Here is a 118,853-nt window from a genome sequence, read left to right on the forward strand (position 1 = left end):
GAATACAAAAACGCTGTCGTTCATGACACTGCCCGTCTTCTCGCACACGCGGCAGGGTGTTCTGAATCACTTCTTGAAGAAGTGGCACTCGACGTGTGGGTTCGCTCTCGTGCACGAATAAGTTATGGTGGTAGGAATCCTGGTGCAAAATAGGTCCCCGCCATGTTGCTAGAAAAGTATCCTCCATGACCCGTAGTCGGTCATAGCGGCACATAAAGTCCTCTCAAAGACTGCACATTTTAAAGGAACACCCGGGCTTTTTACTTCAGACTATTTGAGCTTATCGTTTCACTGCAGAGCCATTTTACTACTTTGAAGATTGAAGTCAGTGCAGCTATGGCTAGACTACGGTAGGTGTGCTATAGTGAATATTGGTATAATGAATTTAAACCTCGTCATCACCCCGGGAAAACGTTCCGATGGTGTGCAGTGGCGGCGGCGTGCATCGCGCTTGCGTTGCGCTAGTGGCCCGGTCTTCGTTGGTGGCGTTCGCCCGCGGGAACCGGTCACACCGACACTGCTGCTCGCGTCGGCGCTCCAGGCGGGCGACCTGTCCTTCTTGCGTGAGGTTGTCGCAGCTACTCTACGTCGCGAACTCGAAGCACCGGCAGCGGTATGGCTGCAGCTGCAAGTTCTGAGGCAGCGGCTTCACGTCGCTTTCGCGCCTATTCATGCTTCTGTGCGCATTGGCGCTGCTTCACTTGTCGCTCTTGTTCCTCTGAGCGAACGACGCGTTTCGTTGGCTCCGAGCCCTCTCATACACAGTTGAGCCTCGAGGGGCGGGCGCTCGCTCTACGTGAAATTGAGGCGGTAGTTTCGTGACCAGAAGGGATTGAAAGACTCTGGCGTGACTGACGAAACACGCCGACATACGGAGCAAACGAATTCTGCTGCCTTTGCTTCTGCGTATCACCGAAACTTAGTGATATACAACAAGAGGCGCGAGGGAAGAGAGTGCACAAAAAACTGCCAGGGAGTCTTCACGCATTGGCGGCACTTGTGACAGAGGCGTCGGCGGTGAAAAGGGGGTGAGGTGCGCTGGCGAGGGGCGGAAATTGTTGTTCTGCGCGTCGCTTTGTCCGCAGACTTGGTCCGCTAGAACCTAGCCATGTACAGCTTCGCTGAAAAAATGATTCCCGGTGCCTTACCGATGACGTTTTCTATGTGTGGGTAAAGAAAATATGTGGAATCTTCTGTATAATTTAAGGTGAGAAAAAAACAGAAATATCTGTTTGAGACATTAGCCACCGCTCAATCATGTCAAGGAAAGACACGGGTGGCAGAAATTGTCACCAACTCGATTCACTGAGAATAATTGTTTCACAAAAGGGCAGCTTCGTGAATCGGAGATTAATAGAGCATAAGAGGTCGCTAACCGTAGGGTTACCATCTAATATATTGCTACGAAATGCTACCAGATGTGAAGAGGAAGACAGCATGAATGAACACGACGTTTCCTGATATTCGCGCAGACTTCGCTCTCAAACCCCCAACATCACCTGTCGGCCATACAGCAAGACCATGAGGCGACGAGGAGACAGGATCACCGGGCCTCCTCGGGGGTGGCCTAGGCCCAGGCCACGAATTTGCCGGAGTTCTTAATAAAGTTGGCACCACCACCACCACTTGGCTCTATCTTGTATGCCTGGCTCCGAGTCTCTGTATATGCCTTGTATATATAATTTGCAACGCCTTGCAACATTTTCTCCTTGTAACATTTTGGTGGAGAGTGCGGGTTCTCCCAGGTTCTACATTCACGACGATTCTACGCAGCGGACACTCCTTGGCAGCCTCTGCCGTGTCTGCTCAAGACGAGAACGAGGATGCTTAGGAAACTTCACCAACCGTGCCTCGACCAACCGCGGCGCAACAACCACCGCTAACTACACCGTCGTCCTGACACAACCACGCTGTATCGTTTGCTGTATATACTGAGTAACAACAGCAAACCGGTTTTCAGCGAATGGAAAAAGCCCCACAGCCTTTATTCGCATATGTTTTATACCCAGTACAGGAAAAGGCACACAAGTGGCGAGCATTCGCCGAAGAGGCTACTTGCAGGCACGCATCACTTCGGCTTATCTACCCGATACATCTTCCTCTCTTGGAATGAAACTAGATCACTTTATCGTTTTGACGAAAAGCAAATAGACTCATAATAACGCGCAGCATCAAACACCAATCGAAAGTTTGCGCACGCCCTTCAGAAGGTTCTGAGTTCACGAAACTTGCTCGAAGTTGTCGTCATATCCCAACCGCCGTGGTTGCCTTCTTTCGCGCTGTGATCTTCTTGGTTCTCGCGTCGATGGCGTAGCGTCAGGTGCACTTTCGTCGTTTGGCTGGACCTGGACAGGGTACCCATCCTCGTGGAAGTCATTGGTGATGTCGGCAACACTAGGCGAAATGCTGAAAAATTCAGCCGTAGCCCTGAGTTGTTGTCGGTTGCGGCGCAAGACACTGCATTCTTCGGTGGCGACCTGGTATAACCTGGGTTGATCAGCCGCATTAAGAATCCTTGCTTTCGGTGACCACGAGTTTCCTCGTACCCTGACAACCTGGCATCTATGTAGCGGTGCAAGACTCCGTCTTGCGGCTCGATACTGTTCATGTTCCTTTTCCACCTGTCTTGGAAATTCGTTGAAGTCTGGAAGTGTTGTCCGAAGTCGTCTGCCCTGAAGTAACTCTCCAGGCAACTGACCGCCTTCTAGCGGACTGGTCTTGTAAGCGAGCACTCCAAGCCACAAATCATCTTTCATTCTGACGTCTTTTTAAAAATGCGTTTCATTCGAGGGAGGAAAACGCGGGCTGAACGCAAGGTGTTTAAAGTCGCACTTTTTTGCAAACAATGCAAACTCATGGCTCGCAAACTGCGGACCATTGTCCGTTCAAACCTCAATAGGTATTCCGTACCGTGCAAAGACTGCGCTGAGCTTTGTCACAACTGTGGCCGTTTTTCTGTCATGTAGAAGCTCCACCTCTGGAAAGTTGCATAACGCATCAAAAACACACAGGTGTTATTTTTCGGCCCACTGAAAAATATCGACACCTACTCGGTACGATGCATGTTCTGGTACTGGGCGTTAATAGGCGGTTCACTTTGCTGCCGGTATGCATACTTCTTACAAACTGGGCATCTTGTGATGAGTGCTTCAATATCCGCATTCAGACCAGGCCAGAACAGTAACTTACGCGCTCGAGATTTGCATTCATTTACCCCTAAGTGGCCTTCCTGAATTCTACGAAGTAACTCGGGGCGCATGCTTGATTGTATCACTGTTTTGCATCCCTTAAACAACACACCACTCACGACGACCAATTCACTTTCGAAGGGTTTTAGTGTTCGACAGACTGGCCTGTTGCTTTCGAAGCAATGAATGACTTGACTCAAGTAGTCGTCCTTGCTAGTTTCTTTTGTCAATCGCTTCAAAGTTGCTTTGCTGACAAGTGATGAAAAAACACTTACCGTCATTTTTACCGTCAAACTTCTACGTCATTATCGATGTTTTCTTCTGGGTTTTCCACGGACGCTCGCGGCAGCATGCCGGCGACCACCAAGCATTTTCCTGGAACAAATTGGACCTTATAGTGGCATTCAAGTAAGCGAAGAAAAAATCGATGCAATCTGGGTGGCATTTCTCCGATTGCCTTCTCCGAGATTGCTACTAAAGGTCGGTGGTTGGTCTCGAGGATAATCTTACGTCCGTACAAAAACCCGCACACAACAGCCATAGCTTCTTTTAAATGCGAAGCATGTTTTAGCGAACTTCTACGACTCTGAGCGTATATATCTGTCTGTCTATCTAGCCGCCTACGACTTTGTGTTCTCCTGCCGTTTCGTTAATGGGATGTATACCAAAATTGGTACGACACAACATGACCGTATTACGAACATAAATGACAGGTCATAACATGAAAATTATGACATGCATGTCATGAACAGCATGATTTACTTGCCACGGTCAGGGGGTCTTGCGGCCGTCTCGTTAATTTGATATATACCAAAATTGGTATGGCGTGACAAGTGTGTATGACAAACATAATGACAGGTTCTAAGGTGCAAATCATGACACACGTGTCATGTACAGCATGATTTACATTACATGGTCCCGGGCCGCTCGCGGCCGTTTAAATGAATGGATACATACCAAAACTGGTAAGACGAGACATTTCTGTGTGACAATCATAAGTGACACATGGTAACATGAAAATCATGGCATGCATGTCATGTACGACATGACTTACACGCCACGCTCATGGTGCCCTGGTGGCCATTTGGCTCGCTTGAATTGGTATTGTGAAACGATACTGTGTGATGAACGTAAATCAGAGGCGGTAACGTGAAAATCATGATATACAAGTCATGTACGACATGATTTACATACCACGCTCATTCTCCGATTGCTGCCGTTTCGCTCGCTTGATATACACCAAAAATTGGTATTGCGCGACGATACTTTGTGATGAACGTAAATCAGTGGTGGTAACGGGAAAATCATGACATGCAAGTCATGTACGACATGATTTACATGCCACGCTCATGGTGCCCTCGCGGCCATTTGGCTCGCTTGATATACACGGAAATTGGTATTGCGCGACGGTACTGTGTGATGAACGTGATTAAGTGGTGATAACGGGAATATCATGACATGCAAGTCATGTACGACATGATTTACATGCCACGCTCGTGGTGCCCTCGCGGCCATTTGGCTTGCTTGATATACATCAAAAATTGGTTTTGTGCGACGATGCTGTATGATGAACGTAAATCAGTGGTGGTAACTTGAAAATCATGATATGCATATAATTGCTATGGAAGAGATGTCGATTGGTGCGATAATTTCATCAGTACAGATGGGCAACACTACTGGACTAAAACGTCCAACTGGCAATTTTGAGAGGATACTGGAAGGACCCTAGAAGAACAGCCCTCTACTTGAACAGTAGTTATATCGGTTAGTAAGGTAACAAAGAATCTATCTGGCAAGTATTAAAGGATGACCAAGATCCTAGAGTTTTAAAATTAGGTCGCTATGCAAGACACGATAAATAACTCTTACTGAAATCTAGAAATACATGAATTTCGTCGCTTCAAGTGTTAATGCTACTTCATGAATGGTTGTTTCTCACATGTCCATTGTCACGATGATTATGCTGTCGTTGTATAAACAGCAGTTTGTGTTGTGATGGTCGTCTTTTTATAGTGAAATATTGTTGCGCGTAGAGTTGCAGTATTTACAGTATATTTACAATACGTAAGAGGTGTAGCGTTGAAGCACTATGACCAGTACGCCAGCATCGAGCTAAACCCGAGACACTTCAACTTCGTCTTCGGCTAGTAGCGTCCTGTAGTCCACAGTGGCACGAACACTTATGTGACATTAACTCCCGGCGGCAGAAGCACCGTCTCGGTGCTTCGGGTCGGTGTACATGATGTAGGGTTTTAGTCGGGAAACATGCACCGTCTCAGTAGCTGGTGAGGGGGACGAAGGCTTGGGGGTGAGTGGCGAGATCTCGTAGGTGACTTCGGTTACTTGGCGAAGAACTCGGTAACGTCCAACGTAGCGTGGCAGCAGTTTTTCACTCAGGCCAACGCGACGCGAAGGCAGCCAGAGCAAAACCAGGGAGCCAGGGCTGAAACGCACGTCCCGGTGGTGGCTGTCGTACAGGCGCTTTTAGTCGGCCTGAGACGCCAGGAGTCGATCACGGGCAACGCGACGTGCCGTCGCCGCTCGAGCGATGGCGTCGCGAGCGTAGAATGTGGTTGAGTTTGCCTCTGAAGGAAGTAGTGAGTCGAGAGGCAAGAGCGGGTCGCGGCCATACAGCAGATAGAACGGAGAATAACCAGTAACGTCGTGACGCGACGAATTATAGGCAAACGTCACGAACGGTAAGCTGCAGTCCCAATCGCGATAATCCTCAGACACGTACATGGATAGCATGCCTGTGAGTGTACGGTTCAAGCGCTCAGTAAGTCCGTTTGTCTGAGGATCGTAAGCAGTGCTGAACTTGTGGGACGTTGCACAAGAGCGAAGAAGGTCGTCGACAACTTTCGAAAGGAAACAGTGACCTCGATCAGTCAGCAGCTGACGAGAAGCACCATGGTGTAAGATGACTTGATGGAGGAGAAAGTCAGCGACATCGGTTGCACAGCTGGTAGGGAGGGCTCGCTTGATGGCACAACGTGTGGCATAATCAGTGGCTATGGCCACCCACTTGTTACCCGCGGACGACGTCGGGAAAGGGCCAAGGAGGTCCAGGCCGACACGAAAGAATGGTTCGCTGGGGACAGCTATAGGCTGAAGGTACCCTGCGGGTGGAAGAGGAGGCTTTTTGCGGCGTTGGCAGAGCTCGCAGGAAGCGACGTAGCGCCGAACAGAGCGGTATAGGCCAGGCCAGAAGAAAAGTCTGCGCACGCGATCGTAAGTTCTGTAAACACCCAAATGTCCAGCGGTGGGAGCATCGTGCAATTGCGAGAGGATAGATGGTCGCAGATGCTGAGGAACAACGAGAAGCAGTTCAGCACCGTGTGGTGTCATATTGCGTCGATATAAGGTGCCGTCGTGCAGTACAAACATACGGAGGGTGCCGTCCCGTTGTTCTGAGGTGAGGCGTTGTATAAGAGATCGCAAATGCGGGTCACGACGCTGCTCGTCGGTGACGTGTAGGAAGTCGCTGAGCGACAAAACACGGGCATCCGAATCAGTTTCGGTGGTGTCAGGTGGGTCGATGGGGTATCGGGAGAGGCAGTCGGCGTCCTTGTGTAGCCGTCCAGGTTTGTACGACACAGAAAATGTGTATTCTTGGAGGCGTAAAGCCCAGCGACCGAGGCGTCCCGTAGGGTTTTTGAGTGAAGAGAGCCAACATAAGGCATGATGGTCTGTTACCACGGTGAAATGTCGTCCGAACAAGTATGGTCGAAACTTGGCAATGGCCCAAACAAGGGCGAGGCACTCACGTTCTGTGATCGAGTAATTGCGCTCTGATGGCGATAGAAGGCGGCTAGCATAAGCGATGACACGATTCACCTCCCGCTGTCGCTGGGACAAAATAGCACCAATGCCATGGCCACTTGCATCCGTACGAACTTCAGTGTAAGCAGACGGATCAAAATTACCCAGAACAGGCGGATTTACAAGGCGACTCGTAAGCGTTGAAAATGCCTGAGCTTGCTCTGGTCCCCAGCTGAATGGGCTGTCCTTTTTGAGAATATTGGTGAGAGGACGAGCGATTTCGGCGAAGTTCTCAATAAATCGTACAGTGAACAGAACTAACGTTGAGCGGTCGGCGATGGTAATACGGGCTGTACACATTCCCATTACGGCTGTTGTGCTGCCGTTGGCTACGCGTAGGACAGGCGACTCGGCGGGCGTTAGCACTTTTCGAAGACGGCTACGAAGGTCGGAGCGCATGACCGACACCTGAGCACCAGTGTCGATGAGGGCTTTAACGGGCACATGATCAACAAAAACTTCGATTACGTTTCGTTTAAGAGCAAGGGTCAACACAGGTTTTGCAGTCAGGGTCGTCAACGCAGCCTCACCTCCAGGGGCTGCATTGGTTAGTTTCCCGAGAAGCGGCCTGAGTAGGATGGGGACGGGGGACGCCGAGATGTAGGCGAACGGGACTGACGGCGCCGAGGTGAGGGCGAGCGGCTATTGGTGAGTGGAGGAGCAGCAGGGCCAGCATTGGACGGGTCGGCTTGGGGTGACAGAGGACGAGAGGCGCGTTCGTAGCGGCGGTCAACATATGGTCGAGGCGATGAATTCCAGCGGTCACGGCAGTGGCGAGAAATATGGCCGATCCGGGAGCACACGAAGCAGATTGGTCTGTCGTCCGGTGTTCGCCACTCAGATGGGTTTCGGTACCGATTCGCGAAATGCTGTCGAGGTGCAACAGAGGCAATGATCAGAGCGGTAGAGGTGGGACGAGGACTAACGGCGGACGGGATGTCCATATTCGCAATTTCCTGGCGAACAACAGCTTGAATTAGTGAGATTGACAGATTGTCATGCGTATGGGGAGCACCACGAGCGCTCTGAGCCATAGCCTCAAGTTCGCGACGTATGGCTTGCGTCAAAGTTGGTGATGCTGGTGGAAGCAACGGCGCAGGTTCGTTGCAGGATGAGGTCGGAGCCGTATTAGGAAGCCGGTCGAAGCGTTGGACGATGCGCTTGCCTTTTGCTTGTTCCAAGTGGCGGCACTCTTTAATGAGGGTATCAACTGTTGTGCCGCTCCTACAAAGCAAGAAGTTGAATGCATCGTCGGCGATGCCCTTCATAATGTGTCCGACCTTATCTGCCTCCGGCATGTTGCTGTCCGTTTTTCGGCAAAGTGCCAGAACATGGCACTTTGCCGATGTACGATTCGGTGGACGTCTGGGCACGGGAGGCTAGCTCCTTCTGGGCTTCCGCTTGGTGTCCGATTGGTCTCCCGAAGAGATCACGTAGCCTCTCTTTGCAAATGTCCCAACTTGTGAGCTCGGTTTCGTGCGTCTCAAACCACGCCTTTGCGGTTTCCCCCAGGTAGAATATCACGTTCGCCAGCATAAGGGTCGGATCCCACCTGTAACTGTTGGCGACGCGCTGGTACATCGCCAGCCACTCTTCGACGTCTACCTTGCCAGTGCCGGTGAAGATTCCCGGATCACGTAGCGGGTTCAGGACGTATTGCACTGGTGTCGGAGTGGCCGGGACACTTTCGGTAGCCATAGCAGCGGAACCGGTGTGACGTCCGCTGCGGAGATCCAGGTCCGACTTTCGTAGAGACTACCCCGCACCTCCACCAAAAATGTTGCGCGTAGAGTTGCAGTATTTACAGTACATTTACAATACGTAAGAGGTGTAGCGTTGACGCTCTATGCCCAGTACGCCAGCATCGAGCTAAACCCGAGACACTTCAACTTCGTCTTCGGCTAGTAGCGTCCTGTAGTCCACAGTGACACAAACACTTATGTGACAATAATATTATGCCTGAGAACCTTTTAATTTCATTTTACCTTATTATTTCTATATTGGCCTGAATTAGAACGTTCTATTCTGTATTAGAATGTGCTAGCGGACGACACAGTGGACATATCTCAACATGTATCCTTCAGAGTAAGTTTAAGTAGTCTTATTGCTTCAGTGTGTCGGCGCTGTTGCCAAGGAACTCGACCTTGCATCATTAGTTAATACAGTCGAAGTTCGATACATCCTTTTCTTTCCTTCTATGCTTGGTTGGTGACTTCTCTTCGTCGTTGCCCTCTGACGTCTGAATTTCTCGCTACTCCACTTCGTTACTTTACTTATACCCTCCCCCCGTGCAATACCGCTTCCGCAGTATGTCATCTAAATGAATACATAAGGAAAAAAAATATAGTTAAAAGTCCCAGTTGCCCTCCCCTATAATTTATGTCGCTCCATATCCTCTCACTTTATGTAACTGTGTCTTCGAAAAATCGGACCGCTTTATTCTTCTAGTTCGTTATATACATGACAGCAGCTCGGCGATGATCACCAGAAATATCCATGCCTTCGGATTAAAGCTAGTAGCTCGCTTCTTTCTTCATCAGAGAACAAATTCACAAACATTCGCACTCGTAAGTGCTTCTTGCCATTCTCCAGCCGCTTTAGCTAATCATACGTGCAGCGCCTGAACATGGTGAAATTTGGTGTTTATCAAGTTAGCTGTTTATGAATACGGCTCATGTTTCTGTAGGCGGCGGCACTGGTCAACTAAATCGCGAGAAATGATAAATACAGGTAATGCATTCGATATTAGCGCGTGACATTAGAACGTGATATTAGTGCGGAAAACATACTATATATTGTGGCCCGGGGTACTTTACAACAATAGAAATATTACTGTATGTCACAAGGAAAAATTAATTTTCGCTTGTGTAGCGCCCGTAACCACCTGCAGAGAAAACGTCACGGTTGACGTGTAGTTCGCCTTCCGCCTCCGTGCTATTCACTCAAAAATGTCAGAATCCTCATGGCTGCTTCTCCGTGCCTGCAACATCTGCTTCGTCTTTCTGCTGGTATCAGCACTCTAAAAGGTTATTTACAGCCAAACTTGCAGCCACCGCACGGAACTGCATAATTTGACAGCAGTGCTTTTCCTGACCACGCTTGCGAATTCGTGAAACGTGAAAATTCTTTTCTACTTAAACCTCGTTGTGAAAATTGAAGTTGTTTCCACATTGGCGTGCCTGATAATGATATCGTGGTTTTCGCATGTAAAGTTAAAGAATTTTCTTGTAATAGCTTCCTGCTTCGGTAACGGTAACGAATTTTAGTGCAAGCTTTCGCATTTTGTTTATAATAGATGATCACATCATGCTAATTCAACGTAAAACTTGATCAATAATGCTTTAATATCAATTTTCGGGCACTATAGTCATTGATGTTGCCTTGTACTCTTGTTTACATAATTTTTAGCAATGAAAAAAAATATTACATAGCAATTAAATGACATGTCCCCGACATGTGCTGACGTTATCTCCTCGACAAGCAGTCAAATCATTCAGACTGTTCCTTTTTGTAAGCATGCAACAAACTGCATATTCTGGCCATTGTTTTACATTATTACACTGGGTCTCTGTGTCCTTTTAGGGGCGAAGCTCCTTAGGGTGTGGGTCGTTCCCTACTCTGTAGTAGTATGTAGCCACCTCGCCCGATCGGCAACGGGCGAGCGCCGATCGGCAACGGCGCGAGGACCCTGCCGTACGAGAGTTAAATCCCACTAAAAGACATACTTTGCGGGCGATATACTGTAGTGAGCTTTCAAGTTTTCGTCTTAATGTACATGATAAAGAAATTATTTCTACGAAAAATGCAAAGCACACCTTGAGCAAGATGTTTGGTTTTGGGACGCTAAAATGGGACCATGAGGCGATGCGAAGCCGGAGCACTTGCACAATCGCGTTTCATTGGCTTTCGTTGGGCATGCTACCGGCCTCGCGTCGTGGAACGTGGAGAGGAACGCTACGCGCGTCGTGTCTTGCCTCTAGCCTTGCCGTTAATTCTCACAGGGCGAGCGGGGAACGCGGTCGCTCTTGGCGCGCTTTCTCTTTCGCTCGGGAGCGGACTCCTTCCTTGCATTTCACCGATCACAAAGCGGTGATAATGAAGGGACCACGTAAAGCAACAGTGCAATAAAAGTGTGATGTTTAAAGCGACCGACAACTGATTTTTCTCGACCCAGTTTTTTACGGCGCGACAGGAAGCTTACCCTTCGTAGCGTTTGTAGCTGCAGTAGTTTATCCTAAAAGCACGCAGTTATTTTATAAGCAGTATGTTTTGATCTGAAAGTCTCAAAACACGCATGAAGGCTTGCTCCAGCAACGCTGAAAATTGATAGCGATGCCGCTAGCCCTTGTAAAAGCTGTCATTGTTCTGCTTTCGCAGCAGTTACCGTAACTATGCTTAACCACCTTTATTTTGAGCTTTCCAACCATTTTTGAAAATAACAAGCTTTTACAATGAGATGATGTGGCTTTATACACCTTCTCGGTATTTGTACAGCGTTGTGTGCGCCTGCGCCCAAGGTTGCCTGCGCCTCTGTCAAGGATGCCTACGCCAAGCGAAGGCAGCGCTACTTTGTTGCATAGAACTAACGCAGGCCTATATGTACATTTTTATGGAGTAATATCTTTTAATATAACGAAATGAAGAATATTTCCGTACTAACAGAAAAGTCATTGAACGCGTACACCAATCAACGGGCACGTGACCAGCTTCATCGGACCATTTATGATTATGCCACCAGAGGCGCCAAAGGTCATTTTTCGCGACTTTCAATGAAGAAATAAAAATATAAATCCACCTCTCACGAGATAAACAGGGTTCGTTTGAGTCAATGCGACGGACAATCTTTTCATCAGTGCAGTCATCTCATTTCATGTTCTGGGCAGTTGTCGGTCCCTTTAATATATACACGGTGTTTCACACTCTTTATATGATGTACTGGGCGAATTTCACCGAAAAGTTTCACGGTTTACCGATGATTCCCTCTGGAGCTTTGCCCCACTCATCATCATTCACCCCGTGGATATGCTGTGATCTTTTTTAGTAATCTTCACAGAGTGTATTCACAAAATATAGTTAGCTGTGTAAAGTATTATTTATTGCGCAAAATCAACTCGGGCAGTGATGGGCCAACTACGAGATAAATTTTATAGCTGCATATGTTATTTTTTTGTAATAATCAAACTTTTCATTTCTAGTCTTCAGTCATGCCCCGTCTTATCCCATTCCTGCATGCTTTCCTTAGTTTTTCACATAGATAAGTGTCAAGAAAATATTTACAAATTATGCCTTATGTGCTGCCTCAGGGGACAGCTGAGAAGCATGTGGACTTTTCAAGGGCAATTTGCGAAGTAACTGCCATGCACCGATATGCCTGTTCTGTCCCATTGGTCCTTCCAGATGTAGAAAAAGGTTTTGTTACTAACTGAAATCGAAAGCGGAAAGTTAGCAAGAACAATATATATATATATATATATATATATATATATATATATATATATATATATCACAGTAAGCAAGTGTGGATCTTCACCAGAAACGCACTAAAAGTCGACAGCCGCTACTCTTAAACTCATGGAATACATACACATGACAGTGGTGATCACTATCCAAATGTCTTCTCATCTCATAACAGCACTGTCGACAAACTTTGCAATACAAAAGTGTAGAAGTTAGGCCTCAAAAGCTACATTTGACTTGTTTACCTGCTTTTGACACTGCTTGTATCAGTACCATCAATGGCTAGCAAACGTTACCACTTCCAAATTGGCGTCCTCGTACTGAGGTAACTGATTATATTCTTTATTCTGTTATATATATTATTTCCTTGGTATATTCTTTATATTCTTTCCTTGGTTGCCACAGGAGCAAGAGAAAGCGAATTAGATGTGATATCGGCAAATTTGAAACATTTATTAGAACGGAAACTAACAGACCTTAATACCAGACGAAGTGGAAGCGATAGAAATGTTGCAAGCAACCTTTATTTATTGCGAATGAACGAGAATATAGCAGGGAGCTATATCTGGGCAGGGGACATAAACAAACCACATCATCAATAAAATCAACTCAAGGCACATGTCGGCAGGCTGTCGCGCATTCAATAAATGTCCTACTGCATTGCCATGCAGAGAAAATAAAGTCACCGTAGCAAAATAATAAGCGCTTTGATGGATGTAAATACTTCACTTATATGACGACTGCATTCGTCCTTAAAAGGGCCCTGCAACACTTTTTCAGCATGATCAGAAAACGCTGCCGACCGACAGTCCAGGCTATTGAGAACACGCGAGCCAAACATTATAGCGATTCATGAGGCAATGAGCTCTTAAAGAAGCTATTACATGATTTCTTGTAAAGTGTTGCAGGGCCACTTTAAGCGTAGTAGTAGCACTATACAGATGGCCTGAGCTACGATTGTTCAGGGTCCTAGCGCTCATAATTCTTAAGCAATGGGAATTGGCCAATAAAGCTGACTAGGAGTGCAACAGGCAAAACATGAATGCGAGACATTTTGCTAATAACGGATCTTTCAGCATCATTTCAAGAATCGATCCACGGAGAGAGGCTTAATTGTCCTAGAATGATTAACAGAAGTTTTGCAGCCTTGTATCTGACTTGGAATTGAGCTCTTGGGCGAGAACGTGCTCCCTTAAACCAATATTATTACATCCTCGTGTTTGGCCTGTGTAATGCCGCCGTTTCTCTCTCGCTCTGTGTGTGTGTGTGAGTGTGCGTGTGTGTGTGCGTGTGTGTGTGCGTGTGTGCATGTGTGTGTGCGTGTGTGTGTGTGTGTTTGTGTGTGTTTGTGTGTGTTTGTGTGCAGTGACAGGTTCGGCACGGCAGGTTCGGCAGACTCCTCATAACCGCGATTACAAACGGATCCGATTAACAAGTTCGGTCCAGCGGTGCTCACTGATCAAGGTGATGATGACCTTGTTCAAGAACTGTCAAAAACCCCTTCTACACATTCACACGGGTTCGTGAAACGTGCTTGCGTTCTCCGTCATAAGGGAGAAGTATAAGCATAACAACTGTAATTGCGACAGTAGCGTACGTGCAGTGCACCTGCGCGTGCCACTCGGCTGTGCATATATCCAGGGAAAATTTCCTGAACAAAGCTTAGTTGCGAGTAACGCCTGTCCTGAGCATTTGTGTTCCTTCTTTGTCCTGTTCGGATTCGCGCTATGAAGTTTTGAAGAATATAAGCACTACATATCAGCTTACCGCGTGGGGTTTTGGTAACACCCACGTTGCTGTTGCCATCGTTACGCAACTGTAAACAACTGGGTATATAATAGGTTTGCGACTCTTCAACATATGAGTGTGCATATACTCCTTCCATATTTCTATAGCGTCATTTCATAACGTTTCGCTCAATGCCAAAATTACGGCAGTCACCATCCCGCGCATGATATCATCGATACCCACGGTACGTGGGATCTGCCAATTTTTTTAATTACGGGTGTATCGAACTATTAGCGATGCCCTTTGATTCCGATGTATGCCAGTTTTACTGTATATACACTTAGCCGACAGTGTGCATTCGTAACACATTGGTCGGTTCAGCGAAGCATTATGTGGTGAGGAGCATTGATTTTCCTGGCGTAAACAAATACTTTTTTTCATTATATGATATTTAGGAGATGATGGTTCTTCTGTATAGCAGCGGCTACTCCTTTTCACTGATGATAGAATATGTGAAAAGCACAACAATGAAAAAAAAATATTCCATAAAGAACAGCTAGGCAAATAAAGTTATTAACAATGGTGATTCATATATCGGCTTGATACCGCACGCATGCGATGGGAGCCATGCATGCATACGCGACATGTAACGGTTGAGGATGGCCTAGATCCATCACCACGATGTGTTCGGTAGGCACCGGGAACTCCACTGATCTGAATAGAAAATAAGCAATCTGCATCGCTGAGCCTAGTACACACATACTGTGCTCCAAGTAGAGAGGCCGGCCTCGGCGTGACGCTCGTTCGCGTGTTGGCTCGATGTGCAGTGCGGGTGGCGCAGTGTGCAGTGCGCCAGCGTCCAGTGTGCCGCGTGCAGCGTCCCAGTACCCAGCGCCACACTGGCCCAATAAACAGGTATGGCACTGGGACAGTGTCACTGGGTTTTCCAATAGGGAGCTGCTTTGTGAAATATTCTCAGCTGCGATGTCTCAAGAAATTATACAACACTATTTATTCAGTAGTTGCTTTGTCGTACAGGCAGTTTGGCGGAGAGGGTAGAATTCATGACAATAGAGACAGAAAATAATATTCATAAAGCATAAAAAAAGTACATACAAAAACGTCGGGTGACAAACCATTCCAGTCTCTTACAGCGCGGACAAATAAAGAGTACCAGAAACAGTTGCGCTTAAGAGTAATTCCGCAGATTTTTTATTTGCTATCTCGCCATTGAGAAGTAGATGGGTGGCTGAAAGTACAAATCCGTGGGTGCTATTCTGTACTCTGTAGAATTTCGCCATGTCGTCATTTTTGGCATTTAGTCACTTTGATTGGCCCAGATGGCTGCTACAGTCCCTATGATTGCCCCAAAATGCCGCCAATACCGAATTTGACAATATGGCGCGATTTCACGGCGTCCAGAATAGCACCCCGTTTCTATGCCAGCTTTAGAATAGTATGTGTTGCGAAGAGATTTCAGTACAAGATTTCGACAATAAAGAAGACGTGAACTTAACGTTTCTTTATGCTTTCTGTCATGCTAAGCATACTGTAATAGCTACCAAGGACGAACCGAATGCCCTTCTCTGCACTTTGTAAAGTTCGTCTACAAATTCTATAGTATGCGGCTTCCAGTACGCGTAAGCATAGTCAAGCAGACTGCGCACTTTTGTCGAATACAGCTGCTCCTTAAGTTTCTGCAGCAAACAACCAGTGTGACGTCTTAGAAAAATGAATGCCCTGACAGCCTTGTTCTTAACATGAAGAACGTGCCTGTTCCACCTTTGATCTGTCGTCAAAACACCGCCGATTGTTATTCTGTCACCTTTTCAACAGTACTAGCGGTCGCTGTCGTGTGACCCTTCCTGGTAATGGTAAAGTGCACACATTTCACATTCAGCGACATTTTCTATTTTTCATGCCATGTACTAATCAAATCCAAATCATATTACAATGTTTGTTCGTGAGACTCAATGCTGATGGCTCTGTAAACTCTACAGGCATATGCGCACATTATAGAGTTTGATTTACTACGCAAAGTAATGTCATTTATGGACAATAACAAAAAACACGTCCTAAAACTAACCCTTCCGGAGCACCGCAGGTTACAGGAACATATTCAAAGAAACATACGTTGAGAGCTATACAGACATTTTTCTTAAGAAAGATACTCAGCTATTCATGCGAGCAACCTTTTCGTCCAGTTTATAACGTCAAAGTTTAGCGATCACTATACACAATACGTAATGACATCAAAAGATTTTTTCGAGATCGGAAAAGTACAGTCAACAATGTGTTCATTATCGACTGCTACAGCCAGCTCACGAGTATATTCATCCAGTTGTGCCGTACATGAACATCCCTGCCGAAACCCATGCTGACTACGATTAAGGTTAGTTTCATCAAGATAAGACATGATGCAGATATAATTCAGATGTTCTGTGACCACACATGCGATGCTTGTTAAGGATACTGATATAATTCTCAACTCTGTTCCTCTATCTACTCTATGTATAGGTCCCACTCGCGCTACTTCCAAACTCAGGAACACGTCTGTTGTCTAGAATTTTAAAATAAACAGTAAAACTAGATATTCATAGAATATCCGTGCAATTCCTACAAACTGATGCCAGGATATCATCTGGAGAACTCGCCTTCGTTGGTGTCAAGCACTGTAATAATCAAATGACAACACTCACGATAAACGCAACATCAGACCAGTTCGTCGACTCGAACTGGGATGTTCGTTACCCTATGTGACCAGAGGGAATCAACCTGAAACATCACAAAGCAGTGTCCAATTTCTGTCAAGGGACCAACAGGTAATATTCCTGATTCTCATTTGTAGTTACGTAGTAGCAAAAACGAGACACAGTGTCGCCGAAAGGTATATCTTTCTTTATGTCATTTGTGGCGCCAGCATTTGAGATGAAGAATAGCCATAAATTCATAATATATGACCTCTGAGCTTGCAGTAGCGCTCATTATCGAACATCTTTGAGGTCAATTATACGGCCAATACAGCCATTCCTGCTAAGACTAGCGATGAACTTGACTTTCGTTCTCGGAAACAGTTCAAAAACATCACCAGCGATTTGCTGTCGAAGCTCATAGCGACAAAGCTAAGCCAAATAAAAACATCCGTTGAGAACTTGTGGGCCACACCGTGCGCGGCGACGACTTAATAAACGCGAGGCGGGCGGCAGACATTTTGGCAGCAGCGACGACGCCATTACGTTGTCGGAAGTCGCTGTCAGCTGCGCGCTCATTGGTTCTCCGGAGGTCCATCGACCTGCTTCTGGCGTCGACGCCGACGCTGCCGTTGGGAGTGAGAGAAAAAACTTTATTAGACAATCAGTCGATGCACGCCAGGAAAAAAGTCTAACTCCCCCGTCGCCCCTAGCCGTGGGCCGGAATCCCTTGAGACACGGCAGCAGCGAGTGCTCGACTGATGATGTCCTGCCGGACGTTGGGGGCTGGGCTGTGGAGAAGGGCCTCCCAGGATTCTAGAGTGTGCGAGCTATCGAACTGAGCCGTACATGTCCACACCATGTGGACCAAATTTGCCGCCTCATCACAAAAATTCGCACTGCTACCTGAATACACCTGGGTGCCACTTGCTCTACCGTCTCGACGCTACTGAGTGTGCAGCGCGCCGTCAGGGCGTCTTCCCCAACCTCCACTGCCGTGTGCGCCGCTTTGCTCTCATATTCCGCAGCGTCTGTATATAGGACGTCCTGTCGGCCGGCGTACCTAGCTTGTAATGCTTCTGCCTTGTCTTTACGTCTGCCTTCGCGAAAGGCAAGGTTCATGTTTCTGTGTAGCGTAGGTGCCTGTATCTTGTGCCGGATCTGTCCCGGTATGTCTTTTACGTCTTTTGAGCGTACTTGCTGATGCTTGGGCTCGTATCCCAATCTCTTTAATATTGCTGTACCCGTTTTATATCCTAGTAGCCTTTGGTGCTGCGTGGCAAGGCAGCTTCAATCAGCTCATCGAGAGTGTTCGATACCCCTAACTTCATAAGTTTGTCGGTGGACGTGTTCGCGGGGAGTCCGACGGCGACACGCTTTTCCTGATAATGATTTCGAACATGTTCCGTTCCACTCGGTTGAATTTGAGATATGGTGCCCCATACACTATCCTGCTGATTATGAAGGACGGACGGATGGACGGACGGACGGACGGCCGTCGGTCCGTCCATCCATCTATCCAACCATCCACGGACGGATGGAGGGGCCGACGGAATGATAGATAGATAGATAGATAGATAGATAGATAGATAGATAGATAGATAGATAGATAGATAGATAGATAGATAGATAGATAGATAGATAGATAGATAGATAGATAGATAGATAGATAGATAGATAGATAGATAGATAGATAGATAGATAGATAGATAGATAGATAGATAGATAGATAGATAGATAGATAGATAGATAGATAGATAGATAGATAGATAGATAGATAGATAGATAGATAGATAGATAGATAGATAGATAGGTCTTGTTTTGCAAAGGAATGCTTCTCCTTTAATGTTACGAACTTGCCCTTTTTCCAGTATGGATTGGAGTCACTCTAACAGTTTGCATTATTCAAAATACCTGTGCGTTTCTGCAAAAATCGGGTACATTTGCCAACAAGATGTTACTAAAGAAGTCCGGTGACTGATGGGCTTTTTTGGGACGTAATTCGAGAAAGTTGGACGACTCTTCAAATTTGTTTTCCTAGCATATTTGCAGGTTAGGGTGGTGGTATGGTTGAAAAACCGAGTCATTTGTAATCATCCGAACCTTGACTTAGAAATCGGTACCTGGGTGGCCGCGTTCCTCATGCGAATGTGACGGCTTGAGGCCATAAATGCATGGATGTAGGAACAATACCAGGAGGGAGCGTCATGTGAATCCGCTACCCTCAGTAACCTAACCACCTCAGATGCCTCCCCTCCTCTTCTACGGCACCCATTACCGGTGCGTCTTGGGTAAGATCAGGCCCCTGAAGCGCCCACAGCAGTCTCAACCAAAGCGAGTCAACCAATAGTAGCGCTTTCCTATCACGCGAATAAAGACTATTCCTCCCTTTAATTTTTCATGACTAGTCTTCAGTAGTGTCACATGACGTTTCTTCCTAGTTGTTCATCTTCGATTATGATAGAACAGGGGTCTCAAACTCACCTCAGCTAGAGGGCCCCAGTCATGAAATTCGGACCCGCAAGGGCCGAGACACTGAAGAAGATTGATGTAGCTAATGTTGTCATTTAAAAGGCCTTTCCCCTATATGATTTATGGGGGTCAGGTGTAAAGGGAATTTGGCGTCTGGATTCCAGAAGCATATTGATAGCAATCTCCAGAATACTCAGACTATGATTCTGAAATATAGAGTTTTTATTCCACGGTAATGTTTTAAGCAAGGTGACCGCATATGCTGCCTCATGAAAAAAATGCTTGCGACCAGTCCCATCTGTGTATAACTTACCCGAAGGACGTGCTATTAATCGCAATTGGCCAGAAAATTACGAAAGTAGCACTTTTCAAAGTGGGAGAACTTTTCCCTTCTGAAGCACAAAATAACAGCTAAAGTTTTAAGCTTGCTTGCTTAAACACGCCTTGGGTCTTACCCGCCAAGTTCGTTTTCTGGCGCGGGCAGCTGTCTATTGGGGATTGAAAGCTCGTGGACTGTTTATTAACAAAACAACAAAAATATCAGATGAAGAGATATGTGGGCCGGGCCGCTGGCGAAAGGTCCGCGGGTCGCATGGGCCCGCGGGCCGCGTGTTTGAGACCCCTGCGCTAACACATCCCTGCATAGGCTAGTACTAAAAGATGGAGATCTCCACCACTGTTTCTTAAAGTGCCAGTCCGTTTCAGGCTTTCATGATTTCTGATGATCGTTGATGTGTTGGTTCTGCTGTCATACTTCAATGACTGAATAATCAATGCAGCTTTTCTCTTGTTTTTGTTCGCAGCTCGCAAGGGAGGGATCACGTTTACCTTCTCCTAATTAGAGACATGGCCACAGAGATCATAGAAAACGCACTTTTAAACCACTCCACTGATTTTTTCAGTTCGCTTTTCGAGCAGTTTATCTACGGCAAGACCACAGCAATCACAGCTCCTTTACGACTAACACCAAACGCGGCCTGGTGTTTCGGCCGGGGCGTGGAAGATAAAGCACACGTTCAGTCACGCCTTTTCTTTCTTCCTTTCCTTTATTTTACTCTGGCTGACTCACTGATCGAGGGCACTGCTTTATGATGCAGATTGAGCGTCGTCAATTGTTTAATTTAATAAACCACGATATGATTATGAGGGACGCCGTAGTGGAGGGCTCCGGAAATTTCGACCACCCGGGGCTCCTTAACGTGCACCTACATCTAAGTACACGGGTCTCAAACATTTTCACCTCCACCGAAAATGCAGCCGCCGTGGCCGGGATTCGATCCCGCGACCTTCGGGTCAGCAGTCGAGCGTCATGACCACTATAGACCACCGTGGCAGGGCCGTCGTCAAGTGGTATTTCCATATATTGCAGGGTTTCATTATCAGTTTATCAGTGAAGAAAATTAGTACACAATTAGTGCGTCGCTAGAAATACCGGAGTTAGATGTATATGGGTGCCTCCAAATGAATCGTCGACACTGGGATAACTGTACAGTACTTCTCGAGCAATATAATTAATTGCAGTGAGCTAATTAAATGTCAAATCTAAAATAATCCGCAGAAGGTTTTCTTATAGTAACGCAATTACTCTTTTTTATCGTTATGCGTGGTAGATCGGCCAACCTATACTTAACATTTATATATATATATATATATATATATATATATATATATATATATGTATATATCACTTTGTCGGGTTCTCTGTGCGCTCTTACTTATTGTTTCTGCATTGTTTCTGCACATTTTCTCTCCAAATGTCGTTCCGGAACATCGAGGAGACTCAACTACCGCGAGTCACATACGACGCCGAAGACTACTTTCTTCTTCCTCCGGGTGTCAGCGTCAAGGATTTCTGCAGCGAGCAGATGGACACCGTCTCGAGGACACTGCCGCTGGTATATTCCGATACACCTTTGTTCGTGGAAAACACGCCGGTGATCCAGTACCGCCACGTTTTGTGCGTTTTCGACGTCAGGTAAGTAGAAAAAAATATGTGAATATCCAATCGCGGTCGGTATTTTAAAATCTGTTTAGTGCGCATTGGGAGGTTTTTAGTCGTCGCAATTTACTGCGCAATGTGCGGATAGTTAGTATTAAAAGGAGAAAGTGCCACAGACAGGCTGGCCGACATTTCGATAGGTCGACCTGTCTTTGCCAAAGGCTCGTTGTCATCTTTGGCGTTATCTGTTATGGGTATTTACTGACTTAACCGCCCTGCCTTACCCTCATTCAGGGGAGCCAAGTGTGGCACCGTATGCCACATCAGGAGTGGGGCATACGGTGCTCCACCCAGCGTATAAAGAGAAAGAAAGTGTGCGAAATGTACTGTCGGCCGCAAAAGTTTGCGGGATGTGCAGCGCGTGGCCGAGCAACGGAAAACTGCATTGCTGCGTCACCTACCGAGATGCAGCGGGTGTTGAGGCTATCGGCCTCGGCGATTAGCGACGGCGCGTTTAGATAACGTGCCGTCGCCGGATCTAATCGCGGAGGCTGCGGCCGATAGCCTCAACACCCGCCGCATCACGGTAGGTGACGCAGCAATGCAGTTTTCCGTCGCTCGGCCACGCGCTGCACATCCCGCAAACTTTTGCGGCCGACAGTACATTAACTGGACACTTAAACAAACTTGACAAGCCTGAACTTGCGAATGAACGTGTTCATATGTTTGAGAACCCTGCTGGGAATGCTTACGGACCTTCAATGTGCGTCAGGCGGGTGGACGCGTTAAACCTAACAGAAGGGCTAACGTGATTAGGATTGATGCACGGCCTCCGAGATGGGCGTCCAAATGAGGATCTCTGGGGGCAGCATTCGTTGTGGTGAAACGCATTCCGTCCCTCTCATTTGTGTCGAGAGTTGTCGAAGCTTCGTGACCTTAAAATGACGTTGCAGAAGAAGGACCAGAAACAGGGGGCGTGCTGCTCCCCGAGCTCCAGCCAATCAGTAGAGGCCGAAGTGGACAGTCCACAAGGTGGATACATCAAGAATCGCGCCCCTGGATGTTCCTGATGCATCTTCTCTAAGACTGGACGTTCCAGTTTTGGCGGCGCAACCACTCGCAATCTATGCATCAGGGCACCCTTCGTAGAATCTCAGGTCACTTCGTCTGTCAAAGTAGGGTTTCAACACTTTCCCTTCAACGTACGAACGCCACCCCTTCCTGGTAAGGAAGGGGTGGCGTTCGACAAGGATGAGAACGGGATCACGGTCTGTGTGGGGCGCGAACTCTTTGCTTGATATAGGTAGAAATGCTAAGCGAAGCGTGTAAAATGTCTCACTCGTGCTGTCCTTTCCGTCGCTTATCGTTCCTAATGGCAGTCCCGAAAAGCAGTCTGCGCCCACGTTGTCGCCTGATTTTCGGACAAGGTCGTACTTGTAAGCTGAAAGTGTTGCAGTGCACTGTTATAGAGTAGCGGCGGCTATAGCCAGAAGGCCGCTCTTCGGTGCAAGAATTGTTTGGAGTGGCTTATCACCTGTGATTAATATAAATTGTCGACCATAAATATAAATATGGAATTTATTGATGCCAAAGAATAAGGCAAACACCATATCTTCAGTCTGGCTAGAGCGTTTTTGAAATTGGCAGCGCGAAAACGAAGACACTCCTTCTGGTGTCCTCGTTTTCCCGCTGCCCATTTCAAGGATGCATAACCAATTCGAATTTGCCCAAATGTCAATTCTTCTGCCTATAGCGTCCTAGAAGCGTAAGCATTTGGTTTTACCGGGCCTTCTTTCATACCGTGCGATAACACGGCGCCGAGACATACGTGGACGCGTCGCATGACATCTGCAGTGGTAGCGTCAGGTCGTTGTTCGCAAAAACTTCTGTCGATGACGGCACTGCTTTGGTGGTTAGGAACGTGTCTTCGCATTTTCGGTCCCAGGACCAGGAGGCGCCATTCTGTAACAGTTTGTGGGAGTGTTTGGATAGCGTGGCCGACAGCCGCGCCACCTTGCCGTATTAGTGAATGAGTTCAAGCAGCGAACGTAGCTGTGCTGCGTTAGTAGATGGTGGGGCTTTCACATTAGCTTGAACTTTTTCGTTTGTTGGTTTGTCGAAGATGTTATCGATACCACGTCCGAGATATTGAAGGCTTTCATTGCAAAACTCGTATTTTTTACTGTTACCTCGGAGGCCATTTGACGCCCGTGTATTCAAGATTCCTGAAGTGTTCTTCGGCAGTAGTTATGTCACAACATTGTCATCTAAATAACAGATCACTCCTGGCAGACCTTGTAATATGTTATGCATTCGATTCCGGACAGCAGCCTGTTTACAGGAAACAGCCCTTTATGAGTCTTCAACGTGAGTAGCTTTCTAGAGCGTTGCGACATTTCCAACTGTTGGTATGCATTGTTCATACTGAGCTTCAAAAAGTACGACCCTCCGGCAAACGTAGCTAGTATTTTATCTAGCAAAGGTGGGGGTGCCGCTCGGTGTCTAGGTCGGGGTTCAAGGTTGTCTTATAGTCTCGGCACATACGTATGATCCCGTCTTTTTTTAGCGGGGAGAATTACTGTGGTAAACTCGCTAGTGCAAATTTGAGTAATGACGCCCATTTCCTGTCCGTTGTTATATCCAGTGCTAAATGTAATGTGTATGGCTCGCTTGGAGCTTTGAAGAATTTCCGACGTTCATCGTTAAAAAATATGCTAGTTTACTCACCTTTCGTAAGGTAGTTTACTCACTTTTGCCAAGTGTTTCGTCGAAAATGGCGCTGTATTTGTGGAGAAGTCATTTCATTTGCATGCGGTGGTCAACTTGGCTTTCATGAGGGTACGAGTCGTTCCACAGCTTGTGTAAACCGCAGATTTATTATCACTCCAAGCGAACATTTCCGAGCCACTTGAGTTCTAGTATAGCTGGGCCACCATAGTTTACCACTTACAACAGAGGGCCACCAACTTAGTCCATGTACCATACGGGCGCTTTGAAGAAGCCGCAGGGCTGGACAACTTCTCCTATGTATGTTTTGAGTCGCAGTTCTGTTGGTTCCAGCTTCAAAGGTGGTTTAAGGTTGTTGAACCGTTGCCTTGATATCACGGACACCGTGACACCTGTGTCGAACTCCATATGCAAACGTAAACCATAAATTTTGATTTCCACCCTGATGGGACTTCGGGTTTTTTGAGACAGCATCTGGACGTTGCCAGTGTCGTCGCTGTGAAGAGTGCGTATTCACTTTCTAAAACACGCTGGCTTCTGCTTCGAACCACGATAAGCACGATGAGTGTGTCCCGTCTTGCCGCAATACGTGCACTTATTATCAGCTATAGTGGACACGCGCTTGAAAAATGCTTGTCAGAGCCGCAATGATAACACTCGAAAGAGATCCTCCTCCTCATCTCCTCTTCGGTGCTCACTTTGCAAAGATCATCGACAGCTTCTCTCGTGTGTGCTACCTCAACGTTTTTCCTAGCTTCTTCCAGGGCAAGTGAGCATTCAATGGCTTTTTTTTAAACGTCAGCGTTTTACCTTCTGAAAATAGGTGTCACTGAATGTCAGAACTGAATAAACCGCACACAAGCCTGCTTCGAAGCGATTCGTCGAAGGAGGTGCCGAATTCTCAGGTTTGAGTACCATGCGTTGCTTTGTTGTTGCAGCTAGCATTTGTCAAATTTTTGCTCACTCTGATCACAGACACTCTCGGAGTGAAGTGACGGCGAAGCAATTTCATTAGTTGCTCCAACTAATTTTCCGATGGTTTATCTGGTGCGGTCGAGACTTCAAGGTGCTGTACGACTACGGCCCAATGATGCTAAGCAAAGCATGCACTGTGGCATCTTCCAGAACTTTGTTCACCTGCAAAACACGATATCAGGCGTGCCTCGTAAGATAGCCTGTCAGTCACAGTTTCGTCGAAGGCTTCAACTTGACCAATCTGGCTGGAGGCTACCATCTGGGAAGTCTTGTCGCCTTCTGTCGTAGCTGCGTTTGCGTTAAGCCTAGCTCCTCAGAAGGTTGTCGGTGCTTGGTTGCCACGCTTCAGCGTTTGTTTCCTGCGTCTTGCCTGGCTTCCGTTATCCTCATCGCTAGTTGTGATGTTCATGGGTCGCAGTAAAGAAGACGCCGTAAGATACTTCGTAGCAGTTTAATGGGCGGCAGCTAGACGATGTCTTTATGCCGGCACCAACGCGTGCGGCTGTGTTGGTGCCGGAGCTCGTTCGTTTTAAAGCTTCAGCTGACATCACTCGGTGCGTCTCTGATACGAGACGCCGGAGCAAACGCCGGCGCCTCATATCACTTGCGCCTCACATATGCAATAAGGTACGCATTTGGGCTGGTTGGTTCATGATTAACTGTAGAAACAGCGCTAAAAGACGGGACGAAGAAAGGACACAAACCACGGCGCTGACTAATAACCAAATGTGTTTTATTCTTCCAGTCTGCATATATATATGCAGACTGGAAGAATAAAACACATTTGGTTGACACGCATGTCATGTACAGCATGACTTACGTGCCACGCTCATGGGGCACTGGCGGCCGTTTCGCTAGCTTGATCTACCCCTAAAATGGTATTGCGCCACGTGACTGTATGACGAACATAAAAACACGAGATAACATGAAAATCATGACACGCATGTCATGTACAGCATGACTTACATGCCACGCTCATGGTGCGCTGGCGGCCGTTTCGCTAGCTTGATATGCACCAAAATAGGTATCTTGCGACGTTACTGTGTAACGAACATAAATAACACGCGTTAACATGAAAATCATGACACGCAGGTCATTTACAGCATGATTTACATGCCACGTTCATGGTGCACTGGCGGCCGTTTCGCTAGCTTGATATACACCAAAATTAGTATCTTGCGACGTGACTGTATGACGAACATAAATAACACGAGTTAACATGAAAATCATGACACGCATGTCATGTACAGCATGTCTTACGTCCCACGCTCATGGTGCGCTGGTGGCCGTTTCGCTAGCTTGATCTACCCCGAAATTGGTATCTTCCGACGTGACTGTGTTACGAATATAAATAACAGGTGTTAACATGAAACTCATGACACGCATGTCATGTACAGCATGACTTACGTGCCACGCTCATGGGGCGCTGGCGGCCGTTACGCTAACTTGATCTACCCCGAAATTGGTACTGCGCGGCGCGAATGTGTGACGAACATAAATAACACACGAGTTAACATGAAACTCATGACGCGCATTTTCGTCAATGACATACAAGACGATGTATGCAGCTCTTTGCTGCATACATCACTTTAACTCTGCTGCACACACTTTAACATCTATACAGCCATAAATTCATCAATTACAGGTATTTCTGGGCTTTTTGCTACATTTATACGTATTTCTGAAAATTGCTTGTACAGCAAGGTGCAATACAATACTCATAATGTTGCACTTCACTTTGTTCTTAATTGTGAGAATATTGTGACCACGAAGTATACCTCTCTTTTTTTTAATAAGTGCGCTGAAATTTCAGAAAGTGCAGAATTGGCGGTAAATTGTTTTCGGCGACCGAAATCTATTTATTTTTTCCGGCAAACAACATTTTTTTCACACAAAGAGAAAGCTTTTTAACCATTGTTCTCGGTCTAAAGCCTGCGCCTTAGGTACATTTCGCTAAAATCGGGCATGGTGAGCAGGGCTACCTGTTCGTTCTTATCTGGATTCACACGTATAGTCACACTTCTTTTTCTCTTTGAAAGGCTATCGCTCACTCGCACTTCATGTTCACTGCAAGAAACACTACATAAAGTACTCTTGGCTGCTGCCCATTTTAAGGCGAAAGCCTCAAGTGCCTCGTTGCACCGCAGGCAAATAAAAGCGCACCAAAACCCACGTGACCTACGCCACTAATTACGTAATAATGTGACGGCATCACAGGCTTGCGAAATGTGTGACGTCATCATGATCATGACGTCTCCACATGACGTCTTGTGTTGCATCATCATTTGACGTCATCACTTGACATCATAATTAACAATAACTGTTCGAGGTTCACGTCCCAAACCCACGATATGATTATGAGGGACGCCGCAGTGGAAGGCTCCAGAAATTGCGACCACCTGGGGGTTCTTTAACGTGCACCTAAGTCTGAGCATACGGGCCTCTAGCACTTTCCCTACAAGGAAATGTGGGTCGTCAGTTGACATTGTGCCCCACCATGGTGGTGCATGTTAAAGAACCCCAGGAGGTCGAAATTTCCGGAGCCCTCCACCACGGCGTCTCTCATAATCATATGGTGGTTTTAAGACGTTAAACCCCAGATATTATTAATATTATTATTATTATCAGTTGACATCGTAGCTTGGTCAAAGGTGTGCCGATCCCAGAGGTAGTGCAATACCAAGTGAGCTGCAGAGAGTTTCGAGGGAGACGGGGGGGGAGCAATTTAGGGGACTGAGAGCGTCAAGGTAAATTAATGCCTCTTTCTCACACTGCGGCTGTTTTGCAACGAGACTGGTCCCGGATTGTATAACTTAATTCATTACCAAGTTTGAAGCAGGCTTGCGCCTTGTAGTGTTACAGAAAGTGTAACAGGCGGCAGAGCCACTTTTCCAGCCATCGCTTTCCTTCTTGGTATTCCCAACGAAAACATGTGATTTTCGTTTACTGATTGTTCTTCCTTCCCCGGAAGCCAAGAGCATGATCGTCTCCCATTTTAAAGGTACAAAGGGTCGTGTCTTCCGAATACAGTAGGAATAATAGATGGATTGCTGACGTACTCCCTTGCATTGATATTTATACGTCATATGAACATGCGTAAAGCACATGAATGTAAAGGTCATATTTACTTCGGTTTATGTAAAAGCACAATGTACGCTCTGGAAATTATTCGTGTCTATATGCACCACGCAGCTTATCTGTGCCATTTATTCACTGAAAAGTTAAGACAGCTGAGAAAACATCATTTTTCCACGAAAGCAAAAGGAGATGTACGACGTAGGCGCACGTCGCTAATGTGCTGTTGTGTTGAATATGACTTGGAATGCGCGAGCCAGTGGACGGAGAAAGCACACGGTACAACTGGTGGTGCCATCGTGCGGCGCCGGGGTGAAAAAGGTGGAGAGGATATAGTCATTCCAGCTGCGTACAGAGCCCTCGCTTTCTGCCACCTGCTGTCTTCTCGACTCGATAATGCGCCGGTCTCATTGGCAGTGTGTGTTGAACATCCTGTCACTTGCGCGCAGCCATTGATTCATTATGGATAATAAAGCGATTGTCTTACGAACGCTACTCAGCCCCGAGACACCGTTGCAGAATGAAAGACGGCCGTTCGTTCACTGACAGTGCGACAAAGCACATTCGGTCACAAACAATCATCACGATGATCTTGTTTAAACGTTGCTAGGGCTCCGATCTAAAAATAGGCGGCTAGATAGATAGATAGATAGATAGATAGATAGATAGATAGATAGATAGATAGATAGATAGATAGATAGATAGATAGATAGATAGATAGATAGATAGATAGATAGATAGATAGATAGATAGATAGATAGATAGATAGATAGATAGATAGATAGATAGATAGATAGATAGATAGATAGATAGATAGATAGATAGATAGATAGATAGATAGATAGATAGATAGATAGATAGATAGATAGATAGATAGATAGATAGATAGATAGATAGATAGATAGATAGATAGATAGATAGATAGATAGATAGATAGATAGATACGGTCAAAGTCGCAGAAGTTCGCTAAGAAATGCTTCGCATTTAAAATGAGAACAAAGTCAAAGAAGTGATCGCACGAGAAAGCACGTTGCGTTAAAGGTTTAGAGTGCCACCCTCTTCGCCGTGTCAGTGTATTATGACTTAAAAACAAAAAGAAAAAACATGGTTGAGCCTTCCATCGTTGGAATCGTTATAGCCAGAGCATGAAACGTGTCTTCACAGAAATTGAATGTTCATTGTACAATGATAAGTGCGAGCTTGCACAGTGTCTGTTGGTGTTATAATAAAATACACCCGGACACAGAATACTGCGAATCCCACGGAAAGATGGCGCCACCGAACCGCCATGAAGTGCTTGCTGGATCACTGACCGGAGCGACGGCGAAAACAAAAGCAGACGCGCTACGAAGAAATGCCGCAATGAACTCTACTGTTGCGTTGTGAATTGCCACGGACGTAAAAGACTGAATAACAACTTTCAGTTTTACCCATTTCCATAGCTGTCGTGCAAAGGAGAAAGGCGAGAACGCTGGATACGGGACTTTGCGAGCGTGTGCAAGCAAATTACTCGCATTCTCCACAGCCGGTTGCATGAGAAAGTGTGACAATGTGGCTCTGTTTTTATTGTTTTGCGAAGCCCTGACGGAGAACCATGGTAACCTTGACTACGAAGTTCAACAGAGCCTCTGACCGCGGTGCGCGCCATGTAACACGGAGTGAGCAGACAGAGGCAGACTGAAGACGCGTGACGAGCATCGCGCACACCGCGACCTCCCACGCACGTACGTTTTGAAGGCTCAAAGTTCAGGTTCTAACGAGCAAATGCTAACACGTACGTCATACAAGTAAATCGCAAAATGTTGGTAGTGACCTCATTCAGGTTCCTTTTGCCCGTGGCTTTCGCGATTGCCGGAGCTAATCTCGAAGGCCACGGTTTTGGCTTTGGTTGTACCTCGCGAAAGTGGAGAGGCACATGTCCCCATTTGCAGTGTATACAAACGGAAGAAAACCGCCAAGAGAACATTCGAGAGTGCGTAATAATACAGTCCAACGCACAGGATTTGCGAGAGATGAAGGGAGAACGCAACAAAAAATGCGACACAGAGTGAAAGCGCATAAGACGAAGGCAGAGAAGAAGCTTGAGTCTTGACACACACGAGCGCTGACACACGAGCGCTGGCCAGAAAGAACCAGAATTCATCCCTGATAAAGCGATCTTTTTACCACAGCTCGTAAAATACATAGCGAACTTAGAAAAAAATGTGATTAGAAAAATGTGAAATTGTGAAATGTGTGAAATTGTGAAATGTGAAATGTGAAAAATGTGAAATTAGAAAAGAATGTGACGCATGCGATGGCATCATTGAAATCAGGCAAATGCTGGCGGGCTGTCCCGCGACTCTCGCCGACCCCGAAGAAAAATAGCTTCACTTGCAGAAGATGATCTCTAGCTGTTCACATCAAGATCGACTACGGGCTGTCCAGAGGGTCCACGATGGCGACATAAGGCTCGGCCTAACGGTGCCGACGTGGGCGCGGCCCGCCTCGGTATGAAAAGACCGGGCTTCAAAACTCATCATAAAGCTTTGTGAATGAACGAATGGAGTGGAACTGCTGACTTTTGCTGAACTTCGTCTTGCGACAAAGCGGATGCAGGCGACGCGGAGGCAAACGGAGCCGAAAGAACGAAGTTTGGACAAATCCGTGTGCGACCCATCATTCCCACACTGGCTGAAGCGCCGTGCCTTGCAGCTCCCATAAGCACTAGCGCCTGAGTTCCCTCTAGTGTATCTATAAGAAACTCTGTGGTACAGGCCGTGCGACTGCAGCGCCGCCGCATACATGCGGGACTCGTCTATGGTGGCTAGAAGGAGAGGTGTCAGCATCGTTACAGTGTCTAGCATCGTCTCGGCCGCGCCTGGAAAGGAGGCGTGCTGGTATTTCATCCCGCCGCGGGGTGGCGCGCACGCCAGTACTGAGTGTGCGAAATAAGGAGGGAAAGGACGAAATAAGGAGGGAAAGGTTTTATGATAATTCGAGGGGAAGCGCTTTGCTGTTTGAGGCAAGGTCGGGCTGCCTGAGAACGCGTAGTTATAAAGCGAGATTCAGTAACGAAGAAGAACTATGTACATGCTGCGGGGGAACTAAGGAAACGATGGAACATGTACTGATTGAATGTGGCGATATTCACCCAGGTATACGTGTGGGCACGAGTCTACATGAAGCCTTGGGTTTTAGGGACAACATTGGAAAGCTGAACACGCCCGCGATAGAAATAAGTAAGAGACGGTTAGAGTATTGGTGGCAGAAAAGTAGAGATAAAGTACAAAAATTAATAATTGGGGGAAAAAGGTTATTCTGCCTTAAGAGGCAGAGAGATGGACTGTGAATTTATATTTTTTGTTATAATAACATAGATTTAATCAATGTAGATAAGGCATTAGGACAACATGAAACAAGGAAGTTTTTTTCTTTTTTTTTTCTTTTTTATCCTTCGAGCCTGGTGGCAGACATGTCACCGCCCCGTTATAACGGGGACGCTCATAGCATCCATCCATCCAGTAAAGTCACTGGAACGGGGAAAGTACCGCGACCGTCCAGCGCGGCCGTAGCGGCGGCAGGGCGGTGTTGATTTCACGTGGAGTGACGCATGTTGTACGCATTGTGTGCGCTTTTACAGCCCCGAATGAAGCATACCGTTGTTCTCTGACTGATTAGGAAAGAAATAGCGGCAGTTTTCACTTGCCTACATGCGCACGCACGCGTACTAACGCGATAAAGAAATGCGAACTGCGCGGCGTTTACGAGCTCGGCTGTCTGCATTTATTAAAGGCGAAGCATTTCTTAGCGAATTTCTGCGACTTTCTATCTATCTATCTATCTATCTATCTATCTATCTATCTATCTATCTATCTATCTATCTATCTATCTATCTATCTATCTATCTATCCGCCCCCGACTTTGTGCTGTCCTGGCCGCTTCGTTAATGGGATGTACACCAAATTTGGTATGGCATAACATGACTGTATGACGAATATAAATTACAGGTGATAACATGAAAATAATTACATGCATGCCATGTACGGCATGAGTTACATGCCACGCTCATGGTGCACTCGCGGCCGCTTCGATCTTGATACACAACAAAATTGGTATGGCGTGACAAGAGTGTATGACGGTCATAAGTGACTGGTTATAACGTGCAAATCATGACAGACATGCCATGTAAAATATGATTTACATGACACGGTCTCGGGGTGCTCGCGGTCGTTTAATGAAATGCATATATACCAAAACTTTTATGACGAGCTATTTCTGTATGACGAACATTAGTGATAGGTGGTAACATGAAAATCATGACTTCCATGTCATGTACGGCATGACTTACTTGCCGCGCTCATGCTGCGATGGCGGGCGGTTCGCTAGCTTGAAATGCACCCATATTGGTATAGCGTGAGGTGACTGTATGACGAACGCGAATGACAAGTGGTAACGTGAAAATCATGACTTGTGTGTCATGTATGGCATGACTTGGATGGCACGCTCTTGGTATTCTCGCGGCCATTTCGTTAGCTTGATATATACGAAGATTGGTACTGCGCGCCCTGACTGTATGACGAACATGAATGACAGGTGGTAGCATGAAAATAATAACATGCATGGCATTTGCGGCATGATTTGCATTACACTGTCTTGGCGCGCTTCCGGCCGTTTTGTTAACTGGATGTATAGCACATTTGGTATGGCATGACATGAGTGCGTGACGAACATAAATTACAGGACATGCGTTGTATATACTAGAATATACGTACTTTTCATTCGCGTTGTGATTCAACATGCATGCATGTCAAACATGCAATGTATAGTGAACTAGATCTTACATGACATGCGTACCAATATTTTCATGTTACCGCAGGGTATTTATGTTCGTCATACAGTCACGCCACGCAATACCGATTTTGGTACATATCAAGCAAGCGAACCGGCCGCCAGAGCATCAGCCATTATTTTCATGCTACCACCTGTTATTTGTGTTCGTCATACAGTCACGTCAGGCAGTACCAATCTGTAGCAGTCAGTTTTCATGGCGCCCTGATCATTATATGTGAGCCCAAAGGCGTCACTTTTGCGCCAAACATAGTAAAGTGCCGCCCGGCAATGTTACTGTGCATGAGCCTCCTGCGACAACCACGCGAAACAAGCTGCACTAGTGCAGGGTAGGCGCAAACATTCCCCAAAACAACATTCGCGAATTCTCAATGAAGCGCTTACCTCACAAAGGCGGGTATCAGTCGCGGGAACAAATTTTTCCCGCCTTACTCTGTGCAGCCACACAGCTCGTCGCTTGGCATCCTTTTTCCCGCCGGAAATGGCAAAGAGGGCTTTGCCCATTTCCCACCGGTTGCTGCACCCAAAAGCGCAGCACCCGGGCATTCTTCGATCCTCGATAGGCTTTCGATGAAGTCTCAAAACGATACGGGATGTCGTAATATTCCTGCACGCTTTCCTGAGCCTATAAAAACAATCGCCCTCCGAAGCGCCGTGCGTCTGTGGCCGGGAGACACTAGCGAGGCGAGCGAGCTGGACGATTTGTGTGGCGAAGCCGCCGAAAGGGCACGGCGGCGAAGAGAAAAGGAACGCGGTACTTTTCCCGTTCCAGTGACTTTAGTACTGAGTAGAATCACTGTATATGCTACCTTTAGGTAGCAGAGTAGCGCATAGGTCCGGCTAGCAACCACAGCTATGCGGTGAAGTCGCACTTCGTTTTTGCAGGCGACATGCCTACTGTGTCGCCGATTAACTTGTCTGGCGTGTCGAAGACCGGCGATAAACATTGGCTGTCGATGGCTAGCAGGGGCGTAGCCAAGGGGGGGGGTTGGGGGGTTCAAACCCCCCCCGAAATTTTTCAGTTTTGCTTGCGTATATATACACGCACACATACAAACGCACGCACGAACATACAAAAAGTATGGTTGAACCCCCCCCCCCCCCCCCGAAAAAAATTTCTGGCTACGCCCCTGATGGCTAGTGTTAATTCAGTTCGCTGCAGCGGCGGCGTCGAGAAATAAAAAAAATGGCCCAAGCGGCAGCTTCTCCGCAATGCATGGTTGCTAGCGGCGTTGGAAGACAGATGCGCAACTCTGCTACCTAAAGGTAGCATATACAGTAACTCTAGTACTGAGATCTGTCGAGAGCACCCGCCGACCGCCGGCGCCGTACGTTTCGTCGCTTGCACGATTGCACGTGTTCTCGAAACGTCTGCGGTGTGCCGACTTGAATTTGTTCGGGATCGGTACGTACCGATGTGACCATGCCAAAGTGATGTGTACACACCATAGACACTGCTTTGCACCTGGATGCAATGCGGGGTATGTTTCGGCCCGCAAACAAGGGAAGAAAGCGTCTCTCTTCTCTGTTCCCGTCGACGATGAACGGCGCAAGGCCTGGGAGCGTGCGTTTCCTCACGCTGACAAGCCACTGGAAAAGAACTGCGTTGTGTGCGAGGCTCATTTCGACGAAAGATTCATCGTCCGTAGCTACAAGCATGTCATCAACGGTGAGCCTGTGGAAATCCCTCGTGATCGCCCTACTCTTACAGTCGACGCGATCCCCACGATATTTCCAAATGTGCCGGCTTACCTCTCGAAGAAGCTGCCTCCAAACAGAAAGACGGTGGCGTCCAATAGAGGTGCGACTTCCAAGCGAAGAAAGGTTGACTCCATTCACGAGGAACTGCAGAGTGCTGAAACGGACGTTCCATCAAGTTCGAACTGTAACGGCGTCTGCAATATCTTGGAGGGCATGACGCAAGATGACCTTCCAAGTAATTACTTGTACTGGGCGAAACACGTCATCCCAAACGACACGGACGTTGTAGCGTTCTCAGTGTGTGCGTCAAGTGGTGGAACTCTGTGCTTTCAAAAGTTGCTTTTGTGTTCAGGTAATGCCTCAACCTTTCATTGCATTGCATATGTACAGGGTGTTCTTGTAAAAACAGTGGATGTCGACAGCATTAGTGATGTTAAGGGCCTCCTGTTCGAAATGGATGGCATGATTCCTTGCGAGGGGTTTGATATGGAAACAGGAATGCAAAGTGCGCAAATAAAAACAAAACACAGGCTCCATGGAGGGAAACTGCATAGCCTGACGTGTTGTGGGACAGTCCAACATAGAAGCCGATGCTTACAGTGCAAGTACCTTCGTAAGCTCTTGATAAATCAGGCATACTATAAGCGTACAAAAGCGAGACAGGCAAGAGCTAACCTCACACAGAAGCTGACGCGAAAAAATGCTCAGCTGCGACGGCAAAATCACAGCATTGCAAAGTTGAGCGATACTATAGAAAAGATGAAACAGGACAACGAAGCTATAAGCAGCTCTAGTTTTGACGAAAAGTTACAAAGCCTACCAAAAAAGCAGCAAGTGCAGGTACGTGAATGCTTTGAAGCATCGAAGAGGACAGAAACAAATGGGATGAAATTTCAGCAAGAGTGGATTCTTGAGTGCATTGTGATGCATATGAAAAGCCCGCGCCTTTACGAGCACATTCGTAAGCATAAGATTATGGTTGTACCAAGCCCGTCGTGCCTGCGTACTTATGTCCGTAAATATAAAAGTGGTTTTGGCTTTAATGAAGAAGTGCTCACGGCTATTGCAGAGAAAGCACGCACTATTGATTCTTATCACCGACACGGTGGCATACTTATTCATGAAATGAAACTGTCCGAAAACTTGTCTGTAAACAGCACAGGGAAAGTTGACGGTTTCGTTGACCTTGGCAAGTACAGCTCACCAGGGCAAGAAGGTGCTCAGTGTGACCATGGCCTTGTAATTTTGTTTCAGCCATTCACAGGCAAATGGCAACAAATTCTTGGTGCCTTTGGTGCGCGAAGCAATGTAAAGGCAGACGTTCTAGCAAAAATCATCGTTGATGCTGTAATCTGTGTCGAGAAATCAGGGCTCTTTGTCGATTTTGTAACGTGCGACGGGGCTGTGTGGAACCGCAGCATGTGGAAGATTTTCGGTGTAAGTGGGAAGCTCGAAAAGACAGTGTGCAAAGTAAAGCACCCAGTGGATCCCAGCCGGTATCTGCATTTTTTATCAGACTTCCCCCACCTGGTGAAATGTGTCCGTAACGCGGTTTCTTCCAAAGGGCTTTTGACACCAGATGGTAGAGTTAGCAACGAATATGTAAAGGAGGCCTGCAAATGCGACACTTCAAGTTCAGTGACACTCAGGGCAATGCCGCACGTCACCATGGCTGTTTGCCAGCCTAATGGCTTCGAAAAAATGCGGGTCAACTTGGCATTCACTTTTTCAGTGATGAAGTTTTGAGGGGCCTGTATGTCTACAACAGCCAAGTCTGTATGTCTACAACAGCCTGTATGTCTACAACAGCCTGCTATGGCACTGGCTGTACCAAGGCTACTTCTGCGTTTGTCGCTATGATGAGAGACCTCATCGATGCCATGAGATCAAGATACTCAAAGCGAGGTTTAAGACCAGACAGTAAAGAAGTATCAAGCATCAAATGCTTTTTGGAGTTCTTAGCAACCTGGGAAAAAGCTGTACCTAAGCAGGGTGGGCTCCTGAGCGAATCAACTGCCGAGGGACTCCGCGTTACTCTTACCAGCACACTTTCTATCCTGCACTATGTCACGAAAACCTTGGGCTTTAAGTACTTGATGACGTCTCGCCTGTGCCAAGACGCGCTTCAAAATCTTTTTCGGTATCCTGAGGCAAATGTCTGGCTCGAATGATCACCCTACGCCAACACAATTTTTGATATCTGTGAATTGCCTCAGTTTTTACAGCTTGGCACAGTCACCCTCAGTGGAAACATGCCTTCTGGAGTTCTGAGCAGCCTCCTATGTCCGGGCACGCACAATAATTCAATGAAACTGCAGAATAAGCTGGATGAGCTCCTAGATGTTGGGCGTCTCAATGAGGTTCATGAAATGATTGTGGCGTGTGAGGCCCTCCCTGACCACACTGATCTCGTTGGACAGAAAGTGACTCCCGGATCACTTATTACATCAGTGGCTATGTGGCCCGGAAGAGGTTGAAGAAGACAAAGTGCAATGAATGTAGCAGGCTGTTGCTTCACTCAAAGGATTCCAACTTGCTTTCGGAAGAGTCGTGCCTCACACGTTATATAGACAGAGGTGGCCTCCTGTACCCGTCTGAGTCCCTAAGAGACCTGGTCAAAGCTATGGAAGATGCATTCACCTATTGCTTCAGTTTTAACAAGCTGAAAACTGATAGCATAACAGACCTTATCTCTTGCCTGTCTGTGAAGAGGTTGAATATGGTCGGCTGTGAACAGCACAAAATGGAAGTGACAAATCAAATCATTCGCTTCTTTACACTGACCAGAATGCATTTTCCCGTTGCTGGAGAAAATGCGTCCAACCAAAAAAAAGAGAGAAAAGATGAAGTTCCTGAAGTTGAGACGTACGACTTAACTCTCATAACTTTAACACAGCGAACAAGATTTTATTTTATGTTATTGTACATTACCCACACTGTGTTGTCTCTTGTGACTTTTAGTATTATCTTATTCACATTTTCACAAAGGTCCCATTAAAAAATTTGATCTCATTGTCTGACTGCGTTTCACATATGTAGAAATGAATTTTTTTCGTGAACTGGTTTGTGACTGTATCTGTGTTTATGCTAATGAAATCTCACTGTCATGTGTATATGTATGCCCATTGTGGCATTGTATATTGACTGTTCTTTTTAGTTGCTTTATTCACTTGCTTTAGCTGAGTTTTGTATAACTTGCAGTTCTCTCCAACCTTAATGCACATGTTTTGTTTATTTCTTATGGTGTTTTTCGTGTTGAATTGTAAGAGTGTGTTAAAATAAATGTCTTGCTTGTACAAATACACCTTGGTTATCGATGCGCAAGTCATAAAAAATACGCATTCAAGTATGGTTGCTGATACCTCTACCTGCATTGAGACGTCACCGACAACACTTTGGCATCAAAGTGAAAACTGCACGGACATTGTTTTGGTGTCAAGCTCACGGCAAGTCATTCATTTGATTCCCTATCTTCCAGCGCTTCGGGGTGCGAGTGGCAAACGTATGTGCCAGCTAGCCTTTGTTAAAATCCGCATGGTAGCGTGAAATAGTTGCAGCGAAAAGCGGCTGCTACGCTAGCTACGCGCGCGCGGGCGGGCACCTCGGAGCCGACAGCAGCGCCGCCGCACCTGGATGAATTCTCGCTCCCTCTCCGGCGCGCCTATGCTGACACCTCTCCTTCTAGCCACCATAACTCGTCCCTAGTACACTCTAACTCGTCTACGCTCCCGGCTTCAAAGCAACGCGTGGCGCGCTCCGCCCTATGAACACACTGCCCCTATTCTAGACTCTGCAGCTGCGCCCCAGTATAAGGATGTGCAAGCATGCTCATCCTCGTCTGCCCTCTGTCGTCGACTCTGGCGACGAGATACAAAAATGTCATTATGTTTAGTTTTTTTTTTTCGGGCACCTTACAAACGGCTAATGAACGACAGTTGTTTGAACACATGAGCTCCCATATAAGCTTCGCTACCACATACACATTTACTCTGCCATATTTTCTAGCGTTGTAAATCGCTTCTTGCTGCATTACTTATCAAGCGAACTGTATACAGTTCGCTTGATAAGTAATGCAGCAAGAAGCAATTTACAACGCTGCCGAGGAAGCCGTATACGGCTTCCTCGGCAGGATGTGGTTTCTCACCAAGCTGCGAAAACGTTACGTAAAGACCAATATAATTACTCTTCTTACGTACTAGCGATATTCGTGGGAAGTAAGGATTGTACACATCACCAGCTTCTAATTTCCAATGTGAACCAGTCTATCAGAAACTCGCATGCGAGCGCAAAGAAACATTCTGTACATAGGACATCGCCTGCATACTAAGCGAAATGTACGTATATTTGGTCGATATGTTCACGACCGCGCAGGCATACTTATAAACACAGGTCGCTCTACGAAATCCTAACGTTAGGACCGTTTTAAGAATGTACACCCATCGGAGCGCGCAACTCACCATCGACGCAGGCAGTGGCGATCGGATGAGCCGTACACACCGTACCTGCTTCCTTTCTCTTACTGCACGGCAGTCATCCTGAACGGCTACGGGGTGGACGGTACCACCGGCTCTCTACTTGAGAAGGACAACAGCCTTACAACGTTCGCGCGCACCCTCCAGAACATGCAGCCGCTGCACGGTTTCCACAAGACGCACATATACGTCACCCTAGGTGGCGACCGCGTCGACAGTGCCAACCTGTCGAGGGTGGCTAGCGACGGCAGAGCACGCAGTGTCCTCGTCGGGGAGCTCTCTAGAAACGTGCCGCAATTATGGCAGGTAAGACCCTTGTCTGTGTCCCTGATTACCGTTGGCTATCAGCCCGAAGGAATGTACAGGCGTTGCATTTAACCCTTTGTAGGTTCGTCTATATGTTTGACAGGACTTTATAAAAAGCGGCTGTGGTAAATACATATACACCGCAAAGAAATAGCATAAAACAAGTTTTATCAAAATCAAGCCAGTACTTTGCTGGAAAAAAGTGGGATACTTATGTCCCACTGACTCATGAAGGTAGCATCATGTGATCACATCACCGGGTACTTGGGATGAAACTGCCGAAAGAAGTGCAGAGCACTTCTCAAGTTGTGCAGTGGAACGTTGCGCGCACCTCATTTCCAGGAGCGGAATAACACCTGAACATTCGCCTTGCAAGCCTACATAGGGGCGTGGTCTGTTCCTGTAAAGCTTGCTTCAGCGCATGCACCAACCAGTTTTGGTCGATTTTGTTGTCCCTTTTTCCTCTGTCGAAATGGTCGAGTACTGATGTTGTCTCTGAATATCTGCCCACTTTTCAAGAGGTATATGATATCAAGAAAATTATTACCACGTACCTCGTGGGAAAATTATTCCGCGGCTTCGCGAAGAGCGTGACGATTTGGCAAAGGATTGTGTTTCGATGCATTTATCGGTCTAGTTACTGCACAAGTCTACAAAAACACATGATGACTGGGAGCTGAATGCGCCTCTCTAGAACACCAGAAAAAGAGAAAATTACCTGGGATTTTGAATGACAGTTCTTCTTTAATTTCAACAAGAGGAAAATTCAGAAGCTTCCGTAAAAAAATTTAAAAATTTAAGCGGCATTGTGGCCCTACTGCCGCATTTCCAAACAGCGGTACAACAATTTTTCTCGAGCTTACGTAGACTTAGGTAAGATAGCAGCCACTTAGCGTTGCGCTAACTTCGACAGGTGATGTCGGACAAAAAGTTCTCTTCAGAATGAAAAGCGGGACCTATGTGTCCCGCTGACGCACACAGGATTAATGCAACCAGTATGCGATTCAATGGCATGACACGACACCAAGGCCCGCGGTCGCTTCTGTAGGCTTCTCCTTGCGTGGTATGAAGGTTTCTTGTGGTCTCGTGGTAGATATTTGCCGGAAAACGCGGAAATACATTTTTACATAAAATTTTACGACGTCAGCTTATATACCTCAGCTGTTTGCCAAAAGCCGGAGAAGAAATAGTGTAATGCTGACTACAGCCTTCAGAATGCAGTTCTAATAAAATTTTGTTCTTATGTTTTCGTGTATTTATTTTATACTCTTAAGGGGTCATGAAGCACCCCTTGGGCTTCTTGAAAACACATATCCTGCGGAAAGCTGACACGGCTATGAACTGCTCTGCAAAATATTACAGTCGTGCGCTCCGCGTAAAGGCCACAAGCGGAGCGCGAAGTTGCCGTTTCCTCTTTTCAAACAGAGGCCGGTTCTCACTCTCGTCGGTGGTCGGGGCGTCTGCACGTTGACGTCGCGGATCTGCCAGTTTACGTCGCAACAGATATAGCGTGTTTATTGGCCGATAGCTGGATGAGATGCGCTTCTTGCCACGGGGTGCCGCCACTTGCCCGCGCCGCACTCCTCAGTCTCCTAAATTTACACGGTAGCCCCACTCGCGCACGCGAATCCAAGCGGGACAGCGATCGCGTTTCATGTCGCGCGCTGACGTAACTTCTTTCCCCCGTGCCATTCCTCCCCGTCTAGCTTCCAGTGCGCTCGTCGGCACGAGAAAAGAGAGAAAGCGCTGAGAGCGTGCGCCAAACCCCCGTAACTCCGCTGATTCTTGACGGATTCGAGAAATTTTTGCGGCAATAGATTCGGGAGGCAGTAAACCCCGATACTGAGGTCAATAGATCATTACTTGGAAAAGTGTTTCACGACCCCTTTAAGTAGCGCAACACAAGCCACACATGTAAAAAACGCAGGAAAATTGTCATTGTCTTCATAGACATATACATCCACAACAGAGTTATAGAGCAGAGGATGTGGTCGTCTCTCCCCCCCCCCCCCCCCGCCTCATGCCCCCCGGCCGTCGTCAGCTCCAGGGCAAATGGGGAATATACGCCTCTGCTTACAAAGGTAAACCCCCCCCCCCCAAAAAAAAAAGAAATTCTCTATAAAAATTCGGCAGATCCCACGCACTGTGGGAATCGATGTAATGCGAAGCAGCCAGCAAAGAGCTGCATACATCGCCTTGTTTGTCTTTGAGCCAAATGAAATCATTCATGCCATGGCATCTAGTCCACCATATATCGCATGTTTGCCATGCACGCATGCATGCACAATCTAGTATACACCATGCCAATGAAACGCATATTCTGGTATATACAATGCATGACCTGTCGCTTATGTTCATCACGCACTCGAGTCGTGCCATACCAATTTCGATATATATCCAGTTAACAAAACGGCCGGAAGCACACCATGACAGTGGCATGTATATCATACCGTACATGACATGCATAACATGATTCGCATGTTGAGACCTCTCATTTATGTTCGTCGTACAGTCACATCGCGCAATATCAATTTTGGTGTATATCAAGCGAGCGAAATGGCCGCGAGTGCACCACGAGTATGGCATGTAAATCATGCCATACATGACATGCATGTCATGATTTTCATGTTAACACCTTTCATTTACGTTCGTCATACAGTCGCTTCGAGCAATACCAATTTTGGTGTATATCAAGCTAGCGAAACGGCCATGAATGCACCATGAGCGCGGCATGTAAATCATGACATACATGACATCATGTCCCGGTTTTCATGTTACCACCTGTTATTCATGTTCGTCATACAGTCGCGTCGCGCAATACCAATTTTGGTACATATCAAGCGAGGAAAACGGCCGCGAATGTATCATGAGTGTGGCTTGCAAATCATGTCGTACATGACCTGCATGTCATGCTTCCATGTTACCACCTCTCATTTACGTTCGTCATGCAGTCGCGTCGCGCAATACCAATTTTGGTGTATATCACGCAAGCGAAACGGCCACGAATGCGCCATGACCATGACATGTAACTCATGTCGTACATGTCATGCATGTCATGATTTTCATGTTACTATGTCTCATTTACGTTCGTCATACAGTCGCTGCGCGCAATACGAATTTTGGTGTACATCAAGCTAGCGAAGCGGCCGCGAATGCATCATGAGCGTGGCATGTAAATCATGACATACATGACATGCATCTCATGGTTTTCATCTTAGACACTGTTATTCATGTTCGTCATACAGTCACTTCGCGCAATACCAATTTTGGTGTATATCAATCTACTGAAACGGCCGCTAGCGCACCATGAGCGTGGCATGTAAATCAGGTTTTACATGACTGGCACGTCATGAGTTTCATGTTACCACCTCTCACTTACGTTCCTCATACGGTCGTGTCGCGCAATACCACTTTTGGTGTATATCATGCAAGCGAAACGGCCGCAAGTGCACCATGAGCGTGGCATGTAAATCATGACATACATGTCATGGATGTCATGGTTTTCATGCTACGACCTGTTATTCATGTTCTTCATACAGTCACATAGCACAATACCAATTTTGGTGTATATCAATCTAGCGAAACGACCGCGAGTGCGCCATGAGCGTGGCATGTAAATGATGTCATACATGACATGCCTATCATGATTTTCATGTTACCGCGAGTCAGTTATGTTCTTCATACGGAAATGTCTCGTCATACCAGTTTTCGTATATATCCCTTCATTTAAACGGCCGCGAGCGCCCAGAGACCATGTCATGTAAATCATGCTGCACATGACATGCGCGTCATGATTTGCATTTTAGAACCAGTGATTATGTTCGTCATGAATTCTTGTCACGTCGTACCAATTTTGGTGTATATGAAATTAACGGAACGGCCGCAAGAGCCTGAGGTCGTGGAATGTAAATCATGCTGTTCATGACATGCGTGTCATGATTTTCATGATATGACCTGTCAGTTATGTTCGTAATAAGGCCATGTTATGACACACCAATTTTGGTATACATCCGATTAACGAAACGGCCAGGAGAGCACAGAGTCGTAGGCGGCTAGATAGATAGATAGATAGATAGATAGATAGATAGATAGATAGATAGATAGATAGATAGATAGATAGATAGATAGATAGATAGATAGATAGATAGATAGATAGATAGATAGATAGATAGATAGATAGATAGATAGATAGATAGATAGATAGATAGATAGATAGATAGATAGATAGATAGATAGATAGATAGATAGATAGATAGATAGATAGATAGATAGATAGATAGATAGATAGATAGATAGATAGATAGATAGATAGATAGATAGATAGATAGATAGATAGATAGATAGATAGATAGATAGATAGATAGATAGATAGATAGATAGATAGATAGATAGATAGATAGATAGATAGATAGATAGATAGATACGCTCAAAGTTGCAGAAGTTCGCTAAGAAATGCTTCGCATTTAATAAACAAACAAAACAGGGCATAAGGAACGTGATACCTCGGGTGCGAACGGCTATTAAGGTTACCATCTAGATCACTACAATTAAAGCTAAGCGACGATGCCCCTCCAAGACACTCCGCCGCCAATCACCTCGTAAAACAGTGACGCAATAAGAACAGATCATGTAGAAGCGAAAAATACCATGCTGTTTCCCTTGAACAAATGCGCAGGGCGTTAACCTGGATTGGAACTACCCGGGTGACAAGTGCAGTAGCGAAACTGCCGCCGGCGCCAGTCACTTCTCAGAACTTCTCAATGACCTGCTGAATACCAGAATGTCAGTTGTTGTCAGTATCCCGCCTATAGAAGAGCGAATGCGGTGGTACAACCTCAACCACCACCTGAGTGGCATCCGCTACGTGATCGTCAAGACGCACACCCTTCGCTATCCCGACTTGGTCAGCTGTAGTGGGGAACGAACGTACGCCGCTGCAGTGTACAATGACATTCGCAAAACGTTCAATCAAACGTACTGGTGGAAACTCGGCTACAGTGTATCGGTAAGTGACGACACCCTTTATTATGCATCGCGTGTTTTACTAAAAGGGCCCCTGCAAATCTTTTCCGAATAATCGTTCAATGACTTCATTACAGGAGTCTATTGCCTCAAGAATCGACTGCCGCGAAAACTTTCAGAATCCGTGAAGTACGAGTGGAGTTACACGGATATGCCGCACGCTTTAAGCGCTTTCTCTCTCCTTTCGTACCCGCCAGCGTGCTGAAACCTACGCAGGAAGAGATGGCAAGGGGACAAGGAAGTACGTCCGTTCGTCAGCGCGCGTCGTAACATTGACGCCATTTTCAAGCGGAGCTTGCCGACTGACCTGTCAAGGTGGCGTTGGTTTTGGCTTTGGTGATTCAAAATACCCACTGCCGCGGAAAAAAAGAAACACGTCACGCACTCACCCAAAACCATCCTCACCCACAACTGGCCGGCACGAAACAAATTAGCCGATTGGGTTTGAACCCGGGTCCCTGCAGATTGAAAGCAAGTGCCCTTACGACGAAGCCACGCGCCCGTGCTTGACCTGTGTGAACTGATAAGCATACGAATGCGTTCTACCGTCGATGCAAAAAACAGTTGGAAAACATTACACTTGCTATGGGTGTTTATTGAAATATTTTGTGTTGGCGGACTAAAAGCACTCTCCTGGACAACGCGTAAGGTCGATATCACGAATTGCACGTTTCAGGAAAATTCCGACTTCGAAAAAAAATTAATTCCTAATCCGCGTTTGATCGAGTGACGGTCCTTTCGTAGGGCTGTTCTAGAAACTGACGAACGCTGCAAAAAACATGAAAGACGCCGTGCCGTTTCAGCCCGAAAACAGCGTTCCGGGGACTGCCGCTACCTAAAATGAAACTGGACGCTTACGTTAGGAGGTAGTTTTGCGCAATGCGAAAGAAAGAATGAAACGAAAGCAGTATGTCAGATACGCCCACGTCAAGCTTCGCTTCTTCCCATTTCGCTGATAGGGAAATGGCTCCTGGATTTTATTCGTTTTTCTTTTTTTGAACGCGTGGCTTACTTTCAGTGGGATCGCGAGGCCGCTGGTGTAATTCGGTACTGTGATTAATTCTAGCTCTATGGAGTAGAGCGTGGGCATGTCTCGGGATTCCGCGGCGGCCGCTGTAACAATGCAGCTCACCGTTGTTGCCTCCGCGATTAGCTCCGGTAACGTACCGCTGCTCAGGAGGCGGTACCATTTGTATGGGGAGAGCGTAATCAGAGAAAGCGGTGTGGCAGCCAGCAGAGCGTCGCTCATTAGACGCCGAACTTGGGCTAAGGTCGCCATCCCGCTGCATGTTAAAGAGTTAACAAAAAACTCACAATTTCGCCGCAACGGCGAAGCAATGAATGCGATAGCAACAAATTAGAATGTCACACGAAGAACGGCAAGGAGCTCGATACTTGCAACGCGCCGCTCGAGCGTGAAGGACTGACGAAAAGAACACACACAGGACGACCGCGAGCTAACAACGGTCACAGCTCGACACTTGCAGCGCACTGCTCAAACACATGGAAGGACACTCGAAAAGAACACACAGGGACACACAGGACGAGCGCGAACTAACTGTTGCGGTTGTTACTTCTTCGTGTTTGAGCAGCGCGCTACAACCCAACGCTCTTAGTCGTCTTTTTCTTTAAAACTGCGGCGCGTAGAGTGACCCCTACGCGTCTCCTGCCGCGCGTTGGCGTTCGACGCATTGTTTGCTCGGCGTTCCACATCGTCAGTGGGTACAGAAATGGACAACTTCATAGTGCGCGTCTGAAGGAAAATGTAGGAGCGTTGCTTTAAAGCGCGCCCTTCGCGCACTTTCGCGGGCGATACTGCACGTGCTGAAGCACCTCCGAGCTCTGCGTGCCGTTAGCGTTAAATGGTGTGTATAAATAGCTCGCCGTTATTACGCTGAACAGCCGGTGGCGCGTGACCGAGTTGTTTGAAGCAGCGCGCTGCCGAGCGAGGGGTCGAAGGTTCAAATACCAGTGGCACGCGTCGGAAATTTTTTCCTTCTGATTTATTTTTCTTTGTGACTTTTATTTATGTACACATACATATGCATATCCGGGACATGACAGCGGCGGCAAAAACCAGCCGATAGTGTCCATATAATTGCTATCGCAATAAAAATCAAACCAGGCCGGGCTATTGGGAAACGGGACGAGTGCCTGTGCAAGAGTGCCTTTGCCTTCTCTATCGCGCCAGCATCTCCACCAGTATTTTGAAGGAACTATAGAGAAGAAAATTATTTCTCTTGTATTGCTAATCTGCCCTTCTACAATAAAAAAAGACGCCGTGCTCTTCCTGTGAGAAGACGTTTGGTAAGCTAGAAAAGGCACACAAAGGCTTTGTTCCAATTCTGGACAGCATCGTAGACACTCTACGCTGACAGTTTAGAAGACAGCATCGAGGTCATGTTGTCCGACAAATGGAACGCGTCTAGAAGACGTCTACGCGACGTGACGCCACCTCGCGTCGAGAAGAGAAAGCTAAGAAAAACAAACGTAAATGTTATTTCTTTAGCCTCTTTCGTGTTCAAACCTATGAAAAAATTAACGTAGCTTACATTGAGCGCCTGGAAACGCGCCTACTGGTGCACAGACGCCCATACCGGCGAGATCCGAGCTACGTCAGCATTGCGCTGAGCCGCCATCTTGTTTGGACAGCAAAGTAGCCTGCATCGTTTTTGTCTTTCTCGAAGCTGTCTATTTTGCCGGCTACGTGAGAATTGGAATGGGACTTAAGATGGCCGCTGTCCACTTAGCTGTCTATTTAGCCGTCTACGGTGAGTATTGGAACACACCCAAAGTAAATGTAAAGTCCCTGGATAGTTTTGGGAAAGTACCGTCTTTTAACCGAGCCGCCACGCCGAGCACCCTCCTCTCCCGCCTTCCACCTCCCCGCTTCACGGGCCGTTGCCCGGCAAACGCGCGCGAACATATTTCCTTTTTGCTTACGTTTTCATTTTTCACCGAACCCGACTTCGCGTTCACCAACGCTGCGCGCGTAATCAGCGTGACATAGCATTCTTGAGAGGAAAGTGCGCGATCCGGGTTATAGGGCCGGCGCCCGCACAGTGGCCGCTTGGGAGAGGATATAGATATGCTTTGGACACTTGGGAGAGGAGGGTTGGACACTTTGGAGAGGATATGGAGGAGAGTGTCGCTACTTTCTATTATTAAGGGACTTTAAGTAAATGCAGCTGGCAGCGGCACCTTGAGGCAACGTTACTAGAACAAACTCAGTTTAAAAGCTCCGCCGGAGAGGCGGTCCGCGTGGCGGTCGTGAGAACTAGTGGCGCTGCAGTCAGGTCTAGCTCCCGCGGCTGGCGCTTGTGATCGGCGCCGCCGATGTACGAGCGCACGTGGGTTACAGCGTCGTCTGCGCTTTGTTAGCTCGTCATTTTTGCGACTGTTCTTGACCAAGCTTAGCGTCTTGTACGAAGACACGTGCATGATGTACGAAGCGTAACGAGGGCGAACAGATTCACAGTGCGGTATGCCGAGTTCCTTTGCGCTGGGGTGCAAGAGCGGCTACCGCAACGACGACTCCGCTTCACGACACTTCTTCGGACCTGCAAAAGACCCTACGCCATTCAAGCTTTGCATCGCAAAGATAGAAAGATTACTGCGAAATGCAAGGTCTGTGACGTTCATTTTGAGAGTGACGATATTGTAAAGCACTATCGTCGTGTCGTTGCGGGACAAGAAGTTTTGATCCCACGTGGAAAGTGGGAACTCGCGCCAGGTGCCGTGCCGCACTTGTTCCCAGCACTTCCACACCACATTTCAAAGACAAAATGTTCGGGGTTTAGGCGCAAATCCCCCCCAAAACGCACGGCGTCCCGCGAAAGCCCAGTGCCCAATTTTGAGCCGCCAGAAATAGAACGGCAAAACAAAAGGCAGGCGATTACCTATATACGCTACCGAGACTGAGAGTTGCATCACACTGACATTCGATCAGTTGTCAGCTGTCGCTATGCCTTCAAAGCAGTGGATTTTCGAGAGATTTTACGACGAGGTATTAAACAAGATGTGCGGAATATTTTACACTCGCCGGCTCGGGAACGGGCTGCTCAGCGCAAAAATTTGACACGGTACACATAGAAAAGACGAGGACCAGCGCTGGTCCTCGTCTTTTCCATGTGTACCGTGTCAAATTTTTTGCGCTGAGCAGTTTAATTATGGAATACCAACTAGCCCAATCCCACACTTTGCTTCGGGAACGGAGACTTATTGTGCAAAAGATAATTGTAGTTGAAGAGCAGTTTAACTGCGTAATGAACGGCTACAGCACGAAACGCAAACGGCTGTCGTACAGTGTAAAGTGCTGCGGGCATGGAACATCTGCTCGGTACGGTACGGAGAACTTTATTTAAAGATCCGGAGAAGTGCCCCCCCCCCCTTAGGGTGACACCGCGGGCCTCTCCCACGTGGGGACAGTTAGACCTAGCCTAACCGCCGCATCGCAGGCTCTCTGGACAGCCAAAAGTTGATGCTGATATTCCGAGCTCTTGAGGGCGAAGTTGAAAAACTGAAGTTGAATACTGACGACTCTTCTAGCGACAGAGTACGCGCGAATAACTGCTCGGTGCTCACATCACGGCCGATCTGTTCGAATTGTTTAAGGCACCGTAGAAGGATGCGACGTAGAAAGATGAGGCACCGAAAATACAACTATCCGCTGAAATAATTGCTCAGAGACGGCATCTATTCGATGTAATTGCACACTGAGATTTCATTTACCGAGTTCTCGTAAAATTTTCCGACCTTGGGTCAGTATCCCTTTAACAGTCGCGAAAACGTGTCTTGTAAACATTACAAAGCATTGGTGATGTTTTTCGAGAAAGTTTTTTTCAATAAATTGTAGAAACATGAGTACTGTTTTTCTAGAACGTTTTTGTATCTCGATTAAGTACGCTTCTTTGTGCACTATAAAGGCTTTTACAAACGTGTTGGGTTGTTCTTGGTCTAGATAAGACGGCAGCGGCTAAAATTGTGGTGGTAGTTATAAAAAAGTCACAGTTTCGCCGAAACGGCGAAGCAATGAATGCGATAGCAATAAATTGGAATGTAACGCGAAGAACGGAAAGCAGCTCGAAATGGCCAGCGCGTCGCTCGAGCCCAAAGGACGCACGAAAAGAACGCACACAGGACGAGCGCGAACTATCATGCGTCACAGCTCGACACTGGAAGCGCACTGCTCAAACATAAAGCAGGACGCACGAAACGAACGAACAGGTACACACAGGACGAGCGCGAACGAACTGTACCAGTCGTTACTTATTTCCGTTTGAACAGCGCGCCTCTTTCGCAAACGCGGCCGCTGCAGCATCGAAGTGACATTCGTACGCTCTGTCACTTCAGCGCAGACATCGCCGGGAGAGCACAAGACATACAACCCCCCGCTCCCCCGCCAGCCGCCCCCTTCTTTCCTCAAGATAAGCGCACGAAGGCGACCACGTTCGCAGGAACGGGGTCACGATCTTTAAAGCGCGCCACGCGCGGACATCGCGCCATCTACGTGGTAACTCAGAAAGGATACTGGTGTAAGAGGTGTATATAAACAAGACGAGCGCGAACTAATTGTGACAGTTGTTACTTATTTCTGTTTGAACAGCACGCTCCTTTCGCAAGCGCGGCCGCTGCAGCGAGCGAAGCGAAGCACCCCACCAGCCGCCCCTTCTTTCCTTGAGATAAGCGCACGAAAGCGACGACGCCCTGTAGAGCGAACAGCAACGGTGTTCGCAGGGGCGGGGCGACGAACTTTAAAGCGCGCGCGCACGTCGAGCCATCTACGTGGCCACTAAGAAACCATCCTGAATTACATGGTGTATATAAATAGCTCGCCGTCAGCAGGCTGAAAGACTGTGCTGTCGTGGCCTAACGTCTAACGCGGCGAGCTGCAAAGCGAGAGGTCGCCCGTTCGATTCCACGCATCGGGAGGAATTTCTGAATTATTTTTCTTTGTGGCTTTTCTATATATATACACACATATACATATACGGTGAATGACGGCGGCCACCGACGGCAAAAATCAGCCGAGACTGTCCATATAATTGCTATCGCAATAAAATTAATCTGAAAACCCTCATTCGCTTAGAACCTCCTATGCTAGGAAGTTAAGCGCAATGTAGACAGCTCAAATATTGTCACAGGGTCGTGACGTCGACGAAGGCAGCAGTCAGCAGGTCCGAGATGAAACTCTTTATTTGGCCGAACTTGTGGCCGGGAAACTGAAAGTCAAACTACAGCAATACACTGATAGCGGCGAACAGAGCGTCGACCGTCGATCAACTGACAAGCGGTCAAGCGCGTCGGCTTTTATACAGGCGCTATCGAACTTTCCAGCGATATCGCTGGTGGCGGCGTTATCTCTCGACAAAGCTGAAACATTCGCGTGCAGCGCGCAATCTTACCAAAACGATCTATTACAATCGCGAAGCTTCTCGAACACTGCTTCGCGGACAGCGTCGAGCGTTGACAACCGCCCTTGCTGGTCAAACCCGAACACATCAAAATAAAACAAGTGGGCGTGGCAATATAGACCGAACATCGATTCTTAGCCAATCAATGATCAACGCACGCGGGCCAATGCATACAGACGACCTTATGCATATCCACCTAAGTATCCACCTAACAAGTACAATAAGAAAGTTACCGCGCAGTTGCCGCGAGCAACTGCGTGGCGGACCGCGGCGTTATGCCGTGGCAGCAGACGACGCGCCGATAGTGGCGCAAGACGGAACTGCAGCGCCGCTAGTTCTCGCGACCGCCGTTCGGACCACCCTCCTCCGCTGGCGGAGATACGGAGCTTTGAAACTGAGTTTGTTCTAGTAACGTTGCCTTGAGGCTCTTGCACGAACTTGCCACGATGTCACCGAGTCTGACTGCATCATCTAAGGCCTGCATAATTTTATGCCGGTAAAGACAAATCACATTGTGCTGTGAGGGAAATATTTGACAGAGCGAGCTTCAGAAAACTTTATTCAGCCAACGAGATCGAATTACAACAAAAGAGACTATGCCAGCTGGTCAGCAAGATGTCCCTATCTTTCAAGCGAAATACGGCAAGGCAAACTACGTGGTCATCTGATGAGTGCCAAATCAGCAAGCCTGTGACGCCGCCAATGCACCTGAGAATATGCGGTCGGGCAATCCGTATTTCATGAAGAATGAAGAAGTGCAAAATGCACGCAAGCAGAAAACACACACACACACACATATCTGCGAACCTCCCAGCTTATAGACAATCTATGTTTTAATAATGAACTTTCACGTCCTTGAAAGAAGAACAAGACGTCATTTCATACACTGCATGCATTCTCTTTACTGAACATTATACAAATCGCAAGTTCTGTGGCAAAAAGAATCCTGCAGTGAAACTTTCCAAGAACGAAGTAGCCGAAATTTTTTGGTTGAGCACATACTGAAGAATAATTGCTTTGAACATCGGTGAACTATTTCCATCACCTGCATTTTTCATGGTTAAACTGATAAATTCTTACATATTTAAGTGAACATAATTTATTCATTATATTGGTTGTGCCCCGCAAATTGTGAGCAGAATGTAAAAGGAAACAGCAAGAAAGAACAAAGAATGAAACGATGAGAAGAAAAAGTCAGAATAGTCTTCCAGTGTAATGGTCCTCTTAGGCCATGCAAACTGTGTTCTTGCATATAGTTACACATAACCGCGTGGGCATCACCACACTAACAATGGGGTAGTGATTCACGCACGCGTGTGTAAGGCTGTGCACGAACACTTTTAAGAACAAAAGCTTTCGAGCATTGGTACAAACAAACCCGTAAAGTTGTTTGTAGTAACGCTGAATATTTCTGGTCAATGCCGCTTAATCCTTAGCTAGATATACAATAGCACGAATTATCGTGAAATAACTTAAACGCTCTAGGGCGCGAGCTCTCATTAATAAGCCTAAATGTTTCGGTTATGAAAATGAGACTACGGACGGCAAATGCACATTACAATGACACCTCAAAGACGCATAGGTAAACTCACAAAAAATTCAGGAGCTCTTCCATCGGGAAAATGGAGGCAAGCGAAGATTGACGTGTCCGCTACTGACGTACTACTTTTCTTTATTTATTTATTTCCTTTTCTCCTTCTTTCTTTCTTTCTTTCTTTCTTTCTTTCTTTCTTTCTTTCTTGTCGCTTCAATGCTCCCTTCCAACTGTTTCCTTCCTTCATGCCTGAAATTGAAGCTTCATCCATGTGCTTAACAGCGCAACAGCTCAGTTTCTACATGCGAAGACGATGGTCATGCGTTCATATCCAGGCAACAACAAAATGTGGCAACGTGAAATTACGAGTCACCTCGGTAGAACATCATATTTCCATATCAGAAACGGCTGATCTCTGGCGAGCCCATGATCGAGAGAGCATCAATGATTGGAAAACGGCACGTGCAAGTTCCTGTTTATTCCTGCTAACATGTGACCGGGTCACCTTCGAGACGCTCCCCGGCGCCGGGTTTCTCGCATACGACGCCACAACAGATATCTGTGAGTTATAACAAGTTATACACTCACCACTTGGGCGATGCACCAGCGGGCTCATACCACTTTGATAGTGTAACACATCATTGGAATAGCGGACCATGTCCAACGTAACACGTGCCAATAATTCTGTGCCCCATAAAGAAGAAGCGCCACACTAAAGCCCACAAAAACAAAAAAATGATATGACAACACGCAGGAACACGGTCGAGGACTAGCTTGCCCTGGCTGGCATACCCCGTATTCTAGAACGTCCCAACGCTTCACCTTGACATGAGGAAGTCGATCGGAGCGCCGTCTCTCGGCAGAACAAGTAACCACATATCAGCGATAATCTGCAGCAATTCTTGAGAAACGCGGCGTCATTTTCAGTCGAGCAGCGGCGCTGTGCTTAACTCGGTCGAGTGAATGACGAACTTCGAGTCATGTTTGAGAATACGGGGTTCCCAAGCAACGCTTAGTGGCGCTGCTGCTCTTGATAGGCAGCGCCATCTCTGGCAGAAAAAGAGAAACAGGGGTGTTAGCTGTGTTAGCAGCGCGCGTTTTCCCTTCTCTCCACCGCGTTGCCGCTCGCTTTGCACGTGCAGAGCTCTCGCGGTGCACTTGCGCCGCCTCGCAATGTACTGCTTGCAGTGCGGCTTCGAAAGGATTTTCAAGCTTGACTGGCACTTCCGTAAAGCGAACTTGATAAAATGAGAAAGGCTCGTCAATCACGTTAACGGTGAAGAGCAGACGATCGACAACAACGACGCCCAACTCTAAGCGAAATGCATTTCCCAAGTCGCGATTACACCGTGTAGGACGTATACCTCGAGGTAAGCTTCATTCTGTCATGTTAAAGATGAATGATGGTCCACATGCACTCCGATATGAAGCCGTACACGCTATCGATGTTCTGCGGCGTGGACTACGAATCATATGATTGTTTTGATATGGCATGCTTACAGAAGCAGCCGTGTACTTTCGTGAACAAACGTTTGCGGCGTGCGAAAAAAAGATTATACGGCCATGGCACTGCTTCCTGAGAAGGTTAGAGTCAAGTCCTCCGTGCCGCTGGAGAATCACCCGCCGATTAAGACGCGAGGCAGCTAGCTGAGCTTCAACCACTGTGAAGCAAGATGAACTGCTCGCCTCGTTTTTTCGGCTCTCGCGTCATGCTTGCAGTCTCTTTTTATGATACCGACTTGACAGGCGTATAAAACCTGCTGCGTGAACGCGGCTAGAAAATCGCACAAAGTCAGAAGATGGTTACTTCAAGGTTGCAATTGCAAAGCATGTAATAAGTGCCAGTTATATTTAGCGGCTTAAATATATATCACCGTAATAAAGTGACAAAAACAAAGAAAACCTGTAGAACGATGTCAAAGCTTGCTGCAAATGCACAGACGTCCGTTCCGGCGTGATAAAGCAGCCTTCCCGACGCGTGAAATGCAGGCGCCGAACTTCTGACAATGTGCCGAGTTCAGTTGAATTCAACCAACTGCGCAATGCTAACGGTATAACGCGAATGTGAACGTTCAACAACGACGGGTAGGTCTCACGAACACGGGGAATCAAAACACAAAGTTGCTTCACCTACAACCGTAACTGGACTTTAACAATACGAGAAGACAGCGAGTAATCATTAATGTAGTCGCTGCGTGCATGCGCCGCGTTACTCACCGATTCAGGTAGTCGGAACGAACGAAAGCGATGAACTCAGACAGCCAAAATAGAAGGCGAGACAGCGCTGTCAGCTATCCACGCTTGCCGCCCTTATTTCTCGTACGACACGCCCGGGAAACGATACAGTTTAACACGTGAATCGTGTGCCTTGGTGTGGTCTGCACTGTTGTGGCTGGCCGCTAAACCGCAATACTTCGGACCACGCCTGCGCTTCCGCGGGGTCGCTTCTGCCATCGCGGAAATGCGCAGCTTCGCAAAGCAAGCCTCTCGGTTCAACGTACCCAGCTGACGGCCCCCCAGTTACTCGCACCGAGAGAAGAACGCGAGCGCACGTGCGCTACCGCTACCGTGAAAGGGGCTGAGCCGGTCGCGCGAAGGTTCAGAACTTTCCGACAGAGCCGCAGCGCGGCTGGTGCGGCGCTGTCGTCGCGCCGCAAACTTGAGCTTGGGTTCCCTATAAGAGGAAAAACGCCACGCAGTGATACAATCTAAACGTGACCAGCCTTTTTTGCGTGGAAGCTTCTTCACGCGCTCTGTGAAGAACAACTTGTAGTTGGCGCGTCTTTCTGTCTGACAACGATAATCGTCGTCGATCTCGTGTGCCATTCTTTGCGTAATCGCTGCGCCATAGAATGGCTACAAGTCCTGCATTTCCAGATCACGAACGGCGTGCGCAATATAACAGCGTGACATAGCATTCTTGACAGGCATGTGCCGAGCATCGAGATTTCAAGATATGAAACGCAAGTAAGCCTCATTAGGAACATTCTTGTCGTGGGAGAAAAGAAGTCTCGAAAGGATGCTACCTGTTTTTAGAGTGCACTTATTTGTCTTTTGGCCTCATAAGTGATATATTATTTTCTTCCACCGTAGTGATCAAGATCGTTTGCGCTTAAACTCTTAGCGGGTGGTTTTATAAGCAGACTATTTGCTCACGCGAATGCTGGTCATCTGTTCGCGGCTGGCTGCGGTCACCACTTCCCCAGTAATTTTCATGGGAGTAAGCGTTGCTTCCCGTGTTTCAACTGTTACTTCCTTGGTTTTTATATGGCTCAATCTGAACCGTCTCGCAGTTACTTTGCGGACTAACTGCATGTCGCTAGGATGAACTGCAGTTGTTACTCTCATTTGCTCACCTTGTGGTTTAAAGTGTCTTGTATTTTCGTCGGTTTCACTCGCCACGTATAGGCGCTCCGCTCGACAACCTTCCTAAGTAAATTGAATTCTGGCGTTTTACAAGCCGAGACCACAATATGATAATGAGGTTGGCTGTAGTGGGGCACTTCAGCGAAATTGGACGTGGGCTCATTTGATGTGCTTTTAGTTCTAGCGACACAAGAGTTCTTGCTTTTAGCCCCCATTAAAATGAGGCTGCCGTTGCCAAGAATAAAAGCCGAGTCCTCGAGTTCAGCAGCACATCTTTGGGCGAGCTCCCTTGTTACTATTTTTAGTTCACCGCAAGCGATCGGAGTCCGCTCATGCGCTAGCGTCGGAACGTTCAGCGCAGCACACTTTAATTTAAAGTGGAGTTGGGCGAAAATAAATGAAATATAAATTTAAAAAAAAAACTATGCCCTGCCTGCACCACCTAAGTACCGCAGGCCAAAATCGATAAATTATATAAAAGAACAAAATGTACTAAAATTTCTATTAAAAGAAAAAATAGAAAATAAAAAAAGTAACAGTTTGATTCCACCACCTAGCGAAGCCACCTCCAAGGGCATAATTCTCTAGATTACATACTACGGTTTCTCTTCATCTTGACATACAACTGTTTTGATACAATGGATCTCCGGTGAGCTCGTCTTGACTAACAAGTCTTCTATTTTTTTCTTTTCCTGTTGTCTCTATTGTGTAGGCTTTCCATTCCTCTCTTTGTTGGGTCACACTGTTGGAGAGATGGGTCCGTGTTGAGCTTGTCCTCCAGTATGTCCTTTTGAGGCCTACTGTAAAACTCGTCAAACTGATAAGTGACTGAACGGGATTTTATTGAATAAAGGTTAGTTGTTATTGTTCTTTTTTTTCTTTTTTTATGACTTTTATTTACTACCCCGCCTCCTCCCTAACGCCACCGGCTCTTACAAAGGTATTGAGAGATTATATTAATATCATAACGATATAAAGATGTACTGTATCGGCTTCAAATCACTTCAATACAATTACATGTAGTATAATTACACAAGTTCAAGAATGTCATATATTATTATCAGATCGCAATAGAGATGCACTGTATCGGCTTCAAATCACATCTATACAAGCACATGTAGTATAATCACACAAAGTCAATCATGTAATAATTGCCAAATTAGCCAGGCCGCGTTGACGGCAAGGATTGATAACGATATGTCCAGTACATATTTCGTCCGTTTGTTTTTCTTATCTTCTTTTTCATTTTCATGTTTTTTCCTCCCTTCTTTCTTCGTTTTCCTTCTATTTTTTCTTCTTCTCTTTTTCTCCCCTCTTTTTTTTCTTTTTTTTTCTTTTCATTTTCTCTCTTTTTTTTCTTTTGTATTGTTTTTTGTTCTCTCTCTTTTCGTGTCTTTTTATTATTGTTATTATTATAAAACTTTTTTTTTCTCTTTTTTTCTCTCCCTCTTTTTTTCCCCCCGAGATTATAAGGGAGATATGGATTGAAACTATATTTGCTGACATCGTCTTTTCTCTAGGTCAAGAACCCTTTTTCACGTTTCGTTTAAAAGAGGATATGGCAGATGAATATACGTTAGTGAAAAAAAATTTTTTTTAATTATTAATAGCTTCTCCAGAGGAGGAACATGCCACAAAGTGTGGGTGTATAACCAGTGGGATTTTTGTTAGGGGCCGATTTCGAGAGAGTAGTTTTAACCGTTTAGCAAGGTTCCTCTCTCATCGATAGCGGTGTGCCCCTACTGGTGAGGATTTCTTCTGGATGTCTTTCATGGATGCATCCTTATGTGGAATTCAGCTGGTAGAGAATTTGGGTGGTATCCTTTGTCCTTTCTGTTGCACCGTGCTGCATCCCTGTTGTGGGAAATATATTGATAGAGCCATTGGCCTCCCCTCCATTTATTTTGTGGGAAGGACACTCTCCTTTGGTGGGAGCCCATAATGGTCTCACTTGGGAATTCTCACCTCTGCGTGTCCACCACCGAAAGCCACTCTCCTCTTACGACGAAATCCCCTCCTGGAGAGAGTAAGTTGGCCGAATGTGGTTGTAATATTTGGCTTTTGAATTGGTACCTGATTTAAATTTTTGCATTTATTTCCTCCACCATTTCCTCCAATATTTTAAGTGCCTTTTCGTTGCTGAACATATGTGTCTTTTTTTCGATCAAGTTGTTTCCAAACTCTACTTTCAATTTGCCTTGGTATTTTTTCGTTAGGGTACACTCAGTTAGGTAGTGGTCAAATGATGTGGCCGGTTGCTGGCATGCACATACATTGTTGTTTCTAATTTTGAACCGGTGGAGGTAGTGGGGGAATCGGCCGTGACCGCTTAAGAACTCCGAACTTAAATGGTTTGCGATATATCCTTTCGGTTGACCCACCAATGTGGGGATCCAAGTAAAGATGTAGCTACTACAATTTTTTCTAATGTTCCAATCGTTAATTCATCTTCTTTTAGCTTCCTTCTCTAATTCTTTTGATACAAAATTTTTTGTGACCGGGATTGATATGAATTCTCCGTATGCCCCCGCTTTTGCTGCCAATTCGTCAGCCAATTCATTTCCGGTAATCCCACTATGTCCTTTAACGTGGGTGAGAATTAGTTTATCATTTATATTTATTTCTTTCATTAAACTTTTTGCTTTATCAATTAATGGATTGGCGTTTCCAGAGTTGCTAATAGCTTGCAAAGTGGATAAACTATCTGTAAGTATTTGGTATGTTTTTGTTTTGTTTTGTGTATTAATAAACTCCCATGCTTTAATGATTGCTGAGACTTCCGCTTCAAAGTTATTCGAGTAGTCTGGTAGCTTGAATTGTTTAGTTTCTAGAATCTTGTTATTAGTGTCAATCACCACGTACGCTGCCCCCGTAGCATTCTCCGTACTGGAGCCATCTGTGTATATGTTAATATCAGCGTTAGGGAATACCTCTTTTTGGTATTGGAAACTTAATTTCTCAGCTGGGTGTGTTTTCCATAGATCTGTTTTTGTTGATATGTCTTGTGAGTTAAAAATTACATTCTTTTTTCCCATTTAAATTGCTTATCGTTATGTAGAATATTGTAGAGTTCTACTTCCTTCTCAATTCTATGTTGGATCGGGGTTATGCTATCCAGGGCATTTAATGCATTATTTGCAGGGCTGGGCAGTATCGCGATACAAGAGTATCGCGATAGTATTTCAGAGATACTTTTGAGTATCTGTATTTCTGTATCGAGATACATTTGAAAAATGTATTTGTATCTCACTAGTGAAATACATTTACGATGTATCGCCTGTATCGCGATACAATGCAGGACACGGGTATCTCGTTACATTGTTTTTTTTTTGTGTCGGAAATGAGTTGAGGCGTGTTTCCAATGGGGGCATGACGTTTTTTTTTTCTTTTTTGTGCCAAGACAAGCAAAGGCTCGCCGCCGGTCGCCAACAGATAGGGCGGCGATGGTTTCCCCTCAAGCACAGAATGGTCCATGTGGTAAAGCGCGCGACGCCACAGACGGCAGAATCGCGGGTGCAGTGTTGTCGGCCTATGCCGACGAAAGTCGCTGTCTCTCAGGGTCAGTGCAGCACGCCTAATTTTTTTCGGGTGGCAAGCCATTACTTCGCGACCCCCCGCGCGGATACCGCCTTGGAACAGGCTTTGCAATGCTTCGCGTGCGTTCAGTTTTCAAAGCGGCGGCACTTCCAAAAGCGGTTCCCGTTGTCGCGGCGGAAGTGACTAGAAGACGACTACCTTTGACGCGTTTTCAGCTACCTCTCCAATGTGAGGGTGCGTTCCTAATTGATTACATGCTTGAAACGGTCTTTTGTGGTAGCAGGCTCCCCCACCGCAGGAGCAGACTTCGCCTGTTGCGGCTTTCTGAAATGGGTGCTGGTAGCATGGTGGTGGTGAAAGCTTCATTGAAGCCGACAGGGTCAGACGGCTGAGGATTCCGAAGATGGGGACCGACTTCGGATTCTGAACAGTCAGAACAACCCAAGTGAGGGCGGAAGTGTTTCGGTATCTAGATGACCCGAGAAGAGATACCGCCACGCTACAGGGCAATCCGGTTATGAAGGCGGTATTTATTCACTATAACACGAATTTGTGCTCGCCTTCAGCGGTAGACAGACTTTCTTTCGCGAGTCTTGTGCTGAGGTTGAACCGACGCTTTCTAGAAGACAGCCCATTTGAGAAGCCTACACAGCAACCTTCTCAGCAAAGCAGATCTTCAAAATATATGTGTGCTTTTTCTCAATTCACTGGTGTTCATTAGTGATTGGAGTGATTTGCTTAAAGTGTGCTATTTCTAGCATAGCTTCGTTTGTCCGCCAAGTATGTTGATTTCGGTGTCCAATCCTTGTTACTGTTGCTGTGAAATAGTGTATTCTTATTGCAATTGATACTTGTAATTATGTCATTATTACTAATTGTGTACTTTGTCCGCCCCCCCCCCCTCCCCTGCAATATCTTAATGGCGCTGAGGATACTGTAATAAATAAATAAATGAACTGAAGGTTTCGATGCGCTGTAACTTTAATTACAACATTATGCTGCACTAATAGGTGTCTTTGTGTAGTATGAGCATTCTTGAAATAAAAAAGTATTCCAGTATCTGTATCGCTGTAACTGTATTCCGGAATACTTTTTTCGTCTTATTGCAAAAGTATCTCCGAAATATGCCGTTACGTTAAAGGCAAATGTATCTCAGTATCTGTATTTTAGGCTTCCAATTCATGTATTTCGATATCTGTATTCCGGAATACTTTTCTGAGTATCTCTGCCCAGCCCTGATTATTTGATACTGTTCTGTAGGACTTTGTGATAGTGATGAGCGGAATTCTTTGAATTGCTTTGAGCATTTTTTGGACTACTACCGTGTTCTTATACCAAACTGGTGCTCCGTAAGTAATGATTCTTTCTATGCCTCTCGTGTATATTTTATGTAACTGACTTGATTTTGTTCCCCTATTTCTACCCGTAAACTTATTCAGACTCATCGATAGGTTAGACACTTTTTCTTTAAGATATTTTAGGTGTGGGAGGAAGGACATTTTTTCGTCTATGGTTACTCCCAGAATTTTTAGCTGGGGTTCCATTTTAATTTTATTCATCCCAAGGCGTAATATGGGTGGACTTCGTTTGTATTTCCCTCGCGTGATTAAATATTTAGTTTTCTCTGTGTTGAATTTTAATTCCTTCCTCTCTCCCCATTCATATACTACTTCTAACGCCTGATTTGCTTTCGTTTGGATTTGCCTTTTTGAAGCTCCTTTTATTATTATTGTGAGATCATTGGCAAAAGCTTGGACATGTAAGTCTTCTGGGAACTTACTTTCTAAGAGATCTGCTATTGTGATATTCCATAATAGTGGACTCAACGGTGAACCTTGTGGTGTACCTTTTTCTAATTTATACCTTAAAATTATTTCTCCATTTTTATAGATAATGCTCCTCCCTTGCATAATTGCTAGAATTACTTTTAGTATAATTGCTGGGCATTTTTTATTTATTAGATATTGCGATACAAATTTTTCTTGAATACCATTAAAAGCGTTTTTAATGTCAATAGATATTACCAAAGCTGACTGGTGGTCTAATAATGCTTGATTGATTTTCTGTTTTATCTTCATTAAAGCGTTGCTTGTTGATGCTGAATGTTTAAATCCGTATTGGTTTTTATTCAAATGTCCCTCTTTATTTAAATGAAAGTACAGTCTATCTTTTAGTAATTTCTCCAGTATTTTTCCAAATATCGAATTAATGGCTATGGGTCTAAAATGATTTGGGCTTTTTAATTCTTTGTTTTTGGGAATGAGAATTACTTTAGATTCCTTCCATCTGGCTGGAAAAAACCCGTGTTTAAGACAAGCGTTGAACAGATTCGTGAAAAATACCCGATATTTGCTGAATAATAGTTGGATTAACTGAGTCCTGCTTTCATCTGGTCCCGGTGCCGTGTCATGCTTTAAGTTCTTTATTACTTCCCCTATTTATTTTGCAGTAAAGTCAACATCGTTATAGGAGTCTTCGACTGATTTATCTCTTTTGCTTACCTTCGGACTAATATTAATTGAGTTTTCCTCAATTGTATATAACTCTTTTAGAATTATTTCTATAGTTTCTTCCAATGTTGTGGTGTAGGTTCCATCCTGTTTTTTCATACTTTTAATGATTACTTTTTGTTTGATTTGCTCTCTCGCTATCTTATAGGCTATATTAAATGGATTTTTGGTAGTCTCTGATATTACTTTCTCCCAACTATCAGCTTTTGCTTTAGCCAAGTTCTCCACGTACGAATCGTGCTCCTTGTAGTATTGACTTTTATAGAAGTCTCTAATCTCCCCTCTGCTTTTTTGGTATCTTTTTCTCATAGCTTTGACTTTCTTCCTCTGTATTTCTAAGTCTGTGGACCACCAGATCTTGTTCAGCTTCTTCTCCCTATTTATTCTTTTCGTGTGTTTTTTATATAATTCCTGTAGCTTATTATAAAATTTATTGAGCAATTTCTCTATGTCTTCCTCATTTTTGAGTTCTGATTCTTTATCCCAATTTATTTCCATAAATTATTTTTCCGCTGCTTCTTGTCCTTTCTTCGTTAGTTTATATTTTAGATAAAGCTTCTCTTTAAAAACTTTTACTTCTATATATTTGTGATCGCTGTTCGACCTTCTACTTGCAACTTCCCAGTCCTGAAGAGCTTGATTTCCGTTGATGCTATCGTAACATCTATCCAACTCTTTCCTCTGCTAGTTTCGAAGGTCGGCTCTGAATGTTTGTTGTTTATTATCATCAGATTGTTCCTCAAGACAAATTCTTCCAGTTCTTCTCCTCTCTGATCTGTGATACCCCCCCCCCCCAAATTTTATTTTTTGTATTAAAGTCCCCCCCAATTATTATGTTTTTTGTCGGTAATTTAATAATAATATCTTCTATTTTTGTTATTGTCGCACCTATCGGCTCCTTTGGTGGAATGTAACAATTGATAATTAAAATGTCCCCATGCTTTGTCTTTAAACTTATTGCAATTAGTTTATCTTCAACCAAAATTGGAAAGAAAACACTGTTATTCTTATGTACAATGATCCCTGTTTTCGAATTATTGTTGCTTGCTATTATTTTATGTTTCATGGGAAATTCGATTATTTTTCCTTTTAGATGATATGGTTCCTGTATAATGGAGATGTCGTGCTCCTCTTCTCTCTGGTAAATTTTTAACGCTTCTGATGCTTTATAGCATCTTGCTAAGTTAACTTGGACGAGTTTTAGTTCTTGGTAGTTCCCTTTATTAACTTTACCCTCCATTTTTTATAATGTAACTACTGACCAACTCACTTGGCTGGTTCTTCAAAAAGATGGATAAAGTATAGAAAGTGTAGATATAAACGATTACAAGTATCAGGTTAAAAAGCGCTCTTGCGAATTAGCCTGTACTGGGCTAGCCCTCTGCTAATTCCAACTGTCAGGATTTTTGCTCGCTCTTGCTCCTTCTTCTCCTGATAAGTAGGGCACACCCTAGACATCATTGAATGGTTGGTCCTGTCTGAGTCGACCCCCTCCTCGATGCAGGCAACGCATTCGTACTCTTCGGACCTACACTCTCTGAAGTGGTGTTTCCCTCCGCATTCGGTGCATTTGGGACATTTAGCCTGGCACCATCTTTGGGTGTGGCCCTACTTGAAACAATAAGTGCATCTTCGCACGAATGTGTTATCGAAGGTTGGGCATCTGCTCCACCCGACGTTCACGTGGGATTTCTGATGCAATTGAACCCATGCCTTCCTTCCCAGGCTCACAATAGCAGTTTTCCCCTGCTTACCTGTCCATGTGTCGGTAATTTTCACGTCCTCTTCACTACAATTCAGTCCGTTCTGAGATATAATCTTCCTTGTGATATCCTCTGGAGTGAGGTTTTCCTCGATGCCTATGACCTTTACTTCAGGCCTCTTCAGTTTTGGCTGCTGTATTTGCATCTTGGAACCCAGCTCTGGATCGTTTACAATATAAGTTTCCAGATTCTTCAGTCCCGTTTTCGATGTGGCCGTAATAACTACTTCATTCTTCCCTGGGCGCATTTCTGGTTCGTGGATGCCGAGCTCGTGCGGGTCCACCTTCTTTCTGATGACCTCTTGTATTTGGTCAGTGCTCATTTTGTTGGATGTCACAATCACTGCCAATTTTGTTTTTCTCTCATCTGTCTCCATGTGCTCTCTTTGAAAAACTCTGTGCTTGCATTTTCTTCACTTGTCTTACTCCTCCCTCTTGCTGCTGCCTCTGCATAGGATGGGCCTGATGAGCTTTCTCTTTGTTGGTTGCTCAGAGCTCCTTCCAATCTGGCAATCTCGTGTGTTGCCTCCAAGGCCACGCTCTTCAACCTGGTGAAATCTGTCAGTATCTTGTCTAATAAGTGCTCTGTTCCTCGATCTTGTACGGCCAAGGTTATGAGAGTTTTCATTAGCGATTTGTCGATTTTTGTCAATTCCCTGAGCATTTGTGCTGTTACTGATCCTCCACTTTGGGGATCTTGGTCCGTTGCTGTTTCCTCTTGATGGTTTACCTGATGTTCTCTGTTCTTGTCTGTCGAGCTGATTCGACTGAGGCTTTCCCTTGTCAGTCTGAGGGTCTTGTGATGTCTTTCCCTTCTCCTTGTTTGGACAGGGTTTTGCCTGGGCATCTTTAGTGTCCATTAGGGTTTCCCATGTGTCGGGTGTGTCTTCATCAGAGGTCCAATCGTGTTCTTAGTCTGAACTGACCACTGTTGGTTGTCTGTCCTCCTCTGAGGTGTCTCGTCGAGAGTTGTGACCCGCACTTACTTTGGCAGAGGTTGCTCCCCTCGTTTCCTTTTCTTGCTGGGTTCCTCCCCTATCTCTTAGCTCAAGGGGTTGCTTGCTGTTACTTGGCTTCATCTGAGCTTTTGCCATTGTTTCCTGAGGTTTCCTGACTCCTGAATCTCCCTTGTATACTTCACTTCTCGTTGCGGCGGTTTTCTTGCTTTTTCCCATTTTGAAATCTTCTTGATTTTGATGGTACTGTCCTTCTTCAAAACTGGGGATATGTCCCGTTTTCTGCACGCTCTTGAGTGCTACATTGACTGCAGGCCCGCTTCCAGCTTGTGACACCAGAATTACCCCCGTACGTGGTGTAGGACTCCCGTTACACCGCAATCTTACTAAGGTGACGAGTCCCACACACAATGGCAGCCTCCATAAGCGTGTGGCGAGTTTGCTCTGTTTGCCGTTTCACCTTATAATGTCTTTCCGGTTTAATTTCTTTTTCTTGCACTTTTTCACGAAAAGCGGCGAGCCTGTAATTTTTACCGGGTGCAGGAAGTGCTTCTGAACGTTTCAAGCCGAAAAAATTTTCCGCCAAATTGAGCTCAAAGTGGGCGGGCCGTCAGGCTACCCTGGGCAGGTTTTCAACCTTGGTCGTGGGGTGGGGGTGCCTGGTTTTGGCTTTTGGGTGCACGTAGGAGCTCCGCGTTTTTTTCTTTCACTATTACCTTATTTTTCTGAACAAGATGATGTCTAAATTATCTTCCTGCGTCGCTTAGGTCAGTAGTTATGCCGATTTCTGTACAAATTGCTCTCAAATCAATATGGCAGCGTCCATGTTTTAGCGGGAAAATGCACTCGGTGTCGGTAGAAAATGGGCGATTGTCTATCGCTTCGCCCAGGAAATCGGCGGAAAAATGGCTGATCTATGCTCAGGCACTTCCCAGGAATCTCCAGACACCGGAATCCAGCCGTAATCAAGCCACAATCTTGCTTTTGGCCGAGATCGATGCGTTGGTGTTGTAATGACCGCCAAGGAGGCTTTTTACTGCGTTGAAATGTCTGTTTTCGCTGCTCCTTGGCCGATTTTCGTGCGGTTTTCGGCGTCTGGATGTTCTAGGTGACTTTATATCAGAGGAGTATGAAAGGATTGTCTTACTCACTCGTTTTGATGGGGAAAACTTGAAAAGATCCGCTCCCAGGAAAACGTTTGGCCCGATCATTAGGCAGCCATCATGACTGTCCCCAGCGCAGCACACTGGCGCCATCGCTCTCTGGCTGAGCGGAGCGGGTCGCAAGAAAGACTGTTAAGTGTTTCTTTATATTAACTACGAGCCCTACGTCGCTGAATATTCTAATACCTTGTTATCCTTGTCAATGATTAGCCACTGAGAAAACGCTACTACTACTTCAGTTTCATATTCGTCCGGGCAATATTATGGAACTTTGTTTATAACGCAGGTCGCTCCGGAGACATTCACCGCCCGGACGGCCGCGCTGGGCGCATACAGCTCCGGTCCTTCTGTGTGGGACACGCACACGCAGCAGCCAGGCAAGGTGCGCTACTCTGCCGTATGCAAACTCGACAAGATCCGTACGCCTGACCATCCCGAGTGCCTGATGGCATCTAGGGCCGCCGAAGACGACAACTTACTCGTGAGTCACTTTGTTCCGAAGTATTTGTTGGAGGCACAAGAAGACTGGGGAGCTACTCTAGGTGTGTTCGTCTAATGGAGTGTCCATTTCGGCCGCCGCTGATTGGCCGGAGCTCGGCGAACAGCGCACCCCCTGTTACCGGTTCTTCCACAACGTCATATTCAAGTCACAGAGCTTTCACAACTCTCGACACAAATGCGACGTATGGAATGCGCTTCAGCGCCACTAACGCAGCCTCAAGAGATCCGCTATGGGCCGCACAAATCTCGGAGGACGTGCATTAACTCTGATTCTGTGATCTCGCTTGCCCTCGAGTAAGGCTTAAGGCGGCCGACCGTTTAACGCACCTGAGAAGGTCGGTACACATTCCCTGCGTCGTTCGCAAGCATCTGGGACACGCTCAAGTGTTCTGTGACTGAACATTTAGTCCACTCTCTATCTTCTAACTCTGGGAGTATGCTAAGCGGTTGCGTTGCGTCGATGGGGTCAAGAGCGCGATGATGTCATGGCTTGCCGCTTTCTCGAGTAACTAAATGCGCTCCGCGGAAATGGACATGTCCATTAGATGTACAGTTAGAGAATAGCTCCACTAGGGGCACTCCGTACGCTCATCGAGGTGTTTCCCGATACTGACGTAGACCACCATCTCACGAGCAACCGGACAGTAGCGTAATGACTTTGAGACACCCAGTTTATCCATAGGAAACAAGGTTATTTGTCCACCTTGCGGAACAGTCAAATCTCTGCAAGCGAGGTGAGCTAGACAGGCAGCTCGGACATGTAAAAACGCGGCACGTGCGTAGAAAACACACTTAACTTCTTGCCATACCGGTCCTTTTAACGATACTCTGGTTGTACGCATTGAAATTTCATACATCATACAAAACAATTAAAATTCTAATTACAGTCTTAATGGTTCCGCCGGCAACACGCGATGCCTCATGAAAGCCCCAATGCCTCGAGCTTCGGCAGTTCGCTGAAGAACATGTCACAGCAGGTTTGATACTTGCCGTATTAAAATTCGAGTTAGCTTGCTGCACTGAAAAGCAGCTGGAGGGGTACATTGTTTCAATCCTATTTAAGACAGGGTTAATATACAGGGTGCTTTTTTTATACAATACAGATTTTTTTATTAAAAACCTATGACAGTATGTCTTCTGTCGTTTTCGCGCACGAACTCCACCTCGAGGAGGAAATACTTTGCCGCAGTTAAAATTACACTGTTCCGATGTATTAACAAAAACTCGTTCATTAACTTTTCAATTATTCACTTGAGGGGAGGTGTTTATATCGCAAAGTTGTAGCGCGTGCCAATTTATTGCATATCTTTTTTTAGAAATCAGAAAAGTTGCACGTAGTTCCAGATATTCGTCATCGAATTTCATGGGCGAAATCGAAACTGCGCGCGCCCGGCGCGCACGAGGTGTGACCGTTCTGCTACGTCAGACCGGAACTTGCCGTCACGTGGGATTGACGAAATTTGAATGACGGCGCGCCGCGGCCATATGTTTACGTTAACACCTGCAAGTCATCTCATTTCTGCTCGCGCATCGCCTTACTTTTGCGAGTAGTGTTTGCTAGAGCTGTGCACGGGCCGTATTTCCGAGCCCGAGCCCGGCCCGGGCCCGCTGACTTTGTCGAAGGCCCGCCCGAGCCCGACGGCAAAGGGCTGCGAGCCCGCCCGGCCCGGCCCGACGTACGAAAACACAATCCCGGGCCCGGCCCGGCCCGGCTTTTTGAAAGTTCGCTGCGAAAACAAAACATCGCTTTCCGTACAGTTTGGCATTTTATTGAGCATATCGAATATGATCAAACGACACACGACGAACAGTCTCTAATAGAGACTGTTCGCGGCACTTTTGCTATACAAGTAGACGGCCTCATGCCAGCAACAATGGAGTTGGCTCGCCAAAGCCGTCACGTGTGTGGGGTATGCCCATGCAAGCGTCAGCTTGCACGAAGGCGATCTACGTCGGGTCGCTCGTCGCTGTCGCGTGCATTTTCACTCATATGGGATTTGGCCTTAAATCTAACGCGAACAGTCGCCTGGCGCCGTCACTAGCTCAGGTGGTGTTACTTCTCTGTTGGTCAGAGTGCAACAGAGGCGATGCTTTACCTGCTCCCCTTTTGATTAAAGTAGCGAATGGAAAGGAAAAGCGGCAAAGGGCGGTCGCGGAAAAGGCGCTGTATGCGTGCTGGAAAACCATTCCCGCTCATTCTCTACATTTCGGGCTTGAGTCGGGCTTTGCACCGGGCCCGAGCCCGGCCCGATAAAACTCCAAGTAGCCCGAGCCCGGCCCGGGCCCGAGGTGAAAATACGTCGGCCCGCCCGAACCCAGCCCGCGGGTCGAGTCGGGCTCGGGCTTTCCGGCTACCCGGAGCCCGTGCACACCTCTAGTGTTTGCTGCTTATCCGTTTCTTTTGAACTGTGCGCAAGAAAACCGCGATGTCCACATTTCCTTTGTCTGGGAAGTATAAAACTCAGGGACGGCCACTGCGGCGCTTCTTCTTGCAGATAGGCTAAATAGTTTTTCGCGCCTCATTATAGCGTAGGAAAGCAACAGATAGGCGCCACCCATCGCACGCAAAGACTAAGCTGTCTACTACTGTGTTTCAGAATGCTTGCCTATTTTTGTGACCAGATTTGGCGCGCCTTCATTCAAATTTTATCACTTTCCTGTCACGTCTCATTCCGGTGTTCCCCCGCGCTTTGTGCGCGCCAGGCGCGATCAGTTTTGATTTCGCCCTTGAAATTCGATGATCAATATCTCGAAGTACGTGCAACTCTTGTGATTTGTAAAAAAAAGTCACAGTTTCGCCGCAATGACGAAGCAATGAATGCGATAGCAACAAATTGGAATGTAACGCGAAGAACGGAAAGCAGCTCGAAATTGCCAGCGCGTCGTTCAAGCGCAAAGGACGCACGAAAAGAACACACGCAGGACGAGAGCGAACTATTATGTGTCACAGCTCGACGCTTAAAGCGCGCTGCTCAAACATAAAGGACGCATGGAACGAACGCACAGGTATACAGAGGACGAGCGCGAACTAACAACTGCTGCGGTTGTTACTTATTTCTTTTTGAACAATGCACTCCTTTCGCAAACGCGGCCGCTGCAGCGAGCGAAGTAACCTTCGGACGCTCTGTGACTTCAGCGCGGACATCGCGGGGAAAGCACAAGACATACAACCCCCGCCCGCCCCGTTCTTTCCTCGAGATAAGCGCACGAAGGCGACCACGTCCTCTAGGCCGAAGAGCAACTGCGTTCGCAGGACGGCAAAAACGAGCCGAGAGTGTCCATATAATAGGTATGCCATAAATTGGCACGCACTACAACTTTGTAATATAAACACCTGCCCTCAAGTCAATAATTAAAAAGTTATTTAACGAGTATTTGTTAATTATTCGCAACGTGTCATTTTAACTGCCGCAAAGTATTTCCGCCTCGACATGGAGCTCATGTGCGAAAACGTCAGGAGCTTACTATCATAGAATTTTTATAAAAAATCTGTATTGTCTAAAAATACACCCTGTACAGGGCTTGTAGTATTCTGGAAAGACACGATCCTGTCACATACGCTGCAAAAAATGCTAAATCATCGTCTTTGCAGCTACGCAGTAGGAGACACCGAAAGGCAATCAACACATGCATCTGAACTCAATGGGGCACTAAAACTAAGGGCTGGTAGAAGACATATACAATGCCACCTGGCCTAACATCAACATAATGGTTGGCTTTCCTGGCGAACTTTATTTTGCGCTATTATTGCCTATCGGAAGGCTGTGAAATCTTTAGAAGAATTTAACTACCCGTGAAGAGACACCGGTCACGGAAAATAGGCCGGAGAGAGCAGCGCCTGCAGAATATGCGCTAATTTGTGGTGGAAGTAGCGCCCCCATCGACGTTGTTGAGAGCCTTTGAAACACTCCGCGCAGCTCGGTCGTCTCCCTTTACAAACGATATTTTTCAGAAGACAATAGAAGTTTATTGGACAATGTTAACTTATGCTACTGGAAGTACGTAAATCATTCATTTTAAAAAAGTTCAGCAATCAATTGGTAACTTTAGGAGGTTGTTGAAACGCATTCACCTCAATTGTCATTGAGATATATCAGTGAGTAGTTTTCTACTGACAATATATTTAATGCCAGCAATCACAGTACAGTGAACATTGGAATTCCAAATTCGCCGACCTAATAGAGCATTTCAGTGTGAAGATTCCACGCATATTGAATTACTATATTCAATCTATTCTGCACTGTTCTGTCTGGTCCAATGTTTTCCATCGCATTGCAAATGACGAACGCTATGTTAAGCGAATTTGCCAATGACACAGCACTCTTACAGTGCTTGCATATATCAGACAATGCTTCCAGATTCAAACCTGGCCCGTATTCATTTGCTATCTCGGTTGACTCTACAGCCTAAATTCAACATTCTTTAGATTGGTTGGTTGGTTTAAAGGGTTCAACGTCCCAAAGTGACTCAGGGTATGAGAGACGCCGTAGTGGAGACCTCCGAATAATTTCGACCACCTGGGGTTCTTTAACGTGCACTGAAATAACACAGTACACAGTCTTCTAGCATTTCACCTCCGCCGGAATGCGACCACCACGGCCGGGATCTAACCCGATTCTTTGGGTTCACCAGCCGAGCACCGCAACCACTGGGCCACCGCGCCGACTTCCATCATTATGTAGTAGTAAATATCAATTGCACAGCCTGAATATGACGTACAGCATAGTGCGGGACCCCGAATTATTTTGTCAACTGGCATTTTTCTAAGGTGCATATCATTAAATGCGCGAACGTCTGCAACACTGCAACCAGGTTGAAGTTATTTAATGGTTGTCGGAATCGAACCCATTAACGCGAACTCCCTATCGGGAAAGCGACGTCCTAATTATATGGTTATACCAGCGAGTACTTACTGCGCAACTCGATACATACTTGCTTGCAACATTGGTTTACAATTTTAATTGTTGGATTTTTCACACTAAAACAACCATCTAATACAAGGCACGTTATATCTGTGGATGATCTCGATTTATTTTCTTGGCTATAGCGTTTTTATTTGCCTCCATGCAAGGTAGAACACTAGCCTTGTATTCAGTCAATAACGGAAAGCAGCTGGTGGGGCGGGGATTAAATCCGCGTCAATATTCCTTCTTGTGCTCAAAAGGGCGCTATTGTAAACAGCATGTAATAAAACAAATTTATAAAACTTCTAGCGGTACTCTTGCCTTTGCAACTGTAGTGTGCCTTATGCAATGCTCGCACTATCCCATCTGTGTTCTTGCTCTGTTCACTGTCAACAAATTGAAGATGGCTTTTGTTAAAGGGGTGGTGCCATCAAATTTCGAGGCTATAACAAGCCTGTTGCGGGTTTCCTCCGTATGCAAGGACATTCCACACGAAGGGTCGGACACAGCAAACGTTTAGAATATGTTTTATTTCACTTCCAAAGTGTACCTACATGCCCATTCTCCCGATGGAAACCCATCGCTAGCGCGCCAACTCTGACGTAGATCTGTAGGAAGGGCAACGAAAGTTGTAGTGACGTCACACCAGATCTGCTGTAGTGACGTGAGTGACTTCCGGACCACCGCCACCTCCGCAACGTACGTACCGGCTGTAGTGAACTATAATATATTCTAGTTCACTATAGTAACGGCAAAGCATCCATTGCTACATCACTCGCCGCGTTTCTAACGCTTCCTAACGTTTCTAACGTCACAACCTTGTGTGGTCACGTGACCAAGCCTCCTACACTTCTACGTCACTGCCCAACCTCGGCGCCCAGAAACAGAAACCGAAAGCTGTCGACATCAAAAGGCGATATTAAATTATTTAGCGAGAATACATGAATCTTGCTGCGTGCATCATGCTTCCCGGAGCTATAGGAAACGCTTACAGCACAGAACGCGCAAGCCACAAATTTGGTGGCACCACCCCTTTAAGTTCTTTTCTGGCGATCAGAGGCATACTTTAATTTTCCAGCCACTTGTGAAACTCTGAGACTTAAGCGATGGTAATGGTTCGTTTATGGAACTAATTACAAAGTTGTACGCATTTATATTGCATGAAACGCATGTCCTAAAACACTCATAATAATACAGCAAAACCTCGGTCATACGACTCTCGTGGGGTTGTCAAAAATATTCGTATCATCCGAAATTCGTATCACCAGAAAACATGGAAAATTAGTGTGCGACAAAAGAAAGTTGGCATGCGTTTTAATTTAGTGTTTCTCAGTGTCGCAGCGACGTCATGAACAGCTCTGAATGATTCCCAGTAAAGTTTTTAGACGTCAACTATCATACTTGTACTCGTAATCATACTTGCACCAGGTGTGTTGTGCCCCGTGAGCGTTTTGCATGACACCAGAGTACTGCGGCGAAAGTGACTTAAGAAGCGCTTTGCACACGATAGATAGAGGCCAATCTCCTTCGCCAAGAGCGTCCGCTTCGTCTCTTGGTGTATTCGTCCTTTAATGGGACTTCATGACGGACCCGCAGCCCAAGTTTCAGTCTCGTTTCATAGAACGTCTGATTGCGGGGACATGGCTTGCATCGACGTGGCAGGCACGTGTTAACGCACTACAAGGACGCTGCTGCATTGAACACAGCAGCACGCGTCAACACGCCGAAAAAAAAAAAACGCAACGTCAACGCCATCTGTAATATAAACGCGAAGGCGCATCAAGGCCTCCAAGATTCGCGCGCACTATCTCGGAGGCAACGACGCACCGTTGATGGTCGCGCAGCGCGCATGCCCGCGCCCGCGCGTGACTGCCGCGTCTTCCGCGACAGCGCGGGCAGCACCTGTTCGTACCTGTACGCTAGCGTACGTTCGTATCAAACGTCAGGGGTGCAAATCGGTTCGCAACAACCGTACTCCAATACATTGCAGGCTAATGGGCCTTGGCCGGGACCATAGAAAAATTCGTATCACCCCGAAATTCGTACGAGCCGTGATCGTATCACCGAGGTTTTACTGTATTGCCGATGCCCTGAGCCGCCAGATCTTTATCCTAAGAATTGTTGCAGCCCCACCCCTCACACCACCCCACTCCGAACCAAAAAAAATAGGTAAGCTTGGGAATGGGGCTGCTGATGATTTATTTCAGGCAAACACGCATACCCAGTTCAAGAGGGTGTAATGGTGAAGAAAAAAAAAGTCACAGTTTCGCCGCAACGGCGAAGCACTGAATGCGATAGCAATAAATTGGAATGTAACGCGAAGAACGGAAAGCACCTCGAAATTGCCAGCGCGTCGCTCGAGCCCAAAGGACGCACGAAAAGAACGCACACAGGACGAGCGCGAACTAATGCGTCACAGCTCGACACTTGAACCGCACTGCTCAAACATAAAGCAGGACGCACGAAATGAACGAACAGGTACACACAAGACGAGTGCGAACTAATTATCACAGTTGTTACTTATTTCTGTTTGAACAGCGCGCTCCTTTCGCAAACGCGGCCGCTGCAGCGAGCGAAGCGAAGCACCCCACCGGCCGCCCCTTCTTTCCTCGAGATAAGCGCACGAAAGCGACCACGCCCTGTAGGACGAAGAGCAACGGCATTCGCAGGAGCGGGGCGACGATCTTTAAAGCGCGCCACACGCGCGCACGTCGCGCCATCTATGTCGCAACTAAGAAAGCATGCTCAAGTATATGGTGTATATAAATAGCTCGCCGTTAGCAGGCTGAAAGACGGTGCTGTCGTGGTCTAACGTCTAACGCGGCGGGCTGCAAAGCGAGAGGTCGCCCGTTCGATTCCGCGCGTTCGAAAGTTTTTCTGAATTATTTTTCTTTGTGGCTTTTCTATATATATACATATACGGTGAATGACGGCGGCGACGGGGACGGACATTTTCCAGCCGAGACTGGCCATATAATTGCTATCGCAATAAAAGACTGGAAAGGACACAAGTTATTAATAAAACACACACCAGGGAGCCAATTGCCAAGTTTCTTAGTTAGAACCTTAAATGAGGAGAAAACAGCCTTTTCGTTTGGTGATTTTGTATGCCTTCACATGTATGGAAACAATACACATACGCACATATCCTGGCATTCTAGCTTCATTTCTAGGGCGAAACTTAAAAGGCCATATTGGGGATAGGCACGATGCAGAGACATGTTCGCTAGTGAAGCGCTTGTTTCCGAGTTCCATCTTTGGTCACAATTAACTAAGAAAGTTAGCCAAGAGAAAACACTTCAACTGCATATAAATGAGCGGTTTTCTCTTTCTAGCTGCAAGGAGCTATATACCATTCATGTTTAGAACAGTACACTAAATGTGGCGCAAAAAAAAATACTTGTTGATTTCTCTAGACGCCATTACGCAGAAGAAATACGTAATCTGGTACACAGTAGGCGCATTCGTAATTAAAAAAAAAAGAAAGTACCGGACACCACTCTCAGTATTGTTCAAATAAAAGGAAGCCACAGGTTTTAACGAAGTGGCATTAAAGTTACGGTCCCGCCGTGTTATAGCTCAGCTGCTAAGGTGTTGCACTGCTAAGCTCGACGACGGGGCTTCGATTTCCGGCCACGGCAGCCGCATGACGGAGCTTGCGGCTGCCGTGGCTTCACGTGACTAGAGCAGAAACGTCATGTGCCACGTCAGCGGTTGCGGCAGGTATCGCTTTATGGCTCGTTCACACTGAGCATTCCGGCGACCGGAAAGCCGCAGAATCCGGTTCGGCGGCGGCGAGATTCGCCGAATCGGCCCCCTCAGCGCCGATCGCTCCCGGACCGATTTTTGCGGCAACCACCGCCGGATCCGTTCGCCGCGGAACTTGAAAACATGGCGGCCAAGTCCGACACGCTACCATAGACACGCTCGTCCCGTCGCAGTCGAAAAACATCCACATAGCGGAATTGCTTATCGAAATAGTGCGGAACTACCTCGTTCTTTACGACAAACGCCACCCGAAGCACAAGGACAGTTTACTGAAGGACGATTTGTGGAATAAAATTGGCAACGAGCTTGGACTGACTGGTACGTACGAGTACTGCTGTCTATGTTGCTTTGTTTCTGATGCACCTAGCACCAGTTCAAGCATTGCGATGTAGCTGCCTTGCACGCCCCAGTCGCAAAGAGCGTTGAAACGAGCATGGTCGTTTATAGCAGCGCTGAAGACCCGCAAAATTGCATGGCGTAGTTGCGAGCCGCGACAACATCATGAGAACATCCGGGCAACTGCGAATCCATCCCGCGCTCACCCGTGGTTGATGGCTTACTCGACAGATGGCGCAATATGGCTATCCGGCGGCGCGGTGCGCGTGCAGTGCGAACGACACTGTGTTTCGGCGACAGGAGCATTCCGGTCGCTGTGGCCGGCGGATTCCCCAGTGTGAATGAGCCATTATCACACTGGGGGATCCGCCCGCCACAGCGACCGGAATTCGCGCGTCGCCGAAATTCCACATTGTTCACGCCACTTAGCAACCGCACCGCCGAAACTAGGGCGTCTAGTTGTCATCGTCCTTTCGCGCGAGGGAACGCTGGCATCGACGCGCTCGGCGTTGTGTACGCGTTTCGTTATGGCGAAGCGCATAAACAGGAGCAGGGTCGTCGAACCGCTGGGCCTGCTGCAAAGCAACTTTCTGGCGATGTCGCACGAGGATAAACATGCATTCGCCGAACAAAAGAAACGACGCAAGCAGTTGTGGTTGGTTCGTCCTGATTTGCAAGACGCGAGAAGCTTGGTCGAGCCGAGGTAATGCTACCCGTTTTGCGAGATCGTGATGATGTATTGCAAAGATGCTAATCGCGAAAACACTTGGCAGTTGTCGAGAGCTACAGGATGATTACGAAAGACTTCGCTGTTGCTGCGGGCTTCGACGACTCCGATATCACAAGCGCGCCGCCATTTTTCGAATGTTCGACTCGCGTTCCAATTGGTTCGCTGTGAGGGAATCCAGCGGCAGCTGCCGCAAAAATCGGTCCAGGACCGATCGACGCGGAATGGGCTTTTCCGGCGGATCTCGCTGCCGCCGAAGCGGATTCCGCGCGCTCTCGCCGCCGAATGTCTCAGTGTGAACGCGCCATTAAAGAGTGGCCAGTAGCCCAGACGTGTAGCTTCGCGGTTTTCACTATTTTTCCCAGTATGACTACTGCCAGAGGTAGGGGGTCCACAGCGACGTGGCGCTGGCACCAACGTGATCGTTTCCTGAAAGCAACTGACCCAGCAGCACTATCATGAATGTCACACGTCACGTTTCTGCTCAGGGCGCGAGACCCCGAGCTGTAGACGTGCAAAAAAAGCATTCCCGTATTTAGATGACGCCGAAATGCAACTATACAGGCACGTTCACACCGAGCGCGGATCCGGAAAGCGGTGAGGCGGATTATCCGCAAAAGCGGAAAACCCGCGGCCGCTTGTCCGGATCGCTCCCGGGCCGATTTTCTCCGCGCGGAAAAGTTGGCCGCTTTGGCCGCAGCCAATCAGGGCCCGAGAAGCGCGCGCGCAGTATAGCGTAGTGCCGCAAGATGGCGACACGTCCACTGTGGATTGGTGGATTGCTCCGCCCCCGCGGCGGAGCGGGCAGAAGCCAACGCGGTCGGTCTGACAGCCGCGCGCCCTCGCTGCCTCTCCGCTTTGAAAACCCGCTTGCCCGCTTGCGTGCCCCGCGTTCGGTGTGAACGTGCCTCACCTGTGTGCTTACATTAAGGTGAACGTTAAATAAGCCCAGGTGGTCGAAATTAATCCAGTGGCCCCCACTATGGTGTACAGCATAATCCCGTGGTGGTATTGACACGTAAAACCTCAGAAATAATTAATCTTAGTTTTGTTTTAACCACCTTGTTAACGAGGCAGAATAATTGTTAGCAAGACAGAAGAAACGAGACAATCACATTTTCTCCTAATACTGTGAGCGTTAAGGCTGGTAAGGTGCGCACGAATTGCTCTTCAACAAAATATTTCTAAACATATGACTGATATTTTTCATTGCGTTAAAATCAAACACAGAGTGGCCGGTATGACGAACCAGTCTTAAAAGAGTGAATACGCTTGTCGGCCTCAGTGTTACTAGATATTAATAATGTATGGGGCTTTACGGGCTATAACTACTATATGATTGTGAGGTATGCCGTAGTGGAGGGCTCCGGAAATTTAGACCATCTGGTATTCTTTCACGTGCATTGGCACTGCACAGCAAATGGGCCTCTCGCATTTCGCCTTCACTGAAGTGCGACCGCTGCAGCCGGGATCGAAGCCGCGACTTTCGGGACAGCAGCCAAGCACCGTAACCACTGTACCACCGCGTCAGACATTGTTGCAAGACGTAACAGAGATGTAATCATAAATCAAGATCCCTTCATACGTTTGCATACGGCTAAGAGCGAACATTACCTGATCACAAAGCAGCACGTTCTCCTACACGCAAGCTGTAACTTTGCGCAGGTCATCCAGTATCACCGCTGAACTTCGCGCCTTATGCCAAATTCTCGGTCACTGCACCAGCGGTTCCGCAAAACATATCTTGCATGACGCCTCATAGTACAAGTGCTCACAGAGCTCCAATAATGCACTGCGGCCGCCGATCGCAGAGACCTGTGTAGCAGCCCTGCGGCGTCTTTCATGTAATAGATATGCAATATTCTAATATTCTGCAACTCATAAGTACGAGACCTACATTTTAGGTCAGATTATATGTTCCAAAGCTACAGCAAAACCTCGGTCATACAAATCTCGTGGGGTTGTCAAAAATATTCGTATCATCCGAAATTCGTATCATCAGAAAACATGGAAAATTAGTATGCGACAAAAGAAAGTTGGCATGCGTTTTAATTTAGTGTTTCTCAGTGTCGCAGCGACGTCATGAACAGCTCTGAATGATTTCCAGTAAAGTTTTTAGACGTCAACTATCATACTTGTACTCGTAATCATACTGGCACCAGGTGTGTTGTGCCCCGTGAGCGTTTTGCATGACACCAGAGTACTGCGGCGAAAGTGACTTAAGAAGCGCTTTGCACACGATAGATAGAGGCCAATCTCCTTCGCCAAGAGCGTCCGCTTCGTCTCTTGGTGTATTCGTCCACCTTTAATTGGACTTCATTACGGACCCGCAGCCCAAGTTTCAGTCTCGTTTCATAGAACGTCTGATTGCGGGGACATGGCTTCCATCGACGTGGCAGGCACGTGTTAACGCACTACAAGGACGTTGCTGCATTGAACACAGCAGCACGCGTCAACACGCCGAAAAAAAAAGCGCAACGTCAACGCCATCTGTAATATAAACGCGAAGGCGCATCAAGGCCTCCAAGATTCGCGCGCACTATCTCGGAGGCAACGACGCACCGTTGATGGTCGCGCAGCGCGCATGCCCGCGCCCGCGCGTGACTGCCGCGTCTTCCCCGACAGCGCGGGCAGCACCTGTTCGTACCTGTACGCTAGCGTACGTTCGTATCAAACGTCAGGGGTGCAAATCGGTTCGCAACAACCGTACTCCAATACATTGCAGGCTAATGGGCTTTGGCCGGGACCATAGAAAAATTCGTATCACCCCGAAATTCGTACGAGCCGTGATCGTATCACCGAGGTTTTACTGTATTCTGTTTCTAGAGTCGCACACCATTTTTATTGGCTACAGATGCGAACAGTGAGTGTCTCTTCCGCCTTCATAGCAACCAACGTTCATAGCGTTCAGAGCGTCACGTGGTGTCCACAACAAAGGATTCTAGTAGGGGAAGACTGTGGCTCCCGTAGTACGTGTCAATACACACCACTGTCGCACTCATGCAAACGTGGATTTAATTGTCCATTCTCTATACGACTACCAGAATACCGACTGAAAAAGAGTAAAAACTCAACATGCGCCCCTTCCAGCAGTTGCAGAAAATATTGTGCAACCTGCGTGATACTCTACGCACACTGCTACACAGCTGCGAATATTAATTTTGTTGCAAGTAAGCAGGGACCTTTAACGTAAACAGCATGTAAGGGTTACGCGATATTTCGCTCATATAATTACGTTTCCGTTTGACTGAAGGTTACATCTATTTATTTATTTATTTATTTATTTATACACTGCAGGGGTAGGGATCACGCATCATATCTCATGTCTCGATTGCAGACAGAAAATAAGGAAACGGCAATGTACAAAGTTTTCTAGGCAAGGATTACCAAAGTTCAGTTGTTGAGGGAAACAAAAATGTGCTTGTACTTGCATGTTCTACTTTGAAATTAAAATTACCACAAGCAGTGTGAACGTTAATATAGCGCTAAGCACCTCCTTATAAAACCTCTCACATGGAACCACATATCGTAGCTAGATACCCTTGGTTAGCGTAAATTTTATTTTCAACGATACAGATTTAAGATCTCACATTACATCAAGCCTGATGCTGGTATTAAAAAGGACGCATTTTCTTTACTCGAGGCACATGCTACAGCTACTTGGAATAAGGAGAGTCGCTTACACATCCAAAAATAAAATACGTGGTGTCGTAAAAAAGCCACAGTTTCGCCGCAAAGGCACAGCAATGAATGCCACAGCAACAACTTGGAATGTTATGCGCAGAAAGGGTAGAACCTAACCCCTCCAGCAAACGTGACCGCTGCAGCGAGCGAAGTGAACCCCCTGTCGCAAGCTTCCGAAAAGTATTCCTGTGATCTATGTTTTCATTGTGGGCTTTATATATATATATATATATATATATATATATATATATATATATATATATATATATATATATATATATAGTAGTGGGAAAATAATCACGCGGACCCCGATAGAATAAGGAATGAAGAAACTACGTTGGTTCGGCACTGTATATTTTCACTAACGTTTCGTCTGGTGGACCAGACTTTGTCAAAGTAAGAAGTACATCGCGGTGGGTTTCCTTATAAACACGCTTAAAGTAGATAGTTTCAAAGAACTTATCGATAGCAAGAATGACAACATAGGATAGCGGTCACACGCAGTCGACATAGATTCATGCGCGCACATTTGGGACTCGTGGCAGCGAAGTCAGGTTACACAGAGTCAGATAGATTGCACACGCAGTTGATATGGCATTACACACTAGTGATATGACAGAATTATTGGATCGCACGTCACACGGAGGAAAAGGCCGGGGGGGGGTGACATCAGATCTGCGCTTTACCTATTTTTTTAGCGGGAACGTAGTCACATGCTAGCATTAAACTGCAAACAGTCTGAGATCGCAAACAGAGAATCTACGCAGCACTAAGATCAATTTTTACTTTTTAACTTCTGCTGAAGTACGCTTCAAACACATTAAGGTCAATACGAGAAGAAACTAAAAAAACTAAAAAAAAACAGCACAGACACTGTACATGATGCACACAACTCAGTACGTATGCACGTAGTTTGGTATGAAAGCTGAAAAATAGTGGGTGATTACCAACGTAACTGTAGAAGAAACACGAGCGATATTAGAAACAGAGCTGCCTATCCCGTTGAAGACCCGGTTACGATTAATAGTGCTTAGACGGAACGCTTGTAAGTGTGCCTGTGCTTTCGTTGATACCGGATAAGACGGTGTTAAACTTATAGATTAGGTAAGACTCGCGGGCTTCACGACCATGATGAGAGCGAAAGCCTGACTCAAGTATAGTGGCCCGAATATTTTCAAAAGAATGTTCAGGTAAACGAATGTGTTTTGATAATGGTAGGCTAGGAAGCTTGTTCGAATGCGATTTATGGTTGTTAAAGCGTATTCTAAATGAAGTTTCCGTTTGGCCAATGTACTGTTTTTTGCAGACGGTACACTCAAGCATGTAGATAACGTGAGAACTATCGTAATTAAATGAACCTCGAATGTTAAGGGAGAAGTCTGAAAACGTGCTATTGGCTTTCTGTGTCGTTTGCATATGTACGCACACCTTGCAACGTGATTTGTTGCAGGGTGCACAGCCAGTTATTTCGGGCTTATTTACTTTTGATGACGTTAATAAATCTCGGAGATTTTTAGACCGTCGGTACACAACGCGAGGTGGTTCAGGAAAAATACTCTTGAGATGTTCGCTTTGGGCAAGGATATTGTAGTGGCGTTTTAATATAGAGTGTACCTTTGGTGCTGATGCTGAGTGTGTTAGTACAAGGTTGGTGATATTCTGTTTTTCGGGCAAACGGTTCCCCCTCAGAATTTCCGCTCTATTCAATTTATCTGCTCGACCTATTGCGTCATCGATTAAAGCCGATGGATATTGCCGTTTAGTGAGAGAAGTTTTAAGTTGTTCGCAATTAGCTATGAAGTCCTCGCGGTTGGAGCACAGTCGTTTAAAGCGATGGGCCTGACTATAGGGAATGGCGGTCTTGCAATGTCGTACATGGCTACTCTTGAAATGCAGAAGCGGGTTTTTATCAGTAGGTTTACGATATAGTTTAGTCAGCAGTTTTCCTTCGCATAGCGACACAGTGACGTGTTTACCGAAAGAGGCGAGTAACTATGCGACAGTTTGATTGACGGGTGGAAATGATTAAACGCATCTATAAATTTCAAGAGGTCTTGCTCCCCATATGTCCAAATCAAGAAGATATCATCAATGAATCGCTTATAAAAGAAAGGCGGCATGTCAGTGCTGGATAAGAAATCATTCTCCAAAATACCCATAAAGATATTAGCATAATTCGGACCTATTCAGGTTCCCATCGAAGTACCGCTCACCTGAACGTAATGGCTATCATTGAATTCGAAGTTATTAAGTTCAAGAATAAGCTTTAGCAGTGATCCCAGGGTTTCTTTATCTACAGGCTTTTCGACACCACAGTCTTCATACGCTTTAAGGACTGCTGAAATCCCATCGGCATGCGGTATGTTAGTGTAAAGCGAGGTGACGTCGAGAGTTACAAGGATTGAATTATGCGGAATGGTAAGGTGTAATATATCTTGGAGAAAACTATTGGTATCCTTTACGAATGACGGAAATGTTCCAGGAATCTGGTTAATAAGATGTCTACATAGCGTGAAAGGTTTTCCGTTGTAGTGTTCACACCGGAAATGATCGGGCGGCCTGGATTACCTTGTTTGTGAATCTTTGGTAGCAAGTAAAACCTACCAGCCACGGGACTGAGCGTTATGAGAGACCTAATGGTTTTTTCGTCTAGTTTTTTCTGCTTTAGTAATTTTGTGAGCTCATCTGTCAAAATGGACCTAAAGTTATCGGTTGGGTCGGTTGCGAGGGGTTTATAAAATGTGGTATCCGAGAGTTGTCTAATCGCTTCCATGATATAATCACTCTTATTGAGAACAACAATCGCTATATATATAGAACGGCACTGCCGTACCGATGGCGATGCAAAAACACCGCGAAGAGTGTAAAAATGCCGCTTTCAGAGCCCTGTAGGAAATGGTAAAAACCATAGCAAAAAAAAACAGATCATAGGTTACAAGTACGTACTCTTAACAGGATAAACCTAGCTTCCTCAGTTTCTTCACTTAAAGCATTCTGTTCTCTGCACAGAATGAACCCTTTGAAAGACTCAAGATTTCCTCTTATAGCTTTAACTACATATACTATTTGTTGTTCCGCCCAGGTGGCGACATTCTCTGACGAGGCAGCACTACTGCAGCGCATGAGCCAGTCGTACGATGACGGCATGGGAGTGGCGCCAGTGGCCGTGTACAATGTCGATCTGGACGACTATCTTGGTAATTGCTCAGGAACGGCCATCATGTCACCCCTCGTTCGGGCCCTCGCCTCGGGCATCAGTGACAGCGCGACGAAAATCTTTAACTAAGACTACCTACTGCGTCACGCCATACCCTGGAATTGTGTATATGAAGTGTTGTAACCAAATAGGATAATCAGAATAGTAGTTCGAAGATATTAACAAAATAAAACGTGTCAAAAACATTGTCGCGCCAGAAACAGGGCTCGTATAGTATAGGTATGCTCGTAAGTTTTGCTATATTCTTCGTTGCGATGTGATCACAGTGTTGCATGGAGCCACGATCTCTTCCGTAATAAATGATTGCGTAGCTTCCTCGTAGTAGCTGAGATGCTACGTTCGACTTCGTTGTCCAGAATTGCTCATCGACACATGAACAAAATAGAAGCGGTAATTTGGAACATCTATAACCCACGTAGCTATTTAGACGGTAGCATGACGAGCAGTAATTACTCGCCTTTAACGCTAAGCATACTTATCACATAGGCCATATACTCCGACAAAACTCCTCCACACAGGTAAATAAAGTAGACCTTTTTAGACATATTGCCCATCAATTGTCTCCTTACTCTAGGCGCCATTGGTTTCAATGTTGTTTAGCTCGAGCATCCAAACTGTATTATGATTGGGTAGATGTAATTTTGAAGATATGAAAATGTGGCAGTGCCTGAAAGCGTCACTGCCGCCCTATTTGTAATTATAGATTGAACGCCCTACATGGCTGTAATAAAAATGCAATTAACACAATTTTCGTAATTGCCCTCTGATGCTAGTGTTCTTATTGACTAAGTATATCCGCCAAAGTATGTCATATTTGTTCAAAAACTAATCTTATTCATGTGGTCATGACTAACATATATATACATACCGGGTGTCCCAGCTATCTTTAGCCAAGGGTTAAAAAATACAATATTAGAGGCAGGCGAGTGAAATCAGTTGCATATTGCTGACAGCCACCTTGCACACTGCAGACATTTTTTTTTGTTTTCTAATTAATTATTTTTTAAATATAATTATCTCACTCAAGTGCTAAATATTTACTGTAGGCAAGAAATAGAATTTGCAAAGTTCGAGAGCGCCTTCACATCCCCCATTGCATTATTATTGCGATAGCAACTATATGGACACTCTCGGCTGATTTTTGCCGTCGCCGTCATGTCCCGGATGTGTATATGTGTGTGTATATATAAAAAGGCACAAAGAAAAATAAAGCAGCAGAAAAAAATTGTGAAGCACTCTACCAGCGACAAGCGAACCCTCGCTCCCCAGCGCGCTGCGTCAGACACCTCAACCACGCACCATGCATGCGCCGGCGAAATAACGGTGAGGTATTTATATACACTATTTACCCCTGATGATACGCAGATTTCGGAGGAGCTTGAGCGTGTGTTCTATCACGCAACGCCCCTGCATTTTCTTTCAATTTGAAAACTGCCCTTGAGACGCGCACGACAAAGTGGCCCCTTTCTGTACCCACTTGTAATGTGGAACAAAAAAAAAACACCGGGCACACCTTGCGTCAGACGCCCCTGCGTGGACGCAGGAGGTTCACTCCCCGCACCGCAGTTTAAAAGAAAAAGAAATATCTAAGAGCGTCTGATTCTTCATTGTCGACACTTGCAGCGCGCTGCTCAAGCACAAAGACGTAGAACTCTGACAGTTGTTGTGAACTCTGACACGCTTCTCCTGTGTACACCTGTGCGTTCTTTTTGGGCATCCTTCTTTGTCCTTGATTGGCGCGCTGCAAGTATCGAGCGGCTTGTCGGTCCTTTTGTAACATTCCAATTTCTTGCTATTGCATTCATTGCTAGGCCCTTGTGGCGAAACTCACTTTTTTGCGATAAGGAAAGTCTCAACTGTACCATTTTTTACAAGCTGTAAAAAAAGCCCGAAAAATGCGTGATTAGCGCATTCGCGTGCCCCGATCGGGCTATTCTCAGCCGTGATTTGAGCGAACGGAATCAGCTGCGGCTGCGACTCGCAGGCTCCATTGTAGCGGTAGGCCGGTAAGTTGGCGGTGGTTTTTGGCCTGCGCTCGCTGCAACTTGCAGCCTCACACGCGCCAACTGGCTGACGCGGGACAAAAAAGCATCGCCATCTTATCGGCCTACCGCTGCAACGGAGCCGGCGAGTCGCGGCCGCAGCTGATTTCGTTCGCTAAAACCACACCTGAGAGCACTACGATCGCGGCGCACGAATGTGCTAGTCACGTGGTTTTTTTTAACACGAAAGTGTTTGATGCCGGGATCCACCACTGCTCCACTGATGTATTTCTGTCACGGATATAACGTTGTAAAATATACACTAACAGATGGCAAAGAAAAAAAAACTAGAACAAAATGTTCCGTTGCCGGGAGTCGAACCTACGACCCCTCGCTCCGCAGCGCACGGAGCGCAACCACTCGGCCACACAGCGTACATTCTTCAGCTTATTAACGGCGAGCTATTTACATACATCATTTCCCGTTGGCGCTACTCAAAGCTTGGTGGCTTAAGCAGGGGAGTGAAACTTCCTATACCTTCCATGGAACGCGATATTCGCTCGCAGCGCCAGACGAACACCTGGTGTTTGGGGGCGGTGCTAAAACATGGCGGCGCATTGCAGACACGCACTGGGGGACGCCATCTTGATGAGGACTGAGGATCCGAGTGGCGGGGGGAGCGATTTAGCGCCAAATTCAATTGAGATGCACCAGCAAGCCAAACTGAGCGAGTGGAAGGTATTCAGATGGCGAGCGCGCGACCGTCTTCCTGTTGCGCAACCCGCCACATGATCAAAACGACAATCGTTGCGTTCTGATTGATGATGGTTTGACCATCCACCTATTTTCGCACCACTTATTCTAAGTAAGACTGCGTTTTTGTTTGCGTGTACACATAAATTAGACAGAAATAAAGAGCATTGCTTGTTTGAATCTTTTATTGCCTAAGCGTACCATTCATACAGTAAAAAACACAACGCAAAAACAAAAGCAGACAATCAGAATGTAATAAATAAATTACGCACGTGTATGCTCAATTAAATTACACAGCTACTGCTGCAACCGTATCCTGATATGCCGTGCAAGCGTAGAAAAACAAAACGAGCAGCATGCAGATCGTACCTTTCGCCCGCCGCGGATCCGAAAGAATTTTATGCCGGTACGGCGTGAAGAATTTTGACACCGCTCAGCACAGCACGATTTGTGATAACGGCGCGAATACATTCATGCGTCTGTTTCGCTCAAGCTTGCAAGGGTTTTGCCACTTTCGCTGAAACAAACTTTACAGTGGTAAAAGCGGCCTTTGGGACACCGTAAGCCGCAGCATACACGGGCGCGTGAGAAAAACGCCCCTTTTTCGCCGTGAGAGATAACACGGTGCAGTTCCCGTTTTCCACTCCGGGTGGCGCTCGTATTTTCGCAATTCCGAACTGCAACCTTTCCGTTCACTTGCGTATTAAAAACACCGGAGTTAACAAGTAAACTGGTAATAAATATAAAATGGAACAAGAACGTTCATTTATGCTCGTAGGTATACTACAGCCCCCCAACATTAGGATCGCTGCGGTCACGGGACAGAAAAACCAGGAAGTTTCACCCCCCTGGCTTAAGTGTGTTCTTGTTATCACTAGCGAGATGGCACGAAGAGCGCGGAGGGCGCGCTTTATTAAAGGTCGTCGCCCCACGCGTTGTGATGCAAGCGCGCCTCTACAGGGGGTGTCTCTCGAGTGCGCTCGCTTACCTCGTGATAGGAGCAGATTGTACGCTTGTGCTTTCACCGCAAGTTTGCCTTGACGTTACAGAGAGCACGAAGGTCACTACGCTCGCTGCAGCGGCCGCGCTTCCGGAAGGAGCGCGCTGCTCACACACGAAGAAGTAACAATTGTGACAGTTGTTAGTTCGCGCTCGTCCTGTGTATCTTCATTTCGTGCTTCGTTTCTGCTTTACAGCGCGTTGCAAGTTTCGAGCTGCTTGCCCTTCTTCACGTGACATTACAATTTGTTCCTATAGCATTCATTCCTTCGCCCTTGTGGCGAAACAATGCACAATAAACGCTCAACTGCTCCTATCAAGGCACGTTTCACTTTTGTGTTATACCGATTCCTATGAAAGGGGGATCAGCCATCGTTTTTTTTTCTTGTATTTCGCAGGCTTTTTGTAGCTTGGAAACAATGGTACACGTGGGACTTTCTTTATCGCAAATTATGCAATGGGGGTTTGTGAAGACGCTCTCGAACTTTGGAAATCCCATTTCTTGCCTAAAGTCAATATTCAGCAGTTTAGTTAAATACTTAATTAATTACAAAACAAAAAATTGCCTGTAGCGCTCAAGGTGGTTGTCAGCAATATGCAACTGATTTCGCTCGCGTGCCTCTAATATTGCATTTTTAACCCTTGGCATAAGTTAGCTGGGACATCCGGTATAAACAGATATTTAGTTGTATAATAGTGTTTTGAAAACTGACAGCCGCAATTCGGGGGAGTGATCGTCATTTTAAGCAGCGCTCATTGATGTAGCAAGAGGCGTCGGGCGTTTGCAGCAGCGGGTTGACGCATCCACGGGTGCGTTCCCGTCAGTACCCTCATTTTTATTGCGGTATGGACCATTGTATGGACAATCTCGTTGAATTTTTGCCGTCTGCATATCTATTTATCTATTGTAACGACACCGAGGAATCACGAATCCAATACGGTCGCCATTACTCTTTATTTTCGTTCCTCTTCTTTTTCGCCCTCTAAGAACTGTACCCTTGCGTCTTCTTTGCCATCTTCTTCCTTACACTCCCCCCGTTGTTTGTCGTCACCCCTCCTGGGGTGATACCGAAGAACGTTGCTTGTAGCGGCGAATTCAAGATGTCCGTCATTGAGGTAGCCAATGGTCTTTAGCACACCTTGCTGTACCGATATTTTTATGACTTTAAACGGTCCAAGAATTCTTGTGTCGCTACCAGGCAGACCCTTCCGCACGAGCACAAGATCATTCAGTCCAATATCCGGCTTGTGTCCTTGGTGTCGCTTGTCGAATTGGAGTTTCATCGCCTTTCGGTATCTCCTTTGTTCCTGGTTGGTTTTTCGGTGTTCAAACAATTGCAGTTGATCATCGATTTTAAGTTCTTTGTCGGCTGGCAGTATGGGCACTTCGCTATAGGCAGCAAAATGCGGGCTGCAGCCAAGACTCGTAGTGTGTGTTCTGTTGTGGTGGGCCACAGCCGCTTCTAGGCAGCACTTCCATCCGCCTTTAAACGTTGGGTACATGGACATGAATTGCTTGATGTCACGTATAACCCTTTCCGCCATTCCATTGGCCTGCGGGTGAAATGGAGCGCAACGGCGTAGTGTAATGCCACGGCTATCTGCCCACTGTTGAAGTTTCTTGCTTAAAAATGCGGGTCCATTATCAGATATGACGACTTTCAGCGGTGAGAATATCGCTCGGTCAAGCAAGGCGATAACGCTGTTCGTGTCTTCTCGTCCAGGACGTGCCGCTACCATTCTGGTGCACTGATCTATGGCAATCAAGAAAGACTGTGTCTTGCGAACCCCGGAACTCTTCTTTTTCAGTTCCGCAAAGTCCACGTGGACGACTTCAAAGGGTTTGTCCGAATGGTTTGGCAAGACGAGCTCGTCGGGTCGAGGCCGGTATTTCGCTTTATTCACTTGACACAAGTGGCACGACTTGACATAGGCTTCGACGTCTTTTTTCATGTTTGTCCATGTGAACCGTTTGAGAAGCTTGTTGTACTTTCGCCAGAAACCATCATGACCACCTGATTCGGGGCTGTCGTGATATAAGTGAAGCACTTTCGGAATCAGTGTGTCTGGTACGACGAACTTGCCATCCTTGAAGTGCAGACTTTCATACCCTTCCCATAATCTCGTCAAGTTAACTGTTCCATGCGGGATCTCGACCGCCAACCGAGACAGGGCGTCGGCGTCAGTAAGATGGCTACCTTCATGGTGGAAGACGTCAAAATCGTACTGTTGAAGTTCATTGACCCAGCGGGCCAATTTTCCCCTTGGCTCCGACATATTCAACAGGTGCGTTAATGCTTGGTGATCCGTGTATAATGAAAACTTTCTTCCGTCGATGTATGATCGGAAGTAGCGCACAGCCATTAAAACAGCAAGAGCCTCCTTCTCAGTTGTGGAATAATTCTGCTGTGTAGGGTTGAAGGTGTAGGAGTAGTATCCTATAACCCTAAGCTGTTGAGCTGGAGGTGAACTGAGGTCTCTTTGGTACAGAACCGCCCCTGTACCATAATTGGAAGCGTCCGTATTCATCTCGAAAGGTAAACTATAGTCCGGTAGAGTAAAAATAGGGTCCGATGATATACGACGTACAAGTTCTTGATAAACCCTTTCGCAATCTTCGGTCCAAACAAAAGGCACTTGTTTCTTCGTGAGCTCCGTCAAGCACTTCGTCATCTTGGAGAAATCTTTAATAAAACTCCTGAAGTGGCCTGCGAGTCCAAGAAAAACTCGAAGTGAGTGAATGTCATGTGGCTTCGTGAGCTTTGCGATCCTTTGAACGGACTCCTGTTTGGTGCTCTTGGTGGTTCCGTCGAACACTCTTCCAAGGAAAACCACTTTCGACTTAAAGAACTCGCTTTTCTTCTCATTGATCTTGAGATCCGCGTCACTAAGAGCTTGTAACACTTTCCCGAGATGTCCAGAGTGCTCCTCTTTTGATCTTGAGTACACTATAATGTCGTCAATATAAACGTTGCAGAAGACTCCCAAGTATGGCTTCAAAATACTGTTCATCATCTTCTGAAACCAGGCTGGAGAATTTTTCCAACCAAATGGCAGCCGGTTGTACTCATACACGTCAAATGGCGTAATGAATGCCGAAAACTTCTTCGTTTCTTCTTGCAGAGGTACTTGCCAGAAGCCTTTGCAAAGGTCGAGACGCGAAAACACTTTGCAACCTCCGGTTTCATTGATTATTTCGTCATTATGTGGCATTGGAAAGGGAAAAAGGTCAGTCTGCTTGTTTATCTGCCTGTAATCGGTGCAGAGACGAAATGTTCTGTCCTCTTTTGGTGCAATAGTTATCGGTGAAACAAAAGGAGACGTAGAAGGGCGTATGACACCGGCATCAAGCATTTTCTGTAGCTCTGCCTTCAGCCACAACTTCTTTTCTCTGGACATGTTGTAAGCCTTCCGCTTCACTATGGACGTATCTCGGAGCTCAAATGGTACTTCAAACTTAGTGGTCGCCTTCGGGTATCCGCCTACACAAAGTAACTCGGGATACATGCGTGTGACGTCTTCTGCGGCAGTGGGCTTGCGGGGGTTTTCGGCAACGGCTGTAAAGGTAGTCAGCAGGCGATCATCATGTGTAGTAACTTGTCCATCCCAATATAGATTCAAACGCAATTCTTGCATTACCGGGCGGGACAAAAGAAGATACTTCACTCCGTGAAGGGCCAGTGCTTTCACAGTCGTACTCTTGCCCTGACACGTAATCAAGATCTCTGTCCATTCATCATACAGTTGTTTCCTGCCATCATAGCCGTACACGATGACGGGACAATCTCTTCTTATAGTTAGCTGAGGAATCGCGTCCTTGTTAATGACAGTGATTGACGCTCCACTGTCAACTAGAGCTTTCACATCCTTACCATTTACTTGCGCAGGCACGTATATTAGCTTGGCGCGGTCCGTGAGAAAAATCTTTTCGTATGCTTGGGACGAAGGGTCGTCAGAACATCCTTTGGTAAATTTCCTTTTCTTCGTCTGCCTTGTGTTTTTCGTAGACGGCTCGGGTTCGCTGAATGGGTCTGGCCATCCAGGTGCTGGAAACATTTCAGCGGTGGTCACTTCTCTTGCCGAAGACTGTCGCTTTTGAACGAACAACAGCTTCATAATCTGCAGTAGCTCCTCAGGCGTTCGTGGTGTTCCAAGCTGAACATGGCGCTGCATGCATTCAGGAAGTCCCAACGTGATGAGGCACACAAGTGACGAGTCGGAGAGTGCAGAGTCCGCCGCATGCAATAGCCTCCACTTCTCGAAAAAATAGTTCGTAACAGGACCAGAGAGGTACCTCAAGGCTATTGCATGGTCCCAACTTCGAAACTTGCTTTCACAGAATGTCGCTAGAAAGCTCTGCCTCCAGTCCGCCCAAGGATGTCCTGCCTTCTCTGTTGCTCGGATGTCATGCCAGGTCTTCGCAACGCCTCCCAGGTAGAATCGCATATGCATTATTTTGTCGCGATCGTGATTCCAAAAATTTTGATCGCATGCGTATTCGTAGAAGTCAAGCCAGGCCTGAGCATTCATTGATGATGATCCATCGTAGATCTCTGGCTTAGTTACTTCCAAAGGTGGTTTCAGAGATCGGTCAACTCCTGTCTGCATTATAAGCTCCAACAGATGTTGTTGCCGCTTGCTATTTTCTTCCTGCAGCTTGATTATATCTTGGAAAATATCTTTGCCTCTTAACGGGCTGTCTGTTTTAGCAATCACCTCTTTTGTCAGTCCGGTTTCGTGTAGTCTATCTTCACTATGGAGCCGGCCAGTATGCGCGATGGCCGCTTTAAGTTCCTCGCAATTCATATCTTCTTTCGAGAATTGGCGATATGTCGCCTAACAGTCAGAGCTCACGCGGACAGATCGACTTTCCACCATAGACGCAGCATGCAACGCTCACCGTCTTGACACATCTTGCAGCGACGTCGACGCGCATGGTCGTCGGAAAATCGGAGCTGTTCAGGCGCCCAGGATCCTGCAGTAGACTGCGCCAAAATTGTAACGACACCGAGGAATCACGAATCCAATACGGTCGCCATTACTCTTTATTTTCGTTCCTCTTCTTTTTCGCCCTCTAAGAACTGTACCCTTGCGTCTTCTTTGCCATCTTCTTCCTTACATCTCTCTCTCTCTCTCTCTCTCTCTCTCTCTCTATATATATATATATATATATATATATATATATATATATATATATATATATATATATATATATATATATATATATATATATATATATATATATATATATATATATATATATATATGGCGTTTTAGACAATACTAATTAACACAAGCTCGTTAATTAAACTTTTTAATTATTGACTTGAGGGCAGCAGGTATTTGTATTAGAAAGTTGTAGTGCGTGCCAATTTATGCCATACCTATTTTTTTCGAAATCACCGAAGTTGCACGTAGTTCGAGATATTCATCATTGAATTTCAAGCGCGAAATCAAAACTGATCGCCCCCGATGCGCACGAAGCGCGACCGTTCTTCTACGTCAGACAGAAACTACACATCACATAGGAGTGACCAAATTTGAATGACGGCGCGCCGCGGCCGTATGTTTCCGTGAAAAGCTTCGAGTCATCTCACTTGTGCCCACGCATCGCCTTTTGCCCGTATTGTTTGCTGCGTATCTGTTTCTTTCGAACTGTGCACAAGAAAACAACAATATCAACCTTTTCTTTGTCTGGGAAGCATAAAACGCAGGGGCGGCCACTGCGGCGCTTCTTGCAGACAGGCAAAGAAGTTTTTCGCGCCTCTTTAGAGTTCAAGAAAGAAACAGATATGCACCATCCATCACACGCAAATGTTAAGTTTTATAGATTATACTAGTGTATTTCAGCATGCTTGCCGATTTTTTCACGAGATTCTGCTGTGACACAACTTAATTCAAATTTCGTCACTTCCCTGTCACATGGCATTCCGGTGTTCCGCCGCGTTTTATGCGCGCCGGGCGCTTACAATTTCGATTTCGTCCTTGAAATTCGATGATGAATAGCTCGTACTACGTGCAACTTTTGTGATTTCCATAAAATAGGTGTGCCATAAATTGGCACACGCTACAACTTTGTAAGATAAACACCTGCCCTGAAGTCAATAATTAAGAAGTTAAGTAACGAGTTTTTGTTAATTAGTCGCAACAGTGTCATTGTAAATGCGGAAAACTATTGGAAATGGAAATGTGTGTGTGTGTGTGTGTGTGTTGTGTGTGTGTGTGTGTGCGTGCGCGTGCGTGCGTGCGTGCGTGCGTATGTGACCCACAAGGAAACATTGGTCACAAGAAAACTTTTCCGTAGCGCGCGACGCGTTGTACCTCTCCGCCACAGCAGAAATCCTCCAATACTGGTGGTACGCAGATCTCCGGGGTGCTTCAGCGTGGCAGGGTCTTCTTTATCTACCCCCCACGAGATGGCGCAAGGGCTCAAAGGGCGCGCTTTAAAGGTCGTCAGCCAGCTCGTCTTTCGCCGGAATGTGGCTGTGCGCCTCCGTCCCTGTGCTTTGACCTACAGGGCGTGGCCGCCTATGCTCGCGCGCTTTCTATATGGGGGGGGGGGGGGGGGGGTTCAATAGCTTCGTGCGTGTTGTGATTTCATCGCATAGTCTACATTCAAGCCATAGACCGCATGAAGGTTGCTTCGCTCGCTGCAGCAGCTGTGTTTGCTAAAGGAGTGAGCTGCTAGCCTTCCTTCGTATGACATTCTAAACCTTTGCTATCGCATTCACTGCTTCGCCCTCGCGGCGAAACTGTGACTTTTGTCTAAGCTGTGGATACGTAAAGTTTATTATTTTCTTTCACCTCTTGTTTCCTTCTTTCTCTTGCGGCCTTTCTGCCAGTTGATTTCTTCCCTATACAGAGTAGCAGTTTTAAGTGGCCGCATTGTACACCTGTAGCTCTTACTATATTTTACTAAACAATTGCTCGCTCTCTTTCTCTCCTTTTTCCGCTGATTTTGCGTCATGCGTTTCACCTTATTGTGTCTCTTTCTCAGTGCTTATTTTAGACTTCTGTTTTGTGTCACTAACCCCTCTTAGTTGAGGACGCTGAAATGTGTACTGGAGCGCGAACAGGAGCTCTATACAAGCTGGAATGTTAAGAACATGCGGCGTCCGAGAATTTTTGTCATTACCTTTGTACGCTCTTCATTGTGACTTGCGAAGCAGGAGTATAGTAAAGCGAAAGCGGTCAGCAACCTTAGGTAATATGAACTTCGGCTATTAGGTTTGCTAAAAGCTGTTTAACATAATATATTATCGTCATGTATCCTATAATTTTTTTAATGAACGTCATTTTACCTTAGGATATAGAGTACCGCTATTGTATATCATGCTTATGCGCATTTATTAACACGTGCGCAAAAATACAACGTCTGCTAAATGCAGAGTTTTACAGGCATGGACGCATTTATATCTTCTTAACATGCCCTTCTGTGGTCGAGTTTGTAAAGCTTTTTTCTAGGCGTAGTTTGCCATTTTCGAGTCTCATCCGTTAATAGCTTTTGTCTGACCCTAACTACAGGCTGGCACTGCACTTACAAATAGTTCTATCGTCAGAACGTTCTGCTATTACAAGCCCTCATTATAACGGCGATGTAGTGATTTTTACATTTCCAATGTACTCACTTTCGCACTTTTCATCTAACAACGCTGTGCACCCCACATTCAGCTGGCCCTCTTAACACTCTTGATGACATGGGCTCCAGTCACCAAATTACTACAGATTTGAGGACTTGTGATGTTTTAGCGTGAATGGACACATCCTAATGAATGGACACATCCTAATGAGGTCGATACGCGGCACCAGAAATCGTCACTTAGACACAGTGAGAAGCACAACGCCCGTGAAAATTCAAGTAAAGGGAGGTTGTGGATCGTTAAGTGTGAGGAGGGGGGAGGGGAGTAACGCACTGTAATGAGTCAAAGATGTGGAGTCGCATGTGCACTCGAATCAGCTCTAAGGGCTGAAACATGAATCTACTTTTTCTTTCCTGCTTAGGTGCTTGACAATATTATACAGAGTATCCCAGGTATCCCGAAGCACCGAATGACGGAGCATGCATGCCTGTTGATTCCTGCGTCTGCGTAATAGCTGGTCTTTATATCCTACCTTCATGGCTTATTGATCCAAGTAATTAATGAATAAAAATAAGAGCACTGCACGGGCTCGGGTGTATCCAAAAATCCGCGTACTGGCCGGACCCGGGTAAAGTAGTTTTCACTGCGGGCCCGGACCAGGCTCGGGCCCGGGTTTGAAGTGGCGGGCTCGGGTCGGGCCGAGCTTGGACACTGCACAGTTCTTGAAGGGACACTAAAGTGAAACACTGAATTGGTTTACACTGATAAAGTGTACTCTGTGAACCCGAATGTCATTAATTTCGCCATCATAGGTTTATTTATAGTGGAGAAAATCAAGGTCAAAGTTCCATTTTTAAATTTCGCGCCGAACTCTGCAGGTGTGACGTCACGGATTTTTAACTCTATTCAACCCATTTTGGGGACATTGGCTGAACGAAATTTTAGCAAACTTCGTACGTCAATTGAGTGACCCCCTCAGAGGTCAACGTACTTCATTTTTGCCGATTAGAAACTACGTAGGCGCACGTAGACGGCGTCAGAATCTATGACGCCACGGCATTTGCTGCGTGTATTTAAAGGTGGCGTCGTCAGTGGTATTTTGTTCTTGCTCGTTTTCTAGCTTACCAAGAGTCTCATCGTGGCGAGCGTGATGATTTTGGAATTGTAAAAGAGTAATTTACTGATAATTGAAAAATTGTTTTTCTCTTTGACGTCCCTTTAAGTTTGTTGCACATACGTTGTGCATATATACATGCCCGACATTATATCTCGAAAAAACGCTTTTTTTTATGTGGGGCAAGGTTTTTTGAGAAGTTTTATACGGGAGACGTACTGAACTGCTTTCGCTTCTTGCATATGGGGCTATTTAATTTATTTGAGACGTTCGAGGTAAAAGTAAACAGACCAGGCGCATACATAGTTAACGTCTCGTTATTTCGTGCTTTATTTGCATTCGTTATTATTTTATATTCGAAATGTTACTGTGTAATCGCAGTAATAAATGTAAGATAATACATTTATACCTATAACATATCAATCCAAGAGTGGTCACAGAGCTCAAAAGTGGTGAAACGTACTTGAAAGTTCGAGCCCTCCACTAGAACTAAAGGACTGCGCAGTCTCGTAACATAGAATAGATACATTGCGTTTCCGTGGCTCCGTCACGGCTCTTAGTGGTCATGTGACGGGAGATGGACATGCACATTATGCTTTTTGTGCCCACATTGTCAACTTGTCAACGTCTGAGCTTTCGTGTTCTTCCGCTATATCAGGGGTCTCAAACTCACCTCAGCTGACGGGCTGCATTTCCGAAAATCTACTCACGCAAGGGCCAGGACAATGACGAAGGTATGAGCGTGACGGAGGGGGGGGTGGGGAAACAGGTTGTAAAAATGCGAACTAACGTTGCCATTTCACAGAAGACTTTTCCCATGTCTCATATAAGGGATCTTTTCTCAAGGGGATTTGCCGGCAGGATATACTAACAACATATCGGTACCCACCTCCAAAGTGACTAAAATCTGGACGCCGATTCTTAAATATAGAGTTTTGTGTCACGGTTATGTATCAACACATGATGACCGCAGGGGGTGCCTCACGAAAAAAATGCTTTAGACCTGTCATGCCTATGTATCTCAAGAACATACTTATAAAAAATGTTAAAGAAAAATGGGACGAAGACAGTCATTTGCGGGCCGGGGGCCGCTTGCGAGAAGTCCGCGGGCCGCGTGTTTGAGGCCCTATATAGTGCGCTATATAGTGCGAGAGCTACATGATACTGCCGCAACAGCGTTGTAATGTGCAGGAATAGCATAGGTCCTATAAGCAAGGCGTAGGGCAAAGTATATTCGCTTGACGAAATATCTGGCTTGAAAAACGACACTGATGAATTCCGTGCCGGGTGACGTCCCCTTACCTCGAACCATATGCATCCAATGAGTAAGCGTCGAAAAGCTTAGTGGCGCCTTTATTACCAAACTGGAACGAACCCCGAAAATATATCGAAATCGCTCCGTCCACCTCCTGCCAGTCCTACCCGCGTAGTCCAATGGCCACCTTCTACGGGTAGAACATCGCTAGGTAGGCATAAACCATTATAATAGGGAAGAACTGTTTATAGGACCAGAAAAATAGGCTTGCACATCACACCTACCCGTAACATTATCAAGGATATGGCATCGCTTATGTGCAATAGGCATGACTAGTGAGTTGTTTGCACTAAGGTCCTCGAAATTCTCGCTTATTTTTCATCATGCAAGCCTGCGACTTTGCCCAACTTCTCATCCTATTGCTGTTAACATTGCATCATTGTGTTATTTGAGGAAGATGTTTACGTCACTTCTTGAATGAATGAATGAATGAATGAATGAATGAATGAATGAATGAATGAATGAATGAATGAATGAATGAATGAATGAATGAATGAACTTTATTAAAAGTCCGGGCGAGGCGGGGGGAAGAGGGGATTAACCCCTGTCCCGTCCCACGCTCCGTCGATGATGATGGCGTCAGGTGACGGCTTGAAGCCCTTGGACCCGGGCGGCATCCTCGGCTTCTTGAGTGAATAATTTATTGAGACAACACAACCAAACTATCCTCGGCTTCTTGAGTGAAAATTTATTAAGACAACACAACCAAACTATTACCGGATGTTGCTGCATGCTGCTGCATCTACTCGGCAAGACGCCATAAGCATTGACAGACCCCGAAATATGGCCTTAAAAAGTACAGAGAGCTTTCCAGGGGAACTTTTTCACTAACTTGCAATAAATGCATTCGTAATGTCTCAAATAAATCGTAGCCATTTGTCAATTACTCGCTTGCTGTGCGGTAACCCATAGCGCGTGTAGCTTTTATTTATTATGTTTAACCATCTAATACGTGTAGATGCTGGATTTAGTGGGGCCACCACGGCCCCTGCTTTTTACACCACACACGATCGACTCAATGAGTGATTGTTGCCACCTCTATACAGTAATATCAGCGTCTCTCAAGACTTTTGACGCCATTCAGATGCTTGAAGAGCGAAAAGCGAACATTACCGTGAACGTCAAGCAAATATTTTCGTAGTAATGTTCTCTGCCATGTGAACGTTTTAAATACTCATTTCTTACACAGAAACGCTGTAGCCGCGTCTGGAATAAATGAGGATGGACCATCATTGTCTGTTTTTCCTATGGCTATGAATACGTTTTTCTCACAGTGAATACTATATGCCATATTTTCTAGTCGGTCCTAGAACCAGCACGAGTGCTGCTGTTTTCTTCCAGGATATTTTCTCGACACCTCAGTAGAGTTTGACCTGTGTCAATGATACTGGCGAGTTGTACTTCCCAGTATCAGAACTAAGTTTTCTTCTTGTTTTATTTGATGGTTCGTCGAATAAAACAACATCTCGACTTCGTCATAGCTGCCTTTTCTGTTCACTGGTTGTCGTCATTCACATACGTCACTGCAATAAACCTGGCTTGACTATGGATTTTAGTAGCTGCGCTAAACCAGCAAATGTCAACGTTCGCGCCAGAATTTTATGTAAACAGCCTTCCATCTTAAAGTACGCAGTTCCATGACTGCTCGCGCATGCTTCTACAAAATGTCACTATGTCTATACTACCATCGCGTGCAGTTGCGATTCAGGGCCCCACGTATCCAGAAGAAGGTGAAAGCTTTTGCGTTAAAATTGTACCTAAAAAAGCAAATACATAATCCTAATACTCGACATATACTTCCTTATGTGGTATTTATTGCTCTCGAGAGCAAAGTAAATTTTTGAAATCAGTTTAGTGGTTACTGTCAAGGGGATTTTTTTTTTGCGGGCGATAGCAGACGGCGAGGTGTATGTCACGAATTGTTCTTCATTTGTTATTGCAAAATACGTGCACAGTGAACGAACTCGAGTAGTTGTTATATAACAAAGCATTTTGTAAAGAACGCTCCGAAAACACAAAAAATATTACACCATCTCCCACTAAAGGGAACCATGTGGGGATGCGAAACAGCGCATGGGTCGACTTAAGGTTCCGTTCATCATTGGCACCTTGCCCGATTTTAACGCGTCCTTGCAAGTGGAGCACACCATGAATTCAGTGTAGTTGCTGTTGCTGTTACTCGTCCCGGACTCTTGTTGGAGCACACCACGCGGGTTCATCGTGCGTCTGCAGAATCTCGTTCCCCGACGTCATCACGTGATTGCTGAGAGAGTGTAAGGGGGAGAGGCCACAGCGTCTTACCCAGCCCCTTACACAGGCTCGAACGCGCTAGCGCGTGCCAGCACACATGGTTTTCTCTGCTTTACGCCAAGCTAGGACAGCATACGGCAGCCCGGCACCCTAAAGTGCTCTGCACGTATCATCATCAAAACGGTCGAAGAACAAGAGGAAGAAGACTTCTCCTTGGCGCGAGCGCGCGCATACCAGGTGGTAGAAATCGGACGGTCGCCAATGGAACTACGGACAAAGCCCAGCGCCAAAGCTGCTTCGCATCTAAAAAAAAGCAAAAGTAGGCCTCTCGTGGCTTAGCTTACTCAAAGCTTCGCAGCGCTTCGGGAGCGCGTGCATTGAACTCAGATGCACCCACTCACACAGCAGCGCACCAAGCGGGCGCCGCCGCTAATCATCAGCGGCAGGGGCGGTGCCAGTGGGGGGTTTGGGGGGGCTCCAGCCCCCCCCACAATTTCCACCTGCCCCCCCTTTGCCCCCCCCCCAAGAGCAAGCATAGTCAAAATACAATGCATATGTTCCCAGCCTCTCTGCCCCCCCCCCTGAAGGAACCCACTTGTCGTGGGTGCCCCCCAGTAAAAAAATCCTGGCGCCGCCCCTGATCAGCGGCGGGGGCCATCTACTAGCCCGCGCTCCGCACACTAGCCAGTATATTCTAGGCACTATAGTTTCGAATATATCATATCATATCATATCATTAGGTATATATCTAGATGTTGGGCGTACAGTGGTGCCATGAAAGTTGCGTATATATACTAGTGATGCGTTCGTTTTTGTTCGATGAGTTTAAATTCCTGCGGAATTAGGGGAAGCAGTGCCGCTTTTTTACCTTTTTTTCATGGCGCACTTTGCATTACCATGATTAAATATATCTGCAAGGGTTACTGTTATTCAAGGCTTGATGGAGTCAAAGGCGGCCAGATGCGCTGGCGACAGCACCTCTCGCCCCATCCTTCATATGACGGTCAGTCCTTGCAGTCTAGCGGCGTGCGCTAACACCGGGACGGCCCAGAGCTGATCCTCCGTGCCGCTGCTTTGCAGCGCAGATCCTCCACTAGTTAACAGCGGTAATAGACAGCGTAGGGTTGTGCAATCTTTCGTGAGTTTGCGTGATCTGTGGGCAGGCCCAGATAATATGTGATGCAGTTGAAAACGTTAATGAGCCAGCAAGCCAAAGCAGCGTATTACGCAAGAGACAGGCTGGCGTTTTCGATCAGGAACGCGTCTTGCGGCAATTATGATAAATATTGGAGAACTATATTCCGGCAACTTGTGGCTTGAGCGCCCGAAACCGCATTTTATAAAACTGCAATAAGAGCTCTTTGTTTTTTCTGGTAAGTTTCAGGACGCATAAGCACGAATGTGTGCCACCCTCACATTTCAACTGGATATGCCATGGATGATGTCACCTACTGGAATTCGTTAATGTGCACCATATACCGTACAGTAATTACTGAAAAAAGTTTATTAGTTCATTAATGCATATTAAGCGAAAGTTACCCAAATATTAAAATTCGTGGACCATAGTCACAACTGACAGTTTGCTTTGTGTGTGTGTGTGTGTGTGTGTGTGTGTGTGTGTGTGTGTGTGTGTGTGTGTGTGTGTGTGTGTGTGTGTGTGTGTGTGTGTGTGTGTGTGTGTGTGTGTGTGTGTGTGTGTGTGTGTGTGTGTGTGTGTGTGTGTGTGTGTGTGTGTGTGTGTGTGTGTGTGTGTGTGTGTGTGTGTGTGTGTGTGTGTGTGTGTGTGTGTGTGTGTGTGTGTGTGTGTGTGTGTGTGTGTGTGTGTGTGGTGTGTGTGTGTGTGTGTGTGTGTGTGTGTGTGTGTGTGTGTGGTGTGTGTGTGTGTGTGTGTGTGTGTGTGTGTGTGTGTGTGTGTGTGTGTGTGTGTGTGTGTGTGTGTGTGTGTGTGTGTGTGTGTGTGTGTGGTGTGTGTGTGTGTGTGTGTGTGTGTGTGTGTGTGTGTGTGTGTGTGTGTGTAACATAGGACCGCCATTTCGGGAAGCGACTGTCACTTTTCATCGAGTAGCTATGACAAGCTCTTCGTCAAGGAGAGACCAAATCAGTCCTGAAACGTCGGGCTCATTTTACACGTTGTTTTGTGCCAGTTTAGCCTCTCTAATACATATTGGTGGCAAAGAAGACGAGAGACATGTCTACAGAAAACCTTCAGTGTTGCGACTTTCGATAAAACGTGACGATGGTTTGGTAATTAGAGCACGAATTGTACTGTGTTCAAGTAAGCAGGCTTATGTTTACACCAACAATGGATATCATCTAACAAATAAAACAATGTACAGTTAAGTACACATCACGTTAATGGAGCCCTGCAACACTTTTCGAAGAGGGTAAGAAAATGCTGTCGATTGATAGCCGAGTATCCTGCGGACGTAAAAGCAAAATATTTTAGCGCAGCACACGGCATAGAATTTACAATCCAATTACAAAATCAGCTCTAAATCGTTCGCTCTTCTCTCGACAAATGATGACATGTACGAAAAACTGCGTTACATGCCCAAAAGCACATGGACACGGCCATTGGCTGATTTGAGCATAGGGAGCTGCAAAGTTACCGTGGCCGCTGCGGTGTGGCGCGACGTGGGCCATGCGTTCAAAGAAAAGAAGAATATGGAATGCTCAAGGACATTATATAATGCACACTGACGTATTGACCTAGCTTCTTGCCCCCTTGTCATCCCCCCCCCCCCCCCCTGTGTAGCTCTCAGTGTGCTGGGACGAAAGGAGAAATAAAGCGCTTGGAGCGTGCGACAAATTCCTGTAACTCCACTCGTGTTTGTCGGATTCTAAAAATTTTGGCAACAATCGATTCGTGAGGCAATTCGGATGGTGAGGTCCTACGATGATTGCATGGGAATGTGTTGCAGGGCCCGTTTAAAGTGCATCTCGTGTTTTAGATAAGCTGTTCTGCTACGGAAAAGAGGTCGTGTTGATGTTTAAAAAAAAACTTTCTTGGCAAACTAGTCTGTGCCGAAGATGGCGCACCACAAGCAAAACTGCTTGACATTTTATGATCTGCTTCACAAACAAGCCGTGTTGTCGTATTGGGCCTTGATGTATTAATGAGAAGTCTAGAAAGATCGCTAGAAATATGTCAACAACCCAAACAGGATAGATGGAACACCTTATACCATATACATACCGGGAGTTTCCGTAATGTAAGCCATGCTTTTTTGAAGTGCTAAGAACATTATGACCAGAAGCACCTCATCAACTATTTCTGAGTTCACAGACGCCCTCAACTATGGCGGAGTTCTGCCTTGGCCCCTCTGAATGGTGTCATATTTCCAACTTTTTATGGTGTTAAATGTAGTGTCTAAAAGAGCTTGACCAACACAAAAGCGCACTTTCTTGACCGTTCCTAGAATGCCGAACGTATTTAGCCTGAGTGAGAACTAACAGGCCTTTTTCAAAAGTATTAGAATATATCAGCGGAAGTACGTGTTTTATCATATCGCCTTTTGGAGAAGTGGCTTGCTTGTTACTGCTGCTAACATTCACGCTGAAGCCACGAATATGAAAGAACTGAAATGGACGTGCCAGCCGTTGTACATCTAGTAAGCTTGATCACACAGTGACAGTCATGTTTACACTCACAAACACCGCATCGCAGTCGAGCATTATTACATACATGTATGGCTGCAGCATTCTGAAAAAAAAAATATTTAGTGAACGGAAACATGTACGAATGTGCTGCGGAAATTCTGCTGCCTGACACATATTCGAACTATTAATTCATTTGAATAATTCTTCTTGGAATAATGCGTACAACGGTGCGTGCATAGTTGTTTCGTGAGAGTCAACAAAATTTTCATCGATATCCGGTATTTTGACGTGCGCAGCACAGTAATGTCAGAGAATACTGATGTGCAAAGGTATCGCCAACGTTCATCTGAATAACCTACTTTCACTATATTCACCAGTGCTTCAAATGCTGCGGCGCTCTCTTCCGACATTTTAGTAAGGCATGGCCTTTGAGTGCAGCTCCTAGGCAGTAGATGACAATCCCGATTTTACTGAGCTCCAAGTGTGTCGTTCATGCTTGATGTTTTCTTTTTTTGGACCACAGCTTTAATTACACTCTTCATGCCGTACAGTGGAATCAAAACAGTTGTGAAGAAGAGGAAATCGCTCTAAATAGACACCGCTTTTAGCCGCTGGCTTTCAGCTTTCTTGTAATTTCCTTCGTTGTAATTCAAGTTGCTTGTCAAAATTAGCTAAATACATGTTAACTCTAACAGAAGTTTACTTTGCCTAAACTAAGTACGAATGAGTTGTACGTGCTTCAGCAACAATATTGGCAAGGTTGTAGATTGCGAACTCTATCTATTGTAGCTTCTAAATAGTGTCTAAGCGAAAGGCGCGTGCACCTGACTTAGCGGAGATGACATGAATCTAAGCAGGTCTCCTACGAGATTTCTCAGCGCTGTGCAAGCAGCCACAGGCGGAGCCGAATTTCTGAGGCCATTCCGGGGATTACTGCGCTCTCAATTCCGGCAGCATCTGCTCCGGCTAGTAGCAATTGCTGTGTTCTCCAAACCGGCATCTGCATCAAAAACATTTACTTATGCGTACTTTTCTTGACACACACACTCGAATTTCATAATTACGATTTTGTATGGAAGTTGTTTCATATATACATGTCTAGCGCGTGTTGATTAAATCTCACGCCTTCAAATTCCTTAATTTGTTCGCACCACGTAATTCTGCCAATTCCCTGGGTATCCTTATTTTGTAACTCTAATGAACCATTGGTTCCCCCACCCTAGGTTCATATTGCTTTACCAGCACCATTTCTTCGTTTTACTATCAACTAGAATAATGGCTAAACATGCTTACTCTCTAATGGCCGCCACTATGATCTTTTCTCTTAGTTTCATGGCTAATGTTTTTGTCCCATCGCTTGCTGCGAAATTGTCGACCTCATTTCTTGTTTCTTTACTGAATTTGTTCCTGCCCATATGTTAAATTCGGTGCATTAAAAATTATTGTTCGTTTACAACTTTTGTAATGGCCATAGATCTCAGACAAGCGAAAAAATATATGTTGAGGGTGCACGCATCTTCATGTTTTTGTAACTCTCAATTCATCTGGAATCGCATACAAAACAAGTAAGTCTAGCCTAATCTAACTTCTACTAAAGTATATTCTCCGCCTTTGCAGTGCCACAGCTGTAAAATTTGAGGTCACGTTTGACTTCCTCCCAAGCTATTGTCTTCCGCTCGTGTTCACCAAAGAGCAGCGTAAGGCGTTGATGGTCCACTTACAAAGGGCAGAACTCGAAGAAAATAAATCTGTATGGAAGGTTGACTATAGCAACACGAGACACAAAAGGCAACGTCTGACTTTTTTCAATTTGACGTCATCTTCCCTTGAACAGGCAGATTAAACAAAAGCGGCGCTCGCTTGCCCGACGTGATCTACCCATGAGGAAGTACGCCGAGAGGTGGGGTTCTGCCAGATGTTTTATTTACGCAGCGCTTCTCTAAACAGTGACACGCCCGATACGGCATTCTTGCGACAAAAGAAATAATGCGAACTCTCATATAAACGGCTCTCCTTTGTGAATGAGCTTGTTCACTAAATCAATCAATCAATAAAAAAATATTCAATGACAGAGTACACTATAAACCAGTGCCTACTTTATGCCATATTTGTTTTGTTTTTTATATATTTTGTGCATAAGATGAATGTACGTCAGTTTCTGGCCGTGCTTTCTCTTTTCTAAAGCAAACGACTTTGAATATAAACAAGCTCAAAATTGGCCAAGTTGGTGAATATTCACTGTGGAACGCAGCGTGAGCTGAATAACGACAGACGCAATGAAAGAAATGGCCCAGCGCTATCTCGCAACTGGAGTTTTGTTTAAAACACGTGAACTAAACATATCGTTAAAGGTTTACATTAAAGCGCCAAGTGCGGGACAGTGCTCCCCCGTATGTATTTGTGTTTTCTTCTGTTCGTAAGTGATAAGGTCGCGGCACCTTTAACAACGAAGTTTGCCTTGCTTGGGCCGAACTACTATTGCGTCTTGTGCCACCACGTTGGAGAAACAGAAGAAAATGTCAAGTGAACCGCATCACAGCTGACCCCACGTGGCGCTGCTTTCGAGAAAGCGAGAACGTCCTCATGTTCTTCGAACATGATTTTCACAGCATTCATTCAAGGCTAGTAGCAGAGTTCCACTTCGAGAGTGGGTTTAGTCGTTGCCTGCCGTGGATCTTAAAATGAGACAAAGCACCTATTTTCTAAGCGTGCGATTTCATTAGACTCAATGGGAAACTATAAATAAAAGGGTGGTTTACAGACTCACTGCAACTCTTAAAACGTAAGGCATCGCACGAAGCATTCTCTAAATAAGAAGACGAAAAGAACACTCGTAGTTTACCTACCTTCGCTCCTAAAATCCTATAGCGCATTCTTAGGGGGCGTATTACATGTCGAATAAACGCTACGAACCATTGCTCTCTACAACAGATTGGAGCGAGTAGGGTTGCCAGTCATCCATAGTTTAGCGAGACTACACCTTTGAGACTTGGCCTGTGTGCAGACTTGACCCAGCCGGGACGACCAACTGTCCTAGGCTTTCGCTTTATTTTTGTGCTACAAATAGATCACCGGCAAGATGAATCCAGACGTGCGCTTTTGTCCGTGTGTGATCAAGAACAAGTGAAAGTGTTCTTTAAGAAAGTAAATGCCCGTAAACACCCTTTCAATGTCGTCGTCGCAAGAGCCTCTGCCCTTCAGCGAAAATGCATACCGGGTCTTCGGGTATGCGTCGTTATATTTCTCTATAAACGCTGTGCTCACTACACGTGTGAACACCTGCGAAAGCTACTTAAGGCTTTTTTTTTTTTCTTAACACCTAAATGCGGAGCTCCAGCATTGCAATAACCATGAGGTTAGCATTGACGGTGATACTTCTTGCGACTTTTGCCGTGATAGTGGAGAGTGCAAAGCGTGTCAGACAGTTTCTACCACACAGGGAGGTGCGAAGCTATGGAGAGCCTTCGCAGGCAAGTGATATATTTACTTCCTATTTAAATACACATAGGTGCTTGTCTCATAAGTGCCTATTAGTCGTACACTCGCCTGTTAATAAGTGCTTCCATATTTGGATGAGATAATTCAGCGTTTAAGTGCTTTCCTCACTACGTACTCAACATCGCTGTTATGTGACGTTGTCGCTATTATATGACAACATTATCGAAATATTTCACTTCTAAGTGCATTTATAAGAAGAATATGAGCAAAGAAAGTAACAGTGCGAATGGAACAAGGATGACAAAGGAACGAAGACCACGGGACAAGCCCAACTAGCCCTCATCCAATCGTTACTAAAACAATAGGAGGCACGCACTCACTTATTCAAAGGGCAATATTCTTGCTTGCAGCATATATAGGTAAAGGGGTTGTCTCGATATGTTAAAAAAACTTGAGCGGGCAGTGTAATTCACCATAGAACTATTGAGTCGAGAATTTTGTTACCACATTCCTCGAATGTTGAGTGTTGCATGAACTACGAGCCTATGTGCTATGTTTACAAGACCGTTCTAGGTTTGAGAAAAGGCTTCCGTTAAGGTGTCGACAAATCTTGACTCCTTTATCCACAAGTTAGTCATCGAATCTAGCGAGAACTTTTGGTTTCTCAAAATTAAAAAAACAACGAAACTGTAAAAAAACTTGCAGCTCCAAAATAAAGTTCAGATGTCGACAGACATTTCCACCTTATTTTGCAGCCACGACTCGTAATCATTTCTGGTTGTACACGTGTCGTATCTCAAGACTTCTCTCTAGTTGGCCTTAGTAAGTGCCTGCGACTCTTTATATTCTTGTGAAGCTTACATTTTCTTCCAATAACAGCGTCATTCAACAAAGCATCCATATGTTACGTTGTTAAAGATTCATAAATCATGCATTTTGAGCAGGGAACACACAGTTTCCAAGTTATACATCACAAGCCGAACGCACATGTTACCAAAGCCTCGTATTCCTGATTTCAGGAAATAAAGGAATTAGTGTGCATTTTAACAAACGTCTGGCGGGCAGCTTAAAGGTGACATTTATTTTAGCTATATATCTTAAATATCTATAGACGCCGAAATATAGGAATTTGCTGGGTTTTTTTCCTGCATACTTCTTCAGTTTTTTTAATTCTTTTACCACTACGGATAACATATTTCAATTTTTTTCTTTAGTGCGAACAGTTGTTATTAGCTGTTTAGGCACATTATGTACAATGACGTCGACTGGCGCATCTTTATCTTTATTGCGATAACAATTGTGCCCACACTCAAGGCCAAGTTTTCATTTGCCATGGTGTTCCCAATAGAGATCGAGTGTAAAGTGCTGGCTCACATGCCGTATGGTGTAGACGCTGGGTAAGCATGCAAGGATGAGCTGCTTCTAAAAATGAGCGGTTAATAAAAAAGTGCGACATCTTTGGTCATTTTTCAGTGCCTGAAAAGCGCAGAAACGAACAAGAGTTCCAAATTTATTTTATTTAACGCATGCTAATTTTTCTCAAACAAACCCAAGAGTACCATTCGCGCTCTGGAGAGCACGCAGGGCAGAAAACTGCGCACGTGTCTAGGTTTGCATTGATGCTCCTTAGTAACCACGACCATCGCCAGTGATTATCATCGTCCAAATCACTTAGCAGTACATTCACTCAGAATGTATATTCAGGTTCTTTAGGAACTCCCCAATCAGCACTTCACTTCTCTACCAAAACAGCCACACCAAGTTGCGTTTTCGCAACTGAACACCAGAGAAGGATCAGGAGGATGTTGTTGGTTGCAGGGGGCTCTAGCACTTGAAATGTATGCAGGAAAATGCACCACCTGGTTTTCTCCTTTCAAAATATGCTGCGAACATCATTCTTAAGAGCGAAGCGTGGGCAGACGAACAAGAAGGGGCGCGCAGCGTGACGCAAGAACGAATATTCTGGCGCCCCGTGAGCTATCTCATGTCTAAAAACGCTGTGCCGGGCTCCCACCGCACCACACAACGCCCTAATATGGGTATCACTCATCACCAATCACATGCGAGGTCTATATCATTTAAAAACTTCAAAGGTGGACGCGACACCTCCTTTCTGAATGTCCACTGACCACGCGGAAACACCATACGATTCATTCTATCATGTGGTGAGCCGAACCGCTGGAGCGTTTCATACAAACACTTTCGATCTTTATCAAGTTCACTGCACTTCAACAAATAATGTTCATTATCACCATTGGTCATTAAAGTCTGATATTTACACGATCAGGATTGATCACCGGTTGCCACGAAAGTATACCATGAGACTGCACACCACTTCCAAGACCTTCTTCTCCTTTTAAGGTCATCGGCCGCTTTATGTGTACCTTATTCCGGAAGTATTAAGGGCAGTGATTACTAGAGGCTCTGAAACAGATAACGCTGATTTTGTTTATTAAAATATATGGAGCATGTACCCTGACCTATACTGGTGATTCGATCTCATCTACAAGCGCAGTAGCCGCTGTTGTAATGGTAGCAAAATAAGGCCAAATGAAATTCAAGGTCTCACAAATCTACATCGGGAAAATTTTCATCCTTCCATGTAGCTGGGAATCGTATAACTGAACAATCAGCAGAGAAATGGGTCGCGTATTGTGACTCAAAGCTTGCTGGAGCATCGAATATGCTTTACGTCACAACACTTTTGAAAACGTGATATTTCAAATAAAAGAAAGCAACCCTCCTGCTATGTAAAACAGGCCCGATGTTTTCTCCCAGTCGCTTCGAGATTATCGTGATATTTTTGGGTAACGATCTCGTTGACAAGGCCTTCGAGTACGCCCTCAGAGGAATCTACACCATTCCAATTTTGCTGGCGAGGACGTATCCTGTAAGTGAAATTCATTTGATTGGTCGTGCAAAGGCCAGCTTTCTAGCACTCAAGAGCATCTAGTCGCCGCCTAGGCACCCTGTACTCTGTTTTACTCCTCCAAGTGCGAACTCGACTTCCTCGCTGGGATGCGGCACTACTCTACCATCTATATCTTGTATGACATCTGCAAACACGAATTATTTGATTTTGGAATATAATATACCCAAGCACTAACTTTTGAGAAAATTAGGAGCCATTCCAAGTTGTGAAGGTGGATGGCCAGCAAAGCTGTTTAGCACACGGCACAAATGTGAAACAGAATTTTGAACCATGTACCCGATCACACACTCTGCAACTAATTCCGAAATGCCTGTCCAGAAAACCTCTTTTCAATTTCACGTTTAAAGTTTTCCACTTGAGCAGCATGCGTCTTTTTGCCGCGTCTTGTCAGACTTGCCGCATGCTCTTGGCGTTTCGTGCACGTTCTTAAAGGGTGTTTTCGGCTTGGACCAGTGGTGAGTAGTGCGGTTTGCCCAATTTCTGTAGCGTACACCTGTACTAGGGGTTTTTGAACCCACACAGGCACAGCCTAGCCATGTACAGCTTCGCTAGTTTACCTTAAAGGACCCCCTAAACCATCCACAGGTCGAAATTTAGTTGTGGTGTTGCAGTTGTGCACAAGTCTTCAACAAAAACGTAGCCACGAGAAGTTTTGGAAACGGTGCCGTAATAGCGGAGTTACGCGCTTTTGATGATCGAACAACGGCCCTCGTTTGCTTCGCTCTTTCCTTCGCTACACTCCGTTTATCAGCTCGTCTCTCCTCCTAACCGAGTGCTCCTCCTTGTCGTGCGAGGAGGAAGAGCGGTGAGCACGCGTACCTGCGAGCAGACAAACAGGTTCTTTTTATGGATAACGTGACCCGAAGCTAATGGTGACGTCACTGTCAACACTGGGAATATAGAAATCCCCAGAGAGGAGAAGGAATTGTTTCTTAAAATGTGTGGCGCACCCGCGGCTCGTAGCGCCGCCGTATTTGGCGTTGCTGATCATGACAGCATTCTGAAATTGATGCGCACGTTTAATTAACATATTAAAAAAAAGAAATTAGCAGAGGTGGTCTGAGGCCCTTTAAACAGGGAAACAAGGCCCTCTGGACATAATGACGAGGAAAAGTGGGATGTTATATAAGAGAATAAGCTGTATAATCGCTAGAAAAGCTCGTCAGAGAGCTGCTTAGCCAGAGAGTCTACTATCTCGGAACTTCACAGCATATGAAAGCTTCAATTAACATTAACAGGCAAAAAAAAAGCTCTCTAGAGGCTGAGCTTGTTGAATAAGGCTATGAGCTAAGCTGCTTCTTTGCTGGGAACAGCTGCTGGCGAAATAATTTCTAGGAATACAAGATTACAAACGCGGGTTGTGCCTTTGTGTAACTACTGCGAAACTAGCTGGAAATAATATATGATGGACCGCTTCTTCTGGCGCCAGGAAATACAATCCACAGCATGGGTAGGCAATCCTTCATAGAATTATCAACACAATGGTTAACGCACACTCAAACACGACGCCCTATTCTGTTCTGCATATATGATCCCGAAAATTCGTTGGAGAGGCTAATAAGGCGTCGGATAAGTTTTCAAATATAGTTGGAAGCACAGCAAGTGAAACTCACGGCTTCCTGTCGTTTTCCGTCCGTAAAAAGTTAAATCTTTTGCTCTGCTAGAAGGGACCTTGAATAGGCTACTGTTGGATGAACAAAAGGTAGAGATGCAGCACACCAGCCCCATCAAAAATAGTACATATAACAAAAGAGAAGAAGGAAAAGGGGAACGGTAGAAATGTGAACGACTCAAGCGTCTAATTCGATGCACCATACTTCGGTACGGGAACAAGAAACAGATATATGAAAAAAATACATGTAAAACAAACTCGGGCTGCCCTTTATGCATACGCATGAGCAAGTGCGCTACCATACATATTACTTCAAACACCAATTTTGATTTTGTTGTCTTTACTCATGATGCACTTCATCTCACGCACTCATGACAGCGAGATTGGGTGATGAATGGTGAAGTATATGACGCATTGCAACTGATTATTAAATTGATAGATCGGTCAATCATTCAAAATGAGATATAACGAAGCGATGACCGGGCTCGAATTATTTCGTTAAATCAGGAAGTGCGTACAATTGAGACAAAGATTTTTCAGTCCTTCTAAATTTAAAATTGTAACGAACCGACACCCCAAAGCTGCCGTCGCATTGAATGTGCCGATAACCTGCGCCTGCGCGTGTGAAAAACCCACGAGGGCGGCCCGGACATGCAACCTCCGTGACCGGGCAATACAGGCCAGGTAGTCGCTCACGTGAAACTGAGAGAGGCTGCCGATATGCAAATACGCAGAGAATAACGAATGCAGTGATCATGCGTTCAGGCCAAGAAGGAAAGTTACGAGTAGACAATCCGTGTCATCTGCCACATAAACCATTGCAATGAAGAAAGCAACCACTGTGCCCCTGTGGGAGCATTTACAGGGACCATAAACCACCACCACCCCTAACGTCATTTCGTGCGCAAGAGCGCTACCGACTGTTAAGTCCGTTGATTCGTGCGTAGGCGCGGCGTGCAGCGTCGTCGAAATAAAGCTAAGGTCATGAATAGGGCGGCTAGATATTTTACCGCGACAGCGTTAGAGCGCACATGCGAAGAAAAACCCGTCTTTGTCAAAATTAGAAAGACATCACCTCATTTTTTGCTCATTTGTTTCCGAAAAAAGCTTCGTTAAATTGGGTTTGGTTCCATGACAATTTCGTTAATTCAGGTTGGTGTAAACATTGAACACTATGGGTACCTGCCTGGGAATGGAAATTTCATCATTAAACCGGGAAATCGGGTTTCGTTAGATCAGGTTTCAACTGTATGTACATTTATGGAATGAACTGGAGAAGGTGTTTTAGACAAGCTGGCCGGCGTTTCGATATATGGAACTATCTTTGTCAAAAGGCGCCTTGTCATTCTTCGATGGTTAGCTTTATGCGGGCTAGCTGTTGACGTCATGTCTCGTGTCGTCGCTCGCGGTAATCGCCATACAAAGAGAACAAACTCGAGAGGTGATCAGAAAAAGAGAAAATGTTTCGTATTGGCCTATATAAAGTAAATATTTTTGCTAAAAACTATAAAGTGCATTTCGTTTATTGTTAATATCGGCGCGCGTGTTTGTTTATCGTTTTCCTGTAACAGTCTCCACACGTGGCATTTTATAAAACGCTTCCAGTGAACGTAACAAAAATGAAGGTTGGCATAACGCCAATTAATTTAGAATACTGTGAATTTCAGCTGCTTGGCAATTCCAACGACCTCGTACTGCTGCTTGTATCACAAAGCATGTGGCCCGCAGCCAACCAGTGGTGCACGAAGTCCAAACTAGACAGAACTGAAGTTGCCAACAAAACGTTTTTAAGAACTGAACACGTCTGGATACCTCCACATAAAACTGTGCAAGTATACAAACACATTCATTGCAGTGTGTACTTTATATAGATCATTCATTCTCTCACCTAGGCGCTCTACAGATGATTAACATGAGAAGCTGAAACGTAGTGGGATTTGCCCAATTCTTGTGGCACATACGCGCTATAGAAATTTTACGGCAGAACTGTTATGCTCGAGGTTTGCCGTGCGTCGTAGACAGAAAATTATCATCATCATGAACCGACAAGCGCTCAATGACCACCCAAGCATTCCGTATAGATGGTTAAGAAGAGAATTTGAAACGTGCCTACCAGCGCTGCCGTAACCATGCCTTACACGACTAAGTGCAAGCTGCGCTAATTTTCTTCTTTTGAGGGTTATTTCATTCTTGTTTTGCTAAGAGCTAAAAATGTTGTGGGGTCGTTCCATGCCAAATGACTCAGCCATTTTCGCAATCATTTCAAATTATTCGTGCCGATTTCTTGCATTAAAAACAGTGAATTAAGCGAATATTTTAGAGAAAAAAAATTTTGGGCACTAGGGAGCCTTCCGAATTGCGCAGAATGTCGTCCGAGTGTTGTTTGTGTGAAAAATTATTTTGAGAGTATCGTTTGTTGTTTCAATATCAAATCCGGTTTAGATGCTATCCAAATGCGTTTGTGTAAGATGTTCGAAGCTCAATAATAATACTGCAATACTTCTGCAATATACGCCTCCAGAAAATTTGACAAAATGTTCTATGTTTGCATTTTTTTCCCTTATGTTATTGCGCTATGTATGAATATCTGAGTAATTAATGTTCACTCCACAGAAAGTACATTTTGCTTTAAAAATATTTTCAGGCCACTGATATTTCTAGATGTTACGAGAGAAAAATCACAAATTTGAAAAAAATCATCATTTCGGTCCACATTGAGACGCAATTTACACCAATTTACACCACGTAGTGCTCCAATCAATAATCATCTTTATATCTTAATCGAAAGGAAATAAAAAGTTCTGATAAGGCAAGTTTTATCGTTACCATTTTTGTTTTAAGGAAGAGAATAAGTTTTGAAGTTCCCCGCTGACGGCAATGGCGAACTTCAACGAGGAAGGTGCCGTATACCAAATGGGACGATAGCCGTCAACCCTAAATATTATTATATTATTTGTGACCCGTCTGCTGTGCAGTTTGCTAGAGGAAGTATAATGCGGTCGATTCCTTTGTACGCATGAACCACAACGCTCTGCGAACTCTTATTTCCAGAGGAAGCATTCTTTTACGTCATATCGCAAGCCTCCGCTATGTTTTACAGCCATCTCATGGTAAGCAAGGCGAAGTAAATTAACCGAAGGTGCAGGTGCAACTTCAGACAAGAGCAACAGCAGCAGCCTGACTACGCCCACTGCGAGGCAAAGGCCTCTCCCAATTTCTCCAAATAACTCGGACCTGTGCTTGCGGTCTCCACGTCATCCCAGTAAACTTCTCAATCTCATCTGCCCACCTAACCTTCTGCCTACCAGTCGCGCGTTAGCCCTCTCTTTGAATCCAGTCTGTTACAATGACCAGCGGTTATCTTGCCTTTGCGCTGCATGCCCTGCCCGTGCCCATTTCTTATTGATTTCGACTGGATATCCTCAACCTGCGCTTGTTCCATGGCCAACTCTGTGCGCGTATTGTCCCTCAAGGTCACACCTATCAATTTCCTTTCCATGGCTGGATGCGTCGTCATCAATTTATGTTGAACCCTTTTCTTAAGCCTACAGGCTTCTGTCCTGTAGGTAAGTACCGGTAAGATGCAGCTGTTATATAGCTTTCTCTTGACGGTTACTGCTAAATTACCATTCACAATCTAAGAATGCCTGCCAAATACGCTCCACCCCCTTCTTATTCTTCTACAGTTAAACCTCAATATAACGAACTCTATATAACGACTGAGGAGACCTCTAAGGTGGGCTAGTTGGTGTTGATTCATCTTCAAAAGTTCGCTTTGTGAACACAGGCACAAACGAAAATGTACAGGACGTAAGGCAACGAGTGCAATGCGCTCGTTGCGCTCGTTGCTTACGTCCTGTACTTTTTCGTTTGTGCCTGTGTTGACTAAGCGCACTTTTCAAGATGAATCTATATAACGAAATTATTGATATAACGAATTATTTTGTTTTTCTGTGTAACAAAATTATTGAAATAACGAAGTATTTCGCTTTTTAAAGCCTCCTTCCGTAGAGCACCATGTGTTTTAAACTTCAATATAATCAAGCGTGATATCCGCGATTTCAACACAGCGAAATTTCAGTGCTGCACCACAGGAATACCTAAGTGATAAATTGAAACTTCTGCTGGGGCCAGCGCTCATACGGTTCAATTGCATGCGGTTTTTCGAACGCTTCTTTTATATTACCGCATTGCGTTGACCTGCACTTATTTCGGGTTCACGCGTGAAGTTCGGCCTCTGTGAGGAAAACTTCTTCGCCGGCGCAGCATCAAGCCGTGGTCGTCCTATCTCAGGTTGAAGGAAATCCTTTTTCTTTACCTTGCTTTTTGTTTTTTTGTTTTTTTTTTTTTTGGGGGGGGGGCGATACTGAAATCAGTTTTTTTGCGCTGCAGTATTATTCAAACATGCTTCCGGGACGTCACGTGCAAAAAAAAAGAAGTCGTTGGTGACTATACTCGAGATTAAATGTATACTTTCGAGGTTCAACTGTGTTACGCATTCCTATGGTTCGGATCTGCAGTCACTACCTGCTATAAGTAGACGTATTCTTTCACCACTTCATCGCTACCTATCACAAACAGTTCATTCTTTTCCTAGACCGTTGAACATTGCTTTAGTTTTCTGCATATTAATAGTTAGACAAATCATGCGGTTCAATGCTTCTAGATCCAATTCAGTTTCGCAGCTCCCCACAGGTGACCACTATCCAGTGTGGACACGTCGGCCGTTGCGAGAACTACTAGTGCTGCAGTGCCATTTTCCTTCATGTCTCACGCGTCGTCTGCTGCCGCATCGATGAGACGTATTGTATTCGCAGCTGTAACTGGCCGTTACACCAGAGATTCACCGTTTAGAACTGTCCCTGAAACAACATTGTTTCAGGGATGTCCTAATTGGCATGGACTTCTTAAATTAACATCGCGTCGTCACGATTTAAAGGACCCCAAGCTACCTCTAATAAGTTTTTTAAATTCCGCCCATCCAGTTCAGAATGCCGTCCCGATCAACAATACCAAACGGGGCAGCGCTACGAGCCAGAATATAAACAAAAACGATCCCTTGTCCTCTCTGGGCCTTTCGTTATCCCCAGTGTTGCCCTGACGTCACCCCTCGCGTCTAGTCATGTCAGGAAAAAAAGCTCACAGCGTCGCTTACGAATCCGCCTCAGTCTACTCGAAGGCGAAAGCCACCTTCTTGTAAATGCGAGGCATTTCTAAGTTAATCAAAGGCACTTACCGTTCCTACAATGAAGTTGTTTCCATCCATTACCGTTCCTATCTATCTATCTAGCCGCCTACGTCTGGGCGCTCTCCTGGTCGTCTCCTTAACTTGGTATGTACCAAAATTAGCATAGTAGTACAAGAGTGTATGAGGAACACGATTCGCAGGTCATGGAAAACATAAAACTGCGCCTACATACAGGACACAAGAACACACAGTTTGTAGGCGCAGTTTTATGTTTTCCATGTCTTACCAACTAGCCCCACACGGTACGCTTCTTGAGTTCGCAGGTCATGACACGAATAGCGTGAATTGAATGCTGCGTACGTCATCAAACCCTTTCCACCAGTCACGTTTGGCATTACACGCATACCTCGGCCTGTAGTACATAGGTATGAACCTATGTTCTGGCCCTGCTGTACACAGGTGATGCACAGCAAGGCCGTAGGCAGAATTTTTTTTTTTGAAGGGGGGGGGGAGGGGTGCATGGGCCCGGTGTGCCACCCCCTGGCTACGCCACTGATGCACAGAACATAACAACCCAGGAACAGCGACAACTGACAACGGAAATAACACGAAAGCGTTAAAGAGCTGGTGTCGGATAAAATCCGGTGCTGGTTTGACGCCACCCGAAGTGACGCCGGCGAATACGGTGCCGGCGTCACTTGCATGTTCTGTTAGAAGCATCGGGACGATGCTTTTTCAGAGGGGGGCAGTGCCACGCGCGCTTGTTTCTTAGCACCGGGCTTCACTCACAAAAACTGTTGAATGTGCGCAGGCCACGAGGTATGGGAACCTTTACGATTGTTTTAGAAAAACCTTCACGTTTTTTTCAGAAAGTTCTGATAACTCAACTCAACCCCTGATAACTCAACGATCAGTGGAGTTTATTCTACAACTAAAAATAGCACCAGGGATAACGCTGGAAGGTTCGATCATGCATGTATGAAATCCGACTCGTTTCATGGGTGATCAGATTGTCAACTACGGATGTCCGTGCCCGCCGCTACCATTGTACACCGAGTATTCCTTGTACTTCGAGTTTTAACACGAAAGTGTTTTATACCGTCGAAAAAATACACACGATCACATGGCAAAGAAAACAATCCGACAGATCCCACGCACTGTGGGAATCGATGCAGTGCAAAGCAGCCAGCAAAGAGTTCGATACATCACCTTGTTTCTCTTGAGGAAAAGGAAGTCATTCATGTCATGACAACTAGTTCACTATATACCACATGTTTGTCATGCATGCATGCATGTACAATCTTTTATAAAATGAAACGTATATTCTGGTATATGCGATGCATAACCTGTCATTTATGTTCGTCACGCCCTCATGTCCTGCCGTACCAATTTTGGTGCATATCCAGTTAAGAAAACAGCCGGAAGAATAAAAAAGACAGTGTTATGTAAATCATGCCGTTCATGACATGCGTGTTATTATTTCCATGTTAAGACCTGTCATTTGTGTTCGTCGTACAGTCACGTCACGCAATACCAGTTTTGGTGTATATCAAGCTAAGGAAACTGCCGGGAGTTCACCATGAGCTTAGCATGTAAATCACGCTGTACGCGAAATGCATGTCATGATTGTCATGTTAGCACCTGCCATTAGTGTTCATCATACAGTCACGTCATGCAATGCCACTTTTGGTGCATATTAGGCTAGCGAAAAGGACGCGAGCGCACCATGAGCATGGCATATAAATTATGCCCTACACGACATGCATGTCATGATTCTCATGTTACCATGAAGGAAAGAAGATGAATCTTAAGGGCTCGTTTTCTTTGTTAGACACAATATTAATGAGAACTGACAGACTATAACGCCAAGGAAAGTATAGGGGGTGTTATCTGTAGTATTTAGAATATAAATGTGAAGAAAGTAAAGAGGACGAAAAGATAACCTGCCGCCGGCAGGGACCGAACCTGCGACCTTCGAATAACGCGTCCGATGCTCTACCACTGAGCTACGGCGGCGGTCATCCTCCCGTCCACTTTATGGGGTATATATGTGCACTTAAACCTTGGAGTGTTAGTCAGCGCCAATCGCAGCCATGGCGGCGAGTGTGGAACACTCTTTTTCTGCCTTTCTGGCGTCACGTAGCACGTGATCTTTTTGCGAGCTGGCAGCTGACAAATAATCCCTCGCATACTACCTGAAGGCATCAAGTCTGCCAGAACGAGACCCTTGCTGTGAATGAAGGAAAGAAGATGAATCTTAAGGGCTCGTTTTCTTTGTTAGACACAATATTAATGAGAACTGACAGACTATAACGCCAAGGAAAGTATAGGGGGTGTTATCTGTAGTATTTAGAATATAAATGTGAAGAAAGTAAAGTGGACGAAAAGATAACCTGCCGCCGGCAGGGACCGAACCTGCGACCTTCGAATAACGCGTCCGATGCTCTACCACTGAGCTACGGCGGCGGTCATCCTCCCGTCCACTTTATGGGGTATATATGTGCACTTAAACCTTGGAGTGTTAGTCAGCGCCAATCGCAGCCATGGCGGCGAGTGTGGAACACTCTTTTTCTGCCTTTCTGGCGTCACGTAGCACGTGATCTTTTTGCGAGCTGGCAGCTGACCAATAATCCCTCGCATACTACCTGAAGGCATCAAGTCTGCCAGAACGAGACCCTTGCTGTGAATGAAGGAAAGAAGATGAATCTTAAGGGCTCATTTTCTTTGTTAGACACAATATTAATGAGAACTGACAGACTATAACGCCAAGGAAAGTATAGGGGGTGTTATCTGTAGTATTTAGAATATAAATGTGAAGAAAGTAAAGTGGACGAAAAGATAAATGACAGATGTTACCATCTGTCATTTATGTCCGTCGCACGGTCATGTCATACAATACCAATTTTGCTGTATATCAAGCTAGCAAAACATCCGTGAACGCACCATGAGCATGGCATGTAAATAATGCCCTTATATTTTGTTGCGCTTTAGCCCTCACTCCGTAAGAATAGTCTGGACTCCAGGCCACACAGGACTTCCCAGCAACGAGGCGGCGAATGCCGCTGCCCGCGCTTCTGTCCTCCGGGCCGCTGCCCTTCCATGTCCTGAGTCGGATCCTGGAAACTCGAGTCTCACACGCCACCGTAATATTCTGGATTACTATCGCACTTCGCGCCCACTTTACCCTGGCCCTGCTCGCGGTCTGGCGAAAGCGGACGAACGAATACTACGCCGCCTTCAGACTAATACTTTCCTTAATCCGGCGGACGCCCGGCACTTCATCCCGGAAATCTCTGGCACGTGCCCGA

At 45.9% G+C, this 118,853-nt stretch overlaps 1 protein-coding gene across 1 annotated transcript; it reads left to right on the plus strand.

Annotated features, from left to right (window-relative positions):
* The first annotated feature begins 19,130 nt into the window (after positions 1 to 19,130).
* LOC119384307 (uncharacterized) lies at positions 19,131 to 83,519 on the plus strand. The gene is made up of 4 exons (XM_037652466.1): positions 19,131 to 19,176; positions 21,136 to 21,332; positions 65,932 to 66,126; positions 82,648 to 83,519. Exons 1-4 carry the CDS (start codon positions 19,131 to 19,133, stop codon positions 82,849 to 82,851), a joined length of 642 nt encoding a protein of 213 aa, XP_037508394.1. The 3' UTR covers positions 82,852 to 83,519.
* Positions 83,520 to 118,853: the final 35,334 nt, after the last annotated feature.

This window comes from Rhipicephalus sanguineus, chromosome 1, assembly GCF_013339695.2.
Source record: "Rhipicephalus sanguineus isolate Rsan-2018 chromosome 1, BIME_Rsan_1.4, whole genome shotgun sequence".
Classification (NCBI taxonomy): Eukaryota; Metazoa; Arthropoda; class Arachnida; order Ixodida; family Ixodidae; genus Rhipicephalus; species Rhipicephalus sanguineus.

Bases quoted from the DNA above. Each gene is read 5' to 3' on its own strand.
- LOC119384307 (XM_037652466.1), top strand. From the start codon at position 19,131: ATGCCTCCCCTCCTCTTCTACGGCACCCATTACCGGTGCGTCTTGG. The intron at 19,177-21,135 runs GTAAGATCAGGC...AACATCGAGGAG, and splicing joins CCATTACCGGTGCGTCTTGG to ACTCAACTACCGCGAGTCAC. The intron at 66,127-82,647 runs GTGAGTCACTTT...TGTTCCGCCCAG, and splicing joins CCGAAGACGACAACTTACTC to GTGGCGACATTCTCTGACGA.